At 39.6% G+C, this 143,625-nt stretch overlaps 3 protein-coding genes across 9 annotated transcripts; 2 read left to right on the plus strand and 1 right to left on the minus strand.

The window, feature by feature from the left end:
• Positions 1 to 13,837: 13,837 nt before the first annotated feature.
• Positions 13,838 to 86,169, minus strand: khdrbs2 (KH domain containing, RNA binding, signal transduction associated 2; the record flags this gene model as incomplete). Its single annotated transcript, XM_080782929.1, has 10 exons — positions 86,072 to 86,169; positions 69,622 to 69,758; positions 45,031 to 45,147; positions 41,679 to 41,825; positions 32,060 to 32,202; positions 29,662 to 29,762; positions 25,773 to 25,873; positions 17,515 to 17,588; positions 16,756 to 16,814; positions 13,838 to 13,932 (listed from the first exon to the last, which is right to left on the minus strand). The coding sequence occupies exons 1-10, from the start codon at positions 86,163 to 86,165 to the stop codon at positions 13,838 to 13,840; spliced, it is 1,068 nt and encodes a 355-aa protein (XP_080639055.1). The 5' UTR covers positions 86,166 to 86,169.
• Positions 86,170 to 94,611: 8,442 nt separating this feature from the next.
• On the plus strand, positions 94,612 to 102,306 carry LOC308328025 (isoaspartyl peptidase/L-asparaginase). Its single transcript, XM_080781699.1, has 7 exons — positions 94,612 to 94,740; positions 95,634 to 95,832; positions 97,422 to 97,564; positions 99,024 to 99,187; positions 99,653 to 99,771; positions 100,408 to 100,518; positions 101,147 to 102,306. The coding sequence occupies exons 1-7, from the start codon at positions 94,645 to 94,647 to the stop codon at positions 101,350 to 101,352; spliced, it is 1,038 nt and encodes a 345-aa protein (XP_080637825.1). The 5' UTR covers positions 94,612 to 94,644; the 3' UTR covers positions 101,353 to 102,306.
• A 971-nt stretch (positions 102,307 to 103,277) lies between these two features.
• Positions 103,278 to 121,504, plus strand: phf3 (PHD finger protein 3). Of its 7 annotated transcripts, none has more exons than XM_080782518.1 (17): positions 103,278 to 103,384; positions 105,889 to 106,050; positions 106,492 to 106,617; positions 106,732 to 107,703; positions 108,135 to 108,387; positions 108,581 to 108,836; positions 110,796 to 110,841; positions 113,185 to 113,302; positions 114,596 to 114,752; positions 114,899 to 115,015; positions 115,175 to 115,303; positions 116,449 to 116,587; positions 116,677 to 116,860; positions 117,384 to 117,531; positions 118,126 to 118,215; positions 118,618 to 118,813; positions 118,996 to 121,504. In XM_080782518.1, the coding sequence occupies exons 1-17, from the start codon at positions 103,378 to 103,380 to the stop codon at positions 121,263 to 121,265; spliced, it is 5,370 nt and encodes a 1,789-aa protein (XP_080638644.1). In that variant the 5' UTR covers positions 103,278 to 103,377; the 3' UTR covers positions 121,266 to 121,504. The 7 variants fall into 7 exon arrangements, with proteins under 7 accessions (XP_080638644.1, XP_080638642.1, XP_080638646.1 ...); XM_080782516.1 differs by having other exon boundaries at positions 103,288 to 103,384; positions 105,798 to 106,050; XM_080782520.1 differs by having other exon boundaries at positions 103,336 to 103,384; positions 105,867 to 106,050.
• Positions 121,505 to 143,625: the final 22,121 nt, after the last annotated feature.

Here is a 143,625-nt window from a genome sequence, read left to right on the forward strand (position 1 = left end):
ATTAATAGTCAAAATGATTAAATATTGTATACTGTCCCAAAACCCAAACAGAGAGTTGAGTGACAGTTTTGTTCAAAACACCCACAACAAAACAACACAGCACAGAATAACATCATCAAGACAATACATAAACATGAGGTCCCTACTGTACACAGAACCATCATATCGGCAGGGTTTAGCTTTTAAAACATATTTGGAAGGTTTTCATCTATATACTTACATACTGGGCAGCAACAGTGCGACAGTGTGTCTGAAAATCTTACAGACTTATGAATGATGACAACCATGGACTGTTTCAGATGCTATACCAGGTGGCAGGAGTATAGCCACACTCACAGAGCCACTAGCAGCAGACTGCCAAGCAGCTGGTCCCCCAATCAGGTTTATTATACTGTAAATGCATGCCAGAAAAGAGTGAAAACACTAATTCCCTCTACACCAAATCTCTTGACCAAAAATGGCCAACAACGCATCGTAATATTATACATCTGCTATTTCCCCCTGAATTTCCCTCCACCTTTTGTGACACGACCAGAATATGGAGGCTATAGGGAGTAACAGATCTTGTGTTGGCAAAAAAGTGACCACTATAAGGTAATTTTGTACATTAGATTGGCAAAATAACCAATCTAATGTGCAAGCTCACAACACATTGCGATGTGATGCACTGTGAGCTTGTAGATCCAATATTTTTGAAGACGCCTACATAATGGCATGTCCAAAATACAGCCAATTGATTAATGAATGTATGGTTGCAGAAAGTAAGAAAGTGTCTGTACGTACGTATCAATCAAAAATAAATAAATCTGCCAAAAAAAGGAGGAAATAAGAATAAAATACTTTAATTGTAAATGCGAACAGCACTATTAGGGGTGGCAATTCCCACCTCTGGAATCCCAAATGACAGCCCTGGGGAGTAAATAAGTCCCATTTAGATTAGTACAGTATGTGATATCTTAGATGTTGTGTGTGTTGGCTGCTGGTGTGAAGTCATTGGGGATGTCTAATATGGTGATGACAATTCATTCAATGTATTGAAAGCTGATATAATGACTTGATTGGTTGCACCTTGGAGAGATTCACACAAACTCTAGACAGGGGGGCAGTCAGACGGATATTTTGTGAAGCCACTAAGGAAATGAAAGTTCATATAATGGCCTGTTGTTGCGCTGTCATTGGGCCCAAAAAAACCCATAGCCCCATAGAAGTCCATGTATTTGGGCCCAACTTCACCTACACTGTATTACCTTAATAAACATGGTCATGAATACTTTTTTCTTTCAGTCACTAGTTTAAAGTCTCATTTCTAATGTCATAATATTCTTTTTGGAAAATTATGGTCCCATTTATTAAAAAAATGACCATAAAGTCGCGCATGTTCTGAGGGGCGTGGCTACCGTTACAGTCGGGATCCCCCTCCCACTCGAGTCAAAATAAAAACCAACGAAGAAGAAGGAGGGAAGTCCCGCCTCGTTGTCTGGGCCAGCCAATGGGCCAGCTGGCCTGAACTGGGCCAAAACCCCTGGCCAAAACGGATCTTGAAAGATGGCGACTTCCATTGCAAGGACTGAAAGGCTTCATTTTAAGTTCATGTTAGACCCGCGGAACGCTTTGTCCATATTTTTTACAGTCTATGCTCTAGACACAGACAGACAGCTCTTGCTAAACAGGGTCAGAGTCACACCTTTGGGAAGTTGCAGGGGGTAAAGCGTAAAGGGGACAGCAATGAACCTGTTTTCCAGCTCGACTCAGTGGATATGTGTGGAAAAAGAGCAGCAGTGTCCTTAGACAGATATAGACAACATATTTTCCAAGTAGGTCTATTTTTCGATGCGATGCTTGAATATTTGCCATATTTAGCCATTATAAAATAATGTTTTGTTGTTCTTTATATTCCATATTAGTGATTTGATGATGCTCACACTGTCTGTTGAGTTACTCCTGAAGAAGACATATCGCCGGCATGCAGTCAACTGTATTAGGAGGGCTGCCAACTGCTAACACTAAACAGGTTAGTTTCAATTACAAGTTTGTCAATAGGCAATTGTGACTTTGTATACCTGGATGTTGGAAATGAACCAAAATTTGAAGTAATGCTCATCAACTGGTGGAGTGCTGGGCTAAAGAGGCTTAACAAAGGATAGAGCTCGCACACCATATGTAGGTACAAAAATGTCTTTATTCTGCAGACTCAAACTTGAAATGATACCAGAGGTGTTATTGCAAAAATAGTTATTATATTATTTACAGTATGCACCATTTGATACTCAAATAAAAAAATACATGCACAGGTCATTTTCTGCTAGTGCCCAAACTGGAACGATCTTCCACCCCATGAATGTCAAATATTGTCAAACCACAGGCAAACCACATTTGAAAACTGTGCCCGGCAATGTGTCCACGTGTCTCTGAGCAACCCCTGCAATCCCTGCGCTGTGAGCTTCGTACATCTGCTATTTTTTTATGGACAACACTAAGATCTAAAATTACACAGATGCTTTAATTCCTGGTTTTAATGGGTTAAGAGTGTAATTTGTAATATTTTTTATGAGATAATCTTAAGTTTTTGCCTTTTCTGCCTTTTATTGATAGTTCAAAGTGAAGATTGACAGGAAATATAGGGAGATAATAATAGCAAAGGTTCACATGAACGGGACTCGAACATGCGTCCCGCTGTCAGGCCAGAGCCTATATAGATATGTGGCATGCGCATGATGCGCCTCGACCACGACACCACCGGGCGCCCTGGAAATTTCCCTTTTCAATCTGAAAACATTGTGTGGGAGATTTTTGAATTCCACTGAGAGAATCTTGAAATGCATTACATTCAGCCAGTGAATTGTTCTGCAACTGCAGGCTAACAAACCAGCATAGCACCTCAATTAACTGATCTGATCCGCACGACTTCTTTAGTAGAAAGAATGGTTAGCCGTGCAGAGCACACACCTTAGCGATCAACTGTCCCAGGAAAGCCTTCCAATGAGCTGAAGCGGCTGGCTGCTTCCGAGTGAGAAAGCCACAGTTTGACACAGAATGCAGCAGCACACAACTTCCTTCAGGTCTCGGCTCACCCTGAACATCCCCGCATTCTGTTGCGATGCTTGGGTCCCAGCCAGCTGTCAATACAAGGCAAAAAGAAAAGGGAATCACCAACAGATGTCAAGGACTCTTGTCACTGCACACAGTCACACTCGCATACTATATTGGTGAATAACTTTTCCTCGGCTGTATAAGTGCCCTCATTTCCATCTTGGCTTATCTAGCAGCTGTTTAAACAGCCGAGTGCACTCAGTTACCTGTGCTTGGCTGTGGGGAATTGCTGTGTATTTGAACTCTAACTGTGCACTGCTTTGCATCATTGGACTTTTCTGGCTATCTACAGTACGTGCTTCCTGAGAACACTTCCAGCCCTTTGTGTTTCCAAATATATAAAGGAAGATAAATGGTGTACTATCCTAGCAGAGAGGCCCAGTGGATAATGTGTTTCTTTGGACAAATGAATTAAGCAAATAAGGCCTAAATTATAGATAAATGTTGTGATGGAGGCTAGGCAGACAGTCCACCCCTGAAGCAGAAATGTGTAATCTTGAATTCCCATTTATTTTCTCAAAGAAGATCTTAGGCAAGCTCGAACAATATATTTTCTTTTAATAGGAAAGGCTGTGCGCATTCACTGAACTGTTGTGATGTTGCTTGTGTTCATGTCATGTTAATCACTGCATAGCATATTATTATGCAGGGCTCCTGACGGTGTCATTTATTACAACTAGCAGCACTCTCAGAAAGCAGCGTGAGGTATGACCAGTGTCTAGAATAGTGACGTGTGTTCAGGTGGCAGAGACAGGCCTGGCAAGCCAAATAGCTGTGACATCTGGCCTGCATGCCATCAGCAGGCCACACTTGCCTAATGAACTAACATGTTCACGTTGGCAGCACTGGGTGTCCCATTTATTAGCAATTTTAGGACACACACACACAGGGGGGTAATTCTATTTGATAATTACAGCTCAGCTTCCAGGGGCTGGTTGCACCACCTAACATATTGTATAGTCAAACTCAGCCCAGTGACAGCCTATAACGTATCTTTAAAGCGTGGTTCAGACCAAAGATTTGTGATGAGGCAAAACTGTTTTAAGCCCGATTTGGTTTCCCTTATGAATCCTTTGTTATTACTTGCATTTATTGAAGGGACTTCAAATTTACATTTGGAAATTTGATTCTGGTTATTTTATTTGACATTTTGGAATACTTATCTTTATGATTGGGTGTGTTCTGAACACCTAATTTGCATATGTTCAAGATGGCAGCTATATTAAAATTAGTTTAGGCCTACCTTTGACACTATTGGCAAACTGAGGATGAGATGAGACTACGCCAGTCACTGCAACCACATGGATGTGCAAAAGAAAGATGCTGATGTGGGAAGCACAAACTAGCTGGCTGGATGTATGGGGAATCGAGATGACCGAAGACCCAGATAAAGGACTCGTCTGAGAGTTGCTGCATATGGACAACATCAGAGTTGATCTGTTCAGGCTTCAAGGTGAAGGCAACTATAGGGTGCCTGTGAGATCCAGCGTTTCCTCCAAAGCTACCTATGCACATTTCCCCATGGCCAAGGAAGGCTGATGTAGTATCACATCCTGTTCGCACATGGAAGAGAGGCAAAGCCAGTGACTTCATGGGGACCAGGAGCATTTCAGATATCATGAGCAGGAATGTTCCTGTAGTTCTTTCTGCATGAGCCAAAGCCAATCCAGAGCTCTGTGATGCTTAATGTCACAAATAAGTGGATTGCAAGAACCACAACATTGATGTCGACCGTACAGACCTGCCTTTATGGCCATTGGCCCCAGCATAGGCCAGGTGCCAAACCATTATTGTGTCTTTTTCACCACAGAACAGATCACTGAAACACTGGTCTCAATACTGGTCTGATTCTGATATAAACCTATTGTTCAAATTAATAGCCAAGCTTACCAAAAGTGTCAAAGGTTCAGGTATAACAAATTGTCCTATAGCTTCCATCTTGGAAATATGCAAATTAGGGGTCCACCCAATCATAAAGCCTTTAAGCCTTTCAACATGTGTCTAAAATTGTCCAGATCAAGTCAGATCAATTGTACATAATACATTTGCATTTGTAGATCATTTGGTTCAAACTTTAGAGCAAACGTTTACAGGTGGTGGTGGTGGTGGCCATATTGGATTTGGTCGCTGTGGCAACCCTGAAGGTCGCTGACTTGGGTGCCCTAGCTAAATCATTAGAGCATGCCCTGGGCTACATCTGCGAATAATTTGGCACGTTTAAGCTGATTAACGTGAAATAACACTGAAAATATATAAGTTTTAAGCAGTTTCCTCACACTTTATTTCAAATCAGAATATTTAATTGGATTCCCGATATATGAAAACCCTAAAAGAAAAAACAAATCTACCTTGTTTGGTCAAAAATATGCTATGTAATATATTCCAGTATACTGGTGGCCACCATCTTTAAATGGTCCATTTTGAGGGTTCTTTTTTTTTAAAGGAACAAAAAAAATAATAAAAAATAAAGCATATTGGAGAGATAGATGATGTGTACAGAAATATTGAAAGTACAGTACAATATACCAGTAAGACGCACAAACGCGGGAAGCGAATGCAGCTGCGTCTGTCTGTCTGTCTGTGTGTCTGTCCCGCTGTTACTGTATATGTGGACCTGGCCCCTTTTGTGCCCATATATGGAGCTGAGTGATTTGTTTGTGATTGATGCAACACACTCCATATTTGGACGTACACTCCATATTTGGACGTATAGCGGGACAGACAGACAGACAGACAGACAGACAGACAGACAGACATGATCTGCTAGGTCTCATAGTAAGTGCTCACTGCGTTCGCAAATACTCATAGGTAGACATTTGAGAATGTTTGCAGCTGTGAGCAGTAATTTAAATAAAAACAACAAAACCAAAAAAGAGACACATGAGTAAGACAGAATCATTCAATCCTTGCCGCTACAAAATCTGGTCGCAAAGGAATAATATATTCCACCCAGTTAGACCAAAACTTATACATTTCTCCCTCTGCAGAGAGAGAAAGTGATCCGTTCCATATTATAATTATAATAATAATAAAATAATAATAATAATAAAAATAATCTATCCATTCTTTTATGGTGGGGCCTCAGGAAGCAACCAGTGTCGTGTACATACTTTTCTACGTGCAGATATCAGAATACCGAATAGGTATTGATCAGATCTTCCCGTCTGAAAATGTGCATGTCACAAAAATAATAGTAAACTCTAAGGGCAAATTTGCACCAAATATCGTATTTATTGATCTCTGAAATTCTGTCCAGAAGGTTCTAATCACTGGGCACCCCCAGAAAATATGCCAATGGTTAGCCTCCCGAGACCCACACTGTCTCCAGTATGTTGCCTCCCCATTCGAGAAATGTGCCTTCTGTTTCGGCGTAATGAAGAAACGGACAAGACATTTCCACCCAAATTTCGTCCATACAGTACATTCCCATTGGAATTTACATGTATCTCAGACCACTCATCGTTTGATATAATGATGTTATACTGATAATTTTAAAATGATTCTGTGGACATGTATGACAGATGAAACGTATGCCCTTAGTGTCTTCTGTACAACTAGTACACCTTAAGGCCACAGTTTGGCTCATGGGTGGGTGGATAGCCAGCATGGTGCTGTAATTGCCCTGGGCTCACCGACTGTCACTTTCACCTCCAGTTATTATCTGTCAACATGGGTCTGACATCGCGGTATGCAGGTTGCGTGACGGGGATGAGATTCTGTCAGGAGAAGCGGCGTAGTCACAGACGATCAGTGGTGTAAAGTAACTAAGTACATTTACTTAACGGTTTTACTGCTCCTGGCAGAACGTTCCGTCATAAGGAATCCAACCAGCAACTGCTTCTGGCGTAATGTTCCGTCTGATAAGCTTTATTATTGATATCATACCGGATTTTCTTTTTTTTAATTATTATTTTGGCTTGGCCTTTCCTTCTTTAGCAATCCTAGACTTTTACTTTTACTGCTGTAGCTGCTATGATAGCTGAATTTCCTTCCAGGGATCACTAATCTTTTATTATCTTATATAAATGTTGTAATTTTGTTTAGTTTTTTGCTATCGTGTGAGAGATTTCAGTAGAGGAGGCCACATAAGTTGAACAGGCTTTGGAATTTCATCTATTGCTGAAGCTGTCGGTTTGTTAAGGAAATGGATTTGTCTGCCTTTGGCCGAATGCAAGACTGGCACACAAAACTCTTGGACAGCCACACAAATCACTTCAGTCACAGTTACAAACACACATGTTCCATGAAATTCACTTATGAACAAACTTCCTGAGCCTTTCAGATCAGATTTAGTCAGGGAATTACTTTTTCAATGTGAAGAGCAATGAATAGAATTTACCCCTTGTACTATATTGATATCGGTATGTAATTGTCCACTAAAGACAAAATGATATATTCTTTACATGACTTCTTAACCACAAACTCTCTATAAAGGGTAAACAATCCACGGAAATGGACTGACACCAAATGATATCTCTGCATGTGAAAATATATCCTTCAAATTAATGCAATAGTCCATTATCTAAATTATTATACACTTGATGAACGACATGGACAGAATTGTTAGTAAAGCTGACTTGGAAAACAAATTTTAAGTAGTAACAACAGAATTGGTAATATATTAAGTATTGGTACAGGCGGTTTTCAATTATCAGACCTGTCAACCAGCTAAAGGAGAACCAGTTCCTTGCTGTCAAAGTGGCAAAAACGATATGCCTATGTAACACGAGCCTCAATATTTTCCAGACCATTTGTTTGTAATGTAGATATGAAGTACAGGAATACCCCCCCCCCCCCTCTCCCTCCACAACAAATGTTCTATACAGCACAACTTGAGATACCTACCGAGCTCATTTGCACAAATGGCTGATTGATGATGTGCGTCCACTATCCTGATCGGTCAACAGTACAACCCTCTGTCCCCGCAGAGCGGCTTCATGCACATTCAGCACTGGAAATAAACACATACGCAACAACTATTACAGTGTATACACTTTGTGTACTATACATTCAGTGTACTATAGCCTACATTCAGCAATGGAAATAAACACATAAGGAACAACTATTTCAGTGTACTATACTTTGCAAATAAGCGCCATGTGAGCGTGGCAGAATATGAGAGTGCATCAGTGTTGATTTTGTTGACTAAAACTATGATGAAACATGTTCGTCGACTACATTTTTTTCATTGACAAACAAGCCAAATAAGGCCTCTTTGATGACTAAGACTAAATGTAAAATATTATTATTGACAATTTCGTCAACAAATAAAAACTTCACTACAATGTTAGGGAGGGACTATTCCATGGCTATTTTCAGCATGAAACCAAGTTGTAAGATCAGGCATTATGATGCCATCAAGGCCCACTTTATGATATTTACTAGACTAAAACTAGATAAACTATAACATCTCTTTGGATGAAGATGCTAGGCCTATATAATTACCTTATATACTGTATATAGTTATGTATTAACCATTTACCAATGTTTATTCAACAATAATGTAAACAAATTAAACAATGGTGAAATTGATTGCACATACTATCATCAAAATACGATCTGACAGACAATCTCATTTTATTGTATAATGGTTTGTTTTTTTCAAGCAAAGCAAATGATACCTTGATATTTAATTAGATTTGCATTCCTTAACAGTGTCACCTGTTGGACAGAAAGTGTTGTGCAGGTGCCAGAGAAAAAGGACAAATAAATATGCGTGGGCGTGTGTGTCCGTATGCACGTCGCATGCACGTCGGATAAAAAAAAAATGTTTTAATAAAAAGGCAATGTTATGTTCTGGCACAGGAGGGGTGTGCTGCTAAAAACGTATCAATACTTTTTGGCACAGAATGTGTTTTAATTATGCTGTGGTCATTGAAAATGAAAACTGCAAAGCCTGCTTGCAGTCTAGGGTGGTACAGTATATTCTGCATAATTTGACAGAATTACAAAGTAACTGATTACAACCACAACTGATTAATGTGCTTACAGTGTCTGTAAAGTAGATTTAATCACGACGCCACTATTTTGAAGCAATGGGCAGCTCGTTCCTAACTACAGCGCATTTGGGTAGCTTGTGAGCATTTGATCTAATTTGAGAATTTAATTACTCTAATCTATATTGATCCTTTTCAAAATTAGCAATTACCAGTTTGGCATCCGGGTGAGGGAGAAATTAGATACAGATGGGTACCAAGGACAACACAGCAACTGTTACTAAAATGACCCTAATTGTAGAATTTTACATTAAAGCAAAATGTCCGTTTTTATGAAAGGCATAGTACAAACTAGAACAATTCTCAAACCTTTTCACGTCATGAAAATATTATAATATTTTGTCCCATGCAGAGACAAATGCACAGCATTAGATTTGTGATATTGAAATCTTTCAGAGATATTCCAAATGTGTCACAAACGTACGATTTCCTTGAAAATAGCTGATGTATCTAGGTTTAAATTGGTGGTTAAATAGATTTTTATGCTATTTTGTTCTGTCTTTACCTTGCTTTACATATACAGCCTCTTATAGGTGAGGTACATGCCAATACATCTGGAAGGGAACGGGTTCTTCTAGGACGTCTCCAGCCACAGTTTGATGAGCATGGAATTGAATTAACCATATGCCAGTGTTCACTCCATCTGATATCCGATCACAGTTGAGAAACTGACGGGAGATTTTGGAACCACCTCTACCCAATCAAGGTATCTGCCTTTTGGCAGATACCTTGATTGGGTAGAGGTGGTTCAAAGAAGGCAACTGTCTTCATATCAAAATGTTAGTTTGGTGCTAAATATCATCACCCCACCCACTGGGTTAGGGTTAAACAACAAGCGGTTTCTCTGCATAAACATTTCCTTCAATGCAGCATGGTTAGAAATGCTTCCATCTCTCAACCATTACATTTCTTTTTTTTTAATAGAAATGTACTGTATGCCATGCAAAGTCCAGTAATGGGTATTCATGAATTTCCAGTTTCCAGACTAGGGAATAATCTGCATTAATGTAAATATAGAAGGCTCTATGCCTAAAAGCTTTCCACCAATACACAGGCATAAAGCAAAGAATGCAAGAGTCCTAATATAGTATTGGTGCATAAACAGGCTTACTTCGCCATAGAATAAACCTTAACAAATGTACAGGGTGTGAGAGGGATATGGTCAAATTATTCCACACCTCTTTTGGTGTACTCATACTGGTAGCACTTTTATTAAATAATAATAATAATATTTTTTTAATAGTGCTTTTCCAAGTGCTCAAAGCGCTTTAAAAATGTTCGTTCATTCATTCATACATTGGGAGGTGAAGCAGCGAACACTCGACGCCAGCGTCCTCACTTCCCACATTCACACACCAATGGTGGCAATCTCACACCGACCGACTCATTGGAGGCAATGTAGGGTTCAGTGTCTTGCCCAAGGACACTGAACCCTACATTGCCTACATTGTATACAGGAGGAGCCGGGATTCGAACTGCCGACCCATGGATCATTGGACGACCTGCTCTACCTCCTGAGCCGCCCCATATCCTATAGCTGCTATAGGATAGGATATGGGGCTATAGTATAGCACATTGTTTGCCTATTAAAATAGCAGATAAGCTCACAGCACAAATGATGGCAAGAAATATTTTTGGCATTTTATGCTTTATTTTACAGGCAGAGGGAGGAGAGACAAGACTGGAGTCAAACTCATGCTCCCATGGTCCAGTACGCACCAACTGGCTGAGCCACCAGACACAGATGGTAAGAGATTATGTATACACTCGGATGGCACACAAGACACCAATTATACCTCTAACTCTAATTACCTCCAACTCTACTACTCTACTATCTCTAACATTAAGCACTTGAAAGTTGAAACCTATATAGAATCCTATGGAACATTCGCTGAAAATTGCGCGAGCCGTTATTCTGCTATTTTCAGCAAAGAAGTACAGAACGAGAGGTCAAGTTGACTAAGTATTTAGGGTTTAAAAGTGGTTAAATGTCTGAATATAGGCTACACATGGACATGAAACCAACATATTAATAGCAATGTGTAAGCATCATAACAGACATGGGGAATATACTGACTGAATGTACTGACTTACCTTTATCTGAATTGACCAGATGCAGATCACAGAACATGTTGTATCTGAAAGAAAAAAATATATATAACATTATTGAAATAGGGCAAATGATGGTGATATGAATTAAGATGAAAGACTGACTTGTTGCAATACATAAACTGCATGCAACGTGTAACAAAGGATGCTTACAATTCATTACTGTAAAAAAGTAAACCAGGTTAAATTTCGGTATTGTGACCGTTTTGATTTCTAGTTATATCACTCACGTGATGTTTAGTTTGTACTGTAGGGGTGGGACTTTATTGTCTTTTATAGAGACGTGTGTTATGTCATTTGTTTTTCACAATTTAGGTTAATAGTTTTTTGGATTATCTAGTTATAGGGGCCGTTAAATGGGTACTTATTGGGGGGTTAGAAGGTAAAGGTTTACTTTTTTAAGCGTAAGAGGCTATCATCGTAAAATTAGAATTATTATTAGGGTTACCTGCTTAGCTTTTTAGCCTTCCTTTGAGTCCTGTGATCTATGAGCTTAATGAATGTCAGCAGTCGGCGGTACTAGTCACAGAAGAGAATTCAAATCGCTAAAACGGCCTTCAGTCGTTATATTTAAACCATGAACAGTTGACAGTTGATATACAGTTTCCTCATGTTGAATAACAAATAAAGATTAGCAGACACCAGTGGGTTGCAGGTAAAGACTGGCAACTAAGTATATCCGTTTACACTCGACAACATACAGTATGAGTGTAAATATCACGAAATACTCACATACGTTTACATTATGATGCGTGTAGGAACCAGCTCCAAAGTGTCACCGCATTGAACACACTGCTAAAAGAGTACATGGGGACGTCTTACCTCATTAAACGCCATATGATTCTCAGAGTCAAGCTACAATAGTGCAAACCAGTCAATCAGAATATCTGTTTAATAAGAAAGACTCGGTGGGCAAATTGGAATAGTATAAGTTCTTGTAAGTTATTCATCAAGTAAAGGTGTTGCTTTTGTTATGGAATATTTTAGCCATCACCTTTATACTTCCTTTACCAGTTAATGGCCACCTATTTAGAGAGGCTTCCACAGGATCTGCAGTATGTTGTTTTTATTAAATGCTTTATGTACAAATACACAGGTTAAACACAGAACAATGCTTAGTATAAATTACACATTGTCATTGTATACAACAAATTGCTTTCAACCCCGCCCCCCAAAATAAACTGAAATATAATGCCAGGATCATCGTCTAACATCTTGGAACGTTTCAAATGACGTTATAACCGTGGATTATATGCGTTACTGTTTATACACTAATGTACACAACTAACCATCAATAAATCATGGAGCTCTGGAACAGTTGCATGATTTAAAAGCTTTAGTTTAGATTCTTGGACATTAAACCTGTTTATGTTCTTGTAGTAAAGACGTGAGGAGACAATGTTTGCTGTTCAAAACGTTTGTGCCAGTTTCAACAACGGTATGGTTTTATTTAATGGATTTCTTCAGGGCTATAGCCACAATGTCAAAAGTATGTCTTCTCTATACGAGTGTTCTGTGTATAAGGAATAATAAGCATTAGTTTTGAAAGATTTCATCCAGTTCGTAAGTGTAATTATCAAATGATACAAAAGTCATGCACTGTACAAAATAGTCTGAAAACACAACTGTTTTCCAGTTTTTGCATTACTCATTGTAATATATTTGTAATGGGTAAATGATATATGTTTACGTTATGTATGTTTATGATATTTAAATATGAATAAATTATATAACGGTACATATATGGGAAGTAAAAAGAAATGCCTCTGTAGAATGCAGGTATGCCAAATGGTGTCGAGACTTGATAATGTTTGTTAACATCAAAGTATCTTCATAACGAACAAAACATTATGGTGAACCGTATGAATGACCCGTATGAATCACTTACAACACCAAAGTAATCCATTAAAGCAGTGTTTCTTCTTCTTATTATTATTATTACAGCTGAGCTATGTGGCAGGCTCATCAAGACACTGCAGGGTGACTGGGAGTGGAGAGAACCAGCATTTCAGTAGCAACGGGGTGGGGGGGGGGGTGGCTGTAACATTTGGAGAGCCACTGCATGATGGGGCTGACTAATGAACGTCCCAATAGAAGAATATTTCTGTGCGAGTTTCTGTCATCTCGGATAACTCTCAAAAGTTTAATTTAAAAAACAAAACTGAAACAAACAAACTTTAAACATTATGAACCCTATTAGCGAGCATCCCTGTTCTGGTGGCGAACACTTTGCATAAGAAATAGCAGATCTACAAGCTGACAACACGTTGTGAGCTTATAGATCGGATATTTCCGAGAAAGATATTTGGTATAGAGGGACAAAAGGAGGGGGCCTATAGTAGGCTATAAACCCCTCTGGGACTCCGCTCAACTAGTATAATGGTTAGTGGTTAATGGGGTTTGGGGTGGGATGGGGTTTAAGATATTTCCTTTGTGCGTTCTAAGAAGTTAGTGGTTCAACATCAGTATTTTTATCGAAATACTGATGTTGAACCATAAGGGAATATTGTGCTAAATGTGCGTTCCTTTGACAAAATGTCCTGAAGGAGGTGATGGTGGACGCAAAAGGAAGGAAGGTCTATTACAACATTTTATGAGGAATCTTTTGACGTTGGAGGCCAAAGATTTGGAGCACCTGTCCTTCAGTATCTTCCATAGGGATGCTCTCTGTAGGCCACCCTTGCTGGCCGTGTTGCTGGAGCTTTGAGACTTGAACGGGTGGTCGCCCATTCCTCCTCTGCAAAAACATGAATTTGAGATAAATTTAGTGTCTATTTATTTACCCCATTAAGATCTGAGTCTACACATGCCCTTCTAAAATAACATGGATGCTTTACACACACGCACAACGCTCGCCCCCTTGTTTTGATTTCTTTTTTCACTTTTTTGCCTGTCCAAAATGGGGACGGCAGGGAGAAAGAGTTTAATGGATGACACGGTAGTGACAGCTCTCAGATCATCATGGCAGTGAGTTCCAGAGAGTAGGACCATAGTGACCGATAGTGACATAATGCACCTTCAGTAGATTTAGAAGTGGGCAGTTTTCAATCCATCAAGTAAGTCAGCTAGTGTACCTTCCTATAATTTGATCTCTATCCCAGTGGTTTCCACTTTCCAACCAGTGATCCGGGGACCACCGCAGTCGTCCTTGCGGTGGGTTCCAGGTAAATGATGGAAAGTTGATAACCAAGTGGACCCTTATAGATTTTTAACTCTTGAGAGCGTAAAATTAAACCAAATGAATCCGTACGTGTCCATCTCGTTTAATTGTATGCTCTCAAGAATGACATTTCTACATTATTTAATTTAAAGTAGTCTAATAGAAGTAGAAGAATTGTTATTTTGATCAACATTTTCACTGCAGGAGAGACACTGTTGTTTCTCCTATGGCTGTATACCTAGTACTACCACATCAATACAGCATGAAATCTTTGTATCTATTTTTGTATTGACCTGTACGTTCCATTCTACAAACTGTTAATAACATTTTCAATCAAAATCTTATCTAACGATAACAAAGTAAGTCTTTGGTCTGAGAGGCTATAAATCTCATCAAATGGTGGTCCGTGGCTCAAATGCCGAATAAATACTGGACCTTGATATGAAAAGGGTTGAAAACCACTGATCTATCCCATCAGACCAAGGACATTTTTCATTTGAGGCACAGCAGGGGTTACTGCTGCTCGCTGCAAAGAACATTTATTTAGTCTGGAAGCCCCAATTCCTGTACAGCAGTGGTTCTCAATCTTTTCAAAAATAATCGTATTTGAACTGGGGAAACCTCCCCCCACCCTGATAAGCACTTGGAATTGTAAGAGTTGAGTCATTCAATTACTCAATTTAGTTTTCCACAGATACATATTGTGAAAATAGCCGATTTACAAGCTCACGACTTTCTCATAGTAGAAAATGTAGATCTATTTTCAAATTAAAATGTGTATGACGGGGCAAAGTAACTAAAGTTTTCAAATAAATGTAGTGGAATAAAAGTAGGCCTACAAAATTTACCTCTGAGATGTAGTCTAGTCAAGTAAAAAATAAATAAAAACACCTCAATTTAAATACAGTACTTGAGTAAATGTACTTGGCTACTTTACACCACTGGTCATAAGTATAAAAAATAAAATAGTAGAATAGATACTGAAATATGCACATTACTGCCCACCACTGGCTGAGTGCACACAGCTTTAGGTCCAAGTCACAGTAAGTATTGTTTGTACTTACTTCACTATATCTCGGAAGCAAATATTTCATGTATGATCTACTCATACTACATTTATTTTGAAACGTTTAGTTATTGTAGATTTTGATTATTACAAAACATACAGTAGGCCTAACCACTTCAGCCTTATATACATTTCGATCTACAAGCTCACGTGTCGTGACGCATTGTGAGCTTGTAGATCGCCTATTTTCAAATGATTTTTATACATTTGAAAACTTGAAATGGGACATTCTGCATAATGAGTACTTTTGCGTTTGGTGCTTTTAAGTACATTTTGATGCCAATACTTTGAATTCCGGACGTTTACTTGTAACAGAGTATTTCTGCATTGCAGTATTGATACTTTTCCCTGTCAGTGTCTTCATTTTGGATTCTTCCTCGGTTCTCCAAAACCCTGGTTCACAATTGGAAATGAATGAATGTTCTTGCAGGCCCACTGTGCAAACCAGTTTATGTGGAGAGCAAAGAGTGAATGAATGAATGAATGAATGAATGTTCTTGCAGGCCCACTGTGAAAACCAGTTTATGTGGAGAGCAGACAATAATTGTTTAGAGTGCTTCTCTGGTAAACAATCTCGATGTGCAAAAGACAACTCACCTTTTTAAAGTGGGCATCAGCAGTGGTGGAAAAGTATCGATACCATCATGTAGAAGTACTCCGTTACAAGTACAGTAAATTACCAGCATTCAAAAAGTACTTGAGTAAAAGTGTATTGAAATCAAAATATACTTAAAGTGCCAAAAGTAATAGTGTAGAATGTCCCATTTCACAGCATGTTTCTTTTTATGTATGAAAATCCTTTGAAAATTGCCGATCTACAAGCTCACAACACGTGACACGTTGTGATCATGTACTGTAGATCGGCTATTTTCAAATAGCCAAAGTACTGTATAAGGCTGAAGTGGTTAATGTATGTTTTCTAATAATAACTTTAATCCAGTGAGTAGACTACAGTTTTCAAATAAATGTACTGTATATATTTTTTTATTTTTCAAATAAATATATATATAAATATAAAAAATACCTTAAAATTGTACTCGAGTACATGTACCTTCGTTACTTTCCACCCATGTCATATTAAAGATTTCAGGATATATGGTTGACTTTCGCCAAGTAAGATAATGCTGTGCATTGTTGCATCCCATTCAAACAGCTGTTTCTACTCTCACTATACCACAGTATACCAGTCAGTTAGTTATTTGTCATTTAACAGCATTTAGATAGTGGTTGGAGAGAGGCAGGGCATTTGAGGGATGGACTTGACAACAAATGGGTCAGAATTTGAGCCTCTAAGTTGATGTAAAGTGTCCTCTCACCAAATTAACTTCCCTTACCATAGTTGTTGTATGTCTCATCATTGGCTCCGTGTCCATATTCGTAATATTCTGAAATACTAAAATATAAAAGTTGGAAATGTCATTGTCAAAACGGGCCTAATGTTATATTATAATTATAAATTATTTTAGAATATGGTGAATTAATTCAATTCTGGACCAAAAAACTATATAGCTACAGTACAGTAATTGAGTGAGGCGCACAATGCTGTTATGCATGTCATTAATGGTAAATGAGTTGAATATAAATTGGATTACATTTATTGGTCAGTGTTGGTATTATAGATGGGAAACACATGCAGGATTAGTACAGAAAATGTAATAACATTTTAATACATTTTAAGTCCTCCTGTAGAAAACGGTGGTGGAAGAAATATTCCAGCACTTAGTGGTGGAAAACAACGAGCTATGTAGATTGGCTATTTTAAAATGTACGAAATCTATATAGGGCTGAAGTGTTTAATGTATGTTTTGTAATAATCAAAATCTACAAAGTAACTAAACTTTTCAAATAATTGTGGTGCATATAAATACCTCAAAATCATACTTAATGTACGTATTACTTTACACCACTTACACTGACACAAAAAGATTCACTGTTGGTAGCCCTTAAAGTTGCATGTCTCGTAAATCACAACGTAGCTAGATGGGATGTCAGATTGACAGAAACATCATTTGTTTTCACATGGTGATCATTGGAGGAACTTCCTTTTTTTAAGCCAAATATCATTAATCAAACTCATTGACTCATTGATTCACCTCTTTGACTGATTGACGTTGTTTTCCTCGTAGCTCTCGTCATCATATTCTCCATCGTATCCGTCATCGTAGCCCTGTGGACAAAGTGAACAGCACGGTTGGCTTCTCCTCATTTAGTTTAATATGAAAAGGATGATGAATGATTTACTTCCACAAAGTTCACCCACACCAGGAAAGGAAGGGACGTAAAGTCGTGTCAAACAGGGAGCATTGATTAAGGTTTGCAGGCGAATGGATCGTAATAGTGCAGACCTAATTGACATGATCCTAGCCAACTCACTCATCGATCTAAACTATTGATATGTTGCTGCTAGAGAAATGTGTGCAACTGCTGTTAAAATTTTAAATATCAATACAAATGGGCTGAATGATTACCACAATGCAGCAAGGCGAGCAAGCGTACCTTAACATTAAGTATTTAAAGATGAAATGTGATGGCACCAGTTCAATCCCATTATATTCGCTCAATCGCTCTAGGTCTCTATTTGAGCGAGCTTTCGCTCAAATAATGTTGAGATCTACAGTACGCACTACTATTTATTGGTTCTTTGATTGGTTCAGGCTACGTCTCCAACGCAATGGCTGAGTCAGGCTGACGCTTGAGGTGTTAGACAGAAATGTAAACAACACAGAGTACAGTCAAGTGAAGTGATCATTTCCTCTCACTTTGGTCTACTGAACGGTGGCTTTTCAAGCCTGTTTTAAAGGAAGCCAGTGATCTGCATTTTGTTGAGGGAAGGGGTCAGGGCATTACACTCTTGGGTGGCAATGCTGAAGGAGAATTTACGTATGTTTTGAAGTCTATCGTCAGACGGGTTCTTGAGATACACGAGATAAGGCAGACATCAACCACCTTATCTTATATACATCTACACGTTTAGGGTTGTAGATCGAAGTAAGAAATGTGAGTACTAAAAATTCCAAAAATTCCAAAATGTTACAAATTTCATAAATTCTGTCAGTTGTCAGAATGTAGATCAGCAATGTTTTACAAAAGCAAGTTACCCACTCAGCTCTCCAACGTTCCAGTGTGCCTTTATATGAACATGGATTGGACTCAATTAAAAGTTGGGGATTATGTCAGGGATTAAGTTGTTCAAAGCATTATTTCCATTCTGTGCTGAAGGCATTTCATATACTGATGGGATGAGCAGCCTTCTCACTAATTTACCATTTTGTTAGTGTTCCCATGTGAGAATAAAGGGAGCCGGCGGCCCATGGCCACCTCACTCAGACTCGGACTTAACCATAAACTAACCCAATACGGCCATATATAGGCATGTCGCTATGACTCACACAGACGTAACCATAAACAAACCCGATACTGGTCAGGTTCTACTGGGTCTCACCCCCCGAACCCACCTCACCCCTGCACACTTTGACAAGCTGGAATGGCTTACAGTAGGGTTGATGACAGAGTACAGCATCTTGCATGGGTCTGGTCCACAAGATTCGATACACCACCAAGATACCCGTGTGTGTGTGTGTGTGTGTGTGTGTGTGTGTGGCCAATCAGTTTTGTTTTGGGTGAAATGTTGATGGGTTGTAAATTGAATAATGCATAACTGTGTGGATATAGTATTAGGCTACCAGTACTGCAAGCTTGCTAGGGCACTGATACCATATCTGTGTAGAGAATACATCGTTCTGATTATAGAAAACAACCTGAATACATTTATACTGTAAGTGGTTCTTAAATATAATAGTATGTTTTGCAGCATGTCTTATTACAAATACCATTGATTTGTCTTCTCGGGCTTCATGCTGCACTTTACTCTGAATGGATTTTTAAAAGCGACGTACTGCTTGCGTATAAGTGCAGCCCAGATAATGAAGCTTGGTTCTTACAGTCTGACACCTAATTGGAAAGACAATTAAGACTCGTCCTATTGAACAAAAGCAGGGCAAATAAATCACGTCTTCACACCAGTGGTAGGGAGTCTTGGCTCAGTTTAATTGGGACACCAACATCGTAAAGGTCCTCATGAACAGTGTTCCATTATCTGTTGAAACCCTGCATGTCAGTGGTTTTCAACCCTTTTCATATCGAGGTCCATTATTTATTCAGCGTTTGAGCTATGCACCACCGTTTGATGAGATTTAGCCTCACAGACCCAAAACTTAGAAATGCCTTATTGTACTGTACCATAGCAGAGGGTACAGGTACACGTTGATCAAAATAACTATTGGATCCATCTGACAACTATTGGTGGTGTTTATTTGATACAAACATATGAGCACACCAGAAAATAAATATTTTGTTCGTTGGATAAGATTTTCAGGCCTATAATGTCACCACACAATAAGGTATTCTGAACTACAGTAAACGTCCTGTAATTCTCTTAGTGAGTCTCATAAAGAACAAAGGGCAAGCTGTGTCTCCATTTGTCTGAATTGTTACACTTGACACAGACTGCTCTGTAACACAGCCTACAGTTAGAGACTTTCTATCCAAGCCAATGCACTTTATTTATAAAGCACATTTAAAACAACAGTGTTAACCAAAGTGCTGTACACTCGGTACCAAACAGAGAAAGAAAAAAATACCAAGAGCAATACATAATCAATCAACAGGGCAACATAATTGCATAAAGCAACTCTTCAGCATGTTCAAACGCCAGTGAGTTTTCAAACGTAATTTAAACACAGGCAAGGTTTGGGAAGCTCTAACATGAGGTGGAAGATCGTTCCACAGTGTGGGCGCACGCTACAACAGAAAATTATCTATGTCCCCGGCGGGATTTCAGCTTTGTGTTTGGGATCCAACTCGTGCTTCTGTTAACCACATGAAGCTCTATAACATCCCTATTCTCGCGTGAACATTCTGCGCCATTAGCAGATCTACAGTCACGTTGTGAGCTTATAGAGTGGCTATTTTCGGCTAAGATTTCTTGGGGGGGGGGGGGGGGGGGGGCCTAGTACAGTATAGAACCCTGGGGACTCCGTTCAACAAAGTATGCGTATTTAAGTGATTTAATAACATCTACTGGAGGTAGTAAGGTAGTTCTGCATGAAGAATTCTCATCCCCATAATTGGCTAATCTCACAGATGTGGGCTCGGCAGTGTATCCAGCAGATATGCAAGGCATCCTTAAAAGTACCCAGAGCGCCCTCATTTTATTTTATTCTCTGGGTATTTTCATACCATCTGTAAGTACAGTAAATGCTATACACATCTAGAGCACTCACACTGGGGTTCACGCAAACTTTTACATATCTTTTATGTCAATGAAACAGATAATACAGGAAGAATTTCCTCCATTTTCAAAGTATGACCTTGTGCTATTTCGACAGTCAATGGATTAAACTTTTTTTTTCTCTCCTCAAAGCCTCCCAAAGCTCTGTGTTTAATCACATTACGACACTGACTGCATAGCCTCCGTGCGGTTGCCACACTCACGCTTGAGACCGAGCAATTCATCTTGTTCTGATGCAAGTGATTTGTGGAATTTATGGTTTGCTGTAAAGGGTGCAATCTCACCCTCCACACCTTTATCAACGGTAAAGAGTAGCCTACACGAAGAATGGATTCAGTCAAAGATGTCACTCTTTAATAGCAATTGTGTTTCACCATTGTACAGCACGGTGCTGCAACCCCATTACTTAATGCTGATTTGATTAAATAACATATTGACCAGAGCCTGAAATCTCCTGTGAATAGTTGAGTTGGATTACTCTAATACGGGATCTTCGAATCTAACACACTGGGTCTTAATTTAAAGATGTGTCTAACAAAGCACGGACAACTGAACTTTCCACCTGAACTTTTTAATTCACCATCATGAATTTGAATTAGTCCCGCTATAGTGGCAGAGCTCTGAGAATGTCTGTCAGTCCATCTTTCCATCCGTGAACCACTTCAGTCCCAAACAAGAATGCTTTGCTGTGAGCCTTTAGCTTCCCCAGATGAGGAATGCTACTGATTTAGATGATTCTGTTATATCATTAAAAAGGCATGCCATTTAATGTTAAATAGCAGATCTTTATCATTTTAATACATTGACTGTTGGAAATAGAATATGATTATCACTAGTTTCCCAGGCAGCAAGACAAAGTAGAGACCTTTAGGAGGGCCATTCAAGCCGCAAGTAGAGCCTGCCAGTGGAGCCTGCAGAATCCACCACTCCCAAATGAAGTGTCAGGAGTGGACCTGGTGAGATGTAGGAGGTGCCCGGCCAGGAGTCAAGCCATATTGCCTAGTCCCTCCACGCGCCGGATTGCCCGCCCAGTCCCACCCAGTACCGGATGGCCCGCCCAGTACCGGCAGAGTAGTTCTGGAGCAGCGGATTGTGTGTCCCTGGTTTTTCCCTAATGGGACTGATCGAGGGTAGCTACTGGGACGTAAGTCGGGACTTGATCACCCCGGCTGGGTCACCCGAGTGATTCTGATGTGTATGATATTATCAGACCCGCCGAAACCCAGAGGACCTTGGGATACATTACTGAGGATACGTCCCAGGTGCATCCATGCAATGTTTTTTAGTTAATCTCTTCTCCACTAGTCCCTCCCTAATATTTTAGGTCTATTTGACGAAATTGTCAATATATTTAGTCATAGTTTTAGCCATCATAGCTTAGTTTTCATTTCATTTTCGTCAGTGAAAAAAAGGTAGTCGACAGACATTTTTCGTCATAGTTTCAGTCGACAAAATGGGCACAAGAGTATAGTAAAAAAATATGTTATTGCTATAGTAACAGTCTGACACTATAGGGCGTAGGCACAATGGAGGGCATTCAGTAGCTTTCATCCTCACATAACATGGCGTAACCAAGGGATGGCATGCCCCAGGAAAGAAATGGGGGTCTCATTGCTTTACAAAACGACACACACACACACACACACACACACACACACACACACTGACCTTGTGTGGCCTTGTGTTGTGATTTCAGTCGTTGCTATTAACGGGAGCTACATACAGTACACATGAAAGCTCATATAGCCTACACATTGCAACAAACATACATGTTTACATGTTTTAACAGGCCTGTTGCCACGACAAGCGAGTTGCTCACAGACCACCTCTAGAACAAGGCAACTATATACGTGGAACTTCTGAAACCGTGTACATAACCAGGACATATAACTTATGTGGTTATGAAGGTGAAAATGGCTGTCCCATTTACAGTGAGGAGAGAAAGGCATTCCATTCATTCTTATCATGTAATGGCAAATACATGTACACACTACTTGGTCAGCTCAGGTGGCGATGTGTTGTGCAGAAAAGAGAAGCATTCAGTCCTGCACAAAATTAATATTCATTATTCATAAAGGGGAAATAAAACTCATTGTTTACAGCATTTAAAAATTGGCCTGAAGCCAAACTTATATTTTGTGTCCACTATCACTGCAGCCAGCAGCAGCACAAACATCATAGCTCCATGTGAGTTAAACGAAAGTTGCGCTATATGGTAGATCAACAATACAAATTACACTAGTTTTGTGGATTCATTTATTTTAAATGAGTGGCCCCCATGCAGTGCCCTAACCAAATGACAGGAACTACTTAATATAAATAAAACCAGACCAGAACTCCCACCACAGGACTCATCAATTAATACCTTTGCAAACACTATATTAATTGCAAGTATATTTCCTTTATTAATGTCAAGCATTTCCTACAGCTTTAAGTCCAAAAATCTGAACTAACCATTTAAGTAAAAAAAAATCGATTTGCAAAATAATATTCAAAGATTTGCACACTCATGATTTTTCTAAAATAATTGCAGATCTACAAACTCGTGGCACAAGTGACATGATGAGAACTTGTATATCTGCTATTTTTTGAATAGCCTAAGGAATTGAAGATGACATGGATGCTTTCATGGTTTTAACGGGTTAAGAGTAATACTATTGGCCTGGGCCGTGGCTCAGCGGTCCAGGCACCTTGGCTGGTAATCCAGTCTGGCAGTGTGCAGCGGGTTCGACTCCTGATCCCGACAGCCTTTACTGCATGTCATCCCCCCATCTCTTACTGTCTGTCCCTCCATAAAATAAAAGGCGAAAGCCACAAAAAAAAAACCCATTTAAGAGTAAGACTATGGATGCCATCCACCCACTAACAATGGTTGCTAAACTAGTAGGCTATATCATGCGTATTGTGGCTGATACAAATCAACAGGCAGAGACAGAGTATCTAAGGTTTGACAGGCATTTTATTGTAACCAAAAGCATGCTGCAGGAGATTTCAGCATTTTAATATAACTTCAGCCATATACATTTCGGCCATTTGAAAATGGCCTCTATTCTATTTTTGATTTTTTAAATATATTTGTATACATTTTATTAGGGCTGTCAAATGATTTCATATTAATTAATCATGATTAATGACCATTAATCGCTAGATAGTGCAGAGTAGATTATGGGATACTGGCATACTGTGGATATATAAAATCAAACAACTACCATCTGCAGGTGACTGTGGATATGTCTTTTATACACCAACAACATTGAGGAGGACTGAGTTTAATTTCTACACATAAGAACAAAGCTCTGCCAAGTTTACACATACAGGGCTATATCTTGCGCCTTAACCCTTATCCTTAAACTAATTTGCCATTATTTACTATTTAAAAAAACCTTTTAAAATAGTCCAAATAGCCAATCTACAAGCTCACAATGTCTCGATGTAGATCCGCTAGTTGAACCATTTAACATTTAGGGATAAGGCATAAGGGTGGCGCAAGATGGAGCCCACAGTCCGTGTGTTGTTGGCTATAACTTCATATTTGAGAATGATTTCTTTCTGCAGCTTAGCTTTCCAGCATGTTGGAACATAGAAGGTACATAGACAACATATTATTGAATATTGATACAGACTATAGGCCTATACCTCCACTGAGAGTGTGTGCGTGTACGTGTGCGTGTGTGCTTGTGCACGTGCGTGCCATCAGGAATGCAATAAAGCCCTGCAGGAATGCAATAAATATAATATAATTTCACTAGAAGAGGTCCTCTCCTAAAATATTACAATACCTGGCAGCCAGCGTTCTCTGACTTATGAGGATATAATTGATACTACTAGTGTCCTACCTCCATTTTTGAGCGGTGCCTAACCACTCCATTATGTAGTAATGTGTGTATGTCGCCGTGTCTGTCCCTGTGTCTGTATGTCCGAGCACGGAAAGCTGCAACACGGTAACTCTGTCATTTCTCGAACATTTCGGACGCGGGAAGTCTCGCCGGAACCGGGCTGCCCCCCCTGGGTGTGTTCCTGGGGGTCTGGATGTTGCGGGGACCCCCACACACAGTACAGTTGCATCACTCACTTCACACAGGTGTGATTTTTTTAACCATAATGACCGGAGCCCTTGTGAAGGAAGAACTTTGGTTTCATTTTGACACACACAAGCTTATTGTTTTGTATCAATAGGGAGGATTGAGGAAGCCTCTTGAGCAGTGTTGATTTCGTCGACTATAAGATGATGAAAAATGTCCGGCTACCTTTTTTAATGATGAAAACTAAACGGCTCACAACACGCCACAGCGCGACATGTTGTGAGCTTGTAGATTGACTATTTTCAGCATGCTAGCAAGTGTATAATCAGCCATTACGCCAACAAGGCCTGCCAAAATACATTTTAGTCATACATTTTTAGAATAAGATCTTATATTTAGTCAACTAAAACTACATTAAAACCAAAATATTTCAGATGAATAAAATATGACTATAACTAAATGGAATTTTATTCAAAAAACTATGACTAGAGCTAAATCAAAATGCTGTCAAAATCGACACTACTCTTGAGCCTATGATTTCACACTTTCTCACATTCACATTCATTCTGCAAACTGATGCACGTGAATGATCGATTGCTTGTTTCCTTAATTAGACACAATTCATTAACAATAATGTACAAATATTGAACAAAGGCAGATCCTTATCAGCTGTTTATTGACAGCTGTGCGTGTGCCTCAAAAAAGTCTTTGTATATAATCACAATTAAAGTTACGGAAAACTGAAAAGAATTTACTCACAAGAAGCAGAGCAGAATGCATTCATTAGCTAATAACTATCCACCCATGACTATCAATTGAGCATGTGGGAGGAATGGATAAACTGTTTAAACTGATTAACCCCACAGTGAAGAAAAACAAAACACAAACACCAACCATGCATAAGTGCACACTGGTTACTCCTAGAACATCTGGAGTTGCTTCACTTCGTTCGGTTTGTCGGTCCTGTAGACCCCCATGAATGTGCCCGGTTCCGGCGAGCCTTCCCGCGTCCAAAACGGTCGAGAAATGACAGACTTACCGCGTGGTTGTACCCGGAACATCCAGACCCCGAGGAACAGGCCCAGGGAAGTCTGTTCCGGCGAGACTTCCCGCGTCCGAAACGGTCGAGAAAAAGTAGCACTCACCAGCATTCAAGCCAGTATTCAAGACACAGCACATGAACTACTGAAGGACTTTTCTTTTTGTTAGCAATTCTGTAAACTTTCTGTAAACTTTCTATCCAAAGTTAATAAACTATTTGGCATAACGCAAAAGAGCCTACAGTTGCACTATTCATTAAAAATGAACAAGCCAGCATCATTTACATTTACGTCAGAATAAGTAATTGTTTTAAAATAGGCCAAGAGTGGGAGTGAGTTGAGCGAAAATAATGTCTTGACCATTCTGCACTCCACTTGCTCAACCCCTGAAAATCTAAGGGGCACGCTTGCTTGGTAATCAGTAATGCAATTTGTTTAATGGCTGCCACGTTTAGCTCTCTTGCAATTAAACTGTCTTGGCGTCTGAGAATTTACAGTATCATTTTTTTATATATCGTTATACAAATTTATGCTGTAGACAAATATCGTACACAAGAAGACCCAGCTATAGATGCACTCAACTAGGTCAAAGTGGTTTGAACCGACTGACTGAAAATATATGACATGCCCAAAATAGGTTTAGGGTTGTTATATGCCGTACCACATACAGTAACCAGCCCTATACAGTTCGGCAATTTGAAAATAGCCGATCTACAAGCTCACTGTGAGCTTGTAGCCAATAAGTTTGTACTTTTACTCAAGTAAAGTACTTTTTCCACCGCTGGTTGCCTGGTTCTCACAAAGACACAGGGGAAGTACAGCAGAACTCAGAAGCGTGCCTGGTTTTATGATCCATGTGTGTTCTCCAGAACTTTTGTGTATGAACAACAAGAGGAAGAGGTGTGTGTGTGTGTGTGTGTGTGTGTGTGTGTGTGTGTGTGTGTGTGTGTGACTGTGTGACTGTGTGTGTGTGTGACTGTGTGTGCGTGTCATGTATGGGGGGCTGGGATCAGAATAGTGAGAAAACATTACAATCATGAATTATAAAGAACACATTGACATACAGCTACTCTCATCTTCTCTCTTTTCATATGGGAATGTCCAAAATGCTGTCAAGTTTTGAATCAATATCACCCTCTAATCTATTAGATACAATTATTGGAATTGTCACAATTTCACAGTATCAGTTATAGGAGAGACACTGACAACTAGACAAATTCCATCAATCAAAGCGGTCTCCAGAGAAATCCCTGTTACACGATAAACATACACATTGCATGTCCTCGACGAGGCAAATTGGAGAGAGTTAGCGGTGTAGACGCCCTGCGTTTTGCTGATCTGTTTCTGTGCTCCACAAGATGAGAGAAAAACAACCAGCGTTGCAATATCAGGTATACTTCAAGTGACTAGCGGCGTGCGGGGGGGAAAAAATTGTGTGCAGAAAAGTCCCGGCTACACTTTTGGAACTCTTTCAAAGAAAATTGAGCACCAATGTACTGTACGCAAATAAATGCACCATGGTGCGATTTGAGGGAGAAAGTGTTCTGGACAATCTCGCCATTCTACAATCACCTCGTCTCACCCCAGTCCTTCCAACCTCCAATTACACAGAGAAAAAAAATATGTCTAGCTTATTATTTTTTTCTTACTCGTCAGAAACACACAGGCTCTCCACCCGAACTCAATTTGGTTTGATAATGAGGCTGTGCTTGTGCATTTCCCCATGCTGTAAATTCCTGAAGTGTTAATTTTACTCTTGAGCGTGTACCAATGGACACTTTCGAGTCCATTCGTACACTCTCAGGGTTAAATTAACACTGAGCACACACAGGCAGACCAATCTGCAATTTCCAGCACACATACTGTTGGCAGGGCTTTGCTTCTGCCAGGAAAGCTCTGAGGAAATTGACTGGGGAAAGTGTTGCCTTTTTTTGTATGAAACTTGGTAGCTCACCTTGTGGGGATCTCAACACAACCTTGAAAATCCACACATTCTGAGAACACGCATGCTAATAACGTGAATATTTTCATGCCGAATAAGGATTCCAAAACCATAGCATTTTAATGGCCAAAAATGGTTTAGAACATTTTGTCTATCGGTACTGTATGTCCAAACACTTGACTCCCAAACAAGCTGTACTGTATCTTGACAAGTACTGGCTGGATTACTATGGAAATTGCTATGCAACTTCATGCCAGATGATGAACCATATACTGATTTGACCCTTCCTCTAGCACCACCATTAGGTGCATTGCCATTAAAATTGCTGATCACATTCATGCTCCCCAGATGATTTCCCCGACCGATATGTCGGTGATGCCATGGCCTTTCCTCTATAGCACCAGCACTGTTAGGTCGAAATGCCACTTTTGCACACTGCAAACTCATAATCCAATAGGCAGATTGCAGAGTGAAAACTTTGTGATTATGGTGATCCCACGTGATTCAAGACACCGATACGGTTCCGTAAAGATCCGCCCCCGTCTGCCTCTATTGGCCTACTGAACGTCCCCTTCTGTGACGTGCACGGAACTGCTTTGCCTCTAGTCACGTGTGACGTCCCCCTTGCGGGACTCTGCAGGGACTAGGATTTACTATTCTGTGCCTATCGGGTTGCAACTCGAACGGGGCTGAGTCGGCGCAACCGACTTGGCAACGTTCGACACAGCTGTTCACGCGCTGTAGTATGAATCCATAATACGTGGCCTGCAGGCGAGGTGCAGCCTGCACTGACCCCTGTTTTAAACAAAGGATAATATATGCCACGTCGGTATAGTTGTTGAGAAATAACGCCCAACAGGCCAAGTTGTTTGATCATCCTGAAGGGGGACATTTCTAAACAACTATGCTGACGCATATAACAAAAAACATTGCATGGATGCACCTGGAACGTATCCTCAGTGATGTATCCCAAGGTCATCAGGGTTTCGGGTCTCTCGAACATCATACCCCTCACTCAGGTGTCCCAGCCGGGGTGATCAAGTCCCGACCTACGTCCCAATAGTAAGTCGGGACTTGATCACCCCGACTGGGTCGCCTGAGTGAGCATATATTAGGCTTTTCCCCTAATTCCAGTCTTAGAATCTGACTTTTTATTTCACAACATATACCCCCACTTCCACTGGGATATATGGGGCGAATTAATGAGTATTTGGTTTGGAACAGACCCATCTTGTCTCTTTCTGTCATAGTGATATTGTCCTGCATCAGATCATGTGTCCCTATCCTGTCAGGTTCTCCAATAGCCTCTTCTGTTTGTTTGTTTTTTGTCTTTAATATATTAAAGGACGACTTCAACCATTTTCAATCTTCATATAATTGGTCCACTCCTCGCTAATGCTCATTATAATGTCCACAGCGCCCTCCTACAGTATATGAGACACATACCATATGAGCATTAGTGAGGACTGAGGACCAATTATATGAAGATGAGTTGAAAATGGGTTCTTTAATAAATACATTTATAAATTGGCGTGTTTCCTTGCTTACGGTAATGAATGTATCTACAGGCCTAAGTGTTGTGCTGAGCGGACAGTCAGACACAGTCGCCTCGGAAAACAAGGATGTGTTGATCAAATGGAATCAATTGTCGCTTACTGCATTGTCTATTTCTGGCTTAAAATCTGTCATGTTGGATACGGCACAAAAACAAGCAGGGCAAATTGATATGAGCAGGTGCTCTGAGCCATTGATTAGATAGTGGTCTATTATAGAGCCAAGCGGTCATTATCAAGAAATAAAATAACACACAGCTGAATTCAGCGATTGACCAATCAGAATCAAGCGCTCAACCAAGCTGTGTAATAACATGGTGTAACGTGTCCAAAGGGAAGAAAATGTCACAACTCAAGCTTCTTTAAGTCTGAACTGATTATGCTCCATCCTACCTCTCCTGCCCAGAACTCCCTGCAGACAGTTGCCGCCCCAGCCCATAGGAGTTTGTGAAATGACAAATATCACCCTCCCCGTGACCCTGCCCAGCCCTCCCCTGGAACACCAATTGTGTTCGTATCTATAGATAGTGACTCGACAAAGCCTGATGCACTACGGTAGATTTAAAACCCTAGACGCTGCGGTGGTGAATCATACTCAAATGCATGATTATAGGAGGTAAATAGTGCATTTATATTGTGCCTTTATCCAAGGCATTCACCCACTCATTCATAGTAGATGGCGGAGGAAACCATGCAAGGCACCAACCTGCTCATCGGGAGCAATTAGGGGTTCAGCGTCTTGCTGAAGGACACTTCGACACTAACTCTGGGGGAGTGCGGGATCGAACTGGGAGCCTTCCGTCTCCCAACTGGCCGCACTGCCACCCCCTATGCCTATACGATACAATTAGTACAATTCAAAGAACATTGCAACCTATGTTTCCCATTGTGGGCTTAAAGACTTACGTAGTCGTCGTACGTCTCATGTGTGATTGATAACAGCGGGATCCTGTATCCTAGTGGATTGGTGGACACGGTCCTGGCTCGGGGAGCTTTCACCTCCCTGCTTAAACTGGGAAGGGTACTGTGTTTTCCTGCTGCAGCACGGACCACTGCTGCACCCCTTCCTATACCCCCATGACTCCTGGGGAAACACACACACACACACACACACACACACACACACACACACACCGTGGTGTAAAGTAACTTCACGTACATCTTCAAGTACTGTACTTTTGAGGTATTTTTGTTTTTACTTTCTTCAGTATTTCCAATTTTCAATACTTTTATTTACATCTACTCCAAGAGACATCTCAGAGGCAAATATTGTACTTTTGCACTATTTGAAATCTTTAGTTAGTTACAAATATTAGCCACTTCAGCACTATATATTTTTCGGCCATTGCTCATTGGTAATCGATAACGGAAGCGATGATTGATTTATTATTGAAGTATTTATTTAGCATGATGTCTGTTTCGTTGCTTTGTAAACATGACTTTTGGACACAGCGTAAAGCAGTTGCTTTGATTACCCTGCGACGAAATAACGCTCCTCCTGCATGGAATCATGAACCCCATCTTTCTCACATTTTCTGCCGTGTCTGCACTTATCGGCACTGAGGGCGGCCATCATTTCCAGGAGTTATTATGTGCACAAAATGTGCCTCGGCAGACACACATCAACGGCAAATGGTACTTATGAGCCCTGGTGCCTGAGCCCGAAATGAGCGTTGTGGGAATGGATACGGTTTTGTATTTTATGCTTTATGTTTTATCTGTCGACCAAACATCTCCAGGATTTCCGGCTGGATTTAGGGTCACAATGATGTGTATTATTTTGAGGAACAAAACATTTTAACGAATGCAGGGATGCGAACACTATACTCCTAGCAGATATACTTCGCAGTCCAACTGTGAACCGAATATAAACACTCGGAGAACAACCGGTGCATATTTCTCATGAAGATTTACATTAACCATAAGGAGTCAAATCTGGGGAGGGAATTGTTAGCGATTCTAAAATTGCCAACATAATGCCCAGGTTGTACTTAGTCCTCGGTCCGTTTCCCTGAGTTAGAATAATTAAGGATATATGACGCTACACTAAAACTGACCCGTGGCAGGTTAAAACTAAACTGTGGCTTCCTGTGAGGTTAGGGTTAGGTTGGGTTTATATGACCCGAAGTTCATTTTTAATTCCGGACTTTTACTTAGTATTTCTATATTACAGTATTAATACTTTTACTTAAGTAAAGTACTTAATTCCTACCACTGGTTGTGTTACCTTAATTGTTGTGGATAGGGTGGATGTTGGTCGTAATAAACTCTGTACAGGCCTGCCACCACTGGTTGTGTTACCTTGTTGTGGATAGGGTGGATGTTGGTCGTAATAAACTCTGTACAGGCCTGCCACCACTGGTTGTGTTACCTTGTTGTGGATAGGGTGGATGTTGGTCGTAATAAACTCTGTACAGGCCTGCCACCACTGGTTGTGTTACCTTGTTGTGGATAGGGTGGATGTTGGTCGTAATAAACTCCGTACAGGCCTGCCACCACTGGTTGTGTTACCTTGTTGTGGATAGGGTGGATGTTGGTCGTAATAAACTCTGTACAGGCCTGCCACCACTGGTTGTGTTACCTTGTTGTGGATAGGGTGGATGTTGGTCGTAATAAACTCCGTACAGGCCTGCCACCACTGGTTGTGTTACCTTGTTGTGGATAGGGTGGATGTTGGTCGTAATAAACTCTGTACAGGCCTGCCACCACTGGTTGTGTTACCTTGTTGTGGATAGGGTGGATGTTGGTCGTAATAAACTCCGTACAGGCCTGCCACCACTGGTTGTGTTACCTTGTTGTGGATAGGGTGGATGTTGGTCGTAATAAACTCCGTACAGGAGGACCACCACTGGTCCTTATTCGACTGGACTCGTCTGAGCCGTTCAAGTAGGACAGTTCTCTCAGCTGCTGCTGCCTGATCTCATCGTTGTAGTCCTGTGGGAGAAAACAACACAGTGGTGTTGATTTTGACGGCAAAGTTTGACACCATTAGTCATATTCTTTTGAATGAAATTCCATTTAGTTTTAGTCATATTTTAGTCATCTGAAATGCTTTAGTTTCAGTCGACTATGTACATATCGGAAGTATTTTAGTTGACTAAATCTACAGTTGATTTTGTCGGCTACTAACTAAGTACTGTACTTTTCGATACTACATATACTTTTCTATTCCATTACATCTCAGAGGCAAATTAGTAAAAAAAAATTGTGTCCAGTGTCCACTACACAGTATTTGGCAACCTAGTTACCTTACTTTAATAGTAAAACATAAATAACTTTAAGTAGGCTATAATTTGATGCCATTAGTTTAACTCTAATATTGAACACAGTAGCCTACTTTTACTTGTAACAGGTATTTCTATATTGTGGTATTGCTACGATCTACTTCTACCACAGGGAACAAAACACGCGTAGCGTCACATGAGCAAAACAAGGACATTTGTCTTCAAAACACAACAGGAAAAAAGGCCTATCGAAGTTAAAAATCTCTTTTACAAGAGTGTCTCGGCCAGAAGGCAGGCAGGCAGCACATTAAGCTGCGATCTATAACTTTCATGTCCCACCTGGGGTTTAAGCCCGGGTATGTAGGCCAATATGCCACACGTGCACAGAACTTAGTAGTATATTACGACAGAAAGCCCTGTTTGGTGGAGGATATATTGCGCTTTGAGTTTCATGCTGCTAATACATGATCTTGTCAACCAGGTAGGGACAGTAAATGTTGAAGCTTTAAATTAAACGTGGTCGCAGCCAAACAACAATGTATAACAAAATGCAGACATTAAAAGTTATACTTCACACAAGTGCATAATATTTAGATCAGCAGGAGAACCAGTAAAATGAGACAAAAACAAAAGTCAGCATAGCGTGCAAGATCAAAAAGCTAAATTAGATTAATTTGAGAAACATTGACAGTCTGATTTGCCTTGCCTGCCATTCCTCGAGCATCGCTTTAAAGGCATCCAGTGATGCTTGTTCCCCAAGGTTTAAATCCATTCGCAATGAATTCCAAGCTGAGGACGCACGCATAAAGCCTCTTTTCTGCTTGCAACAGCAGCAAAATGTCATCAAATTAAAACTCTCGACACACACCGAAAATATGTAGTTTAGCTGAGCACTGATTCTTTCATTGAAGAATGACATGGTCAGCCTCGGTTTGGGTGTCCAGTCTGTTGGCAAGTTTTAGAATAATGAACTAGATGAGAGATCGTTAATGAAGGAACAAAATGAGTATCTATAGGATCCAACAAGTGTAAAACGCAGTTCCTAATTTATACAGTGTGTAGTTGGTGAAAGTGTACAAATGAAACCAAATGGACTCACAACGGTCCATTTGGTTACATTTGTACACTTTGCAGAGTTACAAAATTATTATCTTTTAAAGCGATATTTTACTTTCAAACATGTTTTGTGTCATTTTATCATCTACTCAGGCTTTTGTGAACACCTCAGACAGTTTTTAAGTTGCTTGATTCAGTAGATATTGGTATTCATTTCACCCCTTCCTTTACAAACCTACTTCATAGACAAAAGGTATCCTTCCTCCAAGTTGTGCTGCTTGTCAAAATGTGAATTGCAGACTTGAAAAGAAAAGTCCAAGGCACTCCGTCTTTAGTGAAAAATGAAATAGTTTATTTGATGATGAGCAAGGCAAATAAATAACAGGACCTACGTGTTTCGACCAAAAGGTCTTCGCCAGGGTCTATCTGGTGAGAGAGGAAGGATACCTGTACCTGTATCACCAAAGAGCACCCATCTAAGAGCCACTAACAGATCCCTGCAGCGCTTCCATTTCTCTATTTCTATTGTAACTTCAATCTCCATTTTAACCATGTTAGATTCATTGAAAACACTCGTCCTTGGTTCTGGTGAGTTTTAAGTTAATAATAGGTTTGTATATAGGTGTTCACTATAGGCAGTATTCAAATCGCCTGAATTTCTCTTGAGGCGCGCCACGTCTGTCTCACATACTGTAATGAATACATTAAAGCAATTTCATGAATGTGATTTGTGAAGTCACACACATTGACCTGTGACCACCAAATTATAAACGAGTTCATCCTCAAATTCAAGTGGATGTTTGTGTCAGTGAAATTTAGATGAAATTCCCTTCAGGCATTCCTGAGATATTGCATTTTTCATGATAATAGGATGTACGTATATAGGCTACGTATTGTGCTGTATGTGTAGCCTACGTATGGACTTACGTTTGTACAGACAACCGGATAACATAATTATTGCCTGTGGCCACAGCAACTTGGCTGAAGAGGGAAAATATTTTGTGTATGTTATTGTTGCCCTTTTAAGGACAACTTTGCACTATTATGGTTGAAAAAGCTTTTCCTGGATGTCTCAAACGTGGCATCTTTTGCGTTTATTTCTAAACATATTCTGTATTGAGACACACCTTGTTGAACCATAATATTAAATAAGGGTGCCCTTTCATATAAATTACTACAGGAAAAGCAATTTTCTCTTTTTATTTATGCACTCGGCGGGCTGATATTTTCAACAATTTTATGTAAAAGATAATTGCAGTCTTCTCATGTTTCTAAAGCATTTTGTCTGTACGAGCCATATGATATGGATGAGAATCGCATAGCAGATAACAGGCATGGATAACACATTATTCATTGTCTGACAATGAATAATATAAATTGGGGTTATTTCCTGCAGGGGTTATTTGTAAAGCCTGTAATATTGATATAGGCATAATATTTGAGAAATGGAGAATATCAGCCGTGCATAGCAGTTTAACCTTGACTGGCTTTGCAGAGGTCAAAATGTTATAACATTACACTGAAAAAAGGCAGCCCTCTGCACACTGTGCAGATTTTTGCACCGTGTAAGAGCACCGTTTCCCAAACAGTGGATCGAGGAAAAAAAGAAAATCCATTAATTGGAGAGGGAAAAAATAGTTTTAAGAAGTAGTGAAAATAGCAGATCTGCAAGCTGACAACATGTCGGGATCATCACGAGTGTGTTGTGAGCTTTTAGATCGGCTATTTTCACTAGTTTGGTTATTTTGTTTATTTTCACATTTCTCTTTGGGTCTCGAACTAAAAGGTGTGAGTGGTTCCCATTCTCTCCATCACCTCACCCAAGTTTACTGGCGGGGTGTTTCTTTGTCACTATGCTGCATACCATTACACATGTAGTACACTGTGTTCATTTAACTCTGATAGTGTAATTGCAAGGGTCCATTTGATCACATTACATTAATGAGAATTTGACTTTGCACAATGAATGCATTGTTTTTCTTAGAACAAAACAAGCTAAAAGGTCGCTAAACAAAAAGGAATTATTTCAGTTGGAAATAATTGTCATTTTGTGGAACTAAATGGTTGTGAAATGAAGCATGAATTAGCCCTAATAACATTGAATCATTGGATAGTCTCCAAAGTAACAACAGTCGCCAATTAGATATTTTCCCCGGTTGTAAAAGTCTAGCTGTAAACACAGCGGGATGAACAGTGGTGGTAAAAGTACTCACATGTTTTTTTACTTAAGTAAACGTATCAATACTGCAATATGGAAATAGTCTGGTAATAAAAAAAATATTTTATGTAAAACTGCAAAAGTATTGGTATCAAAATCTACTACTAAGTAGCGGAATGTCCCCATTTCACAGCTACAAGCTCTCAATGCGTCGCATCGCAACGTATTGTGAGCTTGTAGATCGACTATTTTCAAATGGCTGAAATGTATATAGGACTGAATTGGTTAATATATTATTTAATCTACAAAGTAACGAGTATAGTAACTAATGTTTTGAAATAATTGTAGTGGCGTACAATATTTCTCTGGGATATAGTGGAGTAGAATTAAGTAAAAGTACAGAAAATAGGAAATACTCCTGTAAGTAAAAAATACCTCAATGTTGTACATTATTTGAAATTTTACACCATGGGTATTAATGAATGAATTTAATATACAGAATGAGACAGATTTCATATGACCTGGGGAGCCGGTAAATGAGATCCATTATGTTGTTGAGTCTTTGTTGTTGTTTGTTATCCTGCATTCTGTGGATAATCAAGCTGTCTGACTGAAATACATTCACTCATGCGTATTCCTCTAAGGCCTTGAATTCCACAATTCCACACAGTTACATTCATGAATAAACATACAAATAACACCAGAAAGGGCAGCTCTGAGGAGAGCATTATCTCCACCAGGCTGGGTGGTCTATGCATGGGGACCTGTAAGATGCGGTTAATTGCAGCCGGCAGGAGGACCCGAGGATGCTGCAGAAGGAAAGGGCATTTCCACCACCACAAACGGTTCAACTTTTCACATTTGTGACGCAGCGACAGATTTTGTGCATTTGACTTGCACTGGCCTCACGATCCCGCCTAGTGTAACGGGAGAGGAATGTGTTAATTTGAAAGAGTCTTCCTCATCTTATTGGCAGCATGCACAAGAAATGTGCCGTGGATCAGTCCAGTGGTTTGCGAGATGAGCTACAGTACAGATGGACAGACAGAGGTTAAAACATAATCTCCCTCCCTGGCCTTCAGCCAGTCCGAGATAATAACCAGTAAGGGCAAGGTCGCTTCTCAAAGTTATTAGTGCAGGCGCGCCCGGCAGCCGGCGAAAACTAGAGTTCTCAACAGGCCCTAAAATTAAGGCCCTACCTGGGCCCTCATCAAACCCTGTACACTCAAGAAAATGTTCCCACTACCACCCTCAGATCTCCATATACTGTATGGAGCTCACCTGTTCTGACATTCCATATGTTGATCTGACCTCATTAAACCCTGTAGACTCAAGACATGCTCCATATACAGTATGACCAGTACAGAATTCAGTCCATGTTGATCTGACCCCCAATGCCAAGCACCAGCGCTCGCCCAGCAGTCTGCCGTCAACGAGGCGGATGCGTGCACGCAAGGTCGCTTCTCGCCCTCAGGCGTCTTACTGGTATAGTGCTTTTATCCAAAGTGCTTTACATAGATTGTGCATTTCATTCACCCATTCATACACCGATGGTGGAGGAAACCATGCAAGGCACCAACCTGTACATCGGTCCCAAAATGAATACCAAACTGCATGGGGTCCTTCAAATAAAAAATAAATAAGCCTGCGAGCAAGGGGCAGAGGTTGTGCTTGTCGCCTCCGTCCTGTGTCCACAGGGAGCGGTACGCAGTCACCTCCAACACGCACCTGGAGCGAGCTCGCTGCTTACCATGAGAAAGATCAAGTACTGGCACTCTGTGACCCACACAGTCCCTCAGCTGGAGCTCGTTGACTGATTGATGAGCAAACCCATTAGAGCATAGCTTTTCCTTCTTGCCCGGTTTTCTGTTCTACTGACAAATAGCACAGCCTCTGGCTACACCGCTCAGTAGGGAGGCAGAAGTGTGTGTGTATATGCCAGCTGTGTATAGAAGATGGATTATTGTATGACCATTGACCACATAGGGTATGTAGGCTACTCTGCACTGCTGCTAAAACTATGATGAAAAATGTCTGTCGACTACCTTTTTTCACAGACAAAAACTAAACATTTTAATAAAAACTAAGCTATGATGACTAAAAAGTGTGAAGTGGACTGACTAACTAATGAAATGGCAGGTGTGGGGAATTGGGCAGGTGTGGGGTATTTGCCAAATCAAGCTAATGCTGGTGTTGCCATTGCCAATTGGCTCATTTGGGCCATGGGCAGAGCCTTTCTGGCGGTTCTGGACAACCGCCTATCCGGCCCAACTCGACACCGGGCACTGCACTCACTTGAGTCATCCGCGATGCGTGTGGTGAATTTGAAGTTGGTGGTGCGAACGGTTCTCGAGTTACATGGATTACAGACGTACAGACGTACATATGTATATACGTACATACGTATGAAAAACATTTTGGTGCATTTATTGTAATAATTGTAGGTATTTTCAATACTTTTACTTCTACTCCAAAACATCTCAAAGGCAAATATTGTACTTTTACGCTACTTATAATTATTTGATAACTAGATTCAAGCAAATTTCAAATGATTTTGATACATAAAAAATGGGACCTTCTGCAAACAGAATTTGTACTTGTAGAGACTATTTGTACAACAGGTGATTGACACTTTTACGTAAGTAAAACATGTGAGGCTCGCCAATTAGGCTATAGAATAGGAAGTGATCGGCAGCAAGTCTGACATATTTTTTTGCATCCTGGCTCCTGCTTTACCAAGGCAATATGCAAGACAAGCGCTAGACCGTAATGAACACGTATTTTTGGACTTGTTCCATCCAGTATGGACTTGAATAGTGAACCAGTGTGGGTATAATTCCGGTAATGAAATTAAACTGAGAAAAAAGTATATGGAATACAAAATGCTGACCATTAAGTGGGACATGCTGAGGTAGAGTCCCCATTAGTGAAAAGTGGTCATCTAAGCAAGGCATATTGGTTCTGTTGATAAGATGCATCTATATATAAAGTATTCACGCCGACGTTTTGCTGTTTGTTTGTTGTTTCGGAAACCTCGATTGACTTCCACTACACTCAGGGCCACATTTACATTAATCAAAGGTGCAGTCAGTGCAAATTGCCCTGCCTGCGCCTTAAGTGGTTTGCGCTGGTAAGGTACACGGCGGAATTAATGTCTGATTTACGAAGGTAGCAGCTAATTACTCAGTCGCTGAGTGGGACCGCGCCTTCATATAACCACGTTCTGCATTTGAAGTAGAGCTTAAGGGGCAATTCAGACCGATGCATTTCCCCCCCCCTCCGCAATGTTCTAATGCTTAATTTATGCTCTGTTCTACTATGGTGTCACACGCTGAAAATAAATAGCAGAGCCACAAGCTCACAACGCATCGCATCCGCCATGCTTAATTGTAGAGCTAGATCATTTTCAGCACAAAATCCGACTTAAAATGTGATTAGCTCAACCGTCCAGGCACCTAGGCTGCTGAGCCAGCCTGACGTTGTGCCGTGCGTTCGACTCCCCACGTCTTCCCCGCTATCTCTCTCCCCATTTCCTGTCAGTCTACTTTCAACCTATCAATGAAGGCAGAAAAAGCCAAAAATTATACATCTAAAAAAGAATACAAAAATAAGATTGACAAATGAAATAGCAGATCATTGAACGTTAAATTCAAACATTTTTGGAGGAACGTGAAAGTTTCCACCGCATCTGAACTGCGTGTGTGAGATGTGTAAACATCTGTTCTGCGTTTCTCCATATGCCTGTAGATGTTTTTCATCAGTATCCAGTCCACTCTCACCCCTTTAATACTATAGTTAAAAATATCCCAATACATTTCTTAAGTCTAAAGGTCCATACAGACTGAAGCGTTTTTGGGGAAAAACAGCAGGAAAATTTGTGGGAAATCAGTCTGCAAGCACCATAAGTTCATATAAATTCGGGTTAAATTGTTGGAAAACATGCCCCATAAGCTCTACTTCAAATGCAGAACGTGGCTAGATTCCCATAATGCTTTGGTGCACTGCTCCTTCTTGTGGATCGGGGGAGGGATGTCTTACTGAGACAACATGTAGTCCAGGAAGTAAGTGAGCCCAGTGTCATCAGAGACACTGGACTCACTGCTAAAATCTAAAATATCTAAAACCACATATTACACACATAAAGACCCCCAGGAAAGTATTCTAAATCTTCTAAACGTCATTAACATTATTATTTTTATTTTTTTGGCAAAAAGGGTGAAGTTTGCCTTTAACATCAGCTCTCAGCACTTACCACAGGAGGCTATTTCCGCCATTTGACGTACAAAAAAGTATATAGGGTTTAAGTAATTAAGCATACCATCTTGTTCATGACAGTGAGTTATGTACGGTAACAGGCTTGCTAAAGCAAAACATGTGACTTGGCCATCTGAGATGAGGTCTATACAATAATGAGCTGGGCCAGGCGGGCGCCACAGCTCTAATTGATCAGAGACTACAATTCTCTGGGATTTAGTATTTTTTATCTCGCACAGCAGTGGTGCATCCAACAATAGACATCAGTCAGTGTCAGTCCTGTGAGAAAACTCTGCTTGTTGATGAACAGGTTGAAGGATAGAAGGCACAAACTTGGAAACTAATGGGCTCACGATAAACAAACAAGCAGACAGCGACGCTGACCAAACTCAACTTCCTGCAGAATCAAGTACTGCTGTTTTGACAGCGGCCTGGCTTTGAACTCAATGCTGTACCCATTTTACCCAATAAGCTAAACCACAGAGTTTTACTGCAAGGTATGTGTCCAGAAAAAGAAAAGACCAGGAGCACTCTTTGATAAATAAGTGAATACACCTCTTGTCTTCCCTTGTCTCACAGATGGTGAGGAGATTTACCGATTTAGAGTCAGGGAGGACATGCCTCGGTCTGCACAGTAGCAGTAAGGGTAAGACTTGTTAACCCAATACGACCTGAGGCCGACATTCAGAAAATGTCTTCTAAAATGGTTTTCTGAAATGTCAAGGACCCCAAAAATTATATGTATTTTGTAGGGATGCATGATATAATCGGTAGCATAATCGGAATGACAAGCCCCTATTGTTTCCATTATGGTCCTCTGTATAATGTCAGAATCGGTATCGGCTGATATGACCCTGCAGATAATCGGAGATCGGATATCGGTCAAAATGTCATAATCGTGCACCCCTAGTATTTTGGCCGTCGCCCCCATATCAAAACACAAAATATTTTTCCCCAGCCAGGAGCAAAGATTTGAGTTAAACATGTTAAATTTGCCCAAATTGTCAGATCTACAAGCTCATAGTGCGGTTCGTGACGCTATGAACTTGTATATCTGCTAGTTTTGGATATCCAATCGATGGTGGAATAAACAGTAAGTACCGTATACACTCACAGCACCTCTTCCAGTAGGCATCGCACACTTAAAGCACTATTAATATTTACTGCCTAGACTCGGGGAGGGTACACACTTTGCATATTAATTACTGCTAAGTGCTCCGGGCAATACGTTAGAGGAGCCTAGGAGAGGGTTTCCATATACACTACACTTGTTAATTGTGGAATACATTATATTTTCTTGTTAGCAAGAGCATGCGATTTAGAATTGCGCTTGCACAATGTGTCGTGGCAGTGACTCTCTGCGCCTTATACTAGTTTAACTTGGTAAGTTGATTTAGTAATTATCTTCACTTGAGACTGCAACTGTACAAATTAATCGGCCTGTGCATTTGTAGAAATTATCATTTTGCTTCAACGGGCCATTAAAATTTTCATTTAAATGAATGTTCGGTGAAAAACACAATTTATTTTAAATTCCAATGTCGTACACTTTTTTTCTCTCTCAGTGAAGGACAATTCTTGTCAGCCAAGTCGGCTCAATCCCCCAGCGGAAAAAAAGAAGAAAATACACACTTGACAGAGCAGCTGTCAAGGTGAATATGTGCCGCTTCGAAATAATCATTCCCACAGAATAAGAAGTTAATGTAAAGATAACTTACTGGAACTAGGAATTTTTTTATCTCCTCCAAGACATGACTCATGCGTGAGTAAGCCTCCCCGGGCGGCGCAAAGACTTCAATTAAAACATGAAGATCGTTACTCAAATGGGCATATTTAGCCTCCCCGCTTCCCCTCAGCTCTTCTTCCTGCATGTGGATAAAAGAAAACAGATCAAGTATTGTTTTTTAAGACAAACAAAATAAAACAATGAGATTAATCAGAAGGTTCTTTTACTAGGTTTTTCATACTGTTTACTATGTTTATTATTGAAGAATTCAGCATACAGAATAATATAAATAAAGTGCAGATCAAGTATTGTTGTAGGACTACACATAAAGATAACTCAAATGACTCTATCCTATACCACTTCAAAGGAAACTTCCGAAGTTCTTAAAATGTTCTGCTGAATGCTGGAAGAAATTATTATTAATATAAATAGTGATTTTGATGATTAGTACTTTTTCTATAATTAGCCTCAATTCTGGAAATGGGGTATGCATGTGGAATTAGAGCACATCAGTCATGGTTTGTGTGCTACCAAAGAAAAAGCATTGTTGACATTTTTTGTTGTATGATCATTTATTATTGAGGCTTCGCCAGAGCTTGACTAGCTCTTCCAAAATGCCAGGACAGCCCAATCTAAGGCACCAGTCATGTGTCAAAGTCTTACAATTGCAGAGGGATGCTAAAAAACAAAAGCATTTCAATAATGAGTTTTGCCAGCATTGCAATTCATTGTCATGTTATTGCTACAAACATCTTTTGGCTTAGCAGACGTTTCAGACATTGAAGGCTTTGATGTGAAAGATTCTTGCATTATGTTTCCTAGGCTATAGGACCATAAGAACCTGACTGGTATACTGTAGTACGTTCCCATGACGACCAGTGCTGATTTTGGCAGCACATTTTTATTTAGTCTTAGTCCAAGTCTTTTGAGTAAAATAATTGAGTTTTAGTCATATTTTAGTCATCTGAAATGTTTTAGTTCTTTGTCGACTACATCTACAGTTGATTTTGTCGACAATTACAGTATGTATTTCAAGTACTCTCAAGTGATTTGTCTACTCTCAAGTGGAATTTGTCTCTTTAAGGTCAGTGAACAAAATTGCTGATTGAAAACATGCAGTTTAGAAATATTTACAAATGATTTACAACAATTTTCCTCAAAAATGAAATGAGCACAAAGAAGTGCACTATGCCGTTTTAACATGCCAGCAACATTACACGTGTAAATTGGAGAAAGATCTTTATGTGGGTTGTTATGTTGTTTAGTCCAATGTCAAAACATGTAGGCAAGACACAACAAAGGGCACATCGGCTCAAAGAAGGGCATTGGAGTTTCTAAATTAACATTGCCCTGTGGGGCGGAATATGTGATGACAATAATGCTTGTGCATTAACATGCATTACGATGCTTCTGTTGTTGTCTCCATTGGCAGTCAATACAGCCCCCCCCCCCCCCCCCCCCACACACACACACACACACACACAACTCTTAATATGCTCATAATTAAAATCATATGACTCCCTCTCTATATGCCAGATCTCTGTTTTACATTCAAATTGAGTGAATCTCCACTGCCTGCAAGGGAGGAAGGATTAAAATGTGAGTAGTCCCATGTGCTGCAGAGGCACTTGTTAATATTACCCTGTAGGGTGATATATTTTCAGGGTAGGGACCCCATGTGACATTGCTGCAATTGGCAAAGTCAATCAATCAATAAAGCTAGTTGAAGCTGGAATCCATATGTTTTGTGTTCTCTCCCAGGTACTGGTGACATTATTACAGTCATAATTACAGTACATGAGGTGCTGCAATTACAAATGTAACACCTGGGATTTGAACCGGGGTCTATCGGCATACCGCTCATCTACGAAGAAACTCCCACTTGTCTAGTGCAGATATTGGGCTTATGAGCATACAGTACTACAACCAGCCAACCAACCTAGTGTTCTACCTGACACTAGGATCAGAATATCTCAATGGAAGAGTTTAGGGAGACCACCCTCCAAACATTGCAGATGTGTTACTTCTGTTGCATTAACATACTCTGCCATACAGTTTGGAATACAGTTTTTATTTTCATTAAACTAAGTTTAGTCCCGGATAGCAGCTTTAAAGATGCATGCACCACCAGTCCACCACCATTGAAACGTAGGCTACATGTAATTGCGCAGCTCCACGTTAACGAAGGAGGTTTTGTTTGTTACAGCAAGTCTATTGTCATATCCTGGTATACAGTATGTTACCTTCAGTAGTGTAACTCTATGACCGGAGAGCACTGAGGCCTGTCATGGCCTTGGCTAAGCTCTCAGATCCAGCACTTACACTGTGTATACACATGGATAAGACTCTCGCGTCGAGGGGATCAACAAGTCTGTCAGCAGGATAACGACGATGTGTCGGGTGGAAACCTTCTATGTAAAACGGTCACTTTTTCAGGAAATTGGAATATGAACTTCCAACAGATGTAATGTAGTTATTATTAGTCACAAGCTTAGTCAAAAGACTTTTCATTGGTAAAATATTTATAAAAACCCACAGACTTAACAACCATACCTTTCACAGACAGTACATAGCAGAGAACTTCATTGGCTATGTGTGCTAGTGTTAAAGGAGAATTCCATACTAAAAGGCTTTCTTACCTTTCTTTGTAGTTGTTACGCCCCAACCAAAGAGGTCCAGGTGTTATTTTGTGCAAAAGCTCCTTATTGGCTGTTTCCCCTACCATAAGCCCTAAATGAATTGCATTGAATTGAATGGGAATTCAATGGGGCTATGGGGTGTTGTGCTAATTCGCTTATTTCCATCGCTCAAAATGATAATTTCTTTGTATATATCCTCTCTTCATAATGTAAATAATATCCCAAGCGGCACACTTTACTACTTCTTTCGATGGAAATAAGCGAACTAGCATAACACCCCATAGCCCCATTCAATTCCCATTCAATGCAATGCAATTCATTGAGGGCTTATGGTAGGGAAAATAGCCAATAAGGAGTTTTTGCACAAAAAAACACCTAGGCCTCTTTGGTGGGGACGTAACAACTACAAAGAAAGATAAGAAAGCATTCTAGCATGGAATTCTCCTTTAATTGCATGTTGTTCTGTAGTTGTCTTTTTCTCTGATGTTTGATTTAACTGTCAAAATACTATTAATTCCATACACTCTGTATCTACGTTAGTTGACTTTCTCGATATAGTGTACGTATTTCACATGTACAGTTGGGATACTTTAGTTGTATGAACAGTGAGCACTGCTATGGCTATTTCTAAGGCACTTAACTATAGTTCTACTATAAGTGAATTACCGGTACGTGAAGCAATAAAAAGCTCTAATTTTTAATTACCTTGCCTTTATCCCTCATTGAACCTTTACCAAGGATGGACATCTTTGCTCCTGTTTCTTCTTGTAATCTTTTCATGGAATTTCCCCGTGGTCCCAGCAGCTTCCCCACAAAATTGAACTGAAACAGAGGGAATAGAAAAGAATGATTGAAATCTAATTAACCACTTAAACCCTCTCTAGAAGATCACCGTTTCCCAAACAGTGGGTCGGGACCCATTCGTGGGTCACAAACCAATTTTCTTTAAAAAAGAATATATCGTTGTCGGGAGGAAACCTCCTAACTCCATTTTTGAGGTTTCTTTCTCCATAAATCAGTGCTATTAAACACCCTTTACTTGTTTTGAAAATATTGAACCACTGGAAAGTAGTAAAATACACTTTGGATAAAAACTTATGACTCCATTGGACCCTCAAACTGTCTGCTAAAGCAAATAACTCCACCACCTCTCCCCCTCTCATGCAAGTAATTGACAATATATAAAGTCACAACACCAACTCTGATGAGTCAGTATTGCTTTGTTTTCAAAATATAATTTTCTGAAAACTAAAACAAAAATACATTGCATGGATGCACCTGGGACGTATCCTCAGTGATGTATCCCAAGGTCATCTGGGTTTCGGGTCTCTCAACATCATACCCCTCACTCAGGTGATCAAGCCCTGACTTACGTCCCAGTAGCTACCCTCGATCAGTCCCATTAGGGAAAAATCAGGGCCACACAATCCGTTCCTCCCGTGGAAGGACTAGGCTCTGTGGGTTGACTCCTGTCTGGGCCCCTCCTACGTCTCACCAGGTCAGCTCCTGCTCTCACCAGGTCCAGCCCCTGTTCCCAGCACCAGGCACTTCATTCAGGAATGGTGGATTCTCGAGCTGCAATGGTTCTGCAGGCTCCACCAAGCCCATGGTTGTGCCGCAGGCTCTGCTTGCGGCTTAAATTAACCTACTAAAGGCCTCACGTGGGTTTGTTGGGCTTCTTCCTCGCGGAAGACGCAGGCTGCGGGGCGCCAACCCATACTGCTCCCGGGTGCCATCTACATTCTGGCTGCCAACCCGTCTCTCCGGTGGTCACCAGACTATTCCTGGTTGTCACTGATGGAAATATTTCTACCATTATACTTGAAAGGACTGTATTAAAATAAAGACTATGATAAATAAGGAAAAGCTTCGATAGCAGAGAGCTTGGAGCTCCGGAGCACCGGAACTGTATAAATACTTTTGAATGTATTCTAATTACAATAAAATACTCTTCACTGGAATAGAAGCAGAAGGCTTGTAACTTTACAGAAATGGTTATAAAAACCTTTTAGGACTATAATGAGTAAAATTCAGAGTATAACAGAGTTAACCAAAATACCTTAGAATGAATTGACGGACACAAGGAAGACAATTTCAGACAAGCAGAGCTAGGAGGGGGTTCAATCAGATATATTCATATTCACCATTGTATTGGGAGAGAAGAAGGCATGCAATCCGTACAGCGTTTCCACAAGGATCTCTGACCATGTCCAAATTGAACATGGTTAATATAGCATACCGTAATCAATACACCGGAAAATGTGTTGAACAACAAGGTCAAAAAACATATTTGTTTACAAATGGACAGATAATGCAAGACGTCACGAATACGGAATATTGCATACAGGAACTATCTCACGGGGCAGAGATAGTCCGGACATGCAATCAGTTAGTGGAACCGGGGGACAGGGCATAACGTCATTGAGTGCAGTTTACAAGTCTGTTAGAGCGAATACTACTTTCAAGGGCAAAAACACAGAGGCTGGGTGTTATGGCAAACGGAAACAAAACAATTCTACCAACGCTCCCTCGCTAGCTAGGGGAGCAGTGTTACTATCTAAACTCTGGCCGGGCCAGAACCATACTATTTTACAGTCAGTGGGACAGCGTGACATCCAATGTCAGTCACAGCTGGGCAATGCATAATCCATAATTTGGCAAGACCATAGGAGACACCGGGTCATAAGATTAAAAGGCCAAAGGACTCATGACCATCACCCACAAAACCACAGAAAATACCTAACAGTCACGTAGACTAAAATGTATCTTTTTCATTTTCTAAAAATAAAGTTAGGTGGTTTATTTTACCGACGGCAGAGATACTGTATACAGTGTACATTTATATTCAGTCGTAGTAGAAGTAAAAGTATTGGAATTGGAAATACTCACCATGGGCATCCCTATCTTGACCCATGAATCCCCAAAGGGTTTAATGGAAACCCACACAAATACATCCATTCATAATTTGTATGCCACCCATTCACACTTTGGCTTGAATTAATGAATCCTATCAGAGGAGCATGGTTTAGCATAGGAATGGTCCTGGCAGCATCTCACTTGTCCAGGTGTGTTATCTGTTTAGTACTAGGCTACTATCCTACTTTTCAACCACATGGAAAAACTACAATACCTGGACCCATGCACGCATGCACGCACACACACACACACACAACTTGCCAAAGGCATGATGTGATGATAATGTGATGATAGCCTGAAGAAGGCAGTTGTCTACCGAAACGTTGGTTTATTTATTCTCTGTGTTGTCCTATAATCAATGCTTGGCACTCTGGCTATATCAGTGTATTTCAAAGATTACCTTTTAGAATATTCTGGACCGACTCCACTACAAGGATTGGTGTGCGTAGCATCCATTTGCACAATGGTTAATGTCACTGATTATTCTTTTTTTTTAATTGTTAAATTGTGATGGGCTATTATCAAACATAAATATCAAACGTCTACATTTCCCAAAAGGAAATGTATGTATTAAACCACATAAACTGGATACCCTATACCCCCAGGGCTTTCTACTATACCGTAGATCCTGTGGTAGTCCCTCTCTTCACCAATAAAATGCAGATCTATAAGCTCAAAATGCATTTCAACGGGATGCACATAATTACACAAATGCAATTTCAGTTCGACATGAATAAATAATAATTGCAGCGTCCTCCTGAGGACTGGTATTGTAATGGCTATTTTAGAATGCCAAATAGGTAAATATGCATTATTGTGTATTTCTCTGCCTTCCATTCAGTCAAATTAAAGCATTCTCATTCGATTCGCACAATCGAGAGTGCGAGAAACGGCACAATCGAGAGAGTGCGATAAACGGCACAATCGAGAGAGTGCGAGAAACGGCACAATCGAGAAAACGGCACATTTCTCATTTCTCGCTTTCTTGCTTTCTCATTTCTCGCTTTCTCATTTCTCGCTTTTCCATTTCTCGCTTTCTCATTTCTCGCTTTCTCATTTCTCGCTTTTCCATTTCTCATTTCTCCTTTCTCATTTCTCGCTTTCTCATTTCTCATTTCTCGCTTTTCCATTTCTCGCTTTTCGCTTTCTCATTTCTCGCTTTTCCATTTCTCATTTCTCGCTTTTCGCTTTCTCATTTCTCGCTTTTCCATTTCTCATTTCTCGCTTTTCGCTTTCTCATTTCTCGCTTTCACATTTCTCGCTTTCTAATTTCTCGCTTTCTCATTTCTCACTTTACCATTTCTAATTTCTTACAGTATATATGAATAGAGACGGCACCCGGAGGAAACCCTAAGGCCAAATGGACATAGTGGCCGAAACACATGAACGCGCTGGTCCGTTGACTATCATTGTGCACGCACGTGAACGCGTGCAATGATAGTCAACGGCAGCGTGTTCATGTGTTCAATGAAATCTGCGTAAGAAATCACAACATTTAAGTCCATAAATAATAATTATGTGGAATTAAGTGCAATAACACAGGAAAGAAGTATTGAACACGCTAACTGAAATTAATTTAATACTTAGTGGAAAGTGGAGAAGCCTGTGTTTGTAATGACGGCTTCAAGACGCTTCTTGTATGTAGTAACTAATCGCCCACACTGCTCAGGTGTGATTTTGGCCCATTCCTCCACACAGATTGTCTTTAAATCTCGAAGATTTGTTGGTGCCCTCTGTTGAACCCTTTTCTTTAGTTCTTTCCACAAATTTTCAATTTATACCACATAAAAATATGTATGGACTTTATTTTTGTGTGGATTTCCTGAGTTAATACCAATGTCTGGTAAATAAATCATGTGAATAGCATCATTGGAAATGAAGTGAATGAAAGAAAGTTGATGTGTTCAATACTTATTTCCCCCATTGTATACATAACACAAAGAACAGGACAATTTACATACATAAAGAAATGAGCAATATCCACCGCTTAGATTATCCTGTGGCTACTACATCTCCTGATTAAGCCTCAAGGTCGACTGGTGGACAAAGGACCTCTTTAGTCTGACCTTATTGTATGCTGGTACACCATATCTCCTTCCTGAAGGTAGCAACCTATATTCTCCATACAACACATGCTTAGTATTAGAGGTGATATTCCTTGCTAACCTAGGATGCTGTTATCATATGTGGATGTATAAAGTTTCTGAAGTTGTTGTCCAACAATCTTTGAACAAATGTTCAGTTGTTGCAGCAGTTGTGACTTTAGGGCTGCAGACAAACATCCATACCAGGTGGTACTACAGTACTGAAGAACACTCATAATAACAGAAGTGAAAAACAAAAGAAGAATCGGTCTACTAGCACCAAAGGATCTTAGACGGCGAAGGAAGTAGATTCTTTGTTTTGTTTTCTTACACACTGAATCAATCTGATCTTTCCATGACAATAGGTGGTCTATTACTACTCCTAGGTATTTGTACGAACATACCTGGTTGATCAGTTCACCATGAATAGTAATGGGGGATCTGTGTATCTCTGGTGGTGTTACTTACTTACTTATCCCCATTACGCCGGCTGGCGCATAGGGCAGCAACAAAGTTCCTCCATTTACATCTGTCTTTGGCCATCTTCTCTATGGTCCCCCAGCTCTGATGTTGTAGCTGGAGCTCCTTCTCGATTGTCCTACGCCATGTTGTTTTGGGCCTGCCTTTCTTTCTCTTTCCTTCTGGAGTCCAGTGTAATGCGACTCTTGGGATTGCATTTATGTCCATTCTGAGCACATGGCCAATCCAGGTCCACCTGCGTTTATTGATTATGCTTTGCATCTCGTCTTGTTGGGTGATGTTGAGGAGGTTATTGTTTGAGATGGTCTTGGGCCAGAATATGTGCAGAATCTTTCGCAGGCATGATGTGTGGAAGGTGGATAGTTTATGGATGTCATTTTCTGTTGTTTTCCAGCATTCTGCGCCGTATAGTAGTGTTGAGAGTACGCAGCTTTGGTAGATCCGGAGTTTTGTTTTTGTGCTGTATTGTTTTGATTTCCATATTTGCTTAAGTCTTATGAAGGTTGTGTATGCTTTGTTGATCCGGTTTTGAATGTCTTTGCTAGCTCCCCCATCGTGGTGAATGATGCTTCCAAGGTATGTGAAGTTATTTGTATTCTCCAATACCTGCTCCTCTATTGTTATATGTGTTGGTGTACTGGTAATGGGCATGATTTTGGTTTTATTGATGTTAACGATCAGTCCGACTTGTTGGCCATAGTGTTGGAGTCTGTCTGTTTTTTCCTGAAGATGTGTGTGTATGTGACATAAGGGCGAGGTCATCCGCAAAGTCAAGGTCTTCAATGGTGGAATGCAGGGTCCATCGTATCCCTCTTGCCTTGTCTTCCGTGGCTCTCCTCATGACCCAGTCTATTGAGAGCGTTGTTATCACTCCATTCAAACACCTTATTTACTCTGTGTTGGTGCAGTCCAGGATCACTGGAACTATCTAGGAGAGAAATCAAAACTGTATCATCTGAGTATTTTAGAATGTATTGGTCTGGTGTGTCAGTGCGACATTCAGACAGGCATTCCTCAATACGACAGCTGTCAGTATAGAGGGTGAAAAGTACAGCTGAGCTCACACAACCCTGGGGAGCACCAACATTAGTAGTTAATGCTGATGAGAGGGTTGTGTTCACTTTCACCCTCTGTACTCTGTTAGTAAGAAAATAATCATACCAGTGAATTAAGTATGGATTCAGTTCCAACTGTACCATTTTTGACACTAGTATATCAGACTGTATTGTGTTGAAAGCTGAAGAAAAGTCTAAGAATAGCACTCTCGCATGATTCTTATTTGACTTATCTAGGTGTTTTGTAATTAAGTGGACCAGTGTCACAACCGCATCCTCTGTACCGCAACCCTTTTTATAGGCAAACTGACTGGGGTCGAATTTGTCTTCGGTTATACTGACAATATATTGTAACAGTATTCTTTCAAGTGATTTCATAATCACTGAAGTGAGAGCTATGGGTCTATAATCCTTATGTTCTTTTGGACATTGGATTTTGGGAAGTGGTTTTATGTGTGAGGTTTTCCAAGACAGGGGAATTGTGTTTGTGTCTACAGAGGTTTGGAATATTAGTTGCCACACTGGAGCCAGCTCAGATGCAAAGTGTTTGAGGAGAAAAGCACTGCATTCATCTGGCCCATTAGCTTTCCTTGTGTTAGTACACTGAAACACTTTCCTTACATCCTCTTCAGTGATGGTAATTCTGTCTGAGGGGGCAGGTGTTACAGCCTTGAGTATTTCAGTACACTTTGAGGAATTGTCCAATGATTCAAATCTGGCGAAAAAGGTGTTTAGGTCATTGGAAAAGACAAGTTCATTTTCGGTCACAATAGGTTTCATTGGGGTTAACATTCCTGTCATAGATTTCATAGTATCCCATGCCTTTTTGTGATCATGGCATTAAACGCATCCTCCAGACGCTGTCTATGTGCCAATTTTGCCTGCCTCATTTTCGTTTTTAACTTTTTATCTGCCAATTTAAGTGCACCAAAATCTTTGTTTATGAAAGCTGTTTTCCTTTCATTTATTACATTTTTTATATCTTTTGTCACATATGATTTACTCTGAGTTACTAGGAGTGAAATCGCCTCACGCGCTTTAGAGCAACTTAATGGGAGGAGAACTCGGGTGCCGTCTCTATTCATATATACTCTAAGTGTAGAGTGCATGGAATTTGGCGGAAGTAGCGGGAGTGTTGTGATTGGTCGAAAAATATTGTATCCGGTGGAAATCCATCTGACGGATATTCCAGACCGACACTTCGTCTATGCAATCTCTGCCTTATATTGTGACCAGGCTTTTCTCTTTGCAGATGAGTAAGGCTGGGACCGAGGCTAGGGTGATGATGAGGTTAGGGGAGGCGATGCCCTTCTTCTTAGCTTGTTTTTGGAGCCAATTTGTGTGTGTACTAGGCCAGAAATAAAAGAGTTCCCTGTTGAAGGCACATTCAATTCAATTCAATTCAATTTATTATAGTGTCAAATCACAACAAGTTGTCTCAAGACACTTTACAACGAACAAAGACATGTCATGGATTTATCCTAGGAGTCAGCAACCCCGCTTGGTCATAACAGTATTTCCTCATGGCGAATGGGAAATGCATTTGTCTGATCTGTAACAATATAACTGTGTAGCGAGAGCGACGGAAGGGAACCTGCACATACATTTTTGGACAAACCACAAACAATTTGAAAAAAACTTTAAAAAAAAACTTAAAAACAAGAATAAAATCAACAACAACTAACTGAACTCATGTATTGTGTGTTTACAAAACTAACTAAAAACTAACTGAAATGGTAGACAAAATGCCCTTATTTTTCGTCCTTTGTAAAATAAAATAAAAATTAGAAAATCTATTTTAACCTAGGTTCTCATTACGTAATAAAGATCTGCTATTTTTGTCCTTCACATGAAAACGTCTTGAGCACATGAGTTTTTCTTTATTTTTTAGAATCGGCCTCAGGTCTTAACCACTTAACCCCATGCAGCATGTGGGGAAGGTTTTTCGCTGAAAATTGCAGACTATTTTCATCCAAAGATTTCCCCACAATAACAGAAAACTGTAAAGGCACATTCATGAAAGAAGATTTTAAACGTTTCCACATTATTTACAGTAGGCCTACATGCCATGCCTATTTGAGAATTGCAACCAAGCCTGACTTTAACGGACTGGCAGCGGGTTCCCAGTGCCAGCTCTCACACTTAAGGGTGAGAGTCATGGCTACAGAAGAGTTTTGCCTGGCTGCAATAGACCTTTTCACACCTGACTACATAAAGATTATAAATGGGTCCATGTTTATTACCTGTTGCAGTGTTTGTGGATATCAGTGAGCTATACAGGAAATAAACTTGGACACAATAAGCTGTATCTTTGCAATGCAAATCCACCAAAAAGGTCTGCATTCTACAGCAGCAGATGTGAAATTGGATTCCATGTGATTCCTTTCTGCAGGATCAAGTGATCCATGTGATTCCATGTCATTCCTTTCTGCAGGATCAAGCCTGCATGTTACATTATGTGGTATTGTGTCACCTTTTGATAACTGAGAAGCTGTCTTCTTTACAAACATACTTATTATATGTTTGTATTATTCTATTATTCTAATTAGCAGCCCATAGGAAAATAAAACGGCTGCCCATCTCTGGTCTATATTGTATTGTTAATACCTTGCATAAATGCCTTTTGTAAAATGCATTACTTAATGAAGGGAATTATGAAGAGCAATTTCCCTTTGACTTACTTTCTGTAATCACAACCGCCACAGAATGGAAAATAAAATATATTTGGAGAAGAGGTTAATGAAAAGGATTGATTGTTGGGTCAACAATATTATAGTCTTGCATTCTGTTCACAGTATCTCGAGTGAGGGAGGGAAAAACGCATAATAAATCAAAAATAATTGTTCCCAATACAGCACATTACAGAGGAGAATAGTTTTCTTATTCGTGGCACAGTATAGTTTATGGTCCTCTGTCTGTGTTGAACAATACCCTGCAGTGCACTGGTGCTCCGGTCATCCATGTGGTATAGAGATTAGAGAACTATACAGTATGAAAGAACATAATGTAGACATAAACCTATCATGTTCCTGGGAATGCACTAGTGGTCAGGCCAAGAGGAAGTGAATAATAACCAGTTCCTTCTCAATGGGAAAGTAACTGTGTCCCATAGCCGAATCAGTAGCCTCACTACTACAATAAGCTCACAAGGCAAGCTGTGGATCGTCTATTTTCTAAAACCTTAGAGATCTGTTATTTTCTACAAGCTCACACTGTGTCGGATTGTGACTCATTGTGAGCTTGAAGATCTGCTATTTTCAGTAAATATAAAGTATTACTATACTAAGTGTATACATGTATGAAAAAATGCCTTTGTAACCTTTTTAGATCACTTATCTTTGTATTCTTATGTCAAAATTCAATCGAGTGAAATCTTTGCGCAGGATCCATCATCCGATAGCGGGAAAAAGGAACTCATACAGCATACAGGATTGAAGCGACGAAACAAATAATTGATTTTGTCAGGTTCTCTGTCCTGATTGGATGAAAAGTGTAACCCACCTGAAAATGTATTATGTTCTCTTTAATAAGAGACAGGAGACCCCCCCCAACAAACACACTAGCTTGTACCGCTTAACCTTTTAGATGTTTTCTTTTAGAAACACGTACACACACACATGCGTGCGTGCGTGCAATTGTTAATACACCTGGTTGCTTGGCGGAGAAAGCTGTCCAGTGGAGCCATGCTGCTCCGAGCCTTGAGGCTGCCGTACCGTACCGTATGCTAGCAGACAGTAGCAGCTGAAACAGCCCATGGTTGAGGTGGTTGGCGGGGGTCTTTGATAATCCCACAGGATTTACTGACACACCACAGAGCTCAGTGTGAAGCCCATCCTCTGTCAACAACACATTTTACACGTCTGCGCTCGCTCAGCGCCTCAGCCCAAAGAGACAAACGTGTTCCTTCTGGCGTCCTCTGCCCAATGTTATCTCTGGAGGACACACTGGCACAGAGCAGTGGCCTGGTCTCTAAGGACTGTTAGAGCATGGTTCTCAAACTTTTCAGGTCGAGACCCAAAAGAGAGATTAAACGTATGCCCAGGAGCCAAACTAGTAAAAATAGCACATATACAAGCACGCAACGCGTCGCTTTTCGTCGCATATTGCGAGCTTGCAGATCAGATATTTTCACTACTCCTTAATATTTATTTTCTTTTCTTTTCTATATTCTTGAAAAATATTTATCTTTTGAAATAAATTATATATATTTTTAGAAATGTACAAAAGAAAATGGGATTTTCACTCCAGTCGTGACCCATAAAAATGTTCCCCTGTTGGGGAAACAGTGCTTTTAAAGTGTGTCCCAGTTTGAGCTTTGTTGTTCATCCGGTCAGATCCCCCAACGGGCTGCGCTATGCCCTAGCTCATGTACATTATAGGAGATTATTATCTTCCTGGATGCTAAACAGAGTGGACTAGTTGTGTTGGAGGTCAACGACCTGCTCCTTTTTGACTTGCAGGTGGTTTTCACCCGACAAATCTCTCCTCCAGACTCGCGTATTCCTCCTCATCCCAGAGGTGAGTCCTCAGAGAGCCTCAGACACTACACAGAATGGGCCCCTAGAATGTGCCCCTTACTGTGCCCCCCCCCCTTAGCCCCCCTACCACCACCCCCTACCCCCCCGCCACAGAAACCCAATTGACTGACTTCTATGTAAACCAAATTCATTAGCCCCCGCTCAAAAAAAATATCCAGCCCCATATAGTCCCTCCAGTCACCATTTTCTGGAGCCGTCGCTGCATGGGCACTGGCAGCTCAATAACATGCTTTCCGTGGACATAAATACTCTATGTACATTAATCTGAAATCAACAAAAACCTCCTAAATAACCTTTGAAGTGATGGAGAAGTCAAAGAACTTTTGAAAGATATGATAACGCCTTCCACCCCTGTGTGATCTGATCCTGCTGTGAAGATGTGTGTCCTTCAGTGGAGGTCAGAGGTCACGCAAGACCAGATTCAGGATGTAGTGTTGATTTTGACAGCTAATTTTGATTTAGTTTTAGTCATAGTCTTTTGAATAAAATTCCATTTCGTTATATATATTCGTCATATTTTAGTCATCTGAAATGTTTGTGTTGTATAGTGTCGTGTAGTGGTCCTTCGGCGGTTCCAGGGGACCCCCAGCAAAAGTAGTTAACATACAGTAGCATCACAACCATTTTGACAGCTTTATCTATATATTGGCTATTCAAAAAGAGCAGATCTACAAGCTTACAGCACGTCACAAGCTTGTACAGTATCTGCAATGTTTTAAAAATCTCTTCTGATGGTCCCTGGCACAAAACCTTTTCAGATGGGGGTTTGCAGCCTAATACATAAACCAATTTGCGGGTCCTTGACATGAAAAATAACTATTCTACATGTGGCCGTGTAGGCAGTGAGTGCACTGGTAAAATGCATGTGGTCTGTTGGTGGCATGAGGTTGAATTGCTTTAGTATTTCTCATCATTGAGTTTAAGAGCTTTAAGAATAGCACTTATCCCGAGGCTGTTCGCCTCCTGAAAGCTCACTCGTACTTTACAGCGTGAAGCTGCTTTGTAAAAACGATGAACTGCAATGAATTGCTATTTATTCAACATGAATTGTAACGTCAGGAATGCAATTCTTCTTATTTATTGGTCCCCCTCATATGATGTTTGTACTTTAGTATCTTTTTCTACCGTCTGAATATGTGATGTGAATATTTCTTTTTGTATGTCTGTTTTTAGTGCACTGAAACAAATTCCAATCAACTCTGTTGACATGGCAATAAAGTCTTGATAATCTCTATTGAATCAGATCAAACCCAATGCACTCTATTCCACGAATGGATATAAACATATGAGAGCTAAGCTTGCTTGTGTGTTTCACTAGACGGTATCTTCTCCTTCTTTTCAAATCTAACCAGAAAGAGATGTCAGAGACTTGCCAACTTCTCAAGATGGCTTTTTAGGATATATTGCCCATAATGTCCATGTGTAGTGGCCACCCTAGAAATGCAGTGTGCACTGGGTCCTCTTGGGGTTGTTACTGCCTGGTCAGTCAACTGTGCTGTTGGGGAAACCCTGCAGGTACTGCATGATCAGGGCAAGCAGAGGTTGGCAGCCATGTGTCATACATGGATTAAAGGTCTCAGCCAGCATGTCTTCTATGTACAGCATGTCATAATGTACAGCTAAACTAGACAATCTACAAGCTCTCAATGCGTCGCATTAAGAGCTCAATGCGTCGCATTGAGAGCTTGTAGTGCTTTGTTATGTTTTTGATTTAAGAAACTATCGATATGTTCAAATCAAAAGCATCTTCTGTAAAATCCTAATAGTTTTGGGTATTTCATATAAAATTTAGCAGTAGGCCTATAGGCCTATGTAAAATAGCAGGAACAATATTACTAATACATCTTAAATGTATATATTATTGTTGATGAAACAGCGCTAGTGTATAGGGAATCCTTTCACACTGTTTCACAAATCGAGACTTGGCCATAAAAACCTTTTTCAGCCATGAGATTTTATTTTTGCTTTGATCCAAATTAATTGACACAGCCTTCAGTAGGGAATAGTTATGCAGATCTTAAATTGGCACTTTGTAACTTTTTCATTGATACAATGTAATTTTGTCCAATCTGTATGGGTAGAGAATGTTAATACAATATAACTTATTATACAATTGGGGTGGTTGTACTTGTAGGTCATGTCTCACCTAGACACAGGATCTGACACAAATTTTGACAAGATTACATTTATCCCCTGAGCAAGCAGGCAGGCTCTATTATCTATAAAAAAAACTAAAAAAAACTTTTGCAGGGCACTGGGTTCAAATCCGGGGTAGAAGAGGAAAGTTGTTACTGTATGTGCAGCTGTAAAGAAAGTGTTGAGCTCTAAACAAATTGATTGAAGGGAAGCTGTTAACCATGAGTAATATCTGGAAAGTATGGGAATAAAGAATGGCACTGTTAATGTCTTCAGGGGTTATAAATCCTTTGGATAACTGTGTTTGTTGCATACTTTCATGTCTTCTAGTAATCTAGTTGACAATATGCTGTCCTTGATCTGTCAGTCAAAAGACTTGGCACCGTAACATCAAATATCATCATGGCAGCCTCGTAAAACGAGGATCCGTTCTCCTCAGCCATTCATTTCTTCTCCTTCTGGACTAGCTGACCTAGCTGGACTCTCCGTCTGTGTACATCTAAGTACCAACTTTCCACAAATATGCAGTGGTGGAAAAAGTACATACATTACTTAGTATTTATTTGAGTAAAAGTACAAAAGTATTGTCCTCAACATGTACTTAAAAGTAAAAGTATGAATTGTGCATAATGTCCCGTTTCAGTATGTATAAAATGTATAAACATCTTTTGAAAATAGCTGATCTACAAGCTCACAATGCGTCTGATGCGACACGCTGTGCGGCTGTGTAGATCGGCTATTTTAAAATAGCCAACGTTTAGTCAAATGTCAAATGTATGTTATATAATGATAATCAAAATCTACAAAGTAACTAAAACTAAAGTTTTCAAATAATTGTAGTGGGGTAAAAAGTACAACATTAATTCTATCTTTAAGATGTAGTGGAGTAAAAGTAAAAGTACTGAAAATTGGGAATACTCCAGTAAAGTAAAAATTCCTCAAATTTGTGCTTGCGGAATTAAATGGCAAAGAATGTTGAATAATTATCATGTACACTGAACTGTGGTGCAGATGGTCTAATCACATAGAGGCTGAGTATACTTCCTATTAATTCTAGAGCAGTGGTCTTCAACTGGGGGTCTGGGACCCCTATGGGGTACTCAGAGTTACTACAGGGGGGCCGCTAAAAGTTTGTGTGATCGGAACCTTTTATTATATTTTTTTACGGACGCTAAAAGTTTGTGTGATCGGAACCTTTTATTATAATTTTTTACATTAACCTCAGCATTCAGGGGGAGATTCGCCGAAAATAGCCGATCTACACTACAATCTACACTACAAGCTCACGCTTGGCAGCGTGAGCTTGCCTTGTAAATCGGCTATTGTCGACGAAGAGGTTTGATGTAGAGGGAAAAAAGACCAGACTAAATACCGGGCCAACAGTTACGTTTACGTACCACTAAAGTGGTTAAATGTCTGAAAATACACATTAACACAAATACAACATATAAATAGCAATATGTGAACAAATAAATGCTCAACAGTGCCATTTTAGGTCACCCAGCGGTATTGCAGCTGTTCAGACTCCATTATGTCCCCAAACATACATACATAGGGACACACGCTGCCAATCATTGGACCGCTCAAAAAGACCCCTGTTCTAGAGCCATACATCATTATGGAATGTCCACTACTAATATACTAATTGAACACACAATAAGGTTGTGTAGCACCATTACAATGGATATTTGGAGGCAGAACAGCAGTAATACAGCCTTTTAGGTTGAGAAAATAAAGAATTCACAAGTCACTGTTCATCTCTTGCTATCCCCTGACAAGCAACCACCATCCTAAAAAGGAATGACAGGTAGTCAATATCAGCTTTGACACAATGCTCTTTTTTTCTGTTGTTGCTCATAATCAATAGCCTTTGGTCGGAGACTTGTTACATAGTGCGGAGAGATAATATTGTATCTAGGGTGGTCTCAGGTAAAGTGGGCCATCAGGTAAAATGAGCCAGCTAAGGTTTCAGCCTCCTAGTATAGTAGCCTATATCATAAACAACTTTGTGCAGCTGTGATTGTATTATATACAAGTATACAAGTACAAGTACTTCATTCTGAAGCTTCTACAGCATTCAGCTCTTATCTAACTACAACACCTGTTAGGCCTTTCTTTTTGGACACTACAATTCTCTGCACCACAATAGAATTTTTCATATGAAGAGAATACAGCAGTATATACCACTATGCAAAGGTCACAATAACTGAAGAGTGATAAGCTGAATTTTATGGGACCCATGGGGCAAAATACGATTTATGAGCCTTGTACAGTACCTGGTCAATATCTTTTAAATGTCTCATATTTTTTACAGCGTACGGCGCGGAAGTGCATGACCTCGCTGTCTAGCACAGTGTGTCTGTCTCTATCTCTGTACCACACAAAGGTAGACCAATCATAGCTCAGCTCTTACTATACAGCAATGTTCATACACCCTTACTATATCCAGCCAGTCCGCTACAATACATGCATACATACATACATACATACATACATACATACATACATACATACATACATATATACATACATACATACATACTGCATGCATACGGAAGATGGTTGCACTTCAGCACCATGGACAGCAACAGCTCTCACATAACACATGCAACGCAAATTATATATAATATATATATGTGTGTGTGTGTGTGTGTGTGTGTGTGTGTGTGTGTGTGTGTGTGTGTGTGTATATATATATATATATATATATATATGTGTGTGTGTGTGTGTGTGTGTGTGTGTGTGTGTATATGTTTTGGCCTCTTCTATTAAACATTTATCCCCCCCCCCCCCCCCCCCCCACACCCTCTCTCACTCTGGTGTATGCAGCGAAAAGCAAGTCACCCCTTAATGACTGATAAACATATTTGGCATGAAGAAATGAACAATCAGTCATAGCAGATTACAGAGAATGTTTGACAGAAAACAATTTAGTATTAAGTGGCTATTGGCGCACAGCAGCCCGTCAGACTGTAAAACACATGTATTAAACAGGCCTGTTTTCTTCTGTTCTCTTACACCCAGTCCCATTATTATGTATTTGCCTAACTAATTTATTTTGCATCAATATTCATTCATTCATTCATTCATTGTCAACCTTCTGGGGTTTGGGCAAAGCAGCTGTGTCCATAGTATACAGGTCAACACAATTGGTTCAGCTTATGCAGTGGTGGAAAATTACTCACATTTAAGTACATAAAAATGTACTTAAAGTACCAAAAGTAGAAAGTACTTGTTATGCAGAATGTCCCATTTCATGTTTTCAAACATAAAAATAATTTGAAAATAGCAGATATACAAGCTCACAATGCGTCGCATCGCAACACATTGTGAGTGTGTAGATCGGTTATTTTCAAATGGCTGAAATGTGGCTGAAGTGGTTAATGTATGATTTTGTAATAGGCTAAATCTACAAAGTCACTAAAGTTGTCAAATAATTGTAGTGGAGTAAAAGTATATTTGGCCCTGAAATATAGCGCAGTATATATACCGGTATAGTAAAAGTACATTTGACATATTCAAAGTACAAATACAAATTGTACTTAAGTACAGTACTTAGTTACTTGCCACCACTGAGCTTACTGAGCTTACGCTTTAAGCGTCACAGTCCCGCCCCCTTTCATGACGACGACTGGCCCAGGAAATAATTCCCCATGCATTTTTCCCATTGACATTTCAAAAATTATGTATTTAAAGACTTTTAAAGCCGTGGACAAAGCCAACTCGGATCGTGACAAATCATGACAACAAACACAATATTTTGTGCTGAACAAAAACATAAGAAGAAAAACTAAAAAAAAATATACCCTGCCCTTTTTTTCTTCTTTGTAATGAATTGTTCAGCCCAAAAAATTGGGCTGAACCGTTCCGGGTTGGCTTTGTTCGAGTCTTACAGATCTTAAATACTCTGAAATGTCTATGGGGAAAATGCATGGGAATTATTTCCTGGGCTAGTCGTTGTCATGAAAGGGGGCGGGAATGCGACGCTCTATACCAGGGGTGCCCAAAAGGTAGATCGTGATCTACCAGTAGATCACAAAGGCTGTGCAGGTAGAACACATGACATGCCCCTAAAAATTATATATAATTTAAATATAAAAAAATATTTTTGCACCTGCCACTTGAATTAAAGTGACTTGACATCAAAAAGTGCCTGTCAGCTAAAACCCACAATGCAAGTGTGTTGCGCAGATGTCAGTAGCATTATACAGTTATATATTTTTTTAAAAATATTTAACCCCTACCAGTTCCATTTCCTCCCCTCCTCCCATCTATTCCTCAAGTGCGCCACTAGGTACATTTAAAAAAAAATCAGCAATGGGATAATACTGTTTTTTGGTGGGTAGATCTTGTTGAGCTCGTCATTTTGAAAGTAGCTTGCAAGTCAAAAATCACACCCGTGTGAACTGAGTGGTCCCCCCCCCCCCCCCCCCCACTGGTACTAGTCATACTCGTGCTCATTAACCAACACAGACACACATAGGTGAACACACAGATATACACATAGGTGAACACGGATATTGCTGGTTGTAGGAGTGGTTGCACCACTCAAAAAGTGTGGGCACCCCTGCTCTATCTATTATTACAATTGTGAAGTTGCTAGCCAATGAAAAGCGTCAAAAGCTGTGGACATTGGTGGACATATGCTGTTGCCCCAACAGGGCCAGAAACAAGGCCTTTTAACCACGCTACTTACACACACTACAACTCGCTTACAATTCGCAAACCTGGCAACACTGCCGTGTCTTCTAATAGGCCCACCAGGGCCGCCCCCACACTACCTTTCACAGTCTCACAATCGGCAGCCATCTTGCTTTTTATTTATATGGGCGAGTGGAAATGTAATGCAAATAAATTAATTATAGGTCCAGCAAGCAAATCATGATGGTCTGTTTGTGCTCAATAGGTCACAATAACATTCCGATTTTAGGTGTTGTGTTTTGTATGACATTTTGGCCAGTAGTTTTATATCTATCTCAGCTTTTGCCTGATAGCACACATGCTAACAGTGGTGACCACAACGTTAGCAGATTCATTTTGACGTGCGGAGTCTCTCTCTCTCTCTCTCTCTCTGTCGCCACGCCACACACACACACACACACACACACACACACACACACACACACACACAGAATAGCCTGCAGGCAATTTCCTTCTTCCCATAGTGCGCGGCAACGTAATCTGGAATGAATGCCCGTGAAGCGTGCATGAAATTCTAGTACTGTACATGCATACACTGAACAACAAGTCCACGTTCTAAACATTAGCACACAAATCATTGGTGAAGTGCAGGCATTGTTTATTTAAAGGGACACTTCACCCTTTTTGCAAAACAAATATATGTTAATGACGTTTAGAGGATGTAGAACTCTTTCCTGAGGTCTTTATGTCTGTAATATGTGGTTTTAGATATTTTACATTTTAGCAGATCCCACTGACAGGAGACGCCCTCTGGCAGACCAAGGACCAAATAGGGGGGAATAATATCTCCACACTGGCCTTGGAATGCCTCGGGTTCCCCCAGGATGAAGTGGCTACTGTTGCCTGGAGTCTGGAGCTCTCTGCTAGAACCAACTCCGGATAATATAAGCGACTGAAGATAGATGAATGGATCTCTTGGATAAATTGAAGGAATTCTCATTCACCCAAACTCTATTCACACTGCTGGACCCTGCACATGGGAAAATCCATTTCATGCCTTTCAGGTCATAAGATGGTAATCGGTAATCAGTCAGTGTCGGTAAACAGCAGAGGGAAAAACAAACTTCATCCAGCAATGTTGAAAATAAATATGCTCGTCATCTTAATAGGGCTTTAGGCTGAGTAAATAATGATCTTACAAACAATTTGAACAATCTCAAACGTGCTCTAGCTGTGAATATATAATTGGTTTACATTACTGCAGCACCTGCTCTCCCCATTTATGTATGGAACAGATGAACCTTTTGATTTGGAATGTGCCTCTTGTTGGAAATGATTATAATAAGCTTTAATCATACAGTGCTGTGTTAAGGGGAGTCTTCCATTTTTGGCAAAGTGTTAAAGAGAGAGAGAGAGAGAGAGAGAGAGAGAGAGATATGAAAGGAAGTATCATGTCTGATTTCTAACTTGTTACATGTCACATGATGTTTACCATGCTACGGCCAAAGGTTGGCATGCATTTTTTGTCATCCTGCGATCGTCTGACTTTACGATGGCATTACTGCATAATACTGATCAGCATGATCTATATACAGCCACTTACGCCTACGTTCGGGCACCTGAGAAAATTGCATTATGATAATGGGCACCTTTATATGCATGCAACCAGGGGGATATATATGCAACAGACAGATATTTTGTGAAGCCACTAAGGAAATCGGGATTTCCTGAAAATTCATATAATGGCCTGTTGTGGCGCTGTCATTGGGCTCAAAAAACCCCATAGCTCCATAGAGATCCATGTATTTGGGCCCAACTTCACCTAGACTGTATTACCTTAATAAACATGGTCATGAATACTTTCTGTTTCCAGTCACTAGTTTAAAGTCTCATTTCTAATGTCATAATATTATTTTTGGAAAATGATGGTCCCATTTATTAAAACAATTACCATAAAGTTGCGTATGCTCTGAGGTGCGTGGCCACCATTACAGTCTATGAACGGGATCCCCCACCCACTCGAGTCAAAATAAAAACCAACGAAGAAGAAGGGGGGAAGTCCCGCCTCGTTGTCTGGGCCAGCCAATGGCTCAGCTGGGCCCAAACGGATCTAGAAAGATGGCGATTTAGGACTGACAGGCTTAATTTTACGTCCATATCAGACCCGGAGAACGCTTTGTCCATATTTTTTTTACAGTCTATGCATGCAATACTCCAGTTGCTGTGAAAATGGTTTGAACTTGTTCCGATAAGAAAACAAATCATTCAGAGGAACTTTTCCATCACGTAACAAGAGATGTATATGGATGTATCTGATAACGACATCCAGCAATGAGATGGATTTTCTGTTTTTGTTCACATTGACGATCAAAGCAAGCCATTCACGTAAACCTATATAGTAACAATATTGTTTAAATTAGACTGTGGTAGAGTTTTAGTGTCCATCCATGTAAATGAACCCACTGGCAGGTATAGTTTTGGTGAAGAGTATACAATCAATCCAAACTATTTGCTTTAAAGCTTTTATGATTGACCGGAATGAAAAAGAATAAGGCTTTTTTGTTTTTCAGCTAGAAGCTAGAAATGGAATTAACCATACATAGGCACCCGGACCATTAAGGAAGTCTCTGCATGTTATTGTGGAACTGTAGAAAAATAGGCACAAAAATGTTTCAGTGAGTCATAACTGCACATCCAAAAGTAATGGGTGGAAACATTGCATGTCCAAAACTGTTCCTTAATTATTATTTTAAAAACATTTTAAAATAGTGAAAATAGCCAATCTACAAGTTCATAACACGTCACATCGCGGATGTATGATTTACATAGAAGAAACAAGAAAAATAAAAGGTTTCTGCCCGACAGCAACAATATTTAATTTCATATACCGGTACTGTATGTGGCACAATGTCACAAATACTAGCACAATATGTATAGTTCAAACCACATGGGGGGCTGAGAACAGCGTAGGCCTACAAATAGTGCACACACTGTATGGAGGCATACAGTCCACACAAGATTCAGTGTCTTTGCTTTTATGGTTAATCCAACAGGGGGTAGACCACCAATTCTTTAACCATTTTAAAACCCTGTGTACTTCACTGACTGGAGTCCCCCAGGGGTCTATACTAGGCATCCTCCTCTATTCCCTCTAGCGCCAAATAAGCCGATCTACAAGCTCGCAATGCATTGAGTTGTGGCATGCTGTGAACCTGTTAGATCTACAATTTTCCTCGAGTGTTTGCTGAAAGAGAAGGGACTCATGTGGTTAAATTGAGCTGAGCAATGTAGCATGTTTGACAGTAATCAAATAATCCTCAGAAGTGGAAGCATGTGGCCACTGGTAAAATAATGTTGGGATTTTCACCAAGCTGTCACAGCATTGCAACAGCACGAGGAACCATGCAGACTGAATCCTATTTTGAGACCTCTCGACAGCTCAGCAGCAAATTATACCTAACAATAGTAAGAGTTCTGATGCACAACAGGCGGCTTGTCCAGCGGGGGCAGGGAGAGTGGAGTTTGAGTCCACTATCATGATAAATCAGTGTTTACCAAACACAGGGTCGCTGACACATTTGCGGGTCGTGGACACGTTTTGTATGCTTCGCAAGTAAATACCCCCTTTTGGTTTTCTTCGTTTCCAACCATTTAAAATATATATTCAAAAGATTAACAAAATCACAAACACAAAACCTGAAATAAAAACTAATTCAAACATTTTTCAAAGTAACTATTAATTTATAAATGCTAAGTAATCAAAGGAATTCCATTAAAAAAAATATATATATATATGGTATAATGCTGTACAAAGCTGCATGGTTAAATGTAGGTCAGGTGTTGTCAGTGTTATCATGTTATTAAAAATGTACATCGCACAGCAAGTGCCACATTTCATCATAATCCATATGTCTCTGGTGTTGGCCAGAGACATGGATTCTGTCACAAAGAATTTAAACTTAATAAGGTCTACGCATCTTTCAAAGTGCTTCTCATGCACTTCTCTGAGAAGGACACACGTTCAAAGGGCCCATACATGTAACTAATTATAACACTTGTATTTAATTAGTTGCAACGTGTCATTAAGATTTAAGACAGGGACATTGTAGCAGCATAGTGACACTCACATTAGTAGCGTGGCGGTGCTGCTGACAAAGTGACAATTTGCACAACTACTACAGTAAATGCCCTTCTTTCCTTTGCTTACTTTGGGTAACTTCTGTTATGTAATGTTAATTAAACACAGTCAGAATTTCTGTGACAGTTTTGCCAACAACTATTAGCAGTGCTGTCTTCAACCTTTCGTTAATTAGTAGGCTCGCTGGTTTCATTTTGACTCTTGACTCTCTGTGACTTTGCATCCCTGTCTCCCTGATTAATGCAATCTTTCCTATCAACATGATCACAACATATTCTCTGCATATTTTGTCCTTTTTTTTTGTGCGTGCGTGCGTGCGTGCGTGTGAGTGTGCGACTGTGCGTGCGTGCGTGTGAGTGTGCGACTGTGCGTGCGTGCGCATGGTGCCTCAGATTTTGTCAGATGTAATGACGGGGGCTCCAAGGATAAAAGCTTGGGAACCACTGAAATAGAGCACACATCCAAATGCGCTCGGAGCGGCACTTCAAATGGCCTTCAAAGCGCTCACAATTTGCATTACAAGAAACAACCAGAAAATGTTCAAACAAAATCTATGATCAAGACAATCCCGAGAAGAATATAGTTTCTAAATCTTATATTATTCAGTGTCCCATTGTAGAATTTCTGTCTCAAAGCACTCAATTCGTTTTAGTAACATTAGGACATGGACAGTGGGTTTCAGAAAGCTATCTTTTGATAGCGTATGAAATGTCTACAGTGGTGGGCCAGTCTTTCTATCATGCGGATCGCAAATAAATAAAATAAGAACTGTTTCAAATCAAGCTCCACTCCACAGGAGACAGCTTGCATGGTATTTGGTACTGTAGATAGATCATGGTGACATCAAATATTATACCCTGAGAAGATACTACGTAAGAATATGTCTGGTAGTTTGTTGTTTTATGGTAATTTATGAACACAATCATCTTTGAAAATGAAAGACATCATTACAGGGATAGTTCACCCCAAAAAATAACACAGTCAACTCTGCGTCTCCATGACCACTGCTGGTAATCAACTTATTGGCTTAGGAATGCGACAAAAACAAAAAAACATATCAATGAATTCAAGTCTCCACAGCTGTGAGTAATCGGAATTTTTTTTTGGGCGTGAACCGGTGAACTTAAACTATGCCTTATTGCCTTTAATCAAAACCAATACCAAATATCCAGTATAGGGTTTCAAACTTTGTTAGTTTTCTTCCAAAGATATTTCTACCCAAAGAAGCTAAGATTATTTGAGAACGTTCAAGCACTAATTCCATCCCACTGAAGACTGCCAGACTAAAATGGGTGTTTCCATAGAAACGATATATTTGACATTACTGGAGAGAAATATTGTTGCCAGTTCAATTATTTCACAACCTGGCTGGAGGCAACGGGAAAACCTCGCCTCGCAAGCGTGGGATCCAGTATTTTATATTTGTAGTAGCAGTGCTCTGAAGATATTATTTACTTATTATTTCCAGAAGAAAACGCTTTTGGCTGAAATAGTGGAGATAATTTTTACCAGCGACGCTGATATTTTCCTTTCATGCTCTTTGACCCCAGAAAATGAGCAGAGAAAGATAAGACACAGCAACAGTACATTAGTATGAGATTCTGCATTGTTAGTTCAATCTGTATTAACGTCCTTTCAGACGGGGGGTGAGTTATGCAGGCGTTTAGCCTCGATCAACGACAGGTCTGCTCCTCAGGTCTGCTCTTAAAGGGCGTGGGTGGGGCGCGTAGCGGACAAAAAAGATCACCACAATCCAGGTCTAGTCGTCCGCGGGCATGTGCATAAAACAAGCACATGCATGACAATTTCACAGGACCACGCCCGTGAAAATGCGCTTGCCTAAACTTCTCAGCTCGTTTAAAATAAACACATGTGACATGCCTCTCATTGAAAATGAATGACTAGGCGAGTACTGTTCCCCAGTCTGGAGCCGTAGCCCTCATGTCCAAAAGCTGGACACTGCCCTCAACAGCGCCCTACGGACTGTCTTCCGGATGCCTACGAGCCACTCCAACCAACCAACCAACCAACTGCCAGTCCTTGCTGGAATCGCCCCAGCAGAGGTCAGGCGAGAAGCAGCCATGCTGGCCCTCGCTCGGAAGGCACAGTTGAGCGAAGCCCACCTCCTCCACAAGGTCGTCATGGAGACACTACAGCGCACACGCCGACGGCCCTTTGCCACACAGGCCCAGGAACTGTTCTGTACAACACCAGCCGACACCTCCAAGGCTTCCTGGGTGAAGGTGAGATGGAGGGACCAGTGGAAGGCAGCAGAACCATCCAGGCTTCACCACTACATCGAGGATCCCACAGATGTTCCTGGTCAGCACCTCCACCGCAAGGAGTGGACAACCCTCAACCGCCTGAGGATGGGTGTCGGATGTTTTGGTGCAGCAATGCAGAAGTGGGGTCTCACAGACAGTGCCCACTGCGAATGTGGGGATCCATTACAGACTGTGGAACACGTGCTGACCAGCTGCCCCATATACCGGCCACCGAATGGTGATCGTGGGTTAATTGACCTAGACAATGACACACTGGACTGGCTTGCTGCAACGGAGTTGAAGGTCTAAGGACATACGACAGAAGAAGACTAGGCGCGTCAGTCGCTCCCTGTCTGAAAAGGCCTTTAGTCTATAGCCTCTTTTCCACTGCCTGCCCACGGCGGGAATGTTGCCCCATCACGCTGGTCTGTGTACATTATGTACAAGCCAAGGCAGGGCCATCATTTGGGCTTCCAGGGGGCGGTGATATCCACCACCTATAGCTTTCGCATTTAACCAAATTGTCTTTATTCATATTCCCTCCAACCTCTGAATGTTTTTTTGGATGATTAATCAGTTTTTCGGTCGAATCATCGTTAATGGCTATGTCACAGACTGGTACATGACTGACGTCATAGACATAGACTGGCCAGATGAAGACCCACATGAAAGCCTTGGCAAGAATACATATGCATTTCCTATAGGGCTGGGGGCTTCAATATCCAACTTATTTCTAACGTTTGCCTTGATTACAATTGAAGAACGATTATTATTATTATTTTTGATTTTTTTTAAAGATAGCAAATAAACAAGCTTACAACTTGTGTAGATCTGCTATTTTCATTATCTTCATTACTATAGCGGTGCCCGTTGGGCACTGGCCTACTTGGTGTGTGTGTGTGTGTGTGTGTGTGTGTGTGTGTGTGTGTGTGTGTGTGTGTGTGTGTGTGTGTGTGTGTGTGATATTCTATATTGTTCCAATCAGAAAGTAAAGAGAAAGCAAATAAAGGACTTGAAGTCTTGGGTTGGAGAAGTGTTTCTTACCTTTGGATACTGTTGGACTGGAATAAGAACTCTTTCGGAGAGCTTGATATTTTTATTACTGATGATGTCTAGATATTGCTTGTTCTTCATGTCGTCATCATCTTTTCTTGATTCGTTGGACTCATACTTTTCTATTTCTGGAGTAAAAAAAAATCAGAAGAAAAGATAAGAAATATGAGCAAACGCATGCAGTATGTATTAGACATAAATATTTGTTTCACCTGATGACAGAGTGCCTCAGTATTTAACAGTCTGCATCAGCACAAACAGAAGTTTTTTTCTCCTAGACATTTAACTTTTCATATAAATAGTTCGTCATCAGCTTCACCTATAGATTTGAAACTACGCAAATGTAATTTACCACATGTTCAACCTATATTCAATAAGAAGTTTTTTGCCCCTGTCCGTCCATCCGCGTGTGTCAGTCTGTGAGCAGCTAATCTCTGTCTGGCACTGAACTTTGCACGCCCACTAAGTATCCCACTAAGTATACTAATGAGACGAAGCTCGCGAGTTAGTTCAGTCAGACAACCTCAAGGTGGTTCCTTCCATGCTCAAAGGTACCCGCCCCCCCCCCGAACCTCAAATGACGTCAAATTGTAGGCTCTACAGCGCCGAACCGACTTTTATTCGGCTCTAAAATAGGAGTATGAAGTGTGTGCAAGTCTCACACGTCATTCGCCGATGCGGTAGTCAGCTGACCAATTAGGCAGGCTACTTAAGCTTACTAGACTGCATGCTCTTCCTGCCTTCCTCTGCTCATGGTTCCCGGTTGTATGTGATGTTTTCTCCCACCACCACCCCAGCACCACCGATGGGCTCTGCTATTTATGCTCCCCATGGGGGGGTTATTGTATATCTATCTCCCTGTTCTTTATGTTTTATGTTGTTGCTTAATTGTGCCGAGCAGGGAGAAATCCAGCAGAGCCCAACGCCAAGTAAAATATCATATGCACACTTGTTACTCATTCTGTAATAAATATTGGTAAATCTATTCGTGAGTTGTCTGACTGAACTTAGAATAGTATACACTATTTATATGGTCATGTTCATATTTCATTCTGATTGGCTACAACTGGCTTCCAATTCCTTGGATCCTCAGTGGGACCCGGCCCATTTGTGCCACATTACATTTCCCGCTGTTTTCTTCAAAACACACTTTTTGCTATAGGCTATATACTTCTACAAGTTTTGTTCAAAACTCACACTCTGTGGACATGTAATCAAGACGTATAAGTCTTAGATCCCATTCCCAGTTAGCCTGGCTAATTCCCAGTGGCTATGACATCCAAAGTTTGTGGGTCCTGGGAAGGCAACCTGGCCTGGCAGTTTTTTATTTTATTATGATCTGATTTAGCAAAACTGGGCTATTCTTCCAACGGTTCTCAAATGTAAAAACATAACTTTAAATACAAAACAGAAACAAACAATATGTGTACAAGTCAAGCACACAAAACCCATAATTAGCCTGATACATATGCACCACACAATATAACAATAAAAGTAAACCATTAAAAACATCAGAGTAAAACTAACCCTAACCCACAGGGAACCCACCTCATATTCTGTACAATGAACTATATCATACATAGTGTATTTCTATTTTGTCTCACATAATTAACGTGCAAGATAATGAAAAATAATCCATTACCCTTGTAGTGTCAGGGAGTTTATTGCACCTTTGACAAGCCTGATAAGAGAATGCTCTTCTACCAAGCTCTAATTTAAGTAGGTGGCTATCACCTGAGGAGCCGTCCTTCTGTCGGTAGCTAATTAATACTCAACAGGATGAATAATTATAAAGCTGGACTGCAGTGGCTGAACCAAACACAATAGATGTGACCACAGTTTAGCAGAGAGTCATGTCTCTCTGTCGGCAAGATCCTCTCTTTAGTCTGAAGATGTACTTTAAATAGTGCATCATAGATTGGCTGAAATCGAATATACTGTAGACAGTGGTGGAAAAAGTACTCTTAATTTCCACTTAATTAAGTACAAGTATCAATACTGCAGAAATACTCTGTTAAAAGTAAAAGTCCGGAATTCAAAATGTACTTGTGTAAACGTAAAAGAAGTATTGGCATCAAAAAATACTTAAAGTAACAAAAGTAAAAGTACTCATTTTGCAGAATGTCCCATGTTGCAAGTTCAAAATATGTATATAAAAAAAAAATCATTTGAAAAATCTGCTAAATCTGCTATTTCCAAATGGACGAAATATATAGTGGTTAGTGTGTTTTATAACAATCAAAAATCTACAATGTAACTAGTAAAGTGTTCTAATAATTGTAGTGGAGTAAAAAGTACAATTTGCCTCTGAGATGTAGTGGAGCAAAAGTAAAAGTATAACCATGTATTTATGTTATGTTCTGCTTATCTAGATGTTGTATTTCTATGTTCTATGTATTTCTATGTTCTATGTTGTCTTCCCCAGGTGTTTCTCATGTGTAATCAGCCCTCATGTGTATATTAGTCTTGTTCCCCAGTCAGTCATTGTCTAGTCATTGTTTGGTGTCAGTTCATCATGTTAGTTTGAGTTATCTGTCTCTGTTCACCTGTATTAAAACACCCAACCATGGGTTGGATCACCACCTGCCTGACTGTCCTGCTTTTGGGTCCTAGCTCTCACCTCACCAGAACGTGACAGAATGACTCGACCAGAATGGACCCAGCAGACAGCACCCTTACCTGAGCCTGTCTACACCTGCAGGTGAGGCCTTGAGGTGTTTAAATGGACATCAATGAAGCTCTGGCTAGTTGACTGTTGGGGGTGCAATTCATGTGATGTGGCAGCTGGTTTGACTGTTGGAGAGAATGTTACTGGAGCACCGGCTGGTAGATTGTGTTGTCCTGGTCGGGGATCTTCTGGTACCTCTCCTCCTCTGGCAGTGGAAGAATGCTCGGGGGGGTTTCAGCCCCTTTCCCTGTCCTTCGGCTCCCGTCTCCCTGTGGCAGTGGCAGAAAGCTCTAGGGGGTTCCAGCCCCTTTTCCTGCCGTTTGGACCCTGTCTATGCCCCGTTCCTCTTCGGCAGTGGAAGAATGCTCCTTTTCCCTTCCTTCGCCGCCAGGGTCCTGAACTCACTTTCAGTACAGACTTCCAGTTGTGGGGTGTTGGGAGCTGTCCCTAGAGGGGAGGTACTGTCACGGTCACAGACTTTGCCCATCTAGATGTTGTATTTCTGTTATGTTCTAGTAAAGTTGTTTTGGTTCTATGTTGTCTCCCCCAGGTGTTTCTCATGTGTAATCATCCCTCATGTGTATATTAGTCTTGTCCCCCAGTCAGTCCTTGTCTAGTCATTGTTTGGTGTCAGTTCATCATGTTAGTTTGAGTTTGTGTTATCTATCTCTGTTCACCTTTATTAAAACCCAATTCACGCCAGCATTAATTAATACTTCGATAGTGTATTGTCAAGATTTTATCGTGCGTAGCACTTACTTTGAAGAGCCAAATATCCGTAACCGGATGTTACAATGACAAACTGCTGTGTGTGGTGTCATGCCCGGATGTTGTTGTCTCGGTCGGTGGTGGAAAAACCCAACCGTGAGTGTGAGCCCGCCTGCTACAGCCCGTTGAAAACCCTTGTATTCACCAGAAACTGCCCCCTCAATGTCCTTTCTGAGATACAGAGCTTTGAATACAGGGCTTATAATGCAAGTGGATGCGAGCGCATCTTCAAAATGGCCGTGGCCAGTGTCCCACTTTGTGTTGATGCGGGTAGCAACATTAGCTAGCGATACGATCGGATTAAAAGATGGATTAAAGAATACAAGCCCTCAAACCCGAGAATCTCGGGTTTGGCAGGTGAGGGTACTAATTTAAACCTTTGTGTTCCTCGTTTCTGCCGCAACCATGCATGGGTTTGATCACCACCTGCCTGGCTGTCTGCTTTTGGTCCTCACCTCACCAGAATGTGACAAATACTACCTCAAAATTGTACTTAAGTACAGTACTTAAATGAATGTATTTAGTTACTTTCCACCACTGAATATAGATTGTTTCTAACTAAGTACTGTATACGTTAAATTCAGATATGGGTTTCATGTGCGTATGTGTGGCTCCATTGATCTTGACGGGTGCATGTGTTTAGTCCGACGTACTAACAGTCCTACAGTCATGAGTCCGACACCCTACCCTAAACCTAACCTCACAGGAAGCTACATAGTTTTAACCTGCCTCAGGTTAATTGTAACCTGCCATGCATGTCGGGAGCCACGGGTTAGTAACGTCGGGAGCGACGGTGTTGAGATCCTCACAATTTGGCTAATGATCAATATGCGTAGTCTCCTGTGTGGAGGTATTGCATAATTAATGCGTCAGGCTAAATTAATCCAATCACTGTATTTTTGAATTATGCACCCAAATGGAGTGATCCAGGTGAGGTCTCCGTCTCCATGATGTACGACTTTCTGCGTGTCCATAAATCTAGCTTAACGATCTCTCAATTTCCAAACTGTGTTCAGACATTTATTCATTGCAGTCTTTTATGACTGCCGTCGAGGTGGATTGGGGTCGTACTGTACGTGAGCTTTTGTCTGATGCCTTACTTCTCTATTATTAATCACGGGGCAATTGGGTGCCTGGAAAGTAGAGGGAGAAACAAACGATTGCACTGCCTGGGTGGGTGTGGGAGAGTTCTGCTTAACATATATATGGTTATGATGCTGTTGAACGACATCATCTGTATCAAAACGACCTCAATGAAATTAACATACTGTATGTCATCCTCGTCCACACTCACCAGGCAGTGTTGCCAGATGTAAAATGTTAAATTATCGTACCGCAGGCTTATAAGTATCGTATTTGAATGAAAACTATCGTACAGCGGCCAAAAAAAGAGAAATAATAGGTGTAAATGGGCAATTTCACCAAAAATAGCGTAGGCCTATTTAGTGAAAATTATTACTTTGTTTGAGACTCTTATGTGACAAACGCTTCACATGCTGCATGGAAGTAGGCAACTTCCTGGACCGTACACAAATAAAAGCCTGAAACTGGACTGGAAAGACGTGAGCAGTGTTTTAAATGCCAAGTACAGATTTACAGATTCACTGTCTTATTTTGAAAAGCCAAACCGGATCCCAAAGCAGCAGCCAGGGAATTTAGTGAATTCACACACATTATTGTACAAAATTAGTACACCTGGTAACACTGACACTGATTTTTACCACTTTCTTTTTTGGGAAAATAGATAAATAGTTAACAATTTTTTCATACATTATCCAGATCTACATGCTCACAATGCACCATAATGCGACATACTTTGGGAATTCTACTGTAGCTATTTTAGCTATGTTTGAAAGTCTTTGAAAGTATACAATTAAGTACTATATGGGCTTTTTTAGCCATAGTAAATTACTTTACTATGATTTGATTATTGGTAGCAGTCATTGGCCCGGTTTCCCAAAGGACACATGGTGTAAGAGGTATGGTGTAGCACATGCTCAGATGCCATCTAGGCCGCACACAGAAGCCTATGAACATAGACATTCCACCATAGATGTGCCACGCAATGGTACGTCTCAGGCCTCAGGCCTGATCGAGGCCTGGTATGGTAGGCCTCAGGCCTCAGGTCTACCGTTCTGAAATTACAGGTTACAGCCCTGCGCGCACCCAGTGTGGCTGCGTGACCCACTGAACAGCACGTTCACAACGGAATGCTTATCTGTCGGGGACTCGGGGTGGCCAAATGGAGACGTTTTCTTAACCGCCTACCGTTAGCACGGATGTCTGAATGTGTGTCTGTCTGTCTGAATGTGTGTCAGAAACACTGTCGTACGTAGCTCCTCACTGCCTGCACCAATCACTCCCACTTTCCACACAGGCATTAACCATAATTTCACAAATTATAAATGAATACTTCATTTATTAGTGAATAAAAATGTCCCCATCTACTCACATGGGAAAATGAACAATTGTTAACAACAATAAACAGTGGCCTATACAATTTTGCTGGATTCACTGCTGCTTTTACTTCCACCACTTCCGACATCAACAGCCCAGGTAAACTTTCAAAACTACTTTTGCTGTGTGTGTGTGTGTGTGTGTGTGTGTGTGTGTGTGTGTGTGTGCGCGCGTCAGTGCGTGGCCGTCTTCAGTTCGCTATATAAACGCAACACGAGATATAACTGTCTTGAACGTACATGGTCAGAGCGCTATGTGTCTCTCCTTAGCTCTCCACCAACTCCCTATTATACAAGTTGAAATATATCAGAACGGGTAAAGACTATATATATATATATATATATAAAATAAGAGTAAAGATAGCCAGCTGTCCAGCTGTCCAGCATTCCAAATATTATTCAATTACATTTCAGAATGGTAGACCTGAGGCCTACCATTGCGTGGCACATCTATGCACGGAATGTCTATGTTCACAGGCTTCTGTGCGCGGCCTAGAGGGCATCTGAGCATGTGCTACACCATACCTCTTACACCATGTGTCCTTTGGGAAGCCGGGCCATTGTCAGTCATTGTCTTTGTACAGTATAATAAGCTTTATTTTGTATATTAAGTTATTTATCATATCTGCGCTGCAGTGCATTTCTTGTTTACAAAGCCAGAAAGGGAATATCGAATATGTTCCAAAATTCAATGCCAAAATCACAGTGAAACCATTCATCACAATAATTTGGATGACAATCATCAACCATAATCCCAACAGCCCTAATTGTTTCACTTCTGTTTGTCTGTTCTGTTGTTTCACTTGTGTAACACATTCTCCTTTTTCTCACCGCTTCTCCCAAAAGACTAGTGGCTAAACTAATCTGAAAATAGAGGACGCTCCTAGGAAATGAACCTTTAAAATCTCTCTCTGTCCATGTCGTCTACGTGTGTGAGTGCAGTGTGTTTTTGTACGCGTGTGACTGTGTGTGTGCGTGCACGTGCGTGCATGTGTGCGAACTAACAAGAATTTGCCTATCCAAAGTCAAAGTTAGAAACTGCATTGAAAGCTGTTCACTGAGGCAAGTCAAAGTTGCATTATTATATTTGAAGACTGCTTGATGGTGCCATTGCAGTCCAACATAATGCTATTAAGAAGCCAATTGGGATTGTGCTAAATGCATTAAACTTTGTGTGTGCTGGTATATTTTTTAATCCAGCCTGCAACTATGGTTGTAAAAGACTGTTTGAGTTGAACAAAAAAAATAAATCAGAATAGAAACACTGGCTCTTATACACAAGATTGCTTCCTGGTAACTGTTTTGATGACCTGTCGTACCTTTTATTCCCTGAGCCCTGCTGATGGTGGACATTCTGATGTGCAATATGGCAATGTTTGTTTTCATGAAGTCCCAAAAGAGTGGGAAAAAGCTCACAGAACACGAACGCGCCTTTGAAATTATTGTATCGTCGCTGTCAGGCAGAAACCTTGTATCTTGTGTGCTCGGGTCCCTGCACACCACCACGGAGGTTGTGTGGTCGAGTCCACAGTGGGGTCGACCGTCCGTCTATCTATGCAAACACAATTGGCATGTGTTCAGGAAAGGGAAGCCGGGTGGGGAGGGTCATTTTAGTCATTGCATTATATTCCTATGAGCTGGGACGGCACTGGGACGGGATGATAGCTCTACGTACTCCCGGTGGGGGCTCCTCCTCACTTGCAGGTGAGCCAGTAGGATAGCAGTGACAACACAGAACATGTGTATGGGGAGCAATCAATTGGCATAACTACTAAACTGGGGAGAAAAAGCTGGTAAAAAAATAATTGGCTACTCTAAATAATAATTTAAAAAAAAATAAACCTTGTATCTCCATATTTCAACTTTTTTGTTTATTTTTTGTTAATGAATGCCCTACTTTGTTTGCCCTACAAACAGACAAAAGTAGAAAAAATAGCAGATCTACAAGCTTGCCATCTGATGTGACACGTGAGCTTGTAGAACTGCTATTTGTGTTATTTTTATGTTGAAGTACGTGGGTTTTATAAATATTAAACCAATGGCCAGCCAGTGACTCAAATGAATAACTACAGTACATTAGATCTATTGGATTTGTATTATTATTATTTATTTATTTTCATTTCCTGAGGAGTAACTGATTCGGACATACAAGGTTTACACCTGACAATGATATACAGTATTATTATTTTTTATTCTGTTTTGTGCAAGATACTGTAGCATAGGAAATTTGGGACAGCTTACTATATGTGTGAATACGAACCGAAGTCTCTAGATAAAAGAGATGTGGGAATGACGTATTATCCCCAGACAGACATTACCAAGAGCAATTGGGGGGCACCGCGATACCGAGTCTCCCCAGGTGATTTCACAGTACACTGGCTACATGTTCTGGTCCACTTCTGGATGTACTGCAATGAAAATAAAGCACATTTTCATGCAAAAGCATAGACTCCTCTGGCTCTGTAACTATACCACAAAGTCATACTAATAAACACACTTCCATTGAAGTTGTGGGTTGTGTCGATCTTTATGGCCTTATGAATTCGGTCTTCAATAACACCTTATACAGTATGTGTTGTACCCAAAGAAATACCATAATTATGAAGCCTTGAATTCATGGAGTTTGTTTTTATCACATTCTTAAGTCAATGACTCGATGACTGAGTGGCTGGTCAGTAGGAGACTCAATGGAGTCTCAATCCGGAGACTCCGCTGTTGATCAAATTATTGGCTCAGGATGCGACAAAAACTAAAATATCTGCCCGGGTCGCTGGCGTAGCGGTCCGGGCAACTAGGCTATAGCCTGACAGCGCGCCACGTGTTCGAACCCCGAAACCTTTGCTACGTGTCATTCCCCATCTCTCTCCCGATTTCCTGTAGCCGGGGAGCCATTCACCCAAAATTGGACACGAGTCGGGACCTGTGATGATGTACTTTTTATTTGTGTTTTTGAGTGGTGCAACCACTCCTAGAACTAGCAATGTCCGTGACGTTCACCTATGTATGTGACGTTCGTTCACCTATGAATGTGACGTTCACCTATGATGAGCACCAGTATGAGTACCAGTAGGGGCGCTGTTGTGCCATGCAGAAACAGAGAGAGAGAGAGAGTGCTGACAGACTGTTGCCTGCTAATGAGAGAGGAGGGGAGAGAGAGAGGGGAGTTGCACCACTCGGTTCACACGGGTGTGATTTTTTTCTATTCATTTGGTCATTAAGGTCCACAGAATGAGAGGCCTGCTCTGCCGGAAACATTGCGAAAAAAATGTATGGCCATTGTTGTATACCACACCATAGACAACCAATATAAGGCAACATTTCCAAATTTTCATCATGCTTTTAGTAGCATGTCAAACTAGGGGTTTTTCATGATTCTGAATCCATTCCAAGCATTAGTTTTGTACGAATAAATCTCCTTGGCCTAAAAACAAGGTCAGCTCATTTGGCTAGTGTTTTTCGTGTGTGTGTGTGTGTGTGTGTGTGTGTGTGCGAGCGAGCGAGCGATAATATTTCAAGGGCAAGACCTCGATAGGTAAATATATTCTTCTAAGTTTTCAATTCCACCTTATACTACAAAGATTAATGCCACCACAGGATTCTGCTAAGATTATAAATGCAATGATGCTGACTTGAGAAATGAGTTAATTAGGCCTACAAATTGGAAGGCGTGCTCACATGTGAGTTATAATCATGCTTTAGTTGGCATACATTTCCCAGCAAGAATGGAAATTGCAACTTCAACTGTTGGTGGCAGATGTCAGCACAGTGGGGTTTACACAAGACACAGAGGCTAATGGATACAATAGTGCGTGCGTGCGTGCGCGCGCGAGAGAAAGAGAGAGACATGGGAGAGGTAGAGTGCTGTACCTGTTTTTGTACTTTACATTTCCAATTTTTAATACCTTTACTTCTACTCGATTACATCTCAGAGATGCTTTATTAGTTACTACTGTAGTTACTTCATAGGTTTTCATTATTATTACAAAACATACATCAATCACTTCAGCCCTATATACATTTAGGCCATTTGAAAATAGCCGATTTGGCGCATGTTTTCCAAAGACCCCGGGCGCCGAGATCGCCTTTCGACGCCTATTTTAATATCAATTAATTACGATTATCAACTGTGTATTTATTGTGTACTTTATGTACTGTATGCGCTCATAACACTCCGGTAGCAAGTAGCGGTGATAGGTGAAACAGGTTATAGTAAGTGAACAGAGAATGTTCTCTCTGAGAGATACGATTGGAACCATGTGAGGGCAGTGCCTGAAATACCAACATGATGTTCTAACATTTTGTGGTCAACTGGTGATGATCCAGTCTTCTCCATGTATGGTTATCCAGGGTTAGATGAGGTCAATGTCGTGATCTTATATGGAGATGGCCATATGGTGGTGTGACGTGTCACGAGGCGTGACCATATATGGAGGCGTGATGTCACGAGGCCTGACCATATATGGAGGTGTGATGTCACGAGGCGTGACCATATATGGAGGCGTGATGTCACGAGGCCTGACCATATATGGAGGTGTGATGTCACCAGGTGTGACCATATATGGAGGTGTGACGTCATGAGGCATGACCATATATGGAGGCGTGGGGTGACTAACTATAACTGATGGACGGGAGATGCAGGTTTTCATAGTAAATGCGACCTACCGTCGCAATAAGCAATTTATCGCAGAACCCCACCGCTCACGCTCGGAAAAAGGAAAATAATACCAGTTGCTTACCTCTCCTCGATGACTAATAATAACCCCTGTTCTTCCCCACAGACAGTCCCCAGCAACCAAGGACACCTCTGTTTTCTTTTTGAAAGTTTAGAAATCAAAACTGTGCCGTCTCGACAATAACCAATCTACAAGCTCCCAACGCGTTGTGCTGCAACCTATTCCCAGTTTGTAGATTGGCTATTTTTCAGCGTGCAACACCGGCCCACCAGTATGAATTAGGCTCAATGACAACCCATTTAGACCCAAGTTCGATTCTACAAATGTCTTCAAAATCAGTTTTCAGAAAAACCCATGTTTCTATGTCAGTCGTTCTCAAACATTTTCATGTCAAGGACCTCCAAAATTATATGTAATTAGCCGCCGACCCCCATCTGAAAATGTTCCCAGGGACCCATCCAGAAGCAAAGATTTGAGTTAAAAATGTTCGCTCTGAACGAATATATATTCAAAGATGTGCGCCACATTTCGCGCTATTTAAAAAATAGCAGACCTACAAGCTCGTAGCGCGGCACTCGGTGCTGCGCTATGAGCAGGTAGATCTGATATTTTTCAATAGCTAAAGTATAACATAATGCTTGAAACACCAAAAGGGGTTCCCGTTCTGAATGTGTTAAACCCCAGCATCCGTATGGTGGGGCAATCTTTCGCTGAAAATAGCAAGCTGACAGCACATCACGATACAATGCATTGTGCACTTGTAGATCTGCTATTTTCAAAAAAATTATGCATTTAAAAACTTATGAAATGGGACATTCTGCATGAGTACTTTCTACTTTTGGTACTTTAACTACATTTTGATACCAATACTTTCTTACTTTTACTCAAATTAATTTTGAATCCCAGAGTTTTACTTGTTACATGAGTATTTCTACATTGCCGTATTGATACTTTTACTTAAGTTAAAAATGTGAGTATGTTCAGTTCCCCACTGGCTGGTCACAGTTGTGCTCTGCTGGCATTATTCAAATCAAGTAGAAATTGAAGAAATAGAAACACAAGGCTAGTCGTGTGTGTGTGTGTGTGTGTGTGTGTGTGTGTGTGTGTGTGTGTGTGTGTGTGTGTGTGTGTGTGTGTGTGTGTGTGTGTGTGTGTGTGTGTGTGTGTGTGTGTGTGTGTGTGTGTGTGTGTGTGTGTGTGTGTGTGTGTGTGTGTGTGTGTGTGTGTGTGTGTGCGTTTGTCTGTGCGTGCGTGCGCGCAATGCATATGCTTTCTATGGATCTGTGTAGCTAGATAGGACTACTGAATACACTGTGCAGAATGCACCTTGAGATAAGGCTTGCTGTCCTGCCAAAAGGTACCCTTTATAGCACTGAGTGTAGATTTCCTTCTGCAGCCTGTTCAGTTGCGTCTACACTGTAGCACAGGGCAAGGATTCAAGGTGTGGTGAAAGCATTATTTCCATAGCCATCAAACACAGAAATCTTTATCATTATAATAAGCCTCATTCTGATGTTCCATTATTGGGCTGATTCATGGTGGGGCATTGGGGCAAGCTGTTTTATCTTGTAATAATATTACAAGATAAAGGGATCAATATTATTGATCCCTTTATTATGTGCAGCTCTATACACAGCAAATTCAGGAGAGTTTAACTGTACTGTAAGTTAACCAATTTGGACGTGTAAGGGTGTTACTGACCTTGTAAGTAGATCTTTCTTATTGGACACGAATAGGCATACATTATAAAGAAATATATAGATGCAGAACACAACCTTGTTTTGATGATCAGGTAAAGTGATTATTGCTTGTTCCAAATGAGAAATAAACACCTTGAATTATTCATATATGTTACTTTGTGTTTAGACTATTGTACTTCTGTCCACATCAGTGCAGTCAAAATGCAGCTGCAAGAATTCTAACTCAATAAGGAGAAAGGAGGATTAAGGACCAATTTGCCTCCATTTTAGACAGACTGCTATTAGTTTTAACAACTTACGCCCTTATGAGCCTATTTTATACTGTCTACCGGTGTCCCTTTTATGCCCATATTAATGAGATATCTGTATCTGTTGGTCCTTGTCCCTTATATATATATATATATATATATATATATATATATATATATATATATATATAACCTACACAGTATAGCCAACATATAGCCTGATCAGACTGAAGCAGTCCACTCAGTGGAGTGGGCGGGGTCTATTGTGTGGACCCAGGCTAGACAACATAGGGACACAAGGTTGGAAGTGGTTCTTGAAAGTGATTTGTTTGATACATTTTAAGCTGGTCTTCCAGATCTATGCTTCAAGCTGTATATGTCACATCTGCAAATCCCTTATGAGCCACAAAGCGGCTGGAGGTCTACTGCCAGAGCCCTTTTAGCTGTCCTGAGAACTAAGCTTATTACAAAAGGTGACCTGTCAGTGGCAGTGCTCCCAGCTATAGGCATTGCATGCCCTGTCAAAAGGAGCCCATTTAAAGCCCCATTCAAGACATACTGTACCTGTAGTGTACAGGGAAGCCTTTTTTTTTTATAAAAGAACATTAATTCTTACTGCCCTTGGTTTTATTTTTCTTGTAAATTTTGTTTTTGGGCTTTATGTTCTTCAGTGTATGATCTATGAATCATAATGTGGTGAGCTAACATGGAAATTAAAAATCATCACATTCCGTGCTATACACACAAAGCCACACAATTAGTCTGATATTGACAGAAATTACACAGGTTGGGAATGGGTCTGGAAAATAAAGGACAAAAAAAGATCTGTTTTCTCTGTATGTATTAAAGGGACACTTCACCCTTTTTGCAAAAAAAAATAAATGTTAATGACGTTTAGAAGCTTTAGATCACTTTCCTGGGGTATTTATGTGTGTAATATGTGGTTTTAGATATTTTAGATTGTAGCAGTGAGCCTGTTGTCTCTGATGTCATGGACACTGGTCTCACTACCTTACTGGACTACAATTCCCATAATTCTTTGGTGCACTGCTCCTCCTTGTGGATAGGGGGGAGAGCTGTCTTACTGAGACAACATGTAGTCCAGGAAGGAAGTGAGCCCAGTGTCCATGACATCAGAGACAACAGGCTCACTGCTACAATCTAAAATATCTAAAACCACATATTACACACATAAATACCCCCAGGAAAGTGTTCTAAAGCTTCTAAACGTCATTAACATATATTATTTTGCAAAAAGGGTGAAGTGTCCCTTTAAGTGGTCTCCCATTTCAGTGTCCTAATGTATCAGATTATATTGTATTGCAGACTGTATTTAAATATAGTGTTGGATAAGCAGTCAGATACAAAGGTATAGAGCGTTGCAGTCCCGCCCCCTCAGGAGACCGGGAAAATAATTCCCCGTTCATTTTCCTCATATAGACTTTTCAAAAAGTATTTATTTAAAGACGTTTACGCTGCAGACAAAGCCAACTCGAGTTGTAACAAATCATGACAATAAACACAATGTTTTGGGCCGAACAAATAATTAGAAAGAAGAACAAAACGACAGGTTACAACCGTTTTTTTGTTGTTTTTCTTCTTTGTAATTATTTGTTTGTTTTGTTTGTTGTCATGATTTGTCACAACTTAGTTGGCTTTGTACGACGCTTATAAGGTCTTTAAATAAATACTTTTTGAAATGTCTATGGGGAAAATGCATTAGGAATTATTTCCTGGGCCTGGCGTCGTCATGTCATATCTTTGCTAAACAGGCCAGGTCTACTTCTCTTTAACAACTGGTAACCTTGTACTCATGTATTACCTACATCGGCTGAACAATGTCAACAACAATAGTTTCAATGATGTAAACGTAGATTCCTGAGTCGTGGAATACGGACATGTCCATAATGTGTTTAGTATGCACATTTGAATTGCACCTAACCACTTAAACTCTACACTGTACTTAGTTGACTGAAATCCCCCAGGGGTAAATGGGGCGGCTCCCTCCTTTTTTCCCTCGACACCAAATATCTTAGCCAAAAATAAAAATAGCCAATCTACAACCTCCATTGGGGATCCCAGTCCACAAAGGGTTTGTTTGTTTGTTTATTTATTTATTTGTTTGTTTGTTTGTTTGTTTGTTTGTTTATTCATTTATTCATTTATTTTTTTATTTAAGCAGGGGTCTTCAACATTTTTCAGGACCACCTGACAGAAAAAGATGAAGGACCCCCCCCCCCCACACACACACACACAAACACACACACACACACACACACACACACACTATAGAAAATTGTGTTGCAGATTAAACTTTTTCTTAGATTTCATATAGATAGCTTAACAAACTTCCACTTTGAAGCTATGTGTTGGATTCATGTTAATGTGTATTTATAATTAAAACTTTCACTCTGTACTTGGTCTGCTCCTTTTCCCCACTACACCAAACCTCTTTGCCAAAAATAACCGATCTACAAGCTTGTAGATCTGCTATTTTTGGCTAAAGTTCTCCCCAGAATAGTGATGCTAGGGTTCAGGTGGCTTATGTAAAAAGAACATATATAATTACACGCAAAGATTTGACGACTCCTGTAGTAACTCTGAGGACCCCCCTAGGGGTCCCGGACCCCCTGTTGAAGACCCCTGAGTTAACGGATTGTAGGCTGGGGTTTAGCCTCTACTTACGTAAATTTGCCAAAATTGATCCACTCTACATTACATGAAAATGTACCATCAATGTACAACAGTCATCCTCTGAAAGGTGGACAGTCCATTTTTACTCTTTAAGAGTTCAATCTTTTGAATTTACAGGTGTCTCGTCAATGTTATTCAGACAGGGTATCCTATCTCAAAGGACAACATCCTCTCCCACCAGAGAATAAATTACAGGTATTTACAATGTATAACTGTCCCTGTGCCTGATACCAGAAATCACACTTATTTTTTGTATTACGATGACAGACCCGATGATGACCATTTGATAAGCGTTGGTCATGTTTGCTGCCTTGCTCAAAATAAATCCATATATGTTTTCATCAAAGAAGAAGTGCCTTCTAATCCTTTTCTTTGCAAGTCTACAGGTTACAACTTTTGGGAATGAAGCAGTGTACACTGTACAGTAGCCTACATTGAAACCCCCTTTTTTTGTTCCTACAGTACCTGCAAAGAGCACCTAATAAGAGCCACTGACTGGTTCCTGTAGCTCCTCTTTTTTCTATTTTTAAACTAGTATATGATATTTTTATACCACTGTACTTTTTTGCAAACTGTTTATAAAGTATTCAGTCAGTCAGCCAGTCAGTCAGTCAATACGTTTTCACATTAATTGATAAATCAAAATAAACTGAATAAAATAAAATAAACTTAGATGCAAACACAACACCATGCTTCCTTTAGCTTGAGTGAATATGCCAGATGTGGACACATGACGTGGAAGTTTTATATCAGATCAATCTCACAATAATTATTGAAACAGGCTAATCTCTATTGTGATGCTGAAGGTGGACTGTCAGTCAGTATAACATTCCTAATCGAACTAAACATTGTAAATGTTGACCTTGAAGGGCAGCATTAGGTTAGGTTCCTATATTGTAGGGCAGGCTATACCACTCTTCAGAGGACGCATCAGTTTCAGTAGGCTAGTTAGGCGCCAATATGTCTTATTCACTTTACTCTGCACGCTGCGTTTCTCTCCTGATTAGAACATCTTGGCAAATTAAGTTATATGGATTAAACGGGACATATTTCTAAGTCAAGGACGAATCGCTATATACAGCAGGTTTGCTTTGATTTATTGCCCATTTGTCCATACTCGCTGAGAGAAACGTATCATAATATGCAAAGCCATGATGCTCACTCACTCACAAAGGGGGGGAACAACAAACAAACTAAAAGGGGGGGGGGGGAATAACATATTTGAACAGCTTACCTTCTGCGAGCAGGCGCATCGCATGCACAAAGGAGGGGTCTAGCGTATCCTTTTCGACCGTCAGTTCAGGTATTAAGTACTTGTCTTGATGCATTATAGCGTATATCTCTTCACCGATTGCGCAGGTGAGACAAAAGAAGTAATGCTCGTCGGAATGAAATCAACTCTCTTGATCACAAGTCCGTCTGTACGGTTCAGCACAGTGAAGGAAACCAAACAATCTTCAGACTTCACAGATCATCCACGCAACGGGTTTGACTGAAGAGTGAGTTGAATTCAGACTCAGAGGTGTGTGAGTGTGAGCCCATTTCTCCGAACCCTGTGCTCCCTCTTGTAGGCTATACTCAGCACCTCGTCGGAGACTCTCTCTGCCAGTCTGTCTCTCTCAGAGCTGCAAGCCGTCTAGAATGCTCCCCGCCCCTTGGTACCATTATTGGCCATATCCTAGGACAGCTGGAGTTGCTGGCAAGACATCTTGCTGTCCAGGCAGGACACTACACGATTGAAGTTGCACTTGGCAGGAACCCAATTCAATCAATATATAGGTGTAGTCTCTCTCTTAATAACATATAGGCTACCGCTACATCAATGCATTTGCCCTATTGGCATTTAGAGCATCCCCCCCCCCCCCCAAGAAAAAAAAGAAGGAAAGAAAAGAAAATATAAAATAAACCATGACATTTTCGCCTGCCTTAATTGTGAGCTTATCGATCGGCTACAATTGAAGTTGCAGGAACGAGGAACCCAGTTTTCTTTTGTCAAATGTTATCTCCTAACTTGCCATTTAGCTTCCATTGATTTTGGGGGAGGGAGAGAGAGAGAGCGAGAGAGAGAGCGCGAGCGAGCGAGCGAGAGAGCGAGAGAGAGGGGGGAGAGAGAGAGAGAGAGAGAGAGAGAGAGAGAGAGAGAGAGAGAGAGTCAGCGCAGTATGCAAAACGATAATGTCATTGACAAACAGCGCTATATAGTAAGTTATTATAGTAAGTTCAGCAACACCAAGCAAATAAATTACAATGTGGTGGTGGCCCAGGCGAGTGTGTTTGAGGTAATTGGCACTCCAGTAATCTGCAGAGCGGGCTGCTCATTATTTTCATGACTGGGCGGGGGGGGGGGGGAGAGAGAGAGAGAGAGAGAGATACAGAGAGAGAGAGAGAGAAAGAAATACAGAGAGAGACACACAGACCTGCACCTGAATGGCCAGTGTCGCTGTCCATGATTCTGCTGCTGCATGTTGCAGACTAGACCATGTTGTCGCTGTCCATGGTTCTGCATGTTGCAGACCATGTTGTTGCTGTCCATGGTGCTGCATGTTGCAGACCATGCTGTCACAGTCCATGGTGCTGCATGTTGCAGACTAGACCATGTTGTTGCTGTCCATGGTGCTGCATGTTGCAGACTAGACCATGTTGTTGCTGTCCATGGTTCTGCATGTTGCAGACCATGCTGTCACTGTCCATGGTGCTGCATGTTGCAGACTAGACCATGTTGTCGCTGTCCATGGTTCTGCATGTTGCAGACCATGCTGTCACTGTCCATGGTGCTGCATGTTGCAGACTAGACCATGTTGTCGCTGTCCATGGTTCTGCATGTTGCAGACCATGCTGTCACTGTCCACGGTGCTGCATGTTGCAGACTAGACCATGTTGTTGCTGTCCATGGTTCTGCATGTTGCAGACTAGACCATGTTGTCGCTGTCCATGGTTCTGCATGTTGCAGACCATGCTGTCACTGTCCATGGTTCTGCATGTTGCAGACCATGCTGTCACTGTCCATGGTGCTGCATGTTGCAGACTAGACCATGTTGTTGCTGTCCATGGTGCTACATGTTGCAGACTAGACCATGTTGTCGCTGTCCATGGTGCTGCATGTTGCAGACCATGCTGTCACTGTCCATGGTGCTGCATGTTGCAGACCATGCTGTCACTGTCCATGGTGCTGCATGTTGCAGACTAGACCATGTTGTTGCTGTCCATGGTTCTGCATGTTGCAGACTAGACCATGTTGTTGATGTCCATGGTTCTGCATGTTGCAGACCATGCTGTCACTGTCCATGGTGCTGCATGTTGCAGACTAGACCATGCTGTCACTGTCCATGGTGCTACATGTTGCAGACTAGACCATGTTGTCGCTGTCCATGGTGCTGCATGTTGCAGACCATGCTGTCACTGTCCATGGTGCTGCATGTTGCAGACCATGCTGTCACTGTCCATGGTGCTGCATGTTGCAGACCATGCTGTCACTGTCCATGGTGCTGCATGTTGCAGACCATGCTTTCACTGTCCATGGTGCTGCATGTTGCAGACCGTGCTGTCGCTGTCCATGGTGCTGCATGTTGCATACCATGCTTAAGTTACAAATGGAAAAACAGCCTTGTGTGCAACATGCAGCAAAATGGTATTGTTGATTTTGACAGAAAAGTTTGATTTAGTTTTATGTCAGTCTTTTGAATAAAATTCCATTTAGTCACATTTTAGTAATATGAAATGTTTTAGTTTTAGTCTAGTTTTATTCAACTAAATATCTAAAGATCTTTTGTCTAAGTGTACAGCTGATTTTGTAGACTGATTTTACACTCGGTTTGACACTTGTTTGCAGATCTACAAGCTCACAAAGCTTTGTGAGCTTGTAGATCATCTTTTTTCAGAGTGAAACAAGTGGAACCAAACCCTCCCTCCCTAACATTTTTTTTTTTTTTTTTTTTTTTTTGTTGACAAAATTGCCAATATACAGTAATTAGTCTTAGTTTTAGTCACCATAGTTGAGATTTTATTTAGTTTTCATTTAGTTTCGTAATGTGAGTTAGTTTATACCGGTAGTTTTACTTGACGTAATCAACACTGCATGTTTGCACACATGGCTGTGTTGCATTGTGATTTGTAATTTAACCTTAAAGAGATAGTTCAGTTTAAAAAATAAAAGTAACTAAGGGGAATTCAAAATCTAGCCTAATTGAGTAAAAGTATTTACTACAGTAACAGTATTGGTATCAAAATGTGCTTAAAGTACCATTAAAGTAGAAAGTACTGATTATGCAGAATTTGTCCCATCTTATATTATCCCATATTATTAAGTGTTCAAATGTATAATATTCTTTTGAAAATTGCAGATCTGCATAGAGGGCTGAAGTGGGTAATGGTGCCAAAGTGTACATTTGTTGTACAGACCAATCCAGAGATAAAAACGCACGCACTAACTAACATGGGCATAGCGATTGATGTATTGATTGAATACTTTATTAACAGTTTGCAGAAAAGCACAGGAAAGTACAGTGCAATACATTGTATGCTAAGAGGATTTAAACCCAAGAAAGACATATTTGCTTGTTTCCACTGATGAATTGAACATGGAGGACTCCCAATGTAAACAAGCTTTAATGCTTTTCTGGTTACCATATAATTCCAAATAGTAGCCAGGGTTTTACAGCATTTTGTGAATTAAACGCCCGTACCAAATAGTAGCTGGATCCCAAATATATACATTTGAGTCAGTTGAGCACACATTTGCACATTCCTCTGAGTGTACATTTCTGTGGACACGGTGGTCAAGTCATAGACAGTGACGTATGTGGAAGTGGATTGAACCTGGGAACCTCACGGTTTCCATCCGGCCACTCTACCCAGTCTACCGGCAACTATACACCTGAGCCGCAGTGGAAAGTGCAGCAGTCCTGCAGAGAAATTTTCCCAATGCACGGCAGAAGGGATGTAGTGGACCAGATTGATTGAATACAAGGCACATAAGAGAGTATGATCATGGTTTTATCAATGAGAACAGGACAGTTTTCTGAGACAAAACACACTGTTGAAAGTCAATTTAGTTTATGGGCAGATATGGTCCTGGGTATGCACTCGGGACCACTTGGCAGATGTTGTGGTAGTGTGAATGCTGCGTACTGTTCCTCAGAGCGGATCACCCAACCATTCCCGGTGTTCTTGTTTAGAGGCAAGGAATACTACAAGAGCTTGGGTAAGTATAGTTACAAGTAGGTACAGCTTGTCACATAAAACCCCATCCGGGCACTTCAGTATGACGTCATCATTAATGTGTTCACCAGTTAATGACATTACACCACATCCCCCTTACTAAGGTTTGAAAAGACCCAAAGCTGTAATCTCTTTTCATTTCACAAAAATCAAAATCATATTTATTCTTTACCAGCAAAATAACATCTGGTCACTCTCTTCTTTCTTTTTTTTTTTTACACAGAAATAACCATTAATACTTCACATATTCATTGTCGCCACAGTCAAACATTCAAATAACAAAACAAAATCAGTGTCCTTTTCTTTTTTTTAACAACAAACCAAATGTGTCTCATTCCTTACAACATCAAAACACCATTGTGTTTTCTTTTCTCTCTTTCTTACAGGTTGAGTGGCTTCCTAACTTCCCTGCCTGACCTTGTTCTTACACCACTAGGTGTGCTCTGAGATGGCTTAGACGGAGACAAGGTCCCAGAGCCTGCGCATGGAAGAATGTTCTCCCGCACAGGTTGAGTCACATCCTGAGACTCTGGCATAGGCACGAGATGTTGACGGTTCCTCCGCAGCGTCCCTTGTGGTCCACACACCAGGTAGGACCGTGGGCTGTTGTGTACGGATGTAACAGTCCCTTGTGCCTTTGCGTCAGTAATCCAAACCTGGTCACCAGGTGACAACTTTGTGAGAGCTCTTGCCCTGTGTCTCTCATCGAAACACTTTGCATCCATCAGTCGTTTCTCCCGCTCCTTGTGCTGAAGGGCCTGCAGGTCTGGTAGAGTTGGCCTCAACCTCTCAGGAAGGACGGGTAAGGTGGTGCGAAGACGACGCCCCATGAGCAACTGGGCAGGGCTGTAGCCGTTACTCAGTGGAGTGGCCCTGTAGGCCAGGAGGGCAAGATAAGGATCTTTGGCCTTCTTGAGCAAGTTCTTAGCTGTTTGGACGGCACGCTCCGCCTCGCCGTTTGCCTGTGGGTACCTAGGGCTGCTGGTCACGTGCACAAATCCATAGTCGGCTGCAAACTGTTTCATCTCATGTCCTGAGAACTGAGGGCCGTTGTCAGACATAAAATTATAGGGAATTCCATTACGTGCGAACACCGATTTCAGATGGACTATCACGTCTGTGGACCTAGTCGGGCTGAGTTGTGCTATTTCCACAAATCTGGAAAAGTAATCCACCACGAGCAGATATGTTTTGACCACTTGGAGGTAGTCTGGGACCGATTGAAGTGTACTCTGATATGGATCACTGCAATGAGAAAGCATTGAATACAGTTGAATGAAGTGTAATGGGATATGGATCGCTGCAATGAGAAAGCATTGAATACAGTTGAATGAAGTGTACTGGGATATGGATCGCTGCAATGAGAAAGCATTGAATACAGTTGAATGAAGGCAATCGTATTCGGGAACAGTTTGAACTTTGAAACAAACAGACTCAGTGTGAATCTTACATGTTACACGATACTGCAGCTTCCTACACAGTCCAGACTTTAATGATCATAGTCAAAGTTGAAGGAATTAATTATTACTATTATTAGTATTATCATTAGTATTGACTGAGAGTATTAGTTATATTGTTTTTTATAATGACCTCTGACATGTATGATCATGTCCTTTGTTTTTGATGTACTTTAGCTCCAAGAAAGATTCCACTCCAACTTCTCAATGTCTGGGCCATGGCTGGATTCATTATTGTGCAGCAGACTGTTTCGCCTGCACATTTCATATGGTCCTCTCTTTACTTTGGCACATGTTTGTGTACAGAATATAAAGCGAAGATGCAATATATCCCTGAGGGGGTGAGTCAATATAGGCGAACATAATGAATCTGATGAAATGCAGTTTACTTTTACCCTTATTTGTGTTTGTCAGAAAATCCAATATCTAACCCACCAGATTGTTACTCAACTCATCCCACTCATCACTGGTCATCCCAGGGTCATTTCTCGCTGCAACATTGTTTATTCTTTATTGCAAATGGGCTTTTCTTCTGCTTTCTATGCAGGCATATGAGCTGTTGTTTTCATCTGCTTAGATGTAATTCCAGGATGGATGAGCAGCCCAGCATGAAGCCAGTATTATTATTGCAGTACATGCTTAGTGATACATCAACCACTTTCAGCCGTGGCATGCCTATTTGGGCATTATCGTATAGGCACATTTTAAAAACAGTCAAAAATAGAGAGAATAGCAAAGATAGCAGATCCACAAGCTCACAACACGTCACATAATGACAGTATAAAGTATACAGGGCAAGTGGTTAATATTGTTTTTATAGTTCATTCTGACTTCAACCATACACTAAATATATCTAAAAATAGCTAGGTTACATACCAAAATATAGGTCCTTACGTTGCAGCTAGAGCCTACTATGGACGGTGGAGTAAAGAACAAAATAGCTGATCAACAAGCTCAGTAGCTCACACTGATGTGATGTGTTGTGAGCTTGTGGATCTGCTATCTTTGCTATTTCTTGACTGCCTATACTTTAGTATTTGCCAGTTTGAAAGTTGTTGATGTATCACCAAGCAATTGATGACAATGATGAGAATTATGAGCATTTCTATTATTACACATGACATGACAAAACAAAGAGAAATAGAGACATAAACAGCTCTACACATGTTTCAATGAAAAACAGTTCACATCACAGATATGAACATATTTTTAATGATTTATAGTGTTGTTTTGCCTTTTGTTATACTATAACATACTAAGAATTCCCCAAGAGTATATTTTTATAAAGGCAGGTCATAAACTATGGGGTTTTACAGCTCTCTAGTGGTCAAAGTAGAACATTGCAACATTAATTATTTGCCTTTGGATTGATTTTTGCAGCATTTGGTTATAAATGTTTTTTTTTCAGAAGCAGAACATCAAGTAGACTAAATATGCTTGCTTTGCTGTAATGTACATACTTTGCTTGTACAGCCATGTATGGCCATGAGTAGGATATCAATTGTACAGCCTCACAATCTATGGTTGTGTAGATGGAATTTTACTTCCTTCTTACATTATTTTATTCTATGCAAGTTGCACTGCTTCTAGTTTCTACAGTATTGTCCACCCCCACAATTTCCTTTTTATTATGCGTTTTTAATAATTAATATTTACATTGTCATACTGTTGAGGCCAGTACAATAATTTGACTCCATAAAATGTGGTCACAGCTTTGTGACCATGTGTCACATGATGATTGTATGATTGTATTAACATATTCTACCATACAGATTGTATAAGTTATATTGTATTAACATACTCCACCATACAGATTGTATTATATTAACATACTGCATATAGAATGGACAAAATTACCTTTTGTTCATTCAAATATTGTTACACAGTGCCGCTTTAACTATTATTAGGAGGATGTCTTGTTATTTTACATAAATGAACTTTACTTTATGTTTTGTCTATATATTTGTTTATATTGCCTCAGGCACTGAATAATGTGCAGAACCATGACAGCATTAATAATCCACACTATTGCTCTAGTCCCTCCTGCTGTTTTTAAGTGAATAACATCCAGTGCATTTTCTCACTGAAATTAATTTTGGAAACCCTATAAGTAGCAGTCCTTATAGTGTCTTGAGACAACTTGTAATTTAGCACTATATAATCAAATGTAATTGAATCGAATGTGAATTGAATTTGTTTCTTGCAATGGCACATTTGATAATGATCTGTGATGAGAAATATAAATCTGCATAGTTAATTGACTGCAATCAATGCAGCATCGTCTGTCTTAATGAAAAATGAAAAATGGTTTGTCTCAATATGTGACAATTGTACATGCATTTTATAACAGTATATGGTCAATTGTATTGCCTCATTTGCCTCAGTTGTCCAAGACCAAGCGTCCCTGGCCTTTTGATAAGAGGTCACTTTGAAAAAGAAGATAAGAGGCATTTCATGTTGAAATGCAGTGGTTCCCAAACATGATCATGACATGACAAAAAACTGACATGTAGGCCTATTCGGCTGTGGACCCCCATTTGAAATTATTTTGAGCTAGGGACCCCCATAGAAGATGAATGTTTCTTCTTGGGTTAGATATAGATTTAGTACATATAAGGAGGGGTAAGAGTGGAGACAGTGAAACCTATGATTCTGAATTATCATGCCTATTGCCTACACTAGAGCGCTGCCCGGGCGGCCAGTGCCCGTGGGAACCTGAGCAGGGGCCCTGCCCAGAGCCCAGGCAGAGGACTTTTGTGGCGGTTCTGGACAGATGTCAGAAGTGATGTCTCGACACTGGGGGAGTGTGGAACGTGTGTCGAATTTGAAGTAGGTGGGGTGAACGGTATCTCGAGTTACCGGTACGTGGATATACACATAGGTCTACACACACACACACACACACACACACACACACACACACACACACACACACACACACACACACACACACTAGAGAATTGGTACATTTAGATTACAGTATGTGGCCCACTGGAACTCTCTCAAGTACAAGTAGGCCACTTTGAGAATAACTGACGTAGTGAATTGCTTAGTGAACCATGTGCAGCTAGCCCCTCCCACATTTGAACTCTTGAATGGACGCCGCCGGAGTTAGGGTAATTATTTGCTGTTTATGGCCTTGTTGTCTTTAGTTGTCTGTAGGCCTATGGCAGATTTTCCCCTCAACACTCTCAGGTCACTGAACGATCACAGTGTTCACAGTGAACAGGTAAGAAACGAGCCCTTTTTTGTGATAGCCTAAGGTTATTATTATGTGTACCACCGTGACCGTTCTTTCAAACTGCTGCAGGCACTGTATCGTAGTAGCTCTTTATTAAATAAGCAATTGATATTTTCCGACTCGGCTGTGGCTGGATGATCAGAGAGTGCAATCATGTTGTTGCACTGCTTTTCACTGTCTAAAAGGGGATTAAGTGTGACGTGTGGGCACACTGACTGGACACAGTACTTATGTTGAGAAAAAGGTGGAATAATGGAAAACAAACGACGCACGCGCGCGCACGCACGCAAACTTTTGGTAGGCTACTGCTATTTTTGGATAGAATGTGCAGGTTATACACAAACAGACAGCCATAGTAGAAAACACCCAAACTCATGAGGGGGAAAAAATATTAGCCTACAGTAGGCCTACAATTATTTTGTTATAATAATAACATTTGTTGAAATAAAAATAGACATAAATGATAACACGAAAAAAGGAATAGTCTCTTTGACTATATTCCATGCAGCAATGTATTATAGCAGTAATAAATAGTAAGACAGAATAACACAGTGTGTTTGTTATAGCTCAATTGAGGTGCTTGAAGGTGCTGTGCATGCAGGGCCGGATTAACCCACCCAAGGGCCCCCGGGCTAGACAACATCTCAGTGCCCGGGGAAAGATCCCGGCTCTGGCTGTGTGCAAGGTTTCTCTATCATAATCATGCAACCAATAGTGCATGATTACTACATAACTACTACATAATAGTGCATGAATAGTGCATAATTACTATATATAAATCGAATAGAAAGCAAATTACTGAACAATAATCATCAAACAAATCATTGCCATGGCTGGGGAAAGTTCACTAACCTTTTTGTTGTGTTTTTGTTTCTGTGCAGATTCTTTTAAAGATGAAAGCAGTGCTAGTTGTGCACGGTGGGGCGTGGGCCATCCCAGAAGAACTGTCCAAGCCGTCTGTTGAAGGAGTGCAGAGTGCAGCACGTCAAGGCTTTTCAGTGCTGAAGAGTGGAGGATGTGCTCTGGATGCTGTCGAGGTGGCCGTGAGGGCAATGGAAGATAACACTGCATTTGATGCAGGTATGCATCAGACCTATTGGTATTGGTGACAGGTGTACAGTAGAACACGTCATCAGTTGAACACATTCATCAGTTGACTTTTATAGCAAAACAAAACAAAAGGTCTATTGATAAAGCACATTTGAAAAGCCATTGTGCAAAAGTAGGCTACAGAAGCAGGAAGAGGGGAAAAAAACATGAACTTAATAAAATAGGTGGTGAAATGGAAAAGAAGAGCAATAAAAAGAGAAGAAGTTCAAAGCAATAAATAGTGTGTAAAGTGTGTAAAGGAAGTGCTGCATCTTGCTGTGGAGAATAAGATCAAGACAGTCTTTGATGAGTTGTAAAGCAAAATAAAAGGTATTTTATTGCGGATGCAGGGAATGGGATCGAGGGAGTTGCTGTGGCTGCTTGTAGAATCTGAGTGGGTGTTTCTATTGCACGGAGTGAGAGTGACGGTAAACCTGAGGAAGACACAGAAATCGGAATGAAATATGTAGACAGAAGAGGTTTACACTGGCGTGTCTACTTTATCCCCCATCCAGGAGAGGCTCTCTCACTCTTACCTCACATTAGTTTAGAGCAGTGGTTTTCAAACTTTTGTGTCTCAGGTTACCCCAACGTTTTCGTCCAAGGCACCCCTGAATTACATTGTTACTTTATAGAACCTTACATTTTTGTTGAACCCAGCATACATTCTGGGGGGAACATTCACCAAAAATAGCAGATTTACAAGCTCACAACGAGCTTTTAGGTCAGCTAATTTTGGCAAGGAGGTTTGGTGGTCAGTCTTACCAATTGTTATTATAGAGGGTTTAAGTAGTTAAACTGAAGTGATATTGATGAATTCCAAATATTATCAAAGTATTCTGCAGCACCCCTGGACTTGTGTCACGTCACCATAGAGTATAAGTATTTACAAATCGTAAAAGGAAAATCGTAAAAGGAAAGTCGTAATCGAAAACACTGTGAAGAAATCGTTTCATGAACCTAGTATCGTGAAAGAAGAGCTAAGTAACAATGGTGTTCTCTCTCTCTCAATGCTTGCTAACTGGTACAACTGAATTCAATGTACCCTCAGCCACAAGTAATTGTGTAACTGCAGCTGTATTTAACCTATTAATTTATGACACTGTGGAAACGGTGTCTGCCAGTTCAGAAATAAGAACACTGACTGTACACACCTCATTGTGATTCATTGTGACATGTGATGATGTGACTATGTAGTACACTACATGGTAATGATCATATAATGGATGCTATACTGCAGAGCAGCATGCACAATACTGTAGTATACAGTACATACTTGTGCTGTTTTCAAGTCCAAGGCAAGCAGAGGGAGATCTGAGCCGTCCCACACCCTGAGCCAAGCGGGTTTCTCTGTGGCCATGGGCTCTGTCCAGGGTGCTGAATAACACACAAGTCACACATTTTATCCAGATTGATCAGTAAATGAAATAAATAAATACACATGTAAGCAAATCGGCATGTCAGAGCTGTTACTTCAGTCTGCAGAATGTAGTTCAGGGGCCAAAGCACGAGAGGAGTACGTTTGAGGTTGTAACCTTGTTCTTGGACTCCAGCTGAAGAATGTGACTCTCTCATTGCAGGTCATGGATCAGTTCTAAACACTGATGGGGAAGTAGAGTTGGATGCCATAATCATGGATGGGAGGACACTTGCCAGTGGAGCTGTGTCCTCAGTAAAGAACATCGCAAACCCTGTGTCACTTGCACGGGCTGTGATGGAGAAGGTGCTTTTTGTTCTTAATGTTTCACCTTCTCAACAAAGGTGGTGGTGGGGGGGTGCAGGCTATTTAGGCAAGTTACCAATGCACTGATTTCCTTTGGAAATGTTTATAACATAAACTCCTTAAACACTATACTTAGTCAACTTGGCTCTGTTTATTGGTCTGCTCTTTTTTTCCCCCTCTACACCAAATCTCTTTGATGAAAATAGCAGATCAACAAGCTCGCAGCGTGTTGCGCTGCAATGCATTGTTAGCTTGTAGATCAGCCAATTTCAGCGAATGTTATCCCCAGAATAGGGATGCGAGGGAGCTTCTCTCCTTGGAGGTGCTGAAACCGTAATTTTGTAAATGAACAATATCAAACAATTCACAATTATGTTTGAGAAATGAGAACACAGACTGCACTGAATATTTCCTGTAAAACTATTATTGTAACTGACCGATATGTCAGAATGGAGGTAAATTAAATTGTATAATTTTAATGTAAATAGTAATACTATTTCTTGCTGGGCAACCAAATAGAACACCAAAGACCAAACCATCATCTAACTCTCAAAGTTGTAAAGTATGTCATCTTGCCCTGAAAATAATTATCAAGTAATTATTCAATGAGATTATAGGCAAATATCAATATATACTGCACAATACACAAATTCCTAAAATATATGGCAGTCTTCTCTTCATTGAGTGTGACTTACCGTATGACTCAATGCTGACTTTTTTCCAAACCAAAGCATAACATTGTTTGACTTTGAAGGAAGCTACTGCTATCCATTCACTTCAGTACAACATCAACTTTCAAACGCGTTTGAAATAAGTAATACAACACAGTGGCTCTTATGCCACCTTTAGTTTTGGTCAAAGTTACACTATTGCGTTTTAACTGATTTCACTATGAACACACCATTGAGGAGGTTTGAAGGATTTTTTTTTTTTCTGGGTGGTTTTGGGCAGGTAGATTGGCGTGGAGGGCGGAGAGTGGCGTGGAGGGCAGGGTCAAGGTGTGTTCCTCCGCCTCCTGAACATCTGTTGTTCCAACTCCATTAAAACCGGCGGGAAAGCAACTGTGTACTTTTAGATTTCAACTATACATGAGTGTGTGTGTCATGAGGTTTTTCAAAAATAGCAGATGTACAAGCTCATAGTGCACCAAGAAATCTGATATTTTTCAAAAATTGCGAAGGATTTGTGCAAATCCTTCAAATACATATACATGTATATATATATATTTTTTTATAAGTACATTTTATTCAAAGAGTATGACATGTAATTTTCACAGACAGAGAATATGACTCTTCGTACATGTATATATTTTAAAGCAATCATTTTTTAACTCAAATCTTTGCTTCTGGGGGTCCCTGGAACAACAAACGACATTTGTAGAATCTTGCCAAAACGGTATATTGTGTGAATATTCTGTCATGGTACGATCTGTGTGAAACTCGATTGTGTTTTGCTACAGACTGACCACATCATGCTGACAGGCAGAGGAGCAAACCTGTTTGCAGAGAGAGTCGGTGTTCATACAGTTCCCACGGAGACCCTGGTGACTGAATATGAGAGAAAAGAGTGGGAAAAACAGAAGAAGTATATGACTGGAGTGAAGGAACTTTTTAATTCTCAGTGGTATGTATCAGCATTGTTTATTTGATTGCCCGTTCCCTAAGTACCAACTTATTTAATTAACATGACAACTTTGAGGGTTTGAGGATCTAGTTGGACTTTATGACCTGCTAAGTGGACTAGAGTAGCCCTGCTTATAGCTCAGATGCTTAATCTCATTTGGCGAAGTGGTTTCATTTTTGAGGGGCGATACAGGTTTAATGTTTGTCTTTAGTTCAATGTTTTGTAATGTAATGTAATGTTTTGTAAACGCATTGACAATGAAGGGAAACTTTACGTCATAATGTGTCATTTATGCCATATTGTCTCTATTGTTAATGGCGTTTAATGTTTGTGTTTGCACCGTTTGTTTTACATCACCATTACATCACCTATGAGTTAGACTTTAATATATTAGCGCCCCTCACTTCACACGGGTGGGATTTTTGTATTAATTTGTAAATGTATTTGTTGATGTATTTGTTCCAGGGCCCATGATACTGTGGGTGCAGTTGCTGTTGACTGTTCCGGTAATGTTGCTTGTGCAACATCAACTGGAGGGATAAGGAATAAAATGGTTGGCAGAGTAGGAGATTCTCCTGTCATTGGTATTACTCTTAGCTGTTGTTATTCATCATAATGTATCTGTTCTGTCTCTATTTGCCTATTTATGAGTGTATTGTTGCATATCAGTTACACATCAGTTACATCAATTTAAAATATTAGTTGTGAGAAAGTGGCATCCTTATTCCTTAACATTGCCATGGCAACGTAGTCTGAAGGTTTTTATCCAAACAATTTCCCAGTCGGTTCTATTGGTATATGGTCTGTATCACCTTTAGAACCCAAACATCTGTTTAGCAGCATTTCTTGGCAGATTTCGTTTAATCACCTGTGTCACAGTGTCACATTAACATGTTAATCAAGCCATCAATCATTCCATTTGGTATTTTTCCAACAGTGCTATTTTTGAACATTTCTGAAACATCGTGAATGTGTTTGATTGATTGTGTAATTGCATTTTAAAACACAAATATTCTCTTCTGTGTGTCCCTGGTCAGGTACAAAACATTTTCAGATGGGGGTCTGTGGCCAAATAAATATCATTTTCTGGGTCCTGAGAAGTCTGCTTTAGAAGGCATTTGTAGAATTGGCCTCCAGTCTTAATGGGTTAATTGGTGGTGATTGGTGAATACATCTTGAAGTGAAGTGAAGTGAAGTGTGGCCTTTCTTCTGTAATTCAGGTTCTGGAGGATATGCAGACAACCATAGCGGTGCAGTATCTTGTACTGGCCATGGGGAGTCAATTCTTAAAGTCACCCTGGCCAGGCTCATCCTTTTCCACGTGGAGAAAGGCTGAGTATCACTCCTTTTTAATATTCTTTTTTTGCACCAGTGTCATAAGAAAATACTCAATACTGCAACATGGAAATAAAAATATATATATTTAATTATTGATAGTAAGTAGAGAAAAAGAATCACGCACACTGTCTTCACTTGAGTTTAGATTTTTATTGAGCAAGGTTTCGGTCGTCAGACCTTCATCAGGCATCTGACGACCGAAACGTTGCTCAATAAAATCTAAACTCAAGTGAAAACAGTGTGCGGGATTCTTTTTCTCTACTTATCAGTTCCAGTTATCTGACGCACCTGTCCATTGTAGGTGTGCAGAAGGACTTTTTCTTATAATTATTGATAGTACAAATCAATAATGTAAAGTACAAAAAGTATTGGTATCAAAATGTATTTGAAGTCTCAAAAGTAGAAAGTACTCATTATGCCGAAATCTTTTGAAAATAGCAGATCTACAAGCCCACAGTGCATTGCATCGCAACAGATTGATGCAATATAGATCGGTTATTTTCAAATGGCTGAATTGTATATAGGGCTGAAGTGTAATTATAATTAAAATCTACAAAGTACAAAAAAATTGGAAATACCCCAGTAAAGTAATACCTCAAAATGTGTTTTTCCTTCCTACAGGTAAAGAGGTGTCCCAGGCTGTGGAAGTGTCACTGAGGTACATGGATGAGCGGGTCCAGGGTGGAGGTGGTGCCATAGCAGTGACGCCATCAGGGAAGTGGGCGGTCAACTTCACCACAGAGCGAATGGCTTGGGCTGCAGTGGAAAATGATGTTCTGTGGTATGGACTAGACCCAAGTGACAAGTTTCAAGAGGAATTACAGTGATTTCTTTGACAACATTCCTATAATGTAGTTAAAAAATATATACTTTTTAATACATTTTTCACCATGTTAAAAGGAGATGTATTCCTGAATTGTAGTTTAGAATTGTCACTGAGATCCCATAGATTAAGGGATATTTCACTTTAAAAAAAAACTTTTGGTCATTTCATCGTCTACCCAGACAGTTTTTAAGTTACTTGATTCAGTATTTAGATATTTGATATTCATTTTAGCTGCCCCGCCCCCTTCCTATACAAACCCATTATAACTTCAAACTCCATTTTAACCATGATAGATTTATCAAAAACACCCGTCCTTTTTCCTGGTGATTGATTTTGTCCTTCTTTTTCATTTACTGTTTTCATTTATTTTTAAATATTGTTTGGATTCTTTAGTCTCCTCGGTCCTGCAGCAGCTTCGCCCTCCTCCTCTTTATTTTCCAACAACAATATTTAAAAATAAATGAAAACTGTAAATGAAAAACCACCCCACCCTGCCCCCTCACGTATTAGTAGGACTCCGAGGACAAAATCAATCACCTTATTTCTGTAAGGTGATATGTTCTGTTTGGGGAGTGGTAATAATATAATCTAAAACGTGGATGGGTGTAACATTTTTATGAGACTCCACAATTGTATGAGATTCAAAGCAATAGTTTTCAACTTTCATGCGTTTCTCTCCTGATCAGTGCTGAGCAACGGTCTTCTCGTATATTATCAACACACAATGAACATACTGGGGCTTTGAAGTAGGTAAGGGAGAAGGGGCTTGAGATGTGTGGGACATAGTAGCCTACATCCTACAGCCTACATTACATTTACAATTTTACTGTGATGTTGGACCTTCAAATGAGTAAATGAGGGGAAACCTAATTTTAAAACATTGCATGAGACACTGGAGAAGCTACTGATTGGATGGACTGATTTGCTTGATAACTAATGTATAAAGTATGCCTTGCAATGCCAATGATTGTGGATTTACGATAATCTCTTTAAAATGGTAAATATAAAAACTAAAATATGAGCTTTGTGTTGTGTGTCCTGTTTTGTTCACGGGACTTGGAGGAGTTATACTGTCTCCCTGAGGCTAACTGCAGGCACTGCACTTTTGTGTTCTAGGCACAGCTGTTTCCTACAAATCTGCATACTGTGTAGGCTACCTGAGTCCTACCCTAGCTCTTGGATTCTCAATGAGTCACATTTTCTCCTTGATTGTCATTGGCTGAATGAACTAAAATCTGGAGAAATATATTTTTTATTCGTGGGGCAAATTTATCAAAGGCAGAGAGACAGTCCATTACATTTAATTGAATTCATTTGCATAATTTTCTTCTACAGAGAAGGGAAAGCAGGACTGAGCCTTGCATGGTTTTTGCTGACCAGTTCAGCCCATAGGTTCATCCTTGTTATCTGGCTAATAAAATAAAATATTTTGAAAACGGTCTCAAGTAATGTGAAGACACAGACAGTTCCTACACATAACATGGGTCTAATATTTCTACAATTGCTACAATGTGTACAAAACCTGTAGTCATATCCACTGTGCATATTCAAATCATGTATATTTTACATTACTAAATATATATTTTTTTCTTTTCTTTTTCTTTTTTCTTTTTTTACATTTTGCACAAAATATCACTAGCCATATCCCGTCATGCGCCATCTAACGGGCAAACGTATTCTGATCTCAACAGAACGAATGGTCTAGCCTGGCTAATAGTCTGGTTTATTAGCCAGGCTACGAATGGTCCCCCCGCCATCTCAACGACAACCAGTGTCCGGTCACGGAGCCAACAAAAACAAACACAAAAAACCACAAAGCCATTCCTTCAAACAAGGTCTTATGCAATATGTGTGTGTAAAAACAAAAAACACGCATGCATTAAATTGTAAACACGACCCACGTGACCCAGCCAGCAGCACGCAGCAGCAGTAGCAACCCACCAGCAGGCTGCCTAGGCGAATGACGGCTGACTGACTACTTGGAGGAAGTTACTGTCTGCAGGGACCCTGGATTTGGCTGCAGTCGATGAAATGTAAACTCCTCTATTACCTTAAGACAAACTAACACAACATTAACACACATTGGGTAAGAGTCGTTGCATTTATAGGTCCAGTTGTGAACTTAGGAAGCGTTTGGAGCGATGCAAAGGGGGGGCGTGATCAGATCACGTTAGCAGCTAACCTAGGGCTACAAAAACAAACTCGACAGGCCTTTGCTATGATGCTAAAGCTAACCACAGCTAGCATCGGGGAGAATTATTACACCAGTTGTGGTTTTGTCTTTTGTGCATAATTTGTTTACATCGATGGTGGAACTTTCTTTTGGTGACGCGAGGAGTATGTTATAGGTAACTTCCATCTGTGCTAAAGATTCAAGAGCTTCTGCTTATTTCTGCTGCTGCTGGTGGGAAGTAGTAAACCACTATATGGTGTGGTGGTTAATGTTAGCCCTGATCTGCTAATGTGAGCTAATCCTTCACATGTGAACGTGATGGATTATAGAGCTCTATTGCACACGATTAGACACTTGTGTTGCCATCAAGGAAGTCAAGTCACCACAGCGTTTTGTTAAAACAACCACAACAACCGTGCTTTTAGTGTTTATTATCATCTACAGACAGCAGGTGTTTGCTCCAGTTCAACTTTAGGCCTACACGAGTTTCATCGTTTTAAGTGCTATCGCGAGATTATGCGCTTGTCTGGCATGATGCTACTACAGTATGATGCTATCGACTGAGACACATATTTGTTTGTTGTTGTAGTGCGAACGGATAGATGGCTGATTCTGTGCTGCAATTGCGTTCAGATATATAAGGCTATGTGGACGTTAGACATGCATGAGTTACAGTTCAGTGCTCACACTACTGTACTGGAATGACAGTATACAGTATGTGCATGTATGGATGGCTGAGTTTATCGGTTAGCATGCTAACGCGACCGTTGGACATGGCTATTTACTGGAGCCGACTTGCCTGCTGCTTCCCTCGGATACCACGCCATGGTAACTGCTACTGTACAAACATCAGTGGTGGTAATCCTATAGCAGACCTTGTATTGAACTCTACTTTCCTGTGCTCTTTTCTGTATTAAGTAATCAATCATTGAATACATCAATCAATCAATACTGCAATATAGAATGACTCTGTTAGAAGTAAAAGCCTGGGATCCAAAATGTACTTGAGTAGTAGAAACGTTGAAATGCAGATCTATACAAGCACACAATGCATCGCAACACAATGTGACCTTGTAGATCTGCTTTTTTCAGATGGCCTAAATGTATATAGGGTTGAAGTGGTTACTGTATGTTTTGTAATAATAATCCAAATCTAGTAACTAAAGTTTTCAAATAATTGTAGTGGAGTAAAAGTACGATATTTGCCTCTGAGATGTTACTGGAGTAGAAGTAAAAGTACTGGAAATACTTCAGTAAAGTGTAAGAAAAAGAAGAAGAAACACCTCAGAATTGTACAGTACTTGAGTAAATGTACTTAGTTACTTTACACCACTGGTTTATGGACATTATTTTAGTTGTACATAATTGCTTCGTTGGCTCTTGGGCTTGTTTTTGGTTTCACTTGAAGCTCAAGCTAAGTGTGTGGTTTTTCTGCAGCACTTGTGGTTATTATTATGTCACTTAACAGTCATTAATGGCTGGGCAATGTTTATATCTAATTGTCAATATCGTGATATGAGAGACTATTAGATATAGGCTGGCATTTTATTTTTAGACACTGGTTTCGTATTATTGTTGTGTGACATGGCAGTAGTGTTGTTTCCTGGTTGTATTCCTGGTTTTATTAAGGCTGCGTTGAGTAAAGAGATGCAGTTTCCTGAACTTACCTGACCTGACAGTTCTAGCTGTTCTATTAGTTTGCATTTACCCACTTGTATTATCATAACATCAGGCATTACTGATCTGATGAATACTCATACAAAATATCATTTACCAAATAATATATGTGGTGTGTACCTGGGGGCTCAGCCAGTGTGTGCCCACTGCCCAGACCTCGTCGTGAGTGTGAATATCACCCACTGCCATTGGTTTCCTCAAAATGTCAGTCAACACTTCATTCACAGACATAGCTAGAGGCAAAGTCGTACGATTAGTCACACACGTTTCCGCAGTGAAATCTGTTCTCCGCATTTGACCCATCTCTTGGAGCTCTGAGCCGCAGCGTGCGCCGTGCTCGGGAATCATTAGTTGATTTGACCCCCAATCCAACCCATTGATGCTGAGTGCCAAGCAGGGAGGCATTGGGTCCCATTTTTACAGTCTTTGGTATGACCCGGCCGGGGATCGAACACCCGACCTCTCAGTTTCAGGGTGGACACTCTAACCGCAAGGCCACTGTCTGGTCAGGCAGCATATTTTACTTAATTCTAAAGTGACTGGGTTGCATTTTTAATGGTTGTGATGTAGCCTAATATACTCTTGTATTTATGCAGGCAGACAAGAAGGCAGCAGCATTCATGGATATTGTGGACACCCTTAATCATTTAATCCCTAGTGACCAGCTGGATGACTCCCTACTAATAGGTCAGAATCTGGAGTGTGAAGCAAGTAATGAGTTTGGAAGTGTCGTCCAACTGGAGGATTCACTGAAGAACATGCTCAGTGACAAAGATCCCATGTTAGGATCTGCTCAGTTCAATCTCTTGGACAATGAGGACTCCAGCTTTCAGATTGCCGGTCCAACGGGTATGTATATGTACAAAGACAGACATGGCATTTACAGCACAACATTTAAATTAGTTAACATTTAATTGACATCTTAATATTTTAAGTGAATCTTTATATTCTGACTAGGGTTTTGATCCTTCAGGATTTTAACAATTCCGATTCCTTAATGGTTCCCTTTAACGATTCCTATAGGGGGTTCCAAATGAACCCTTAGAGGTCTGGAACTCTTGAGAGTGTACAAATGGAGCAAAATGGACCCTTATGTGTCCGTCCTTTTGGTTCCACTTGTACACTCCCAGAGTTATTATATGGTAGTCCTTGAAATTAAAACAAGTTTTTTAAAGAACCACCAATAATGACTTTTAATCTTTCAGGATTGCTTGCTGACCTGGGAGCTGAGTTGCACTTGATATGATAAAATATGGCATAAACTACAATTGAAAGTCTTTGTAATTGCAGGTCTTGAGGTTGCTGCCACAGAACCAGGCCTTGGTGTTGCTAGTGGTGAGCTGAAGAGCACCGAGACTGCAGTAGTCAAGCGACCTGTCGGGCGGCCAAGGAAACATCCACTTCAATTAGAATCTAGTAAGTTGGTTATCATTCAGTATTATTACATATATTATATGTATTAAGGCATATTTGTCTTAATAGCTAGTGATCGTTTTTGGCAATTTGCTTCTTTCTTTTTTTTTTAAACAGAAGAAACTGATGGCCAGGGACCCACCAAAAAACCACCCACAGGAAGACCTGGAAGGAAACCTGTGAACAGGCTGAAGAAGTCCTTTCTAATTGAGAAAGGAGTCACAGGTGCCCAGTTGAAGAAAGAATTAAACGATGGCGGGCGGATAAATATTGATGATTTTAGTGCTGGACTGTGGATAAATCCTGTGGTCGTACTGAAGCGATTGACTGTCACAGTCGGAGGATTCAGGATCGAGCTGCTTCCAGGGCCTTCGTACGCAGCAAATGCTGACGCAGGCCAGTCGGTGTGCTTTGATGACACGTTTTCATATTGCGGAGATATTCAGTATGCCATGTTGCAAGACGGTGCAGTCGATGCACAGGCACCAGAGAACCCGACTAATCTAGGCGGTATTGAGAGCATCTCCACTGAAGACGTTCCCCTTGGGCTGGGCCCATATGTAAATCCAAACGAGGTTCAGGCGGCCAACGGGGGACTCGTGAGAAGCCCCCACACAGTAGAGACCAAACTTGACAATCAAAGCGGTCCCGCAAAGCACAAGCCAGTCAGTGCTGAAGAAGATGCCGTTAAGCAGCCACTAAACACACATGGCACAGATTCAAATTGTAAGGAAAAAGTAAAGACTCTGGCCCCGAAGCAGCTCAAGTCTAAACCAGGACCGAAGTCTAAGAACTCGTCTCCAAGCAGCACGATGAAGGGACCCAAATCGCCACAAAACAAACCGGCAAAAACCGGCAAAACTCTGAATGAAAAGAAAGACGTGTCATTGAAAAGGCATGGAGAAGACGTCCAAGATGAGCATGCACCCAAAGTGCAGAAAATGCAGGACAAACATGCTAATAAAGTCAAGCCCAAATTGCCGGGTGCCAGCAAGAAGAGCCCGTCGTCTGACAGTGGCCCCGCTGAGCCGCAGGGACCAACCAAGAATTCCAAACTGGAGAGTTCCCCACCAGCACATGGTGCCTCAGGTAGGGATGGTCAATATGAAAATTACATTACGTTACGATTATTGGGGCAAAATTTATTGTGATTATCAATATTATGCTGATGATCAAAATGGCACTTTTGTTTACCACTTGAACAGCCAGCATCCCTATAGTGGTGAGAACGTTCGCCAAAAATAGCAGATTTACAAGCTCACAACCCCTTGCGATGCACTGCGTTGTGAGCTTGTAGATCTATTTTGCCGACTATTTGTGTAGAGTGAAATAAGAGCGTACGAAATGTACATATACTTTACTGGGTATATAGAGGGGTTTTAAGTGGTGCTCAATTTTTAGGTCAACAAAAGCAAATTCATCCTACTGTATGGACAATTTCACTATCAATTAATATCACAATACGATTATTGTCTGTTTGTTATCAAGATGAACGATTATTGTCCCATCCCTGGCCACAGGTCACTCTTCAAAGTCGATGGAGGATGGCGGGCAAGAGAAGTCCAAGCTCAAGAAGCTAGAGAAGTTCCTTCAGAGGCATAAAAGTAAAACTGTACGAAGCCTGTCTGTGGACGAGCCACAGCTGTTCATTCCAGACAATGCACCGGTGGTGAAAAAGGAAACTGTTGAAACCGTTGAAGAGCAGACCACCAGCAGCGACACAATGTGGGATGGAAACCACTGTGGTCTATGCAAGAAACACCACAACAACACGTGGGTTTTGCACTATTATTATTTAAAGTTCTGTTGTGTTGTACAGTTGCTGGCCTGACTATCATTTAATTTGGTGGCGGATCTTGTTTAACAAACACGGTGTGATGAGTAGAGCTAAAAATATATAGATTTTAAAAGTGTGACATTTCCATTTTGTTTGAGCATAAAACACCTTAATACTGGCTTTGTTTAGGTTCATGGTGGGGTGTGGACGCTGCGACGACTGGTTCCACGGTGACTGTGTTGGCCTGGACCTGACGAAGGTGGGTGAAATGGAAGAGGAGGACCAGATGTATGTGTGTCTGAAGTGCTGCGCCGAGGAGCCGGACACCCAGAGCACTGTCAAGCTAGAGGCACAGGCCAAGCCTGACCTCCAGGACAATAAACCACCTCTCAGACAAGGGCCACCGCATCTGCCTACATCACCTGGGGCCAGGCCGCTCAAGAAGGTAAAGGAGAAAACCTCCAGTCCTCTTAGTATCAGGGCTGTCGCGATTACAAATTGAAGTTGACGATTCATTGTCACAATTGTCATAATAATTGCGCTTCACAATTTAATTAGCCCTTTGCTAAGCCCAACCCACTCCACTCTGCAATCGCAAGCTGTCCTCACACATTGAGATGCATGTATATTGACGGGATTTCTCGATATAAATCACTCATTTCAGTAAACAAGGCTTGCAGTAGGCTATACACTGGACAAATGTGCATGACATTTCAATAAACTAGAAATACGAGGGGGGAAAAATGGAGAAACTGTATCCATTAATCAACTTTAACGACCATCCTACAGGAGTTTTCATGTTATGCATGGTAAGACTACGGTTATTAGTATTATTGCCATCACCTGGGTGGTTTAGACGTGTAACTTTCCCAGTTGAGCTGTTTGTGTTCAACTACACAGCCATGCAAAATAATAAAATTCACAAAGGCATAAGGGCTACAGATGCCTTGGCTTAAAACCTCAACCACCAGATCCAGAAACGGCTTCTTCCCCTCAGTCATTATTCTACTGAACTCTTTAACCAAGAGATAGTCTTTTTGAGGTAGGGTTTAGTGAAGGGCTAATTGTGCGTTTGGCGTTGAACATATGAATGGAAATTAATTTATTTTTGCCTTTTTTAGGCTTCGTATAGATAGCCTGATGAAGGCCTTATAGGACGAAACACTAAACTATTTCACTGCAATTGAAGACAGTGTGCAGGAGTCCCTACTTTTTTTAGGCTTCGTAATCAGGGAAGATGTCCAATAGTTGATATATACAAAGAAATGACAGATATAAATTTGATACATAGCGGAAATAGCTGATCTACAAGCTTACAACGCCAATGAAGTGTAAGATTGTATATCAGCTATTCCTGCTTTCCTTTTATATGTGAAAATTCTTTCAACATGGAAATGATTAACTCAAATAATTGTGATTATGCGATTATGTAATAATTGTGACAGGCCTATCGTATTACTTATTTGGCCTAGAAATGGAAGTGTCTTATGTGTACTGGTTGCCTTGTCACCTTTGTTCCCCAGCCATTTCAGCCATTGATTTTAGCCAGTGTTACCGCTACATAATAAGGGTTTGTTGTTCTTTTCTTTTTTTTCCTGCTTTTTGTGAGTTTGAGGTCTACGCATGGGTGTTTGGTAAACCACGGTATCTGCACCACAATTCAGTGTCTTTGTCAGTTTGGTCAGAAATCACATTTTTGTACACACGCGTTCCTGTCGGAGAACCTAACTACGGATGTCTTTCTGGTTCATGTGTACCACACACGTCTGCCTCATGGGTTCCAATCAGTGTTACTTTTGACAGCAGATTTTGTATTTAGTTTTAGTCATAGACCTTTGAATAAAATGTAATTTAGTTTTAGTCATATTTTAGTCTATTTTTTGTTGACTAAATATAAGATTTTAGTCGACTAAATCTACAGTGCATTTTGTCGAAAATAATTGGCGGGCCTTGTTGGCATCGTAATGATGATTTTATACTTTGTTACTTACATGCTGAAACCACAACCAAACATAAATTGACTTCTCTTCTCCACTAGTCCTTCCATAACATTTTAGGAAATTGCCAGTATATTTAGTCATAGTTTTAGTCATCATAGTTAGTTTTCATTTTATTTTCAAAAGTGAAAAAAGGTAGTCGACGGGCATTTTTCGTCACAGTTTTAGTCGACAAAATTAACACTGGTTCGAATGCAGGTTCATGACCCGTGTCACATGTCATCTGCTCACTGTCTAATCTCCCCCTTTTCCATACCTCTCCAATGTTCTGTTTACTGAAGCAGGATTGTCTTAAAATATTTAGCTTTCCTAGTTTTATGTCTTAAGTTTGAAGATTAGCTTACAGTTTTGAACAGGATTTGTATTGTTTGTTGTTGCTAAGTTGTTTGTGTTTCATTCCTACATAGGAGTCTGAAAGAAAACACTCGACAGAGGACACAAGCCATAAAACAGGTATCTATTCTTACATTTCTTAACTTGGTCACGTGGGCAAAGCTATGCGCAAAATACATTGAGAAAGCTCTGCTGTGCGCAAAATACATTGAGAAAGCTGTGCGCAAAATATGTGCGGCCCAGCCATTGAGAAGATGGCCCGCCCCCGGCTCACACGTCAATCACAGTCACCAGCTCTCAGCCCAACACAGCCATCTTGCTTTTTATTTACATGGCCGAGGTGGAAATGTAATGCACATAGATTAATTATAGGTCCAGCAAGCAAATCATGATGGTCTGTTTGTGCTCAATAGGTCACCATAACATTCCGATTTTAGGTGTTGTGTTTTGTATGACATTTTGGCCAGTAGTTTCATATCTATCGTTTTTTCTTTGACCAACACAGACCATGCTAACGGTGTTAGCGCGTTAGCATCACACAGTTTACAGCCTCAGTGCTGCATGAATTCTTTCAACCATGACAATGCCGACTACTTTTGCTACACACACTTCCCAAGGATTATGGAGATGTTTTTTTTTTTTTTTAAGGTTGAGAAATGAAATAATTATGGTCGTTTCTAATCTCACCATTTCACAAAAGAAAGACGTGGGTCTTTCGCTGCGCTGTTACCATGTCTCATAGAAACAAGTAAATAGGTCTATAAAAATAATCCCAAAATAAGCGCATATAACAGGGGTCTGTAACCTATTTTAAATGAAGTGCCATGTTTTTATTTTCTAGATAGTGAGTCTGCCATATCCAGATTAATTTTAATGACACCACATTAAAATAAAAAACATATTTTGATTGTCCACAAATATAAAGTTCTTCCATCTTTTTAAATATTTTCTTGCACATTGTTATAATGATCATTATATATCCGCCTGCAGTCAGAGTTCATAGTGTTAATGAATGAATGTGATTCATTGTGAGCTGGTAGATCTGCTATTTTCAAAAGTAATCTTGGAAAATTTTAATTACATTTTTTTATTAGCCGTCCTTAGTTGGGCAAATGCATTCATCTGGGGATCCTTGACATGGGAATGTGCTGTGTGAGGATCACTGGTTTAAACAACATTAGGAGATTTTCAGAGTTAAATTAACACTGATGATAGTGAGTGTACTCCCAGAGAGCAAATGGTATCAAATGGGGGTCTGTGGCCTAATGCATTTCAAACTGGGGGTTCTTGGTATTATATTCTCTGCATATTTTATCAACTTGGGGTGAATATTTCACCACAATACTTTACTGAATATTTCACAAGAATATAACACAAGAGTCAAATGTACGGTCAAATATAATCACAATATAGGCTACAGATGTAAATATATTTATGACACAGTAAAATGTTGAAAATTAGTGCTATTCCCCCCCCCACACACACAAGACAGGCAAGGCTGTTGTTTGCATCGTTAGCAGGCAGCAGCTACCTTGGCACTGCTCTCTGTGACACAGCTGAAACATGAAGTGGAGTCTGTCAACTCCCGCAATTTCCTTCTTCCCATATTGCGCTGCAACGTAACGGGCGGCGAAATTCTAGTCTTTTTACATTTGTTTGTCTAGTTCATATTATGTTCTCAGCGTAGTAAGTAATTAACCCATTGAGATCTGAAACCAGATTTTACTAAATGTATTCTAAATCCTAACAGTTTTCTGAAAAACCTATAGTTTCTATATCAGTGCTGCTCAAACCTTTTCATCTCAGATACGCGTTTGGCCACCCATCTAAATATATTATGTTGTTCCAGAGACCCCCAGAAGCAAAGATATGAGTTAAAAACTTTTGCTGTGATAGAATATTCAATGATTTGCACACGTTTTCACGATTACAAAGAAATAGCAGAACTTCAAGCTCGTAGCACAGCACTCGGTGCCGCGCTATTAGCTTGTATATCTGCTATTTTTCAATAGCTAAAGTATAAAATAATGGTTAAGCCTTGCCGAGCCACGAGGCCCATAGGGTCCCGTTTCTGTAGCATGAGGCAGCTTCATGCACATGTGTACAGTACACCCCCTAGACATGACGCTAGTCAACTTATTTCTTGACTTTGTCAACCCCAATCCAACCCATGTGGCCATATATCACATAGACCAGGGGTTCTCAAACATTTGCATACCACGACCCCATATTATGATGGGTCAAAGAAAATGCTGGCACCATCATCATCATGAGACTGATTGAGGAATCAAGTTGCTGTCCTCTTCACGTTGGCTGACTTTTCTTTTTTCCTTTACCGTTTGTATATATTTCTTCTTTTTACCATAGTTTGAGAACCGCTGACATAGTCAGATGATTGATCCCCGGAGCGTGTCTTACTACTAAGAACATTAACTATTGATAACATATTAACTGTTTTCTTAGTTCATCCAAAACTGGAGATGAAAAGGAAGACTTCATCTCCAGGTGTGAAGAAACCGGTGTCCGTGGACGAAATCAGGAGGAGTGTGCGGGATTCTCTCAAGGAAATCCTCTTGCAACGGTAGGCACTATCCACATCCACATCCAGATGACAATCACCACTATTCACTTAATTCAACAGGCTGAGCTTTAAAAAAGTGTGCCACGTGTACTGTATGCTGTGGTAACTGTGTGGCTGTGAATCAGGGTATTAATGGTTCAGCAATCAGTACAGTATCACAGCAACGCATGCAATCCACTTGTTGGGTACAGTTGGGCTTAAAGGAGTAGTTAATCCATTTTATTGTCTATCAATTATACAACTTCAAGAAAATAATAATAATACAATTATTCAAGGGTTCATGTGTAATTGATATAAAATAAGTAATTTATTTTGCTGAACCATTTCTTTATTTTTAACATAAATTAACTATTGCGTCATGTTGCCCCACTTAAGCATGAACTGTACTGTACATGACATTTCTCACGGACCATGTTGACACTAACCCTACCTACCATTAAACTTTGTAGCCTTAAGCCTAACATGAACACCACTAACTTTGTCGTAACCATAATTATTTCAAACATACTTAGTTGAATGGAGTCCCTCAGGGCTCTGTAATTGGTGTGCTCCCTTTTGTCTTCTGCACAGAATATTTTCGCTGAATACAGCAGACCTGCTGTTTTCGCGGAATGTTTCCCCATGGAATAGCCAGTGACATTAGGGTCCATGTGCTTAAACGTACCACCACTAGTGCTTGACCTTGACTTGATGTCAGTAACCCATGGACGCAGTGTTTATGATAAGGGCATACATAGGCATAGACATTTGTTGCTGAAGCCAGGCTGACACTGACCCCCAAAAAATTCAAGTTTGTTTTTATTTAAAACGATTTTCTCAAGATTCAAGTCTATTTTCATTCTTTAAAAAAAAATCAAAATAGCTGATCTACAAGCATGTGCTTGAGCCTCACGATTCATGAATCACTGACTCATTATTTAATCACCCAATTCGTTTATAGGGGTAGAAGCTTCGACTTAAAAAAAAGCAATCAGCCATACTGACTCTTGGAAGTGTAAACACCCTAGACTTTACCGGAGTTGAGCTCAAATTCTGTAGAACAAGCTCACAATGCGTTGCGCTGTGAGCTTATAGATTCTTTTCAGCATGCAATCAAGTGTGAAATCGGCCATTAGATGCCACCAAGGCCTGCCCAAATACATTTTAGTCGACTAAATCAACTGTAGATTCAGTAGATTAAAAAAGATATGTAGTCGACTAAAATTAAATCACTAGCCCAAAGCTGTGAATAGACAACACAATGACGCTATGTTACTTTTCAATAAAACTAATCGATGCTTTTCACTTGTTTAGGTTGAAGGACTCAGATTTGAAGATCATGTCAGAGAAGGCCTCTGAAGTTGCCAAGAAGACGGAGAGAGAACTTTTTCATTTGTATAAAGACACTGATAGCAAGTACAAGAACAAGTACAGGAGTTTAATGTTTAACCTTAAAGATACCAAAAACAATGTAAGTTCACTGTCAATATGGAGTGTGGCATTATTGATATGGAACAAAATGCATATGGAATATTTACCACGTTTATTTGGATACAGGCATGATTTGTTGTGTCGTCTGAATTTTGAGATTTTAACTTCTATTTAACTGTATTGCAGGTATTATTTAAGAGGGTTCTAAAAGGAGAAATATCCCCAGCTCAGTTAATTCGAATGAGTCCCGAGCAACTGGCCTCAAAAGAACTGGCTGCTTGGCGCAAACGAGAGAATCGCCACGTAAGTAACCCGGTGATATTTTCATCAACTTGTTTCAAAATGACCTGCTGGTTCTTAGTTCTGTGCTTACAAGAATAAAGAAGTCAAATTTGTGATGAGAAATGTTCCTCAGAATGGATTGGATAATGGTAACTAAAACGGCAAAAAACATCTTTTCAGACTATTGAAATGATTGAGAAACAGGAGAGGGAAGTGGAGAGGCGTCCCATCACAAAGATCACCCATAAAGGAGAGATTGAAATTGAGAGCCAGGAGCCAGCGAAGACATCCGAGACCCTGGAGGTGGAGGTAGGAGACGGCACAGTCTTGGTAGATTCATTTCCAAGGGGCAGTTACAAACGGATAGAAAAAAAAACCCCACTTTGAATTGTGAGTGGGTCACACACTCACTCTACTCTGGGGTGAGCAAATGTAATTCAAACTGGGGAGTGGCAGACCAATCTGCCAGGGCTATTTTTTTTGCTTAAGTGTCTAGCTTCTAGGCTATGGAGACCTCCGTTTTTACATCAGAAAAAAGCTGAGCTCTCACACTTAAAGGCGCAGTGAAACGGAAATGGTGAATAACATGAAAATGGTGTTTCCACATGAAACACCGGTCTGAAGTTTCTGAACCAATCAGAGTGTCGCATCCCTTCAGGCGATGGGACGGTAGCTAGGGACGGTGGCTAATGCTATGCGCAACAGCGTGGTGTTGTTTGTTTATAAATCAGACGGTCGCCCAGCACAACCAGTTTACTGTTATGTGGCTTATTTCTACCCTATAATGTTTTCAGAAACATATTTTAGCGTGATGATTAAGTTGAAACCGAGTAATACACTGTCTGAATGTTATCTTGAATGGAAATAAAAACGGAGAAATCTGTAATCAGAAGCAGCTGTGTTGCATGGATGCGCAGACATGGGGAATTAAACATGTGAGCTTCATTTTTATTGGCTTTTATCGATGTGTACCTCTACACGTCATCACGCAGCACGTTTTCGTTTTAATAAATAAATAATACAATCGTTTTTATGGACCTTTGATATAAAAACACACAGAAATGAGAATTTTCCCATTGTTTTGGCATCCATTGTTAGGTATGCCCATATGATGACCACGGATATGGTCTAAAAGTGTGAAAAACTTATTTTTCATTTCACTGCGCCTTTAAAGTACACAACTACACAGCGTTTTTCAGACATTTCTACAATATCACATCACTTTGTGAGCTTGTACAATGTAGATACTTGTTTTGAAGTTTATCAAATTATTTAACAATGGTAATGTGCTCCGCTCCACTGTGTTTTTACATGTCAAAGTTAGTTATGATTTTGTGCATAAATGTTTGACATTTTTGGACAACCTCCAAAAATACAGATTTGGAAATACTGCTTTAAAATTTAAATATGCCACAATGACTAGTTTTCCTTCTTTTTCTTTGTCCATTTCTCAGCCTGAGCCTGCTCCCAAAGTGACAGAACCCCTACTCGATCTTCTGCCACTGGAGACATTGGAGAGCATGAAGACTACTAAGGATACAACCGGACAACACAAGTCCCATTTATTTGACCTACACTGTAAAATCTGTACAGGTAGAACATTCTGAAAGTCTCATTTCAACCGCATGTTTGGGGTTTGGCACATGTATTCTTCCCTAACCCGTTTCCATTTGCTTTGTAAGGTCGCATGGCCCCCCCTGTGGAAGAGGCACCTACCAAAGTAGTTGCTACTACTGTTGTAAGGAGGCAGTCTGCCCTCTCGGAAGAGCATAAGAGCACAACCCCGCCTGTGAAGGATGAAGATCTGCACCTCACCGTTTTAGAAGAGAGCTTCCTTAAAGCCAAGTCTTTCGTCTCAGAGGGAAGGTAAGGAGGCTTTCCGTTTAACGCTGCTTGTAGCGAGGTCTGTCACAATTATTACATAATCGCCTAATCGCAATTATTTGAGATAATCGCAATTATTTTAGGTGAATTTGTTTCCATGTTGAAAAACATCCATACATGGCAGAAATAGCAGATCTACAAGCTTACAGCAGGTGTACAGCAGCAAGCTAATAGATCAACTATTTCCACTATTTTATAAATTAATTCAAAAGAAAAACTATTCAAAATTATAGAATGTCTCATTGATTTCTTTATATATTTAATTTATTTGTCATATCTGCCCTGTGCAGTTTGTGATTACGAAGCCTAAAAGGCAAACAGAAATACAAATTGTGTAACGTTCCAATGTTTAATGCAAAAAAAGGCAATTTAATCGTCAATCGCAATTATTTGTGAGCGTGACAATTAATCGTCAACTTCAATCTGTAATCGTACTTGTGTTGTGTGTCATTACTATTTAGTCTCGTTCCTTCGTGGCATGTTTATAACGTGAACCTTTTCTCAGGTCGGAGTTTACGAGTGGCAGAGATGAGGAGGCAGCTTTCCTTTCCAATCTGAATAAGATTTGGAGAGGCTTCATCAACATGCCTGCGGTGGCAAAGCTTGTGACCAAAGTCTTTCCCGTCTCTGGCATTTTGGACAACTTAACAGAGGTACACAACCATGCAAGTGAACATAGTAGGGATGCAAATTATTGATTAATTGATAATTCCTAACCTTATCAATCAACTAACCGGTTAGGAGGTGGGTTTTTTGTTATATTTCCTTTTTATTTATTTATCTGGGAACTGTAATTTCCCTCAATAACGTCCAACATAAAAATCGACATTTTGATGATATACAGAAAGAATACAAAAGGCATATTATATTCCATAATGAAATATTTATTTGACCATTTGAGATACAGGGCCAGGAAATGGCATATTTTATGAGGAATAAAATTAAATGAAAAGTGCCACCGTCTTGTCTGTCACATCACATGTAAAAGCAGAGACGTTTTGTGGCTACCAAGGTGTCGCAACTTTTTTTTATCCAGCCCACATGTGTGTTCCTCGGCCCGAACTGCCCAATGATAGAACCGCAGAAACTTCAATTAATTCTTAACTGTGTTAAGTTTAATTGAAGAATTTCTTAGCGTTGATTAATCTGTTTCCAATTCATTGTTAACATACATAGACGGGTGTTCAGATTAGAGTAAGCTAGATATTCTATGTCACGATGCAGCTACTCATTGGGTTTCATGACAGGATCTTCCGGACAGTATCCAGATCGGTGGAAGGATAAGCCCACAGATCGTGTGGGACTACCTGGAGAAGATCCGTGCGACTGGAACAAAGGTTAGTTTGTATGTTTGTTGTCTTCGTTCTTAACCAATTATAAAGCCGGATTTATATTTTTGCGTAACTGTGTTGCATAGCAAAAATAGCCGACCTACAAGCTTGCAACGCATTGTGAGATTGTAGATCAGCTATTAATAATAGCAGTTCCTTATACATAGCTTACACATAGCTAGCTAAAACAATGCAAAGAAAATAACTTAAGCTTCCTAATGGTTAATAAAAAGATAAGTAAATTATACATTTGGTGTGATTCCTAAGACCATGGTTCATGCTTGGCTTTACCCATAGAAAAGCATGGTATACTCCAGATAAATTCAACATTTGGTAGAATTTCTGCTACAACACGAATGTGTCATGATGATAAAATGTTATTTTCTTTTTGTGCGCTTGTTCTTCTAGGAGGTATGCCTGATTCGCTTCTCCCCGGAGACGGACGAAGATGAGATCTCCTACACGCTCCTGTTCGCCTACTTCAGCAGCCGCAAGCGCTTTGGGGTCGTCGCCAACAACTTGAAAAAAGTGAAAGACATGTACATAATCCCGTTGGGTGCCACCGAGAAAGTTCCACACCAGCTCGTTCCTTTTGATGGTCCAGGTGAGCGCAACAATTAAGAGGCGGTGTTACATTTTGATTTGATTTGTATTAGTCATTTGAATGCAATTCAGTTTGTCATAATTTTAGATACATTTTAGATTAACACTGAAAAGAGGGTTTGCACATTGTAACATATACTTTAGTGTGTTTCAAACGGTTAATCTGCCCTTGTGATTCAACAGGACTGGAAACAAACCGTTGCAACCTCCTCCTTGGACTCATCATCCGGCAGAGTCAGGGACCTAAAAAGGACTTCCTTCCCGTGGACATTAATGAAACGGCCAGGATCATTCCTGAGAGCAAGCCCCTGAGTGTTCCCATGCAAGACATTCGCGCCGTAAAACAGGAAGAGAAGCGCTATCTCACCTCCCTGGCTCCTGCACCGGCTAAGGAGGAAAAATTACTAAACGCCACCGAAGATGCTGATGTACCAGTAACAGAATCCTTTGAAGAAGCATCTGCCACTGAAGAGGGCAATAATCAGGAATCCAACAAACCGCTACGCTTTCTACCAGGTGTGTTAGTTGGCTGGGGTGGAGAGTTGCCTCCCCTGCCAGATTTTGCTAAGCCAAAGCCAGCAGTCTCAAGAGACCCAAGGACCCAGCCAGCTCCCAAGACAGAAAAAGGAACCTTTACTAAAAGTCCCACAGCGACTCCTCATCGCTTTGTCATCAAAAAGAAGGAGCCAAAGCTTGTTCAAGCACAACCAGGGCTTTTGAGTCCAGGAGCTTCCAGTGCCAACATTATGGTGGTAAAGAATGCTGTAGCGCTATACCAAGTTGCATCGGTCTCTCTGACAGACAAGCCGGATGCTGTAGCGCTATACCAAGTTGCATCGGTCTCTCTGACAGACAAGCCGGATGCTGTAGCGCTATACCAAGGTGCATCGGTCTCTCTGACAGACAAGCCGGATGCTGTAGCGCTATACCAAGGTGCATCGGTCTCTCTGACAGACAAGCTGGATGCTGTAGCGCTATACCAAGGTGCATCGGTCTCTCTGACAGACAAGCCGGATGCTGTAGCGCTATACCAAGGTGCATCGGTCTCTCTGACAGACGAGCCGGATGCTGTAGCGCTATACCAAGGTGCATCGGTCTCTCTGACAGACAAGCTGGATGCTGCAGCGCTGAACCAAGGTGCATCGGTCTCTCTGAAAGAGAAGCTAGATGCTGCAGCGCTGAAGCTAGATGATGCAGCGCTGAACCAAGGTGCATCTGTCTCTCTGAAAGAGAAGTCGGATGCTGCAGCGCTGAACCAAGGTGCATCAGTCTCTCTGAAAGACAAGCCGCCAGATGTATCCACAGAGGCATTCTTGGCAAGCTTGTCAACAGCTCAGGGTGGGAATGAAGCTGCCGGCGCCACCATGTCCAAGAAAGGAACGGTTAGCCTTCCACCTGAAACTGAAAAAAGCAACCCAGACGGGAATTCCATGGCGCTCTCGAAGCCCCAAGCTGCTTTAGATGAAACCAACTGCTGGAAACTCCCCTTCGCCATCAGTGGAATCCTGAAAAAATGTTCTGCATATTCCAATGTGACTGAAGAAAAGAAAACAGGGGTGGTGCCCGAGGCTACTGGGAACAATCCAGCTGCTTGTGTTCCACAACCCGTTCCTGTAGTGCCTGAGGCTACTGGGAACAATATAGCTCCTTTTGTTCCGCAACCTGTTCCTGTACTGACCAGCATTAGGCATGATCCTGCTGCGGCATCTCAACAAGAAGAACCTCAAAGCAACTTGAGTTTATCCCACACTGAGAGCAAAGCTCCCTCTATTTCCCAGGCTAACATTAGTCCTGCAGTCGCTGCGACTACATTCGCACTGTCAGCCCAACTACCACAAGCGGTCCCTTACACAGCTACTCACACCGAAACCACAGATTTCCAATACGAGTCGGCGATGGCACAAGTTGACCCGTTTAGAAATGCTGCACCGTTCCCAGCCCAGCAGCCTCAGCTACCTGGTAGCAGTGTTTACCCCTGTGGCCTGCCTCCTAATGTGATTCCACTGCTGCAGGATCAGAATCATGCTCCGCCATGGGCCCCTGACGGACCCATGTCTCACCACGCTCCGCCTGGACCACTGTTGACCTACGCTGACAGTTACTCATCCAACGAACCCCCGTCGTCAGCCAAAGACTACAAGCGGTTGTCGGACGAGTACAGCGACCCCTGGGAGAGGCCTCGGCACCCTGAGGATCCCAGACGACACAGCCACCACAGTGAGTCCCGCCACGGGAAGAAGAGCAGACACCATGACAGGGAGCGTGCTAAAAAGCACGAGCGCAGCCACGAGGACAAGTACAGAGATGGAAGTAGACACTCTGAGGACCGCCATGGCGAGCGCAGAAAAGAGAGGCACCATAGTGACGAGTACCGTTCTAAGGAAAAGGACAGGCACAGACACAGAAGAGACTCTGATTATGAGAACGGCAGGAGAAACTCAAAAGACAGTTAACTCATGAGTACGGCAGAGGTTCTAAAGACCGTTAAATCATGGGTTTTGTATGCCAGGTTGCAGCTGTGCCATTTCTTTACAATTGTACTGTTTTTTAAACTGTTATTTACAGTACTGCTAATATGTTTCATCGGACATCTCTTAATCAACATTTTAATGAAACGTTTTTAAGTTTTAACATTTTCATTTTGTATATGTATCACACTTGCAGATCTGATCATAAATGCTCTAAAACGCAAGCGGTTGTTTTCAATTCCATAACATACAGCACAAGTGAGGTACATGGATTTTGAGTTGAGTTCAATTGGGTTTGAAATGAATGTAATGCAGCTGAACGGTATTTCCATGAAAAAAAGAAAAAAAAAACGTAAAAAAATCAGCCACTTCTGGATTTTCTCAATTTCTTTATTTTTTAAATGGCTGTTTTCTAATACATCAAATTTCTATTGACAACGTTGTCTGTACATTTTGGCTTGTCATGTAAATTAGAATTCAAGTGTGCCTTTGCACTGTGTTTATGTACAGTCCGTAATAAAGCTAATGTTTTTTTTTTTATTGTTGATCTATACAAGCCTCATGTTCCCTTTAAAAGATTATAAGAATGTGAATGAAAATGACTACTGGATGCACAACAAACTGCATCCTACAGACCAGCCTGTACAACGGCATAATGTCGGGCAAAAACCTTGTAGCTCCATTTTTTTGGTAAGGGTGCCACTAGCTCTCTGTGATTTTAAGTTGTAAGTTGTTCTTCTTGGTGTCACTTTTCAAATGGGGCCTTGGGATCATGTACAGAGCATTTGAATGCTGTTTTTCCGTGGGTCAAAGGTGTCTTTAGTGCTTAAAGGAGAATTCCATACTAAAGGGCTTTCTTTACCTTTCTTTGTAGTTGTTACGTCCCCACCAAAAAGGTCCAGGTGTTATTTTGTGTGAAAGCTCCTTATTGGCTATTTCCCTACCATAAGCCCTAAATGAATTGCATTGAATTGAATGGGGCTATGGGGTGTTGTGCTAATTCGCTTATTTCCATCGCTCAAAATGATAATTTCTTTGTATATATCCTCTCTTCATAATGTAAATAATATCCTAAGAGGCACACTTTACTACTTCTTTCGATGGAAATAAGCGAATTAGCATAACACCCCATAGCCCCATTCAATGCAATGCAATTCATTGAGGGCTTATGGTACAGAAAATAGCCAACAAGGAGTTTTTGCACAAAAAAACACCTGGACCTCTTTGGTGGGGACATAACTACAAAGAAAGGTAAGAAAGATAAGGAAGCATTCTAGCATGGAATTCTCCTTTAAGTGTTATGTGGATGTTAATCAGATAATACAGAGGAGAAGCCAGCTCGCAGAACACAGACAACCTGGTAGTGCAATGTGTTAAGTGGCTGTCTACATGATCTAGACGTTCAAATCCCACTCTGGTCTTTACTTTGAAACTTTACTTTGAATAAAGAAGATAAAAGCGCCCGGAAGTCAGGCTATATGATAGTGATGGTGCATTTGTTAAAGAAAAGGACCTTGAAGTCAAATCACTTTCAACTAAACCCCATTCACACTTTATAATTAATGTTTTGTAGTTTCTGAGTTATTGAACTTAAACGCCCAATGCATTCCCAATGGCAATAGCACAAACTATTGCTTACTTAGTTACTTAACACCACTGTGTACATCTATGCAGCTGACCTGCCTGACCTTGGTGGATGTGAATTTCCGCAATTTCCATTTCCGCAATTTCTGCAATTACCATTTCCGCAATTTGACAAAAACGATGGGTTATAGCCCATGTTTTTTGAAATTTTGAAAAAAAAAGTTATCCTCGTTTCTCATCATTTTGGACCATTGGCTATAGCCCATATCGTACGGCATACTATAGCGCGCCGTTTTTCATCATTTTTGAGGATTTGAAAAAAATGACGAAATTACAAAAACGATGGGTTATAGCCCATGTTTTTTGAAATTTTGAAAAAAAAAGTTAGCCTCGTTTCTCATCATTTTGGACCGTGGGCTATAGCCCATATCGTACGGCATACTATAGCGCGCCGTTTTTAATCATTTTTGAAGATTTGAAAAAAATGACGAAATGACAAAAACGATGGGTTATAGCCCATGTTTTTTGAAATTTTGAAAAAAAAAGTTATCCTCGTTTCTCATCATTTTGGACCATGGGCTATAGCCCATATCGTACGGCATACTATAGCGCGCTGTTTTTCATCATTTTTGAGGATTTGAAAAAAATGAAAAAAAGAATCCGCAATTTCCGCAATTACCATTTCCGCAATTTCCATTTCGGCAATTTCCTCAATTTCCATTTCCGCAATTTCCATTTCCACCATTTCCGCAATTTCCGAAATTACCATTTCCGCAATTTCCATTTCCATTTCCAACTATTAATGGCAGCTGGGTTTCATCATTCAAATAAAATAGAATTCTGTCCGTTTAGCTATAAAATTATGTCAGGGAATAGGGATACACAGTATATGTCTTTCATTTGCATTGCATCTCCCCCCCCCCCCCCCCAAGCTTTTATTTTCGTTCAAGTAATAGTACAACTCTAATAGTATTACTTATAATAATGTAATTAAAGATAACTTCATTCAGATTTATTTATTTTTATTTCATTTTCCAGATTTTTTTTTCTTCTTTTTTTTAGATTTTCATTGGTGGGCCAGTCATAATGGTCCCTGAAAATAATGAAAATATGAAAAAAACGATGGGTTATAGCCCATGTTTTTTGAAATTTTGAAAAAAAAGGTTATCCTCGTTTCTCATCATTTTGGACCATGGGCTATAGCCCATATCGTACGGCATACTATAGCACGCCGTTTTTCATCATTTTTGAGGATTTGAAAAAAATGAAAAAATGAAAAAAAACGATGGGTTATAGCCCATGTTTTTTGACATTTTGAAAAAAAAAAACGTATCCTCGTTTCTCATCATTTTGGACCATGGGCTATAGCCCATATCGTTCTAGTCAGGGTTCTAGTCTCCTGAAGAACATTTTCACTGTCCATCTAAATTCTAAAAGGCTGGTTAAATGAGACATGGGCTATAACCCATCGTTTTTTTCATATTTTCATTATTTTCAAATCCTCAAAAACGATGAAAAGCGGCGTGCTATAGTATGCCGTACGATATGGGCTATAGCCCATGGTCCAAAATGATGAGAAATGAGGATAACTCAAATTGTCGTAGTGGTTAAGATGTTGGCTTTCCACGTGGGAGACCAGGGTTCGATTCCCGGCTGTTACACTATCATACAAAAGAAGACCTCAACAGCGCTAAGAAAGATCTGATTAATATGATGCTCTGTTATTTAAACTTTACTGAAGGCTAACGAACAAAAGATCACTTCAAAATTACCAGGAGACTTCGCCTGAGAGTGTCTGACTGATGGTGCAGTGGTCTAATCATCAGGGTTTCAGTACAGACATTCCATGTTCAAGGCCTGTTCCTCCTACAGCTCAATGCTGCAGTAATTTGAACCTTTCAAGGCTAGAATAAAAAATAAAAACTCAAAAGCACCCGGAGACATCTGCTGAATGCCCAAAGGTGCCGTGGCGTAATGGTGTGGAGCGCTTGGCCCGATGCCTCTGCTACAGTCAGTTGGCCGGTTCAAGTCCCATGTCATGACATCAAGGGTCGAGTTCCATCTTCGTCCTTTTTTAGTGTTTCAACAATGTTGCAACTTCCGGGCCACCGATTGGCCGGTGCCCGGATCGTGCAGGCTACCATTGGCTGGTTCCAACTGGGGTTCCAACCCAGGAGCCAATGGGGGCATGGTCCCGCCCCTACCTCTCAGTAATTCCAAAACAGCACGGCGGCGGCCATCTTGTTACAGTGTGCGGTGGATGGAGGTATTCATAATTTTATTAAATCGTACAAGGCGTTTGGAAAATATTTAAAGGCGGCAGGGCTTTCTCCAGGGGCCAATAAGGGAACGATTTTAATTTGGAACATTTCTGTCCATTTTTGGCTTAGTTATGGACATGTAGTATCTGTTAGCATGTTAGCTAGCTGCTGGATGATGATGATGATGATGGGTTCTTCTTATTATGTGTGAATATTTCATATTTTTTTATTAAATCGTACAAGGCGTTTGGAAATTAGTGAAAGGCACCGTGGCTTCAACCAGGTCTCACCAAGGAATCGACTTTAATTTGGAACATTTTTGGTTCATTTTGGCATAGACATGGACATTGCAGCATATGTTAGCATTAGCTGCAATGGGTTCTTCTCATTATTGCGAATGCAATGAGCACTTACTATGAGACCTAGCAGATCATGTCTGTCTGTCTGTCTGTGTGTGTCTGTCCCGCTATCCAAATATGGAGTGTGTTGCATCAGCAATCACTCAGCTCCATATATGGCCACAAAAGGGGCCAGGTCCACTCAGCTCCATATATGGGCACAAAATGTGAAAATTATGTAATATGAGCCAGATTGTAGATTGGCTATTTTAGTATTTTTCTTGTTTTATTTATTTAACTGTCTAGGCCTATTCACATGCAATGAACTCAAGTGTCACAAAGCAAAGCAACACGAAAAGCGATGGTAATAGTACTATTAGCCAGCTTCTTCTGACCTATATGGGGTGCGAGGCCCTGCATTGCTCAATAACCTGCTTTGATGACACTTTTGTCCTTTTGTATGTTTAAATCAAATGTCAAATTATAGTTCAAAGACACCAAGAAGATAGTCTGTGATTACAATTAGGCCTGTCAAAAAAAATCGATTCGAGTTAGAATCGCGATTCTAATGCCGTCCGATTCAGAATCGATTCTCATTTTCCAAAAATCGATTTTTCTAAAAAAATAAAAAAAGTTTTTTTTTTTTTTTTTTACAAATGTACCTGTGCATGCAATGCATTATGGCCTGGGTTTCTGCATAGTGCATTTACTACCAGCTAAGCCTGCCAATTGTATTTATTTTACACCTGTTTTAATACTAATGTATTGTTCTGGTATTGAGTGAGAAGAGATTTTGTAACTTTTGTACTGGTTCAAATTTGTGCAAGCTAAATCAATGAGACATGTTCTTACTCTTGGATTTAACCTTTGTGTGTTTAAATCATTCAGTTGATAAAACCTTTACAATTATACAAGCTTTTTACTAAATGTACTCTGCTTTCATGCCATAAGACTCCAGTCTTCTGGCATGAAAGCAGAGTACATTTAGTAAAAAAAAAATACTTTAGTAAAATTAGTAAAATTCTATTTAATTGTTTTTAATTTAAAAAAAAAACTGCTTTAGAATCGAAAAAAATCTTTTTTGAATCGAGAATCGGAAAAATCGAAAAGATCGTTTTTGAATCGAATCGTCACCCCAAGAATCGGAATCGAATCGAATCGTGGGACACCTAAAGATTCGCAGCCCTAATTACAATATCAATTTAAAATGTATTACCCATTTCTTGTTTCCTGTTTTCCACTTCATGATAAATGCTTTTATGTGATGTATTCCCATGCTTTTGTTCTTGCTTAATGTAAGTCGCTCTGGATTAAGAGCGTCTGCTAAATGCCTAAATTGTAAAATTGTAAATTGTCCCCTTGCGCGCAGGGTCCGGCCCATTCCTCTCTGTTATGTCATATGACGAGCATTTAACTTTTAATATCACAATTATTGTAGCTAATCTTTAACTGAATCTGGAAGTATTCCTTTATTAAATGATTCTTCATAGTCTGGAATTGTAACTGATCAATTTTCTTTTGTGACTTTCGCCTTTATTTTTTATGGAGGGACAGTCAGTGGTGTAAACTTTATTTATATAGCACATTTCATACATAAAATGCAACTCTGTCACATTCTGTCTCTCCCTCAGTCTCCACACTGGCCTCCCATATCCCATTCCAGCACACCCAGTTCCATTTACACACCTGTCAACTACCTAATCAGCCCAGCAGTGAACACTTCTCCAATCAACCTGCTCACTATAAAACTGGACTCAGTACAAACACTCATTGTCAGTTCATAACCTGTGTCACAGATGTCCTGCCTGTTCATGTGTTGACTTTGATGTCATTCTGATTCATGCCTGATTCCTACCTGCATTCCCCTGTGTAAGATATCTCGTAATTCTTTATTAAATACTTTATTATTATACTCTAGTTTGTTGTGACTTTGCTCCTGGGTTCAACTCTGTCTGCATCCTTGACAACTAAAGTACTTCACATATTAAACTTTATTTATATAGCACATGTCATACATAAAATGCAACTCAAAGTACTTCACATGAAAATAAAATAAAAAATAACAAGCAGCGGAATGCCAGAAACAAAAAGTAGGTCAATCTACAATTAGCAAATAAAAATAGCAATACAAAACTAAAACATTAAAAATGGTAAGGAAATTTGTATTGGATAATACATTTTAAATTGATATTATTAGATATTCAACTTTATTGACATTTATAATTAAATTGGTGTCTTTACACTGTAGAATCCATTGTTGTTTGTTTCTGTTGCTTAACTCTGTTGCTTTAACTACATATAAGTGTCTATTTGTTTGTCTCTAAATGTTTTGATGAATTGAACAATGCCCTTTGTTCAATTCATGCCATACTATAGCACGCCGTTTTTCATCATTTTTGAGGATTTGAAGAAAATTCAAAATTTCAAAAAACATGGGTTATAGCCCATCGTTTTTTGAATTTTTGAAAAAAATGTTATCCTCATTTTTCATCATTTTTGAACATGGGCTATAGCCCCTACCGTACGGCATACTATAGCACGCCGTTTTTCATCATTTTTGAGGATTTGAAGAAAATTCAAAATTTCAAAAAACATGGGTTATAGCCCATCGTTTTTTGATTTTTTGAAAAAAATGTTATCCTCATTTTTCATCATTTTTGAACATGGGCTATAGCCCCTACCGTACGGCATACTATAGCACGCCGTTTTTCATCATTTTTGAGGATTTGAAGAAAATTCAAAATTTCAAAAAACATGGGTTATAGCCCATCGTTTTTTGAATTTTTGAAAAAAATGTTATCCTCATTTTTCATCATTTTTGAACATGGGCTATAGCCCCTACCGTACGGCATACTATAGCACGCCGTTTTTCATCATTTTTGAGGATTTGAAGAAAATTCAAAATTTCAAAAAACATGGGTTATAGCCCATCGTTTTTTGAATTTTTGAAAAAAATGTTATCCTCATTTTTCATCATTTTTGAACATGGGCTATAGCTCCTACCGTACGGCATACTATAGCACGCCGTTTTTCATCCTTTTTGAGGATTTGAAGAAAATTCAAAATTTCAAAAAACATGGGTTATAGCCCATCGTTTTTTGATTTTTTGAAAAAAATGTTATCCTCATTTTTCATCATTTTTGAACATGGGCTATAGCCCCTACCGTACAGCATACTATAGCACGCCGTTTTTCATCATTTTTGAGGATTTGAAGAAAATTCAAAATTTCAAAAAACATGGGTTATAGCCCATCGTTTTTTGAATTTTTGAAAAAAATGTTATCCTCATTTTTCATCATTTTTGAACATGGGCTATAGCCCCTACCGTACGGCATACTATAGCACGCCGTTTTTCATCATTTTTGAGGATTTGAAGAAATTTCAAAATTTCAAAAAACATGGGTTATAGCCCATCGTTTTTTGAATTTTTGAAAAAAATGTTATCCTCATTTTTCATCATTTTTGAACATGGGCTATAGCCCCTACCGTACGGCATACTATAGCACGCCGTTTTTCATCATTTTTGAGGATTTGAAGAAAATTCAAAATTTCAAAAAACATGGGTTATAGCCCATCGTTTTTTGAATTTTTGAAAAAAATGTTATCCTCATTTTTCATCATTTTTGAACATGGGCTATAGCCCCTACCGTACGGCATACTATAGCACGCCGTTTTTCATCATTTTTGAGGATTTGAAGAAAATTCAAAATTTCAAAAAACATGGGTTATAGCCCATCGTTTTTTGAATTTTTGAAAAAAATGTTATCCTCATTTTTCATCATTTTTGAACATGGGCTATAGCCCCTACCGTACGGCATACTATAGCACGCCGTTTTTCATCATTTTTGAGGATTTGAAGAAATTTCAAAATTTCAAAAAACATGGGTTATAGCCCATCGTTTTTTGAATTTTTGAAAAAAATGTTATCCTCATTTTTCATCATTTTTGAACATGGGCTATAGCCCCTACCGTACGGCATACTATAGCACACCGTTTTTCATCATTTTTGAGGATTTGATTCAAAATTTCAAAAAACATGGGTTATAGCCCATCGTTTTTTGATTTTTTGAAAAAAATGTTATCCTCATTTTTCATCATTTTTGAACATGGGCTATAGCCCCTACCGTACGGCATACTATAGCACGCCGTTTTTCATCATTTTGAGGATTTGAAGAAAATTCAAAATTTCAAAAAACATGGGTTATAGCCCATCGTTTTTTGATTTTTTGAAAAAAATGTTATCCTCATTTTTCATCATTTTTGAACATGGGCTATAGCCCCTACCGTACGGCATACTATAGCACGCCGTTTTTCATCATTTTTGAGGATTTGAAGAAAATTCAAAATTTCAAAAAACATGGGTTATAGCCCATCGTTTTTTGAATTTTTGAAAAAAATGTTATCCTCATTTTTCATCATTTTTGAACATGGGCTATAGCCCCTACCGTACGGCATACTATAGCACGCCGTTTTTCATCATTTTTGAGGATTTGAAGAAAATTCAAAATTTCAAAAAACATGGGTTATAGCCCATCGTTTTTTGATTTTTTGAAAAAAATGTTATCCTCATTTTTCATCATTTTTGAACATGGGCTATAGCCCCTACCGTACGGCATACTATAGCACGCCGTTTTTCATCATTTTTGAGGATTTGAAGAAAATTCAAAATTTCAAAAAACATGGGTTATAGCCCATCGTTTTTTGAATTTTTGAAAAAAATGTTATCCTCATTTTTCATCATTTTTGAACATGGGCTATAGCTCCTACCGTACGGCATACTATAGCACGCCGTTTTTCATCATTTTTGAGGATTTGAAGAAAATTCAAAATTTCAAAAAACATGGGTTATAGCCCATCGTTTTTTGATTTTTTGAAAAAAATGTTATCCTCATTTTTCATCATTTTTGAACATGGGCTATAGCCCCTACCGTACGGCATACTATAGCACGCCGTTTTTCATCATTTTTGAGGATTTGAAGAAAATTCAAAATTTCAAAAAACATGGGTTATAGCCCATCGTTTTTTGAATTTTTGAAAAAAATGTTATCCTCATTTTTCATCATTTTTGAACATGGGCTATAGCCCCTACCGTACGGCATACTATAGCACGCCGTTTTTCATCATTTTTGAGGATTTGAAGAAAATTCAAAATTTCAAAAACATGGGTTATAGCCCATCGTTTTTTGAATTTTTGAAAAAAATGTTATCCTCATTTTTCATCATTTTTGAACATGGGCTATAGCCCCTACCGTACGGCATACTATAGCACGCCGTTTTTCATCATTTTTGAGGATTTGAAGAAAATTCAAAATTTCAAAAAACATGGGTTATAGCCCATCGTTTTTTGATTTTTTGAAAAAAATGTTATCCTCATTTTTCATCATTTTTGAACATGGGCTATAGCCCCTACCGTACGGCATACTATAGCACGCCGTTTTTCATCATTTTTGAGGATTTGAAGAAAATTCAAAATTTCAAAAAACATGGGTTATAGCCCATCGTTTTTTGAATTTTTGAAAAAAATGTTATCCTCATTTTTCATCATTTTTGAACATGGGCTATAGCCCCTACCGTACGGCATACTATAGCACGCCGTTTTTCATCATTTTTGAGGATTTGAAGAAAATTCAAAATTTCAAAAAACATGGGTTATAGCCCATCGTTTTTTGATTTTTTGAAAAAAATGTTATCCTCATTTTTCATCATTTTTGAACATGGGCTATAGCCCCTACCGTACGGCATACTATAGCACGCCGTTTTTCATCATTTTTGAGGATTTGAAGAAAATTCAAAATTTCAAAAAACATGGGTTATAGCCCATCGTTTTTTGAATTTTTGAAAAAAATGTTATCCTCATTTTTCATCATTTTTGAACATGGGCTATAGCCCCTACCGTACGGCATACTATAGCACGCCGTTTTTCATCATTTTTGAGGATTTGAAGAAAATTCAAAATTTCAAAAAACATGGGTTATAGCCCATCGTTTTTTGATTTTTTGAAAAAAATGTTATCCTCATTTTTCATCATTTTTGAACATGGGCTATAGCCCCTACCGTACGGCATACTATAGCACGCCGTTTTTCATCATTTTTGAGGATTTGAAGAAAATTCAAAATTTCAAAAAACATGGGTTATAGCCCATCGTTTTTTGAATTTTTGAAAAAAATGTTATCCTCATTTTTCATCATTTTTGAACATGGGCTATAGCCCCTACCGTACGGCATACTATAGCACGCCGTTTTTCATCATTTTTGAGGATTTGAAGAAAATTCAAAATTTCAAAAAACATGGGTTATAGCCCATCGTTTTTTGAATTTTTGAAAAAAATGTTATCCTCATTTTTCATCATTTTTGAACATGGGCTATAGCTCCTACCGTACGGCATACTATAGCACGCCGTTTTTCATCATTTTTGAGGATTTGAAGAAAATTCAAAATTTCAAAAAACATGGGTTATAGCCCATCGTTTTTTGAATTTTTGAAAAAAATGTTATCCTCATTTTTCATCATTTTGAACATGGGCTATAGCCCCTACCGTACGGCATACTATAGCACGCCGTTTTTCATCATTTTTGAGGATTTGAAGAAAATTCAAAATTTCAAAAAACATGGGTTATAGCCCATCGTTTTTTGAATTTTTGAAAAAAATGTTATCCTCATTTTTCATCATTTTTGAACATGGGCTATAGCTCCTACCGTACGGCATACTATAGCACGCCGTTTTTCATCATTTTTGAGGATTTGAAGAAAATTCAAAATTTCAAAAAACATGGGTTATAGCCCATCGTTTTTTGATTTTTTGAAAAAAATGTTATCCTCATTTTTCATCATTTTTGAACATGGGCTATAGCCCCTACCGTACGGCATACTATAGCACGCCGTTTTTCATCATTTTTGAGGATTTGAAGAAAATTCAAAATTTCAAAAAACATGGGTTATAGCCCATCGTTTTTTGAATTTTTGAAAAAAATGTTATCCTCATTTTTCATCATTTTTGAACATGGGCTATAGCTCCTACCGTACGGCATACTATAGCACGCCGTTTTTCATCATTTTTGAGGATTTGAAGAAAATTCAAAATTTCAAAAAACATGGGTTATAGCCCATCGTTTTTTGATTTTTTGAAAAAAATGTTATCCTCATTTTTCATCATTTTTGAACATGGGCTATAGCCCCTACCGTACGGCATACTATAGCACGCCGTTTTTCATCATTTTTGAGGATTTGAAGAAAATTCAAAATTTCAAAAAACATGGGTTATAGCCCATCGTTTTTTGAATTTTTGAAAAAAATGTTATCCTCATTTTTCATCATTTTTGAACATGGGCTATAGCCCCTACCGTACGGCATACTATAGCACGCCGTTTTTCATCATTTTTGAGGATTTGAAGAAAATTCAAAATTTCAAAAAACATGGGTTATAGCCCATCGTTTTTTGAATTTTTGAAAAAAACGTTATCCTCATTTTTCATCATTTTTGAACATGGGCTATAGCCCCTACCGTACGGCATACTATAGCACGCCGTTTTTCATCATTTTTGAGGATTTGAAGAAATTTCAAAATTTCAAAAAACATGGGTTATAGCCCATCGTTTTTTGAATTTTGAAAAAAATGTTATCCTCATTTTTCATCATTTTTGAACATGGGCTATAGCCCCTACCGTACGGCATACTATAGCACGCCGTTTTTCATCATTTTTGAGGATTTGAAGAAAATTCAAAATTTCAAAAAACATGGGTTATAGCCCATCGTTTTTTGAATTTTAAAAAAAAATGTTATCCTCATTTTTCATCATTTTTGAACATGGGCTATAGCCCCTACCGTACGGCATACTATAGCACGCCGTTTTTCATCATTTTTGAGGATTTGAAGAAAATTCAAAATTTCAAAAAACATGGGTTATAGCCCATCATTTTTTGAATTTTTGAAAAAAATGTTATCCTCATTTTTCATCATTTTTGAACATGGGCTATAGCTCCTACCGTACGGCATACTATAGCACGCCGTTTTTCATCATTTTTGAGGATTTGAAGAAAATTCAAAATTTCAAAAAACATGGGTTATAGCCCATCGTTTTTTTAATTTTTGAAAAAAATGTTATCCTCATTTTTCATCATTTTTGAACATGGGCTATAGCCCCTACCGTACGGCATACTATAGCACGCCGTTTTTCATCATTTTTGAGGATTTGAAGAAAATTCAAAATTTCAAAAAACATGGGTTATAGCCCATCGTTTTTTGAATTTTTGAAAAAAATGTTATCCTCATTTTTCATCATTTTGAACATGGGCTATAGCCCCTACCGTACGGCATACTATAGCACGCCGTTTTTCATCATTTTTGAGGATTTGAAGAAAATTCAAAATTTCAAAAAACATGGGTTATAGCCCATCGTTTTTTGAATTTTTGAAAAAAATGTTATCCTCATTTTTCATCATTTTTGAACATGGGCTATAGCCCCTACCGTACGGCATACTATAGCACGCCGTTTTTCATCATTTTTGAGGATTTGAAGAAAATTCAAAATTTCAAAAAACATGGGTTATAGCCCATCGTTTTTTGAATTTAAAAAAAAATGTTATCCTCATTTTTCATCATTTTTGAACATGGGCTATAGCCCCTACCGTACGGCATACTATAGCACGCCGTTTTTCATCATTTTTGAGGATTTGAAGAAAATTCAAAATTTCAAAAAACATGGGTTATAGCCCATCATTTTTTGAATTTTTGAAAAAAATGTTATCCTCATTTTTCATCATTTTTGAACATGGGCTATAGCTCCTACCGTACGGCATACTATAGCACGCCGTTTTTCATCATTTTTGAGGATTTGAAGAAAATTCAAAATTTCAAAAAACATGGGTTATAGCCCATCGTTTTTTGAATTTTTGAAAAAAATGTTATCCTCATTTTTCATCATTTTTGAACATGGGCTATAGCCCCTACCGTACGGCATACTATAGCACGCCGTTTTTCATCATTTTTGAGGATTTGAAGAAATTTCAAAATTTCAAAAAACATGGGTTATAGCCCATCGTTTTTTGAATTTAAAAAAAAATGTTATCCTCATTTTTCATCATTTTTGAACATGGGCTATAGCCCCTACCGTACGGCATACTATAGCACGCCGTTTTTCATCATTTTTGAGGATTTGAAGAAAATTCAAAATTTCAAAAAACATGGGTTATAGCCCATCATTTTTTGAATTTTTGAAAAAAATGTTATCCTCATTTTTCATCATTTTTGAACATGGGCTATAGCTCCTACCGTACGGCATACTATAGCACGCCGTTTTTCATCATTTTTGAGGATTTGAAGAAAATTCAAAATTTCAAAAAACATGGGTTATAGCCCATCGTTTTTTGATTTTTTGAAAAAAATGTTATCCTCATTTTTCATCATTTTTGAACATGGGCTATAGCCCCTACCGTACGGCATACTATAGCACGCCGTTTTTCATCATTTTTGAGGATTTGAAGAAAATTCAAAATTTCAAAAAACATGGGTTATAGCCCATCGTTTTTTGAATTTAAAAAAAAATGTTATCCTCATTTTTCATCATTTTTGAACATGGGCTATAGCCCCTACCGTACGGCATACTATAGCACGCCGTTTTTCATCATTTTTGAGGATTTGAAGAAAATTCAAAATTTCAAAAAACATGGGTTATAGCACATCGTTTTTTGAATTTTTGAAAAAAATGTTATCCTCATTTTTCATCATTTTTGAACATGGGCTATAGCCCCTACCGTACGGCATACTATAGCACGCCGTTTTTCATCATTTTTGAGGATTTGAAGAAAATTCAAAATTTCAAAAAACATGGGTTATAGCCCATCGTTTTTTGAATTTTTGAAAAAAATGTTATCCTCATTTTTCATCATTTTTGAACATGGGCTATAGCCCCTACCGTACGGCATACTATAGCACGCCGTTTTTCATCATTTTTGAGGATTTGAAGAAAATTCAAAATTTCAAAAAACATGGGTTATAGCCCATCGTTTTTTGAATTTTTGAAAAAAATGTTATCCTCATTTTTCATCATTTTTGAACATGGGCTATAGCCCCTACCGTACGGCATACTATAGCACGCCGTTTTTCATCATTTTTGAGGATTTGAAGAAAATTCAAAATTTCAAAAAACATGGGTTATAGCCCATCGTTTTTTGAATTTTGAGAAAAATGTTATCCTCATTTTTCATCATTTTTGAACATGGGCTATAGCCCCTACCGTACGGCATACTATAGCACGCCGTTTTTCATCATTTTTGAGGATTTGAAGAAAATTCAAAATTTCAAAAAACATGGGTTATAGCCCATCGTTTTTTGAATTTTTGAAAAAAATGTTATCCTCATTTTTCATCATTTTTGAACATGGGCTATAGCCCCTACCGTACGGCATACTATAGCACGCCGTTTTTCATCATTTTTGAGGATTTGAAGAAAATTCAAAATTTCAAAAAACATGGGTTATAGCACATCGTTTTTTGAATTTTTGAAAAAAATGTTATCCTCATTTTTCATCATTTTTGAACATGGGCTATAGCCCCTACCGTACGGCATACTATAGCACGCCGTTTTTCATCATTTTTGAGGATTTGAAGAAAATTCAAAATTTCAAAAAACATGGGTTATAGCCCATCGTTTTTTGAATTTATTTTTGAAAAAAATGTTATCCTCATTTTTCATCATTTTTGAACATGGGCTATAGCCCCTACCGTACGGCATACTATAGCACGCCGTTTTTCATCATTTTTGAGGATTTGAAGAAAATTCAAAATTTCAAAAAACATGGGTTATAGCCCATCGTTTTTTGAATTTTTGAAAAAAATGTTATCCTCATTTTTCATCATTTTTGAACATGGGCTATAGCCCCTACCGTACGGCATACTATAGCACGCCGTTTTTCATCATTTTTGAGGATTTGAAGAAAATTCAAAATTTCAAAAAACATGGGTTATAGCCCATCGTTTTTGAATTTTTGAGAAAAATGTTATCCTCATTTTTCATCATTTTTGAACATGGGCTATAGCCCCTACCGTACGGCATACTATAGCACGCCGTTTTTCATCATTTTTGAGGATTTGAAGAAAATTCAAAATTTCAAAAAACATGGGTTATAGCCCATCGTTTTTTGAATTTTTGAAAAAAATGTTATCCTCATTTTTCATCATTTTTGAACATGGGCTATAGCCCCTACCGTACGGCATACTATAGCACGCCGTTTTTCATCATTTTTGAGGATTTGAAGAAAATTCAAAATTTCAAAAAACATGGGTTATAGCCCATCGTTTTTTGAATTTTTGAAAAAAATGTTATCCTCATTTTTCATCATTTTTGAACATGGGCTATAGCTCCTACCGTACGGCATACTATAGCACGCCGTTTTTCATCATTTTTGAGGATTTGAAGAAAATTCAAAATTTCAAAAAACATGGGTTATAGCCCATCGTTTTTTTAATTTTTGAAAAAATGTTATCCTCATTTTTCATCATTTTTGAACATGGGCTATAGCCCCTACCGTACGGCATACTATAGCACGCCGTTTTTCATCATTTTTGAGGATTTGAAGAAAATTCAAATTTCAAAAACATGGGTTATAGCCATCGTTTTTTTGAATTTTTGAAAAAAATGTTATCCTCATTTTTCATCATTTTTGAACATGGGCTATAGCTCCTACCGTACGGCATACTATAGCACGCCGTTTTTCATCATTTTTGAGGATTTGAAGAAAATTCAAAATTTCAAAAACATGGGTTATAGCCCATCGTTTTTTGATTTTTTGAAAAAAATGTTATCCTCATTTTTCATCATTTTTGAACATGGGCTATAGCCCCTACCGTACGGCATACTATAGCACGCCGTTTTTCATCATTTTTGAGGATTTGAAGAAAATTCAAAATTTCAAAAAACATGGGTTATAGCCCATCGTTTTTTGAATTTTTGAAAAAAATGTTATCCTCATTTTTCATCATTTTTGAACATGGGCTATAGCCCCTACCGTACGGCATACTATAGCACGCCGTTTTTCATCATTTTTGAGGATTTGAAGAAAATTCAAAATTTCAAAAAACATGGGTTATAGCCCATCGTTTTTTGAATTTTTGAAAAAAATGTTATCCTCATTTTTCATCATTTTTGAACATGGGCTATAGCCCCTACCATACGGCATACTATAGCACGCCGTTTTTCATCATTTTTGAGGATTTGAAGAAAATTCAAAATTTAAAAAAACATGGGTTATAGCCCATCGTTTTTTGAATTTTGAAAAAAATGTTATCCTCATTTTTCATCATTTTTGAACATGGGCTATAGCCCCTACCGTACGGCATACTATAGCACGCCGTTTTTCATCATTTTTGAGGATTTGAAGAAAATTCAAATTTTCAAAAAACATGGGTTATAGCCCATCGTTTTTTGAATTTTTGAAAAAAATGTTATCCTCATTTTTCATCATTTTTGAACATGGGCTATAGCTCCTACCGTACGGCATACTATAGCACGCCGTTTTTCATCATTTTTGAGGATTTGAAGAAAATTCAAAATTTCAAAAAACATGGGTTATAGCCCATAGTTTTTTGATTTTTTGAAAAAAATGTTATCCTCATTTTTCATCATTTATGAACATGGGCTATAGCCCCTACCGTACGGCATACTATAGCACGCCGTTTTTCATCATTTTTGAGGATTTGAAGAAAATTCAAAATTTCAAAAAACATGGGTTATAGCCCATCGTTTTTTGAATTTTTGAAAAAAATGTTATCCTCATTTTTCATCATTTTTGAACATGGGCTATAGCCCCTACCGTACGGCATACTATAGCACGCCGTTTTTCATCATTTTTGATGATTTGAAGAAAATTCAAAATTTCAAAAAACATGGGTTATAGCCCATCGTTTTTTGAATTTTTGAAAAAAATGTTATCCTCATTTTTGAACATGGGCTATAGCCCCTACCGTACGGCATACTATAGCACGCCGTTTTTCATCATTTTTGAGGATTTGAAGAAAATTCAAAATTTCAAAAAACATGGGTTATAGCCCATCGTTTTTTGATTTTTTGAAAAAAATGTTATCCTCATTTTTCATCATTTTTGAACATGGGCTATAGCCCCTACCGTACGGCATACTATAGCACGCCGTTTTTCATCATTTTTGAGGATTTGAAGAAAATTCAAAATTTCAAAAAACATGGGTTATAGCCCATCGTTTTTTGAATTTTTGAAAAAAATGTTATCCTCATTTTTCATCATTTTTGAACATGGGCTATAGCCCCTACCGTACGGCATACTATAGCACGCCGTTTTTCATCATTTTTGAGGATTTGAAGAAAATTCAAAATTTCAAAAAACATGGGTTATAGCCCATCGTTTTTTGAATTTTTGAAAAAAATGTTATCCTCATTTTTCATCATTTTTGAACATGGGCTATAGCCCCTACCGTACGGCATACTATAGCACGCCGTTTTTCATCATTTTTGAGGATTTGAAGAAAATTCAAAATTTCAAAAAACATGGGTTATAGCCCATCGTTTTTTGAATTTTTGAGAAAAATGTTATCCTCATTTTTCATCATTTTTGAACATGGGCTATAGCCCCTACCGTACGGCATACTATAGCACGCCGTTTTTCATCATTTTTGAGGATTTGAAGAAAATTCAAAATTTCAAAAAACATGGGTTATAGCCCATCGTTTTTTGAATTTTTGAAAAAAATGTTATCCTCATTTTTCATCATTTTTGAACATGGGCTATAGCCCCTACCGTACGGCATACTATAGCACGCCGTTTTTCATCATTTTTGAGGATTTGAAGAAAATTCAAAATTTCAAAAAACATGGGTTATAGCCCATCGTTTTTTGAATTTTTGAAAAAATGTTATCCTCATTTTTCATCATTTTTGAACATGGGCTATAGCTCCTACCGTACGGCATACTATAGCACGCCGTTTTTCATCATTTTTGAGGATTTGAAGAAAATTCAAAATTTCAAAAAACATGGGTTATAGCCCATCGTTTTTTTAATTTTTGAAAAAAATGTTATCCTCATTTTTCATCATTTTTGAACATGGGCTATAGCCCCTACCGTACGGCATACTATAGCACGCCGTTTTTCATCATTTTTGAGGATTTGAAGAAAATTCAAAATTTCAAAAAACATGGGTTATAGCCCATCGTTTTTTGAATTTTTGAAAAAAATGTTATCCTCATTTTTCATCATTTTTGAACATGGGCTATAGCTCCTACCGTACGGCATACTATAGCACGCCGTTTTTCATCATTTTTGAGGATTTGAAGAAAATTCAAAATTTCAAAAAACATGGGTTATAGCCCATCGTTTTTTGATTTTTTGAAAAAAATGTTATCCTCATTTTTCATCATTTTTGAACATGGGCTATAGCCCCTACCGTACGGCATACTATAGCACGCCGTTTTTCATCATTTTTGAGGATTTGAAGAAAATTCAAAATTTCAAAAAACATGGGTTATAGCCCATCGTTTTTTGAATTTTTGAAAAAAATGTTATCCTCATTTTTCATCATTTTTGAACATGGGCTATAGCCCCTACCGTACGGCATACTATAGCACGCCGTTTTTCATCATTTTTGAGGATTTGAAGAAAATTCAAAATTTCAAAAAACATGGGTTATAGCCCATCGTTTTTTGAATTTTTGAAAAAAATGTTATCCTCATTTTTCATCATTTTTGAACATGGGCTATAGCCCCTACCATACGGCATACTATAGCACGCCGTTTTTCATCATTTTTGAGGATTTGAAGAAAATTCAAAATTTCAAAAAACATGGGTTATAGCCCATCGTTTTTTGAATTTTTGAAAAAAATGTTATCCTCATTTTTCATCATTTTTGAACATGGGCTATAGCCCCTACCGTACGGCATACTATAGCACGCCGTTTTTCATCATTTTTGAGGATTTGAAGAAAATTCAAAATTTCAAAAAACATGGGTTATAGCCCATCGTTTTTTGAATTTTTGAAAAAAATGTTATCCTCATTTTTCATCATTTTTGAACATGGGCTATAGCCCCTACCGTACGGCATACTATAGCACGCCGTTTTTCATCATTTTTGAGGATTTGAAGAAAATTCAAATTTTCAAAAAACATGGGTTATAGCCCATCGTTTTTTGAATTTTTGAAAAAAATGTTATCCTCATTTTTCATCATTTTTGAACATGGGCTATAGCTCCTACCGTACGGCATACTATAGCACGCCGTTTTTCATCATTTTTGAGGATTTGAAGAAAATTCAAAATTTCAAAAAACATGGGTTATAGCCCATAGTTTTTTGATTTTTTGAAAAAAATGTTATCCTCATTTTTCATCATTTTTGAACATGGGCTATAGCCCCTACCGTACGGCATACTATAGCACGCCGTTTTTCATCATTTTCGAGGATTTGAAGAAAATTCAAAATTTCAAAAAACATGGGTTATAGCCCATCGTTTTTTGAATTTTTGAAAAAAATGTTATCCTCATTTTTCATCATTTTTGAACATGGGCTATAGCCCCTACCGTACGGCATACTATAGCACGCCGTTTTTCATCATTTTTGATGATTTGAAGAAAATTCAAAATTTCAAAAAACATGGGTTATAGCCCATCGTTTTTTGAATTTTTGAAAAAAATGTTATCCTCATTTTTGAACATGGGCTATAGCCCCTACCGTACGGCATACTATAGCACGCCGTTTTTCATCATTTTTGAGGATTTGAAGAAAATTCAAAATTTCAAAAAACATGGGTTATAGCCCATCGTTTTTTGATTTTTTGAAAAAAATGTTATCCTCATTTTTCATCATTTTTGAACATGGGCTATAGCCCCTACCGTACGGCATACTATAGCACGCCGTTTTTCATCATTTTTGAGGATTTGAAGAAAATTCAAAATTTCAAAAAACATGGGTTATAGCCCATCGTTTTTTGAATTTTTGAAAAAAATGTTATCCTCATTTTTCATCATTTTTGAACATGGGCTATAGCCCCTACCGTACGGCATACTATAGCACGCCGTTTTTCATCATTTTTGAGGATTTGAAGAAAATTCAAAATTTCAAAAAACATGGGTTATAGCCCATCGTTTTTTGAATTTTTGAAAAAAATGTTATCCTCATTTTTCATCATTTTTGAACATGGGCTATAGCCCCTACCATACGGCATACTATAGCACGCCGTTTTTCATCATTTTTGAGGATTTGAAGAAAATTCAAAATTTCAAAAAACATGGGTTATAGCCCATCGTTTTTTGAATTTTTGAAAAAAATGTTATCCTCATTTTTCATCATTTTTGAACATGGGCTATAGCCCCTACCGTACGGCATACTATAGCACGCCGTTTTTCATCATTTTTGAGGATTTGAAGAAAATTCAAAATTTCAAAAAACATGGGTTATAGCCCATCGTTTTTTGAATTTTTGAAAAAAATGTTATCCTCATTTTTCATCATTTTTGAACATGGGCTATAGCCCCTACCGTACGGCATACTATAGCACGCCGTTTTTCATCATTTTTGAGGATTTGAAGAAAATTCAAATTTTCAAAAAACATGGGTTATAGCCCATCGTTTTTTGAATTTTTGAAAAAAATGTTATCCTCATTTTTGAACATGGGCTATAGCTCCTACCGTACGGCATACTATAGCACGCCGTTTTTCATCATTTTTGAGGATTTGAAGAAAATTCAAAATTTCAAAAAACATGGGTTATAGCCCATCGTTTTTTGAATTTTTGAAAAAAATGTTATCCTCATTTTTCATCATTTTTGAACATGGGCTATAGCCCCTACCGTACGGCATACTATAGCACGCCGTTTTTCATCATTTTTGAGGATTTGAAGAAAATTCAAAATTTCAAAAAACATGGGTTATAGCCCATCGTTTTTTGAATTTTTGAAAAAAATGTTATCCTCATTTTTCATCATTTTTGAACATGGGCTATAGCCCCTACCGTACGGCATACTATAGCACGCCGTTTTTCATCATTTTTGAGGATTTGAAGAAAATTCAAAATTTCAAAAAACATGGGTTATAGCCCATCGTTTTTTGAATTTTTGAAAAAAATGTTATCCTCATTTTTCATCATTTTTGAACATGGGCTATAGCCCCTACCGTACGGCATACTATAGCACGCCGTTTTTCATCATTTTTGAGGATTTGAAGAAAATTCAAAATTTCAAAAAACATGGGTTATAGCCCATCGTTTTTTGAATTTTTGAAAAAAATGTTATCCTCATTTTTCATCATTTTTGAACATGGGCTATAGCCCCTACCGTACGGCATACTATAGCACGCCGTTTTTCATCATTTTTGAGGATTTGAAGAAAATTCAAAATTTCAAAAAACATGGGTTATAGCCCATCGTTTTTTGAATTTTTGAAAAAAATGTTATCCTCATTTTTCATCATTTTTGAACATGGGCTATAGCCCCTACCGTACGGCATACTATAGCACGCCGTTTTTCATCATTTTTGAGGATTTGAAGAAAATTCAAAATTTCAAAAAACATGGGTTATAGCCCATCGTTTTTTGAATTTTTGAAAAAAATGTTATCCTCATTTTTCATCATTTTTGAACATGGGCTATAGCCCCTACCGTACGGCATACTATAGCACGCCGTTTTTCATCATTTTTGAGGATTTGAAGAAAATTCAAATTTCAAAAAACATGGGTTATAGCCCATCGTTTTTTGAATTTTTGAAAAAAATGTTATCCTCATTTTTCATCATTTTTGAACATGGGCTATAGCCCCTACCGTACGGCATACTATAGCACGCCGTTTTTCATCATTTTTGAGGATTTGAAGAAAATTCAAAATTTCAAAAAACATGGGTTATAGCCCATCGTTTTTTGATTTTTTGAAAAAAATGTTATCCTCATTTTTCATCATTTTTGAACATGGGCTATAGCCCCTACCGTACGGCATACTATAGCACGCCGTTTTTCATCATTTTTGAGGATTTGAAGAAAATTCAAAATTTCAAAAAACATGGGTTATAGCCCATCGTTTTTTGATTTTTTGAAAAAAATGTTATCCTCATTTTTCATCATTTTTGAACATGGGCTATAGCCCCTACCGTACGGCATACTATAGCACGCCGTTTTTCATCATTTTTGAGGATTTGAAGAAAATTCAAAATTTCAAAATAAC

Source organism: Protomyctophum bolini (genome assembly GCF_963924005.1).
Source record: "Protomyctophum bolini genome assembly, chromosome: 14".
Taxonomy (NCBI): Eukaryota; Metazoa; Chordata; class Actinopteri; order Myctophiformes; family Myctophidae; genus Protomyctophum; species Protomyctophum bolini.

What these genes read in the sequence shown, in the direction of transcription:
- LOC308328025 (XM_080781699.1), top strand. Translation starts at nt 94,645, where the DNA reads ATGGCCTTGTTGTCTTTAGTTGTCTGTAGGCCTATGGCAGATTTTCCC. An exon ending in TAACACTGCATTTGATGCAG is followed by an intron (nt 95,833 to 97,421) that starts GTATGCATCAGA and finishes CTCTCATTGCAG; the next exon opens with GTCATGGATCAGTTCTAAAC. An exon ending in AGGAGATTCTCCTGTCATTG is followed by an intron (nt 99,772 to 100,407) that starts GTATTACTCTTA and finishes TCTGTAATTCAG; the next exon opens with GTTCTGGAGGATATGCAGAC.
- phf3 (XM_080782514.1), top strand. Translation starts at nt 104,226, where the DNA reads ATGACAGTATACAGTATGTGCATGTATGGATGGCTGAGTTTATCGGTT. An exon ending in CTGTACAAACATCAGTGGTG is followed by an intron (nt 104,383 to 105,888) that starts GTAATCCTATAG and finishes CCCTACTAATAG; the next exon opens with GTCAGAATCTGGAGTGTGAA. An exon ending in TCCACTTCAATTAGAATCTA is followed by an intron (nt 106,618 to 106,731) that starts GTAAGTTGGTTA and finishes TTTTTTAAACAG; the next exon opens with AAGAAACTGATGGCCAGGGA.